The 128,770-nt window shown below is 47.6% G+C and overlaps 1 protein-coding gene across 2 annotated transcripts; it reads left to right on the forward strand.

The window, feature by feature from the left end:
* The first annotated feature begins 14,221 nt into the window (after positions 1-14,221).
* On the forward strand, positions 14,222-119,614 carry MARCHF4 (membrane associated ring-CH-type finger 4). 2 transcript variants are annotated; one of them, XM_075756995.1, is made up of 4 exons: positions 14,222-16,470; positions 87,200-87,361; positions 98,131-98,323; positions 117,190-119,614. In XM_075756995.1, the coding sequence occupies exons 1-4, from the start codon at positions 15,994-15,996 to the stop codon at positions 117,549-117,551; spliced, it is 1,194 nt and encodes a 397-aa protein (XP_075613110.1). In that variant the 5' UTR covers positions 14,222-15,993; the 3' UTR covers positions 117,552-119,614. The 2 variants fall into 2 exon arrangements, with proteins under 2 accessions (XP_075613110.1, XP_075613111.1); XM_075756996.1 differs by having other exon boundaries at positions 87,200-87,355.
* The last annotated feature ends 9,156 nt before the right edge of the window (positions 119,615-128,770 follow it).

A 128,770-nucleotide genomic window follows, 5' to 3' on the forward strand; every position in this document is an offset into this window, starting at 1 on the left:
GAATACTTTTTTCAGCACCTGTCCTCTGCAGGCTGTGGGCTTGTGCTTCCTCTGATCTTGTTTGAGGTCCTCAGTGGGGTCTAAGTTTCCTAATGGGGAACCAGAGCCCTGGGCTTGGAGGGCCAGGGGGTGCTTGGATTTGGGGGGGGGCATCCCCCCTGTACCAGTTCTCATTGGATTTCTTTTCTTAGCTGCGAATCCCCTCTACTTCCCCTCTGCCATCAAGACACATCAAGGACTGTGGCCTTCTGGCCCATTTGACAGCCCAGCTACTTCTGCAAGTTGACTCTGAATCAGGCCCTTTCCCCGAGCACCTGTGCAGCACTGAAGACAAAATTTGGAGTTTGCTGAATCCAGCTGCCCTGGAAACTCTGCTAAAAGAGGACCTGCAGAGGCTTTCCTGTGAGCTTTTCTAGCATGGGAAGGTCGCCCCTCCTCTGACTGCCAGCACAGTGAAGACCACTTCTTTTTCCTTGCTCTGTGGCCACCCGGTGCAAGGAAAATTAGTCACCCTCCACTCTTTTGAACCAGCCTCTTTTATCTACACAGCTTGCTCTTCCCTGGCACACTGAAGCCTTCCTGCTCTTGTTTATAGTACAACCCCTCCAACAGATTGCGGGGTCTCTTTTCTGCCTTCTGTCCTTCTTGGCTGGATTCCTCTCCACAGCTCCAGTCCAGAGCAATGGTCTGCACAGCACATGGCCTCCGCTTTGCTGCCAGGCCGCTGCCACGCTCGCAGGGCTGCTGCAAAGCTGAGCTGACTCTTGATCTTTTATGCAATGCAGCCCAGGTGTGAGGGGCAGTTCACTGGCACCCAGAACAAAGATTTAAAAGAGAAAAAAAACCACCGCATCCTACACTGAGATGCAAACAGTGTTTCCAAAGCTTGTGTGTCGCCACCATTTAACACAACATGAGCTGTGATCCCTCCTGGGGTGAGGCAACTAGCAATGTAGACTCTCCAATGTCTTGTAATATGCTTAAGAACAGGACAGAGCACATCCCTCTGCTCTACACAACTGTTTTTTTTTTTGTCTGGACGCTGAGCAGAACTTTATCTTGGTGAAACATGGTTGAACTGGCAGAAGGGTGCGAAGTTAGAAGGAAAGGCTTGTGTGCACACATGGCGAATTTAACCATATAAGCTTTATTTCCTTAGGAAACCGTGCTAAACAAACCAAAGTTGCATTCCCAGTTCTATTCTGGAGCTTAAATTACTGGCCTGGTTTTCAAACTCAGAATAAGCAGCTAATCCTATGGCCTTAGTACTGATGTGAAGCCAACTTTTGAGATCCTGTTTGTTAAAGCTGGCCACAGTTCTCTGCCCTTTCTCTTCCTGATGTATGAGAGGCCCAGAGATACGGAGAAATCCTTTAAGCAGGAACATCAGAGGTCATTGATGTTAAATAATTAACACCAATGTAATATTAATGGTCCTTTGCCCTTGCACAGGAGCAGCATCTCTCCTTGGAGAATCTCAAAGACTACTCCAGACTAAGAGGAGTTGGCGCAGCAGCTCTGGACTTCTGTGGGATGCAAACTCTGATGCTAAAGGGGTTTCCAAGAGACACAGCAAGGGTTGTGGCATGCCCAAGATGTTCCTAAAAGCCCCGAGCTTACAGTGTGTTCTGATGCAACTGTTTGCCATCCTCTGCTGCGACTTAGAAACAGCATAAGACCACTGCTTTAATTATGAACATGGACTCAGCAATGGACTCTCTTCTGCCTCAGTCTTCACTCAACCAATGATGCAAGAAGGTTGCTCTCATCTTAGAAACCTCCATGAATGCAGTGCATGGAAAGTGAGCTAGAATCTGGCCTTGGCAAACAGCACACTTAAACACGTGCTTAACTTGAAGTGTGTGCTTAAGCTTGTTAAGCCTCCTCCTTCAACAGAGATGATTTTCCTTTATGTTGGGAGTCTCATCTGCTACAGAAGGGGGGAGTCACAAGGTGATTTGTTTGTTATATTTTGTATAGCAGCCTGATCTAGAAAACACTTGCTGTCAGCTGCAGTATTTTGCTACCAGCTTGTCTCAGTGACTTCCACTGGGCTCCTTGGGATAGCAATTATTCCACAACGGGGAGTGCTCTTGAAGTGTCAGGGCAGCGTGCTAGCAAGGCGCTGCTGCAGTCTGCCTGGGCGGTGCTATACGTCTTTCATTATAAATAACAAGGGTCACAGGCAATGGGAATGCATGCGCCTTTATTTTTTGGGGGGGAGGGGGGGTATTTCCTCATTTTGATCACAGTAAAAATTGTGATAGCCAGATCCTGAGAAACAGCTACAAAGGTTCTGTTTAAAAGAATGTGACTACAGAAAGCAGATGCTCATCAAGTTAAATAAGGAATTTAATTAGCCCGCATTTTATCTTGTTTTCAGCAATATGATGACAAATCGCATCTTAATAAAATAACATTAGGGAGCAGCACAATTCCAGTGCTTCAGGAAATAAGAAGCAGTATAAATTATAGGCCTGTTCCCAATGAAGAAGTCATTCTCATTCAGAAATCTGACATGATGTTAGGATGGATAATGTTTTAGCAAAATGGTCCTCTGGCATTTAGAATGATTTACAGCCACTTTTGACTTTAAAAGGCTTAATATAGGGTGGGGGGGAGAAGGAAGTGGCATGAATAGCTCAAGGGACTGGTAGTGCAATTAATATTTTTTTATTCCTATGGTGGCACTGGCATGCAGGGTTCTTCACAGGTGAATAAAAAGAGTTGTCCTTTCCCCAGAGGGGCTATAACTAAACATAGACATTATACATTGTACAACAAGCAGAAGGTTTAGTGTTTGCAATGTAGTCAAATATGTCCAGATTCAATTACAAACTTGCATTTGATCTAGGAAATCAGTTTTGTGTAACATTGTGAGGACAGGTCTTGCCTCATCCTGAGAAAGGTTCATGAAGGATCCACAGAAAGTTTGCTCATGTCATGATCTGAGGGTTGCAAAAGTTTGCCTAAGCTCAATTGTAACTTCTGGGACTCGAGAAACTAGTGTGGTTTGGAATATTTCTGTCCAGTAAAAAGGATTACAAAACACAAGAGTTACAACAATAAAAGATAACGAGATTTAGCTTCATTATACAAGAGTAAAGGAACTACGCATCCCATGCAGCATGGTTGTCCACTGAATCGTTTCTTTTGTCTGTACCAAGGAGCAGATCCATATTTTAGGTGATGGATCGTGGGATTATCATGTAGCTGTCCTCTATAAAATGCACAATTTGATCCTGGGCAATATCTTGAGGCAATATCTTTCACTTGCTGATCATATGTCATAACAACCGTTATTCCTGGTGGTCTGTTTGACATTTTCCGTCTTTCAGATTCAGTGGTTGCTCCATAGCTCTTGCATTAGGAAAGGGGAAAAGTGCAAGAGTTGTCTGATTGGAGCTCTTGTTGTGCGAGGGTGCACGCATACACAGACAGTACACACATTGAGTTTATACATGTATACATATTTGTGCATATACAAATATATATATTTACTGATAGAGTAATTTTCTGGATTCGTGATTTAATGTATTAATCTGAGATTATGCTGCTCTTGCTGAGGACAGAAATGCTTCAGAAATCATTGAGGAATTGGGAGTCTTCTGCCAGTAACGTCTTGGCCTGCATTTAATTTAGGTTGATGAGGCCTGAAGGCTGTTGCTCTCTGACAGCTGTTCACTGGTGTATGTGAAATGAGTTATGATTCTTGATCCAGGTCCTAGAAAAGAGATGCCCATGCTACAAAGCCCACCTTTGCTATTTGGACCCTCACTAACACTGTCTAGAGGGATGGTGATTAAGCTGTGCTCATTGCTGTGGAGCAGCCTTGAATCAAAAGACAGTGCAGAAGTATGGGTTGGGAGTGGGTCTTTTCAACAGGCAACAAATGCCTTTTAAAATTATCCTGCAGGAGCTAGATTTAAGACTGAGTGTGGAAGGGTGAGGTTTTTTTTTCTCTCCATCAGTGGAAAAAATTTTGACATGTATTGACCTGGAAAATCCAAGCTCAGAAGCAGCTGGGTTGTCAGCAAGTCTCTTGTTTCTTTCCCTGTTGTCCATCTGGATTCACTGTAACACAGAGAAATCAGGCATTGCCTCTGAGGTCAGGTGAAGTTTGGAAATGACCACCATTTCCATACAATTTTGCCAGGATGGGTGGTGCTGCCCCATGCTCTGAGAACGGCGGCTTGCTGGATGTGAAGGGCTCAGGTCTATAAGCAGTGGTGGGAACGACTTTTCTCATTTGCAGAGCTGTTTGCAGAATTGGACCCTAAGCCCTCCTGGAGTGAATTGTGAAGCAATGAACAAATCAAATCAAGATGCTGACTGTGACTGCATCACGGCACAATATCATGCTGACAGAATTTGAGGCTAAAAGCAGTGACATTCATGTCTAGTGATGTCTAATACATCATGTGGTTGTAAAGTGACAACAGAGTCCTGGAGGACAAAGACTAACCCCCATATGCCCTGCAAATATTTTCCAGTCCACAGACAAGTTAAAGACCAGGTCTTGAAAATCATTTGATGCAGCATCTGAACTTGATCTCTTAACAGCAGAACAGCTAGTTCCCTCTGAATTTGCACGTGCTGTGAGGCTTTATTCATGGTCATAACACCATGCGGTATTAATTTTCCCTGTGGATCCAACCAACTTTTTTAATAGATTTTCCAGACTTTCATTAATTACTAAATTGGTGCGCAGTAATATAAGAAATTAAGTGTATTCCTATAGGGCAGTCATTCTTCAGACAGGCACCAAGCTATTTGCAAGCAGAATTAAAAACAAATGGGAGAAACATTGTCAGTTGTCCCTGCTTCATCCCCGATTTCAGTAACAAAGCTGATATATTGCCAGGTACTGATCCCATTGCCTGGGATTTGTCCAGGTTGAGAACTTACTAGTGCTTATTTGAGGGAAGTGGGAGAGAGAGAGGGAGAGAGAACGCAGCTTGTATAAATCAGATTAAAGTATTGACAACTCCTAAGCAGTGCTCATTCCAGGAACAAGCTCAGTATGTGATAACACCACTGCTATAAAAGAAGTGCATTTTGACTGCAAGCCACTTTGCAAATACCTGGTGGGTCATCAGTTCTTGAGGCTTAGTTCCTAGAAGAAAAAACAGGATTGCTGGAGAATTTAAATACCGTAGATGGAGATTATTGGAATGATTTAATAGGTGAGAGACTTAACAGCCACTGGACCTTGCTTTGCCTGTAGTTGATGGTTCAGAACCATCTTGGGTCACAGTAGAGTAGAAATTGTTACAGCTGATACAGACTAAATGAAAAAATCAGAGTCTTGACCCAGTCCTAGTGAGCAAAGAACTCCACTGTGTGCCGTGGTTAGCCTTGGCTTGCACATTCAGTGGGAAGGGCATGGTTAAATGTGAACCTAGAAGAACAAATTCCTGTCTCTCCTCTCAGTGTGGCTGCTGGATGTCAGGACCATGAAATATTAATAGTCAGTGTGTGTTAAGAGTCCCCCTCTCTGCCTGATCCACAGACGATGGGCATCTGTCTCTGCTTTCAGCCACAGAGCTCAGCTCAAGCTGCAGATGCTGGTGCTTTTCATTTGGGAGCCCTTGATGCACCCGGCACCAGGGCAGCTTTGCCACTGGTGTTGAGTCTGGGCCTGGCAGATGGCTCCAGCTTCCTGACTGTCACCCTGGCATCTTGCATCAGCACTAAAAACCCCTGCATTATATTTATTTGATACATTAGTCTCTTTTTTGCCACAAAGCAGAACATGAGCAAAGGCTGGGAGGCAAGGTGAGATGACCAGAGGAGGGATGGATAGCAGGGTAGTAGGAAGGAAAGAGGAGAGCCACAGTTGCAAGCAGAGAGATCTTCAGTGGGTCTACTAGTATCCCATCCCCTGTCCCCATCCCTCTTTCACACGCATACACACACAGGGAGTTGAGCAGTGGCAGATGGGGAAAGAACATAGATAAATAAAAGTGTCAGTAGGATGGATTGGTTTGCACTTGGTCTCCTCTCATCTCTCTGCATATGTCTGCTGGTATGTAAAGATCACACAACCAAAGGATTTAGCACTGACCCGGAAAATTTATACCACTGAACATAAAAATGAATCAAAAAGAAAAATGTACAAAGGGGGTGGTCAGGGAAGAGAACAAAAGATTAAATTTTTTTTCTGTCTTCATCAGGATTTTGTCAGGACAGCAATTTCATGGGAGCACATATTGCCAAGGGCATTGCTGGAGCAGCCCTGCCTCAGAGAAAAGAGACCGGCTGGGCAGTTTCCTGTGCTGAGATCCCTCATGCTTTTCATCCTTATCGGCCTAAATGAGGGCTCCCCAAAGGGCATCAGAGCTGGACAGGGGTGAGCTCAGCAGCAGAGTCCCAACACATGATGGCTTCAGATATAAGAGATACCATCTCCCTCTGCAAGCTCTCCTGATATCACACACCCAAACCACATCAGGGAGGGCAGGAGGAGGATGTGTCTCAGGCTACTCTGGGCCAATTCTCCTGTGATTTTCCAATTTTCCAGTATGCTGGTGTGTCCAGAGGAAACTCTTCCCCTCTGTGTAGTGCCACCATGTAACTGAAAAAGCAGCATCCCAAGGAAGAGATTGTTGGTCTGCCTGCTCTTCCTTTTGCATGGATGACCAGGACTCCAGCCATGGGCTTCATTTTGCATATGTCATCAGCAGCTCCTCATCGTCATAATATACATAAGCCTAGTCATTCCTGCAGTCGTGCCAGCTTGTGATCCTCCTCTGGGTCTCATCAGACCCAGGCACATTCCCAGAGTTACCATGGGTACCACAACACCATGCCCTGCAGGTGAAAAAAGCTGGTTCTGCACTGGGCTAAGCCCACCTTGACCCTTGCATCCTCCTGTGCAGGGACCCTGGGCAGAGACCCCCACATGGCCACTGTGCTGGGGTAGGGAGATGGTTGGGAACAAGGGAAGCATGGCCACTAGCTCCTTCGGTAGGGCCACAGCAAGCTTGAGTGCCCATCCCTGCTCCTCCAGGGGTAGGTGGGGACGATCTGGGGCACCATGCTTCCAGTTCTCCTGGCTTCCATGCCTGGCATGGGAGCCTTACCCAGGACCACAGGCAGATTCAAAGGTGGGGTGACGTTCAAATTTGTTCTGAGTCTTATGCGTGGCAATCTTCCTTTTTAGAACATGCTGGAAACTTTTTTCCTAAGGCACTATCTATCCTCCAGGGCATCCTTTCCTCCTGCTCACTGCTAGTTTCTACACAAATGCAGAATTTTTGGTGCTTAGTCACTCTATCGTTCCTGCTGTTTATTGCCTCCGACGGACGTAATTCTCTGCTTGGGAGACCTTTGTGAGTTGCTGTGGAGGAGCCATGGGCTGTTGTCATCCCGTTTCCAGGGGCCAATAAATAGCAGCAGTCATACTTCCATGGAACAAAGATTGTGTGATTATTCAGTCATAAAGAGACGGAAAAAAAACAGATATATATTGTGTGTGTGCTTATTTGCACATCACACAGGGATGTGTAAATTGCTGTCAGCAGAGAGTCTTGCTATGAGGTAAAATAGGTCCCCACGTAGCACTTTGCTGCTGACTTAATGAGGGAATTCTCCTGCCTGTGCCTCAGTTTCCCTACACAAATCAAAGGGCTTGTAGCTCTTCCCACCTAGCTTAAGTGCTTTCAGGGCCAGGAGTTTATACATGCCCTTACAGAGCAGGTCAGGAAGGCAGGGATGTGAGTTTGGGGGGGACACAGGAAGGGAAGTGTTTCCTGGGGTTGACGGCTTGTGTTTTCCCCCTCTTCTTGAATGAGAGCAAGTGTTTGTCTGGGAGGAAGATCCAGAGAAACCACACTAATCTTAAAATGGAAAGGGCTGTTTTGGAGTCAGCCCATCACCACAGTCACCTGCATCTGACCTGAGGGTTAAAAACCTATCATCAGAGAGAGCTAAAGCCTGTTAGGAAGGAAAAGCCCCTTCAAAAGCAGGGAATCGCTGCCCACCTGCAGACACTGGCTCAGAAGCAAGTGCTGTAGGACTGAATACTTCATTCTAGTGGGACCAAGTCATTAAAAGCTGCATGACCCCACAGACCAGAGGGGATTTCCAGCTCATCAGCAGCAAGGGTTCAGCCCAGTGGGAAACCCAGGAGCTCAGCACCTTTGTGGAAGTGTTCAGCACCTGGCAGCATCCATCCCTAAAATGCTCTCCCTGCCATAAAATGTAATTACAAACCCCTTTAATTACATAAACTTCTAAATCAATTAATTATCTTGGCAAGAAAATGTATATGGTTTTGAAATCTCTCTTTAATTAACATAAAGTCCATTAGGAAGCAGTAGATCTAGGCCATCACCTGGACGTATCAGTCTCTCGCTTCACGTGCTCCTGAGGCCCTGGGAGAGTGTGTCAATACGATGCTCAAGCTCCCTTTCAAAGGCTGTGCCTGGGCCACATGCAAGGCCAAGACCTCCATTTCAGAACAAGGTTTCCATTCTGATGTACTATTGGGGGACCCTCCTTAGAAGTGCAATGGTCAAAAATCAACTCCTGTTTCCACTGGTGTAAGTCCATTAGCTTTTCCCACTCACTGCTCTTCCATTTCTCTCTGCTTTCATCCCCAGCAGCACTCCATCTCTGACAGCCCTGCCTTTAAATCCATGCTTATCCTCTTATCTCTTCCTGATGGACCCCTCAGTTCTTTCATTGACAGACACTGCACTTGTCCTTTGTGCAAAGGTGGAGGAGAAGCCGCCAAGGAGAGCGATACCTGCCAATGAAATCTTTGCGCACTTATTAGTGACAGTTGTGAGCTTTCCTGTATGTGTTGGAGTATATTCAGGGAGAGAGAGAGAGGCAACACAGTATCTTAACTGGCTGTGGGTTAGCCCAGTGTTTTGTACCTGACATTTCCGGGCAGATCTGGAAACCTACTGACTGGTCCTGCTGTGAAAATGCTGTGGAGCTGGTGCATGTGATGGGTGCTTCTTCAGCACAGGGACAAACTAGGATGTCCTCTTACAATGTTCTTCACTGTATGCCGTTCTCTGATCTCCTGTGTCCCCTCCTTTCTCAAGACCCACTATATGCAATGAGGGTCACTTAGGAGACTCCTAAAATGGTCTTCTCCTCATGTCTGGATGTTGGTCTCCGCCAACATGGAAACTCAACTACTACTGATGAAACTAAGAAGATTATCTGGCTTGTAAGTAACTTCACTGCCTGCATTGTATTTATGCAGCATGTGTATATTTGCCTGCTGATCCAGAAACAAGCTGCTGTAGCTGAGGAAGTTATCTGGGCAGCCTAAGATGTTAAATCCTAAGATACGGATTTGTAAGAATTTTGGGAAACAGTCTCAAACTTTTAAGATGTTTATTATACTGAAGCAGAGTTGTAGCTCAAGAGGAATCTCAGCTCAGCACAGGATTCACAGGACTCATCTCCTGGACATCCTGTCATGGTGTCACCACACACGACCCCTTTGTACCACAAATGGGTCCTCCTGAGGACAGACATTCAGTCTTCCCATACAAAGTTGCCCCTGTTTTCTTAAGCTGAGTATGGCAGTGTTGTGCCACAGTATAATCCTGATGGTCCTGAGGGGAATATCCTCAGTGTTACTGTGCCTGATCATGAATCCTGGTGGCTAAGCAAATGCCTGATGACATGCTAGATCCTCTCAGTTCACCTTGATTTGGAGAGCACAGCGCATCTCAAGATCAGCCCCTAATGGGTTTGTTTAACAACATTGTTTTCTATCTAAATCCCGTGTCAGACAAGTGAGAGCTAGTTCTAGGACTGCTGCATGTCGCTAAAATAACATACATCTGAGAATGCAATTAGAGACTTGAAACAAATTTGACTTGACTCAGGAGAGTAGTGGAAATATCCAAGGGACCTGTGATTATAAACTTTGTCTTTTTTTTTTTTTTTTTTACTGTCTAAATTCCAGGTCCTTTTAGGTTTGGGATTTCCTGACAATTACTACATTCCTGGATAGTTAAAACCACTCAGCGTTTGGCTAAATGCCTTCTGAAGATATCCTGAAATGCACTATCTATTGCAGCTGCTGTATTCAAGTCACAGTTCTGACTAGTCACCGAAGGGGACAAGGAATTCCTTTTGTAGGAGTTAGTGTAGGACTTGTTACCAGGAAAGCTCTATGTTTGGGGTTGTCTAGTCCTGAAGAGAAGTGCTGTGGCTTTGCAAGTTTGGATTTGAAATCCAAATCCTAAAGGAGGAAAGGTGGGGGCTGTCCTCATCAGCAATTGTATCATCTCTCTCACATACTCCTGCACGTTGACTGGCCTCAAGACTGCTTGTAGAGAAAGCTCAATAAAACAAAGACCTGGATTTCTTCCTAAACCCCAGGAAAAAGATGTGCAGTTGTACTCCTCTGCTTGGGCTGCTGTTATGGGACATGCCTGATTTTTCAAAAAAGAACAATTCCTTCTCTTGCCTTAGCAGAGAGCAAGCTGCCATGGAAATATAAACATTTTCTCTGTTATCAACTCAGAGGCAGACTGTGATCCTCGCAGGAAGAGAGCAAGTGGAAGTTCAGTCCCTGCTTGGAGAGGAAGCAATAGCACAGGGACTCCCTGTGTGCAGAGTACCATGCCTTTTGCTCCAGCCCAAGGCAGCAGATATACCAAGGCACAGCAATGCAGAAATTCTTTCTGATCTCCTTTGAGAAGATAATTCCAATCAATACATGGATTATTTTTACGTGCTTGGAGGATGCATGACCCCTACCTGCTGAGCCCGGTTTCCCAGCAGCCGCATCGTTTGCATTGGCACATTTGCAACTGCCCAGAAAGAAAGAAAGACCAAAGAAAATGTGACAGAGCTCCCTCCAGCCCCTGGCTGTGTCTGCCCACAAGCTTCGTCAACTGAGTTATGGTAATTACATCACTTGAGATTTATTTAATATCTCCATCTGGGAAAAAGAACTGGGAAGTCTGACTGTGACAAGCAATCAGAGGGTACTCAGCTGATGAGCAGCTCCCCATCACTGAGAGAGCAGTAGGAACCTTCGATGGATTGGATTTAAGTAATGGTTTGCCAGAGGGATGGGGCCCACGCCACAGCAATCAAAGCTCCTCTGCACCATTAAGGAGCTGTAAGTGGAGCAGGAGGCGCAGTGCAGCTATTGACCGAGTAGGTGGGCATGAAAATGGGTTTAGGTAACTGTTTACTTCCTGAGAGATGGAAAACACAAAGGGATGTTTCTCTGCAGCTTTCTGGCTCTCTGATCCTGGCTGTCCACATCAGCATTTATATTGTCTATCTCTACATACTCGTGCACAATGACTGGTATGCTGTGTTCAAGCTGTTCAGCTGCAGTCCACGCAGAGCTTCCCTGCTTGCATTTGCCCTCTCAGTCTCTCTTCCATTTTTTAAATCTCTGACCTAACAACATCTAAAAAAAAAAAAAATTTCTAATATTTTATATCAGACTGCCACATAGACAGATCAAGTATCGCTGCAGCTCTAGCCACCCTTTCTTCCTTCCTCCACCCCCTCTGCACCGAGCAATGGCTTGTACAGAGAGGTGAAGAGGAGGCACATAAGCATCAACACTTTTTTCCTCCTTGTTGAGGTGGTAGCTAAGGGCCAATGGACCCATACTCTGCCCTAGACCAGATTTAGAATATCTGCTGTCAGACCGACCTGCAGCCTGACACCTGAATCCATCCTGATGCAGGATCTATAACAGACATGCAGGGCTGTGCTGAGATGCCTGGGTATCTCCCCGTCTGATTTCCCAGTCAGTAGCTCATATGTAACCAATCAAGAGGAACCAGTTCTCCACTCTTAGCTGATGGATCCATAGTTTTTCCCCCCTCTTTCTGTACCTGAGGAGGGCAGGGATAGTGTGTGCCAGAGCTGATGCATCCCGTATGTTTCCTCCCTAGGTTAACCTCATAACTATTAGTAGGCTTAAGTGACGCAGCATCAAAATTCCCAGAGATAGGCCCTTCTGCAAAAGAAGAAGGTGTTGCCCATCATTTGCTGCACGTTGCTTCCTGTGGAGCAAAGCCAGGAAGGCTGTAGTGGCCTTCTGACAGCCCCTGCTTTCACTGGGATCTCACCAACGTGTCTTGGGCCAGCTCTTTGTGGTGCGAGCATTTTAAGGAAGGCGCCTTGATCCATACCAAGCGACCTGAATGCAGCATCCAAATGTGAAAACATTGGCCACTGTCCCATTTACTAAAAGACGAATAATAGTACCCACTCACCTCTGGGAAGCATATGGAGCACCTCCGATTTATTATTTTTTTTATTTATTTTGTCACATTTATCAGCCATTCAACTCTCTGGGCACACAGCCCATACATTAAAACCCAGAGTATAATACAAAGATCTCCTCTACCCTGAGCATATCCTTTCTGTAAAACCAGGCTTGAGCAGGAGGGAAGGATGAAAGATGCTTTACACAAGCAAAGGATGACAACAATATATTTTTCTCCAATTCTGTTATTGATGGAACTACTCTAAAAATGTTGGCGACATCAAGACAAGAAGATGAGGGCAATAAAAAGTAGGGGGGTGGAAAGTCATCCTGGAGCATGGGCACAGAGATTCAACCTCTAGCCAGCCTGTCTCATGCTCAGGAAGTCCCTAAAATGCTCTTTCCATTATTATTTCTCTAATGACCCCATTAGACACATGTGAAATTCTGAGAAGCCTTAAATATGTTGTAGAGAGCCACACTGGTAAATCCGCCCAGCTTTTCTGAGAAATGGCAGGCTACAGTGATGAATGTTTTAGCTTTAGAGCATCCCGATGTGTAATTTATTTGCTGGAAATTAATTGCATGTGCTGGTTTCATTTTCCTGTAGTGAATAATCAGTTTTGCTCCCTTTTTAATTAGGTAACAACATAGATTCCTCTGCTGATCATGGCACAGTGGTTTATGCATGTCATGTCTTATTCTAAGGGAGACAATTTCAAATCGTTGCCCGTTTTGAGTGACATCAGATTGTCTACCAGCTGCAACTCCTGGGTCACTGCCAGTGAAGACCTAATGCACAAAACCAGCTGGAGAATTCAGCCTGGGCACTGGTGCATGCTATATCCTACTGAAGCAGGAGTTTGAGGAAACCCGATGGAGAAACCAAATTAAGGACCCTGAAATTTCAGTGGCATTGACATGATGTCAGACACAGGCCCGGTTCTATGCCACAAAAAGGTGTGTCCCATCTGGTGGGTGTTCACTGGTCCCTGAGCTGAGACATTGCACTGACGTTAGCCAGATTGCATAGACTAGAAGCCTTCAGCTCATCTGTATCATTCACACTTTTGGTCCACGTCAAACCCTCACCTTTGTCAGCTGTTCCAGCTGGGATGGCAAAGACAAAGTCCCAGTGGAGAGCTAACTTTCCCCTTGTATTCGGAGGCTGGATGGGGCTGCATGAACACACATAGCAGGACGATGTGGACAAAGCCACCTCTGCTGATGTTTGCAGAGAAAAGCTAATGGACTCCAGCAGCTGCTACTTGAAATTTTCAGATAGGCCGAAGAGAGTAAAAACTATCAGCTTTGGCTGCCGTTGGTTACTTTCAGCAAATCTCTAATTAAGTGACAGTGTTCAGTCATATTTACCCTTCATTGGGCTACAAGGAACCTATATTTCTACTGAAAGATATGCTATTGAAACAAAACAAATCTATCAGCGAGCAAACACTGCTGGAGTGAAATGAAAAAATATTGATTATCATAGCTATTAAACCATGAAATCCTCTGCAACTAATTAATCTGCTAGGGAAAAGTTTGTTAGTGGGATTTCGGCTTCCTGCTGGGAACCTGTAAAGCGGGCACCATTGCCCGAGATTTCACCAAACACTCGATCGCTGCCACCTGCCCCTGAAAGTTTCCTTATTTCAATAGGTCCCCGCAACGGCCGTTGGGAGGTGAAAACCAGCCTGAAAACACGCCGGAGCGCAGAGGTTTCGTCGCCTTCCGGCTCCTCTGAGGCGGCGGGGCCGCTTCCTGCAGTGCCCGCGCTCGGCAGCGCCGGCTGCGGGGCGCCCCGGGGGCTGCCCGGCGGCGGGGGGCGAGGGGCCGGGGGCGCGGAGCAGCGCGGAGCAGCGCGGAGGCGCCGCGCCCCGCCCGTGCCCGGCGGAGCTGTCCGCGGCTCGTGGTGCTGAAGCCGCAGCGGCCGCCCAGCCCCTTCCCCCGCCCCTCCTCCCTTCCTCCCCGGCGTGGGCTCTTGCAGGCAGCCGGCAGCCCGGGGCCTCAAAGGTTGGGAAGGGCCCCATTTCTCCCTTTGATTCCTCCCCCCCCCCCCCCCGCCTTTTTGCTTCTTCTTATTTTTTTTATTTCCTTTTTTTTTTTTTTTTTTTAAAGCTGGAGGAGGGAGGAGAGCGCGGCCACGTTACACCCCTCCCTTTCTGCAAATCCCCGCTTGCACTGCAAACAATCTGCCTTCCCCATTGCATCCAAGGGAGATAGCAACAGCAACATCATCACGGCAAGCCGGATGGGAGAGCGGAGAGGAGGCTGCTGCTGAGGGAGAAAGGCACACACGCACACACCAGCTCGATGTTGCCAAAGCGGTAGGAGCCGCACGAAAAATAAGGCATGCTGCCCCGTGTGTCTGGCGCATTGTGCTCCATCCGAGCCTTTTAGGAGGAAGAAGAGAATTATCTGCTCCGATTTTTTTTTTTTTTTCTGCCAGCAAGAGTGCGACAGACTTGCGATGGTTGAATGTCAATGCCTGTGAGAGAGAACAACAGTCAGAGGAGGAGGAGGACAGAAGGGGAGGAAAATGAAGGTGGGGACGGTGGTGGAGAGAAAGAAGGAGCCTCGTCCAATGCATCAAAAGGAGGTCCCTGCAATTGCTGATAGAGCCCTGGCCGCCTTGCCATCCACAATGGTCTGTACAAGCTGCCAATGCGTTTGATGACGTTCCTGTTTTGTGAAAGGAGGAAAGGAAACGTGACCATGTAAGATCCACGTTTCCCCGGTCAATTACATGCGAAGAATAGATCCGATTTCGACGGGGTTTTTTTTTTGGTCCAGGATGGTAACCGCTTAGGGAATAATACAGTCGCCTTCCCTCACCAATTTTGCTCTGATTTTTTTGGTGTGGTCCAGACAGCTGCTGGAATAGAGAAGGTCAGAATATATAAATATATATAAAAATATATATGATATATTATATATATATTATATATATAAATATATTTATCTCAGTACATCTGGGATTAAGCTCATTGAATGCTAAATATTTCTTTCAGGACTTTTAATATTTACAATGAAATCTTTTAAAGGCAACGGTAAAATCTGAAGCCACCTGGGAGTACAGTGTTGGAAACGTAGGGTGTTTTCCCACAAACAATGTGAAGGTCTTTTTTGTCAAAGAGGCAATTTTGATAATCAGCTACCAATTTTGCATTTTGATAGCCAGACCGGCTGCTATTTTGTCTGGGTGCACACCGGGTCTCGTGTGATCGGGTTTTATTTTTTAATTGAAAAAAAAATTATTAAAAAATAGAAGAAACAGGAAAATTACTTGAGATGCCAAATACTGTCGAGAGAACCATATTCTCCCTCCTCCCCACACCCACCGGAGACGCGGACCCTTCTTTTTTACAGGCTTAGGAGTTGCGAGAGCCGATCGGGGGCTTTCTCCCGAGCCCGCCGCCCGCGCCCCCGGACCCTCGGGCGTGGGAGATTTATTTCCTCCTCCCGCTGATTTCTAAACAAACTTGTGGAGGGGGGGGTGGGGTGGGGTGGTGTAAGAATCCCCCTGAAGCGCAGAGTCGGGGTTTTTTTTTGTGCTTTTTTTTTAAAAAAAAAAATTGTCATCCTCGCCGGATTTCAGCGGGCTGCCGGGGATTTCACCCCCTCGCCCTCCGGCTCTGCTTTTGTCCTTTCCCCGCCGGCCAGCGCAGCCCCCCCACCCAGGCACTGAGGCCGCAGCGGAGCCCCCCCCGGCCGCGGGGCGCCCGGCCTCTGCCCTTTTCTTTCCCACCCCGTCCCCGCCTGCCAAGGAAAGGCACATGTTAATACCACCCGGCGCGGTCATTTTCTGCTACTGCTGCTGCGGGCTCCTCCGTCCGAGACAGATGTTGCGAAACCAAGGCCTCCTCAAGTGCCGCTGCCGCATGCTCTTCAATGACCTGAAGGTCTTCCTGCTGCGGAGACCCCCCGCGCCGCCGCCGCCCTCCCCGCCGCCGCCGCTCCCCATGCCCGGCGGCGCAGAGGCGGCGGCGGGCGGCCCGGCGGGGGCCGCACCGCCCGGGGGACGCGGGCCCGGCTGGCGGGCGGCGGCGGGCGGCGGCGGCGGCGGCGCGGGCAGCCCGGGCGCCGAGGAGTGGGGCAGCCCCGCCGGGGAGCCGCCCGCCTCCCTGCCCAGCAGCACCTCCTCGGATGACTTCGGCAAGGGCAAGGCCGAGGACCGCTACTCGCTGGGCAGCAGCGTCGACAGCGGCATCCGCACCCCGCTCTGCAGGATCTGCTTCCAGGGGCCCGAGCAGGTGAGACCGCCGCGGGCGCTGGGGCGGGAGGACAACGATGGGCTGTGGTGGGAGACCGGCTAGCCTGATGGCAGCGGTGGTCCTGCCCGCAGGAACTGGGGCCTGCTGCTCGCAGGGGTCTGCCTGCTGCCTGGAACAGGACCCCAAACCCAGAGGGGCTCTGCCCTCCGCCGAAGCCCTGGGCTCCAGGATTTTGTGCCTTGGCGGTGTTTCCCAGGGAAATGTGGGGCGGAGGTCTGCTCTGTCCCTCTTTGCTGCCTGCCAGCCTTGCCCTGGGCACCCACGCCTGGCCTCAGAGCCATGCAGCTGTGGCATGGCAGGGACTCACGGACTCCTTCATGGAGCGGAGCGCATCTCAGCGTGGGGGGGCTTTTTGTCACCTCATAGGTACCCAGTTGCGATGATCCCTGAAGCGATGCAAAGGACGTGCTTAATGTGCTGTTTGCTTTTAAAAATACAACTTCAGTCTGTATAAACACGTGGCAGGAGGCAGCCCCAGCTCGTCAGTGGTTCCCAGGGGATGGCTAGTAGGAGCTCTGCAGGTTTGCCATTGCTCTCATGCTCCCAGTTGCACTAGCTGGAGGAGGAAAAACGCTGGTTGCAATTGTACCTGCTGAAGTTCCAGCCTTGAGATGCTCCTTGGTACAGACTGAGGTTAGGCCAGTGAAGTTTCTCTCCACTACACAGGAGAATGAAACAAATTCAACCTCACTAGAACATAAGGTGCCACCCTGGGGCATTATTCTCCCTATTTAATGACAATTAAAAGCATGTATTTTCAGGCTGACAACTTCCTTACGGTAATATACACAGCAACATTTGTATTTAAAGTGACACAGCTGCAGGCGGCGAGGCAGGCTGCAGACCTCTGCTTGTGGGATCAAGCCCAGATACGCAGATTACCTTTATTACTCAGGATAGTCCTGTTACCTGTGATAATAGGGGATCCTTGCACAAGGAAGGTTTGCAAAGTTTGACTTGGCTGATACATATTTCCATTTTAGGCACAGATCCTGGCATGTAAGGTGATACACTGAAATCTTGAGCAAAACAGGTTCTGCCCCATGTCTTCTTTCCCCTGCATGTGCACTGCTCATCTGAGAGTGGCAATGCTTTGGCACACATCCTGCCTGTCCCAAGGATAGTGCCCACGTCTGTAATGCAGTGATCGTGCCTTCCCTTGTCTCTGTCTGAGGATGGTGGCGATGGGGACAGGGAGGTGGGGAATAGGCTGCCATTCTTTGGGAGAAGCAGAGCCTGCCACCAACTCATCTGAATATCCACAGCCCTGCTGCATGTGTCGTACCCAGGGGCCCATAGATCAGAGCTTGGTGCTCAATGGACTGTAGCCTTCTCTAGTGGTTTCTCCAGCTGACTTATAGCTGTGAGACACAATTTTCACCATGTGCTTTTAGATGGGGGTGGGTGAAATCCTTCTTTTTGGAGATGCTGTATGCCTTCTTCACTTGACTGTCTCCTTCCCTTCTCTTCTAAAAGTTGGAAGCCATGCAACTCCCTGCCTGGGAATTTGCATTATTCCACATTTCTAGTACTCTTCCCTGGCTTGCCGTTCTGCCTGTGTACACGAGACGTAGCGCCTGCAAGATTGGCTTACGTGTCTGAGCAAATAGAGCCTAAGCAGAATTAAAATAGGGGTAACTCGCTTCCTTGGAGAACATTAATGCTTGAAAATAATTGGATGCTAATTTTCACACTGAAAACCTGTGTAGGTTGCATTGTAAAAGTGAGACTATTTGCTGACCATCTGCCAGCCTACCTGAGTGAGAAGCTGAGCAGACGTGACTTGCATCTAACAGAGCTTCACCAGGATTTCTCTTTTTTGCTTCTCACAGTTTCTGACCAATATAATAAGACACTTACAGCTGGATTCTGCCACTTGTCCTCGAGCAGTACCTTATTCCGCAAATAATTTTTTTTTCACCAGCATGTCTTGAGAAGTGTCTGAAACCCTTTGCCCTGCAGCAGCTGGGAAGCACAATTCATTATGGAAGCCCAAATTGTGGGGTTTTAAAGCATGGCCAGATCCTGATACAGCTTCCTAGAAATATGGTTCAGAATAACCGAGAGCTGAATCAGTGCAGCTGATGTCAAGACCTGCAGTTTGGTTTATTTGGCTCTTACATCAATAAAACTCAAACAGGGCTAAATCCCAAATTCCTTGTTCTTTTTTATTACGGTGGTTATTACCGGTTTAGCCTTTATTTCCCATTCGTTTTCCAACTCAACAACTGAGTGAGGACCCTTCATGTTTTGGACCCTCACAACTGTAAAAGTCATAGAAGCACATTATTCTATACCACCCCTGCCAAGATAATAATGAAAATTTATCCACTTGGAAGCAAAATATAATTGCTAGTTCTTTACTGTGCAGATTAATAACAATGACAGATATAAACAGTGATTTATTTACCTGTCAAAAACATCTGAAACTGCTGCAGCTGTGGGCAAATTTGCAGGGCTGCATCACAGTACCAAGAACAAAAGCCTTCATTATAAATTGACTGTTAGGCGCTCTAAGCTTATTTACCCAGATAAAATGACAGAGAGTATCCAAAAGATGTTTTAATCCTGTTTTGATTTAAAAAAAAAAAAAATAGAACAACCAAAATGGTTTCTTGCTAATCTTGCTTCTCAAGTAGGTTTTATTTAATATCTAATGCAAAACAAGATTGATAGGGATTTTCACTTTAAATTTATGATTGCTCAAGACACATGATACTTCAGGCTACTGAACTGTTTATATCTTAAGCTCCTCATGTTTGTTTGTGGCTGATTCGTTCATTTAAAAAATGTGCCGAGGACCATAGGAAGGAGTAAAGCTCATTATGGTGAAGCTGTTCTGATCCTTGCATGTTACTCTAGGGAGAGCAGGGATGCAGATGAAAAAGTGGATCTGATGACCAGGTGATCACGGTATCTGGGCTCCTGTTTTGAGGGCGTGAAGAGCAAGTTCTGCTCAGATCTGGCAGTTGACAGAGGCAACTGCTTTTATTGAAAATGAGGGCTTAACATCATGAAAGCTGATGGGCTGAACTCTGTGCTTGGTACTGGCCTTGCCTTTTGGGGGGCTTGCTTGGCATTTTCAAAGGTTTCACTGAGTGAGTGTCCCGCACCTTTGTGTCAGCTAATTCTGAGACCCTGGATTGAATGGTAAAGCTCTGGGGAGAAAGTAAGAAAGAAAGAAAGATAGATGCTGGAGCATTTTCTTCTGTTTTGGTTAATGCTCAGTGTTTGCAGAATTTTGTCTGCTTTCCTGGATCGCTGACAATGTTCTGCAAGAGAAAGAAACTAAGATGAGCTCCACTCTCACGAATGTTTCACAGTGCTTGGTATGGATCCAAGTTGAAAGCAAGTGATGGGGAGTAGCAGGAAAAGACATCAGCAGATCAACTCTTTGCCCATGTCACAAGGAGTTAGCAGTACGGCGTGGTTTCGGAGCTCAGAGTTGGTGCTAGCTGTGCTGAAAATAAATAGAAAAGTGTTCTTAAATGAAACTGAGATTATTTGCAAATCAGTGTGTCTCAAGCACTGCTTGTTAGATTGTCAGTTAGAGCGTGCATACATCTTTTCTTACCTGTCAGTTTCTGTCCGCATTTCTCTATTTCTCTGTTCTGGGGAAAAATACTGTAAAGATGGAGATTTGAAAAGTCAGTGCAGATAGGATTGGTTGGCTAAGGAGGATCAGAGAGAACAGACTGTGGACTTTTTTGCCTGCAGGCTGCTAGCTTGGACTTAGCTCGGTATTCAATAGAAATGTTTGAAAATAGACTATTCTTCCCACTAAAATCCCCTCCAGACTTTAGGGACACCACCTTATTAATATGAGAACATGAAGACCTTCAAGGAAATTGGAGGGGAAGACAATGTATAATGGATATTAGGACATGCATTTCCATGTGATATGTCATTAGGCTGTGGAGCTACTTGTTGCAAGATGTTAGCAGGACAAAGAACTTGACTAAGTTTAATAAAAGATTGTAAATCCACGTGGTTACTAAGGATATCTAGAGTCATCGCAATTAACAATATTCAGGTCTGAAGCCAATCTAGAGATCAGGATAACACTGAAGAGGTGCAGAGCCATGGGGCTGGTCTCCAGCCCCACATCTCACCAGCCCCTCGTGCATGTCCACATGGTCCACTTCAGGTGCATGTCTGGATTTCGTGCATGTGTAATGTAATGTCTTCAGCAGGTAGGCACCCGCCATGGTCAGGGCCTCTCTAGAGCCAAGGTGGCCCTAAATTCCTTGGTCTGGATTAACACACCAGTCTTGGGCGCCCTGTGTAGGATCAGTGAATGGTTAGTACCATCGAATGGCTGGTCATCAGCGTGCGTTGCTTGAAATAACAAGTCAGAATCAACCCATTCCTGTTACAAATACAGAAAGAGACAAAAGCCATCACTAGCTTCCTGCCTGGTAGTGTCTGCAGAGAAGGTATGGACCAAGCCAGGAAATATCACCACTCTACAGATTGGTCTCTCAACAGCACAGAGGAGTGGAGGAAGTCTCTGGGATGCTTCATTTCTGATTTACAACATTGTAAGATCGAGGAGAATCAGGTACCTCTTTTCTGGAGTGAGGCAAAGAGGAAAAGAGGTAGCCATGGCAGAATTCAGGGCACGAGCGTGATAATGAATGAGTGGAAGAAGAAACAACTGTGCAACGAGCATCACAAGCATGTCAAAAACCAGGGAAACTCGGGATGGGGGGATACTGGTGTTTGGTGGAGTCTGTCCAAACCGGCTAGACCATCATGACACTGTTTTCAATCATGTTGAATCACATAACGACGGTTCAGGCTTCCTATCCATGTCCTTTTCATAGGTGTGTTCCCACAGGATTCATTTACTTGGTGTTAGAAGGAGAATCATTCATTGGAAAACAGCCAGTCCTGCTAAAACTGAAGACTAAGAGATGCCGGGATGCAGCCCTTTGGATTTCAATCTGTATATCGTAATTTATGACAGAAAGGAAGGGAAGATGCTGCCTGTGACATTCAGTTTACCTCTCTGCCTTCCCATCTTTGAATCTTAACACCTCTATAGCTAACTCTCCTGTTTCATCTATCCCAGGATGAAATCTATACTGTGTAGGCAGAACATTTTTGGCCTTGGCAAAAGCTTTGCTTGAGCCATCAACTGAATGGAGCCCAGGATGTCATCTATTTTAGATTTAGGCTCTGTTGCCACGGAGTTGATTGGCAAACCTCCCATTAACTTCAACAGCAAAAGGGTAGGCATCCAGTAGCAGGGACTTGACCCCTGTATTTCAATAATGTTGTGCACACAGCGGGGTTTCTATAAATAATAGTGAAGGCCAGTAATCCCATTGACTTTTAATTGCTCCAGGAGACAGGGTTTTCACCTTTTGTGCCTGCTGAAACTCTGATGCCTGACCTATTTATTTCAGTGCCACTAGCTAGCCTGAGGAGCAGTTTTTCTTTTCTTTCACTTTTTCCCCGTATAAAAGGCTTCATGAAGGAGCTTGTCTGTGTTTTTGTCACTGTTTCTTAAATATACATTTCAGGCCATGATTAACAGTGGCTGATGTCAGTTAGTGACAGAACAAGCAATGCAAAAGCGTGTAGCTCCATTGTTTGCATCTGTAGAGTCACTGTTATTTCCACAAAGACAACACTTGCTTCTGGAAGGGCTCTGTTCATACAAAACTGAGTTGCATTCAAGTTGTCTTTCAAGCAAAAATTCATTCCCAGCAAGGGTCTCCTCTGTGGCAGCCTTTTGCTCACATTGGTATTTTTCCACGCAAGGTTGGCCAAGCCTGGAAGTCAGAAATATGGTTGTGCCAAAAATCTGTGACGCTGTGTCCCCTACATGTCAGCTGCACATGTTTTCATCACTCCTAGGCCTGAAGTAAGATAACAAGATTGACGATAATCATTATTGGTCCATATCTGTGACCAACACATCCCTTTTATTAGCTGATTGCTAAAGGAATAAAGCCATGTGACAGTGTTAGCTGTTAGTTTATGCTCACCAGCCCTCTCCTAAACCTATTGGCTGATTTCAGCCAGATTTGGCAGAGATTGGAGATCTGAAAGGCATTAAATTCCTGCAAGTTTCATGAAAACTAGTTGGATGACAAAGAGGAAACCTAGAAACGTCCTGTTGTGGGAGAGATTATAGCATTGGCTGCACTACACACTGTAGAGTCCATGCAGGACAGAGCTTCAGCTGGAGCAAAAGCTTTAACAGGAACGTTAGACAAAAAAAACTCCACCAACATGATATGGTTACCATGGGAAACCAGACTCAAATAATACTCACATAATAGCTTGTTAACTTTTTTATCTTTCTCCTTTTCCTTTGTTAATCAGAGTTACTTGCCTAAAATGAATTGCTTGATGCTGAAGGCTTTCTTAGCTTGCCCCATCTTTTCACAACCGACCTTTTATCCTTTTCTGATTTATTACTGGTTACAGTAGAACAGATTACATTGTTGTCAGTGGAGAGTGATGAGTGATGAATTTCCTCAGGTGAGGAAAAAACCAGCAAAACCTGGAAACCTATGTAGATAATAAATGGGCTGTCCCCATGCCCCTCTGTGAAAAGTGATGAGATGAAAGAGATGAGTGTGAAAAGCCAAATGTTGGTGGGCAGACCGGTTCCAGTGACAGGGCCCAGATCCTGAAATCCTCACAGATCTTTTCTTCTGTTGTGTCATTTCTTCTTCTTTACACTCTTTAGTGGTTTTGTCTCATCTCCTCTTCCTTCTCTTCTTCTTGGCCAAAGTCAATTGACACATCAGATCTTGGTCCCACCCGCCCTAGCTGGCTGTCCTCTGCACAGGGTCAGTGTGTGTCATTAATGAAGAGATCCATGTAAGAAGCACCTTTAAAGCAGCCTCTGTCAAGTTGTTCCCTGTGACTACCATCGTAACCTCTGGTACTATGTGGGTTTAGCTTCTGTTACTTAACCCGTGCACTGATCATGCCCAAGCACTGGGCAAGGCCCAGGTCTCAAGAGGTCAATTAGTCCACCCATCCGAAGTCATGACAGAGGCTGATCTAGCCAATTCTTAAGGGTGATCATGATTGGAGGCTCCATCTTTCCTGCTGCAGCCCATTTCTTCTTGCCCTGCCCAATAGGAGGACAGCAGATTATTTTTACGGTTTCCATTTTTCCAAGCAGTAAGTAGTTGAAGGTATTCTCCAGTAGTTGCGTGTAAGCATAGCAAAAATTCATCTGAGGACTTTACATGTTCAAGTGACAACTGAAACCATGACACTCCCTGTTCTTCTCTAGGCCAAAGAGTCCCAATTTAAGCTTTGCTCGTATGACATGTTTTCTAGACCTCTAATCACCCTTGGTATTATCCTCTGGACTGTCACCAAATGGTCCATATTTTGCTTTAAATGCACTGTCTAAAGTTGGAAACAATTCTCCAGCAGAGGCCTTGTCAGTGCTGAGCAGTACAGAAAGGTTTTGAATCCTGTTTAACAGATAACAGATGCCATCCATTCCAGGGTGATGTTTGCCCTATTTATTTATTTATTTATTTATTTATTTGTGTATGGGACAGCAGAAGATTATTGATTGTTACTCAACTCATGATCCCATATAATCTCCATGTCCTTCAGAACTGCTTCCTGGCCAGTCATCCTCCATCCTCGCTCTCTGCAGTTCGCATTACTGCTTTGGTGGAGGAGCTGTGCTTGGCCCTGCTGCCCAAGTCCTCTCCTCCGCAGTAGCAGCCCCTTCCAGGTGGGCCTGCAGGTGCAATAAGCATTAACTCTATTGAATCTTCCATGTCATTAATGACTTGAGCTCTTCAGCCTTGACTCTTAGGGATAGTTGGGAGGAAGAGGTTAGAGGACCAGCTATGCTTTTCTTTAAGGATGCCTTGCCAGAGATGAGACTTATGGCTGGGGCTGGTCCTCTCACTGCTCACCTATAGCCATGTGGAGGAGGAGAGGATGGATCCTTGTCACTTCAGTTCATGTGTCTGCTCTCTGCCCCCAATTAAAGCCACTCTCAGCAAGGCTGAATATGACCTTTCCTGACAGATGCAGGCCTCCAGCCAGTCCTACCTGAAATGTTGCCCCCACCAACCATTTGTCTCCTGCTTCTCCAATTACTTTATCATTGATGGGGTGGCTCACATTTCCTCCACAGTCCTTTAATGGGGTCCCACAAAGCTCCTTTCTCCTTGTCCTTTCCATCTTTCTCCAGCTCATCCACTTCCTCCTTTATGTCAGCCCTTAAGGCTGCCTCTGCAGGCTTGATTTGCTGCAGTGCAACCCCCGATCTCTTTCTGTCTCCTGGACATCTATTATTGAATGCTCTGGCATCAGCTTAGATTTCTTGTATTCAGCATTTTCCTCCATGTCCATCTTCTTCCTCCATGTCCATATTCTTCCTTCTTTCTGTGCTAGCACTATCACTTGGGGCATTAACCCTACCCTCAGCTTGAGCTTCTTTACTCTCACTTCCCAGCTGTGTATTCATGTTTTGCCCAGATCTTCGTTTGCTTTCTTTCAGGTTGCACGTACACTTGCTCAGAACCTCATTTCTTGCCTTCATTTCTGTGATCTGTTCTTCTCCACCTTCCCAGTACAGGCATTGCCCTGCTTCAGTTGAGTTAAAACCAAGGTGTGAAGATCATTTCTTTGACTGGTATTTTGATGGAAGAAGTGTTTCCCTGAGAACTTCCATGTGTACCTCCCCTCCCATCAGTGGTCCCTGTCCTTACCCAGGTAGATCCTGTATAGTTTTTTACTCCAATTCCCAGTCGTTGTGAGAGCCAAGAAGGCCCTGATGAAGACATAACGTACAGCATTGGCACACAGGAATCCTGCTGATGCTTCACCCACATCACATCAGCACCTACCCGAGAAATTTCACGCAGGTGGTGAACTAAAGCTCAAAGGATGGTTTGCGCTTTGCAAGTACAGGACCATGGGATAAACCTGCCCCTCCAAACACCTCAGCACTTTTACTTGTGCCAGGTCTTCTTCTCAGCCTGTCTGATACCCTGCGTGACCTTGCCCTGTCTGATGAATGAAGCACTTTCCCTCTCCTTTTCTCCTTGTTAAGCACACTAGAAGCTGTCAGGATTAAAGGTGCTGGAGAAGTACAAGCAGATTATTATCCCATCCCAAGTGATATTAAAAGAACATTAAGACGGATCAGATGAGCATTCAAGAAAAGTAGGTAATAATAAAATATTATATCAGAGAGAAATAGCAGTTAAGTAATTAAAGAGAGGGTTTGCACAAGAGGCAGAAGTAAAGTTATGGGCGCTTCTGGCCTCTAGACCATTTTTTATTTTAATACTGTGGTAACCTTTAGAGGATGTCAGTATGTCAAGCATTGCACCAAGGAGTGAAGCAAAGGCTTTTTTTGCCCTAAAGAGTTCACAGTTTAGGACATAAAAAGTCAACATTTCCTTAATGTTGAAGAGAGGTGAATTCTTACAAGATTTAGGGCCAGAGGGGGTTATTGGGCTAGTCTGAACCTCTCTATGATAGCAGTGATTTCACTCAATGAAATTCCCGCTTGAAGGTCAATAGCTGTGCAAGGACTGAAGAAGAAATATCCCATCTTGATTTTAAAACCTCCAACAATGGGAAATTGTTGCAGTGCCCAAGGACAAAGTCTAGGGAAACAGAGAACCAAAACTGTCTTTGCATATGAACTTTTGTCTTTTCTGTCACAGAAAGGACCGTGTACTGTATGCATCCTTAGAAACCAGCTTCAGAAACTCTTGGGCTGGCTGGCAGAGGAGATTTCCCCCATGGAAAAAGTTCTGTGTTTGAAGACAGTTTTATTCCACATCAGATTAAACCCAAGAAACTTTCAGTCTGGGAAAACATGCATGGGATTCAGCTAGTTAGTAAAAACCAGTTCATAGCCTCCTCTGACATATGAAAGCAGAAGTGCTGTCACCTACATTTAACCCACATTTGGAAAATTTTCTTCATAGGCAGGATGGCTACATCATTTCTAAGAAAAACATTTCTACAGCCCCCATAGCCTGCAGTGAGGAATCCTACTTAAAACCCAGCTTGCTAAACTGCCATGACCTGGCCCAGCTACCATTGGCTTTCTCTTTCCCAGTCCTCATGGATTTATTTCTTCCCCTTCTTGCAGACATGAGAAAATCTGCCAGAGAGTCCCTGTTCTTCACATCCTGCTGCTATTCAAGAGATTTCTTCTCTTAACCTTTTCCTTGGTGTTGCCAAACAAGAGCTTCGCATCTTCGAAGGTGTGCTCAGGCATATGATGCAAATGTCAGGGGAAGGTAGCAAATCTGCCTGTTATAGCTCAGCTCAAACAAAATCACACAAGTCCAGAATAATTTAGGATGCAGGGATCTGTGGAGGTCATCTTGTCCAACCCCTGCTCAACCTAGATCAGGTTGCTCTGGGCCTTGTTCAGCTGAGAGCTGGATACCTCCAAGAATGGTCATTCCACTTGCCTCTTTAGACCCCTGGTCTAACATTTGACCTCCCTCATGGTGAAAATGTTTTTTTCTGACTTCTAAGCAGAATTTCTTGTGTTCCAAATTCTGTCTGTTGCCTCTTGTCTTATAACCATGCACCTTTGAGAAGAGTCTGGCTCTTTGCTGTACCTTTCCATGAGGTGGTTGAAGACAGCAATAAGATCTTCCCTCAGCCTTTACAGTGATTTTAGGAGGATCTGTACAAAAGATAGTATTAAATGTCTGTCTCTAGGGTGGATTTGGACAGGGGCTGAGATTTTTGTAATGGTAGTCAGGTAAATACCAAGGGAAAATAACCTCCTAGCCACAGATTGAAGAGTGAGAACAAACATCACTAATAATAGCAAAGGCTCAGATATTTCTGTTTGTCGTAGCCAAGACACTTCTTGATCCAGTAATCGCTAAACCTCCAAGAAGTGATACTATTTCAAATCTGAGTCTTATATAGAAGTACTGGTTGTTGAAAAGCTTGATTGAGCAAGAACTATTTCTGTTTAAATTGAGCAGAAGGATAAGCAAAGAGATCTGTAACTAAGGTTTTCAACTTTGCAAAAGCAGATTTTGAAAAATTAGGAATCTTTAAAAATATGCAATATAGCTGAAATTTATTATGCATTGTCTAATGACTACCAAAGCAGCCATTAGTCTCTTTATAACAAACAAAAGCATTCTGTTACAACTGCTGCTTCCTGGAAGCTCACAGTCATTCTCCCTTCTACAGGCTATTTTTGCTTTCTGCCTTCAATTAGTTTGTCTGGAAAGCTGTTCAAAACTTGTCCCAAGTTGTATTTTAATAAAAATCAAAAATATTATTCTCTGTCTAGCTTACTTCTCTAACTTACCCATGTAAGTTCTGCTTATAAGTCCATGAGATACACTCAGTGACATTTAAACTTCTTTGCCAAATGCAGCCACCCTTGAGAAATAGAAGCTGGAGATTTCTTAAGCTGTTATGAGTTGCATGAAAATATGTAGCCAAGTGGGGCATACTGCTACATTGGGTTTGTGATGCCATGGAGGGGAACTGTCTTAAGAGGTCCACCCCTACTAGACATCAGAGAAGCCACCTTACCCCCAGGTCCAAATCAGAGGAAACCTACTCTTTGGCTCCAAACTTCTGGCTTTGCTGTTGTTTTTGTTCTCCATTCTGTTTTAAAAAAAGGCAAGAGAAAGATCCATATGCTAGCAGAGGCTGAGCTTAGCAAGTTTGAATGTAGTGCTAGAGTATTTCAGAAAACTATATGTTTAGGAAAACCAAGGAACTACATAGTAAAAGTTTTGGAGTCTTCTCCACTGGTCACGGTCCAGGATCTGTTATTTCAGTAAGCCTGTTCACAACAGGGCAGTCGCACCCAGCCAAATTACGGCGTTTGCCCTTCAGGCAGCACGGCACGGAGGAGGTTGATGTAGAGCTGCCCAAGACATCCTGAAAGCCTGAACCAGCATCTTTGGTAGTTGGCTGATGGCAGCAACTCTTCCCCAAGCCTGCAGAACCCTGTGTGTCACTCGATCGCTATAGGAAACCCAACTAGAGTGGAGCGCCAGGTGATCGGGGGGGGCAATTGTAGACCAGTTAAGTGAGCATGCACGGTGGGGAGAATATGAGAAATAATTCTGTGCAACTTAAGGAGAGGAGGAACTTCAGTCAGAGGCAGCTAAAGTGTGTCTGTCAGTGGGAAAGTGAACTAAGCTGCTGGGGCTCTTCAGATGTTGTTATTGTTGTGGTAAGCCAAGGGGAATGCGGAGACAGCTACGGGCTTATGGATTTCCATAGCACAGTCCGAGAGGCTCCACATCAGAGATTCTTTGCAAACACAAGGCATACAAATGTGTGTGTGCATGTAACCAAGCTGGCTCTCTGCGTGTTTAGGAGGATCAGAAACATACCGGGCAAATGTTGCGATCTCCTCAGAAGCTGGCAGGAGATTTGCTACCATAGCGTGGCTCTGTTCTCTGTTTGGTTTGGATCCAGTTATTTTTCCCTGTAATGGATATGAAGAGACCGCTGAGATCGGGTTTCTCTGATGAAACAGAAGGTGCAGGGGGATGATCTTGGGAGAGAAGCAGCTGGAAGACACGTGCTCTGCTTCTCTGATCAGCACAGTGTTGTGTTGCACGTGATGAAGCCTCACTCGTTCACTCCTGCAGGTGATCCCACGGCCACCAAAAGAACCCATTGATGTTCATCTGCTCCTTGCTTCTTTGCATGACTCCCAGTTCTGGCCTTCCCCACTTGTGTATCTCCTCCCGTAGGATTTATAACTTCATCCCTCTCCAGGTGATGTCTCTCCAACAGGAGAATGTAACTCTGTCCTTTGTCACCGGATAACCCTCTGCCCCTAAGCGCTGTGATCGGAGCAGCAATACTAGCCCTCCCAGGCTACAGGGGAGGTTTTCACCTCCTCTAACTGCATCCTGAATGTTCCCAGTTTTTCAGCATGCTCTGCATTTTGGCCTGATTAGGCTATTTGTTCTGTTGTATTGCAGAGACAAGGAGTGGTGCTTAGGCACAAGAGAGTATGCTCTCTCTGTATCCTGTAAAATAGGAGAAAATTTGCTCAGCTGGAAATGAAACAACCTGGAGTTCAAAACTCACTTCCACTGACAGCTGTTTTGCATTACAGGCCATTAGCACTGGTCAAGGTCTCTACCCCTAGGTAAATGCCCCTAAGGCACTTAGCTATTTGTATGCTGGAGGTACTGATGAATCAAAAAGAGGCTGTAGGAGCACACGGAGATCAGGAAAACCATCCAGATTTCTGCAATTCAGCCTGCCTTAGCCACGTCTGGGACAAATATGCACCCCTTGAGTCTCCTTTCTCCGACTGCCCTATGGTATTTGGTTCCTCAAGGTGAGATAAAACCCATGAGTCCTCCTAGTCAACACTGTTTGGCAACCCTCTGACACAGCTTCACATGTAACTGGTGAGCCACAGGATGGATAATAGTCCCATGATTTATATCCTGTCGGGGTGGAGGGAGGGATTTTTACCAGATATCTATCTACCTATAAATGCATATGGCATAACTGCTGGGACATGACTGTACTCACATGTCTGTCTTTAATTCGTTTCCTTTTAAATCACTGTGTCTACATTGACTTGAGCTGCTTTTCTTCCCTCCTGAAATGTGCACAGCAGCATCAGAGGTAGGTATCTTCAGTGCATTGCTCCACTCCCAGACTGCACACCCTCTGTGGCTTTCATGAGATGGTTGGAGGACCATGGAGGCCAGGGACCCGGGTGCCCACTAACACACTCCCTGACGCCTCTGTCTTTCAAGGATCGGCATGATCTCCACGCAGCAGCCAGCCATCGTGCACTGCTGATGCTGATCCCAGCACTCACTATTAGGCAGGGATTGGCCATGCGTGTATTTGCGGTAGTGTGGTGGAAGACAGATGTCACGTGGCTGAGCCAAATTGGATAGAGAAGGAGATTAAGTGGTCACTTGTGGGTCAGCTTTTCCTGCAGAAGTCAGCTTGGTGCCGTGGTGCACATCTGGGCTGCTGTGCAGATGCAGCAGAGTTTCAGCCTGCTGCAAGGCACTTTCCTGGATGTCTGCTGAGCTCACCGCAGGGTTGGAGACAGAATACACCAACCAAGAGCTCCCCCAGCCAGGGACGTTCCTATGCAGAAAGCGGTCCTTTGGAAGATGACTGCTCCTTGCTGTTACTGGTACGTTTGTTCTCATAGATCAGCCCTTTGGCTGTTTCTCCCTGTAGCGTGTCCATGGCGTGTCCAGTGCAGCGTGGTGTTTTGCAGTGTATCATGACTGGGCTGAATCACAGTGGCCCATGGGTCAGGCCTGTATGTCTTTTGGTTTTCAATCCCCATACCAGTGCTCTGTGTCCACCCACTGAAAAAGATCTTTCCATCTGGCTGGTCAGCTATGATGGTCACTAGATCATGAAAGGAGGCTGACTTAGAAAGATCCAAGACATGATGATGGTTAAGAACTTAGGCAGGTTTAGGCTTGAGCACTTTCTGACACTGGGATGTCAGGGCTGTGACTGTGAAACAGTAGTGAGCCCTTGCTGGACAATACAAGCAGTAAAGAAAACTTCCTGCTCAGGGCAGTATTCAACCTATGTGAGAAGATCTCTGAGCAAAGAGCATGCCATGATATGGAGGAAAACCACATGGCCTGCCACCATGAGTGCTCAGAGAGAGGCACCTCTGCTTTCTGCAGAGCCGGGGTTTGCGTTTCTGCTAGAGCAAAAAGGTAGGCTGAAGGGTGTGGGGAACTGAGCAGCAAACACAGCCTTCTCAGATGAGAGTTACCCTAGAGATCAGTATTAGCAAACCCCAGGTTTTATAGTCAAGGTGGCAGCTCAGTCACTGGTTAACAAACAGGTCCCAACCTGGGTGGAGGGTTGCTCACTGGCTCTAAGTGGACACATTTAGGGCAGTTCCCCCATGGCGATAGCTTGACTAGAGGAGGTTCCTCTTCCAGTTCAAGCAGATGAAGGAGAATGAGCAGCAAGCCAAGGATTTCAGCTTCTCCTCTAATCTTTGTAAACAAGCCATGATCCTGGGCACATCACTGAGGCGAGACGCGGCTCCAGATTGCAGACACCTCAGTGCAAGTGTCACAACGTAGGTGTCTGCATGTGGACTGGGTGTCTAGGCAGTGAAAAATCAAGAGCTTGACTCATGCCCACACAAAGATTTCTTAGCGGAAAACATCTTGAGGTAGGTAATCGTGCCCCTAGTCAATACAGTCAGTGGATCTGGAGAGCTAGACACCTGCATTTGCTCAGCTGACTCACTCCTGGGGCTCTGCTGCCAACGTTGACTAGACCTCCATCGATTATATGGGAACACAGATACCCCGTGTGCATATAGCTGCTACATCTAAATGTAGTCCGTCTGGACCTGGATTCACCTGTAGTGATACATAGGGCCCTTTCATGCTGCCATAAAGCAGGACTAGAAATCTTCACTTCCTCCTAGCAGAGCTGCAGAGGATCCTTGCTTGACTATAGAACACCTAAAACACTTCAAAGCTAGGTGCTCTGCAAATGCTGAGTATTCACATTATTATAAGTAAACAGCAATTTGGAAATGCACGCACAACACCGAAGAGTAGTAAACAGATGGGAGAAGTTGCCAAGTAAGGCCACGCTGAAGCAGTGAGCAAAAATAAGTGTTAGAGACAGTCTGACATTTTTATAGCAAGACAGACGCAGCCAGGATTTGAAGCATATAGAAATGAAATGGGATCAAGGAGGTGAGTTGCCTTTTCTTGGCCAAGTTCTTCTGTCAGGCAGTCCCTTCTGTGCTCAGGCAGCAAGCGTTCCTCATCACTGGCCTGGCTGGGAGTTTTCGAGATAATCACAGTGCAACACAGCTCCAGTGGACAAGGCAGGAAAAGCGATATTGTTTATGATGTGCTGCTGTGTGGGAGAAAAGAGATCTTGAACACAGCCTTGAAGTCACTGGGTTACACCAGCACTGGGCTGAGTTGAACTGACAACTACTAATTACTGAGAGAAAAATGACTCACTAAAACCCAATAATAATTGTCTTACATCTAATTAAAATGGATGATTTACAGTCAAATAGAAGACTACAGTCTTGGCACAGGGGACATGCAGGATGTGACGGACAGCCTGCAGCCCCACATATCTCTCATAGAAATAGAGTTCAAAAGTTGTGCAAGATGTACTCTATTTCAATTACTGAAGCTCAGAGAAGCTAGGCAGAAAGTGCATAAGGACACTGTTCTCCTGACAAAACACTGAAAGTCCAGTCTGATGCTGCTAACAGTAAAACTCCTCTGGCTTCTGGGGAGTCAATATTTTCCCTTTTCCAGTTTTCAGCTGGAACTGCTGCTGGGAACTCTCTCGTGGGAAGGGGAGAGCATTGGCAGAGAGGGTCTCCACAGAGACATAGTGAGAGGGAGCAATTCCCAGGGACTGACGTAGTAAACGTGTGACAGGCACTTCTGAAAATTCATACGCCTGTCAGAGACATTAAAACTATTTCATGTTGGTGTGATAAAAATGTATGAAATATTTGTTGGGGTTTACATGTGCATGGATTATAAGGAAAGCTTTTAAGGGATTACATACTTTATTACAGTATATGCTACCTAAGTAGTACTGAGAAGAGTTCTCATGTGTGTGTGTGCTGCGAGGGAACAGTAAGCTAAAGGCAAATGGTTTTTAGTGGTCTTAGGTGTAATTTGGATGAATAGGCATGGTTTTCCTCTTTTTGGCATCCAGAATGATCTTTTCACCTCCATAAAGTGACCTGAAGTCTGTCTGAAATCTGAGCTGGTGGAGTTGAGGCTCTCCTCATTTGGAGGTAAAGGGCTCCACCACACTTCTGCAGCATTGGAGCTCAGGGAATATTTTCTCTGGTTCCCAGCTCACTTTTTAACCTTGTGCAGGTCATTTCCAATCTCTGTTTTGGGAGGGACAGCTCAGCAGACCTTGGCTCTGAGTTTCAAGCTGCTGGTCCCACTCAGCAGCCAGGGATGTCTGCTGGGGAGCAAGGCACTCGGCATCTCTGGAAACAGCACCGTCGGTTCAATGCCATTTAAGTCGGCTTGCCCCTTCGGTTACTGTTACCTTCCCGTGGGTATGTTGATAATTCCTTGTTATTGGGTCATTTCTGTTTGTAAAGCACTTTTAAGTACAGTTCAAGACCAGTGTGGGACACACTTTTCCCTGAGACAGTGGTGGCCTCCTGTTCTTCTCTTTCTCTCTCTCCTTTGCAATTTCTTGAAAGTTTCCTTGAGCCCTTGCTTAGCTGGTTCACCCTGGACTCAAAATAGTAACAGCCTTAATCCAGGGGACTTCTCTAATCCTGGGGTTGGAGTGGGAGGCATGAGTGATTGCTCTGAGCAGCAAACCCGTTTATGCAAAGTGTTTCACTCTCTGAGCAGCATCGTTGAGGAAGGATGAGATTAGAAGGATATCACTGGCAAAGTGACTAAGAGATTTATCTTATTCATAGGCTTGGCTCGTATTTAAGGAATTTACATTATTGGGATTTTTCAAAATCTGAGCTGGCTGAATCTGTCCTTCCAGCAGTGTCGCAGATATCGAAGGCTTGTTGTTTCCTTTCTAGTTTGTACCTTCCAGCACCGACATATTGCTCCCATTTCTTTCTCTGTTGCTTTTCCACACTTGTTTTCAAATGCCAGGAGTGACACAGCCTCCCTCAAGTCCCTAAGAGATTATCATGAGGTGATTCAGTGTCAAGACATTTTCCCAGGTATGCAGCCTGGTTTTTCTTGTGCTTAATTAATTTCTTCCTGATTTGTCTAGTTAATACTGTTGGGAAGGATTAACAGGGATGCATCTCCCTCTGACACTGACATGTCTGGATATTTATAATAGAGTTAGATCTCCTTGAAATTTCTAGGCCAGAAATCCCCCCTAGAGAGGGAGCTGGGCCAAATCGTAGGGTGGAGATAGATGTTATTTTGCATCAGTCCTGAGACAAAACCCTCAGGAGGACAGACCTCAGGGAGCCCTTACCCCAGCTGAGGTCAGGGGTGCCAGCGCGAGACCCCCAGCTTGCAACGCTGAGGGAAGTCCTGGAGTGCCTTTGCTCTGCTAGGATTGTGTATGCACCAGACTACATGGGAAATTATATCAGCAAAAGCCAACACTCCTCTGCTAATGAAGACTGACACCTTGCTGGGGGCTTTGGAGAGGTGACAGGGCCGGGCTGGATGAGGAGTGGGGATGGCTGGACTGGGCTGGCACACATGAGTTGCTCTGGGGAAAGGCTCTGTGGAGCAAGACATGCAATGCTGGAAGGCAAAACGTCCACAGTGAGCAAAGTCAGGCTAAAGTCAATTCAGAAACTGTGTCCTCCCAGCACAGTGTCTCCCTGCTCAGCAACTGAGCCAGGAGCAGCAGGGACATTCTCAAGGGGAAAGAAAAAAAGGTGTCACTGAAGTTGAAGGAGAGGAGGTGGGTGTCACTGAAAGAAGGCAAAGTCTAATCTACAGACCTTTCCTGAGTGTAAGGATGACTTTCTGGTCTCTTGGTGGTGTGTGTTCATGAGCAAGCTGAGCCAATCCAAGGCCATGCAGCTATAGCGAGCAGCAACCTCAGCTCTGCATTTCCACCCTTTCCGAGCTCTAGCACCAGTGACCATGCAGCCAGGGACTTGATCCAACAAGAATCAACTTTTTAAAAATTTTGATGAGCTTTCAGTTGGATCAGTTTGGTCACCAGCACAGCACCGGTGAAGGGGCAGGGCAGCACACCCAGAAGGGCAAGGGGAAGGGGGCGATGGCAGCACAGTCTTAGGCATAAGCTGTGAATGGAATTGCATCCCGATACCAAGAATTTAGCAACTTCCTTCTAGCAACAATGAAGTATAAGGCATTTGAAGATATACCACAGCAATTTCAAGAGGGTTATTCTAAATTCAGCCCAGTGAGATAAAGCATACTTTGGGCTCAGCTCTTCCAAGAAAACAAGCTCCCTACCTGGCCTGACATCTGAATATCTGTCCCAGGAGGGAGTCTCTTTTACCTCTATAAAAGGAAAAAGAAAACCAGTGACACTGTCAGGCACAGAGCCATGCCATTTTCATTCTTATGTACTTTGCAGTTTTTCCCAAGTGGCGCTGAAGTTGTTCCCAGGTCAGGGATGCAATGTGTTCTGGCCCGCCTGGGAAGAAGGGCTACACTACAGCTGTGTATGAGGTGGTTGCAGGCTGTAATTTCAGAGATTTCTTCTTAGTGCCCAAAGACCCCCCAGTACAAAAGAAAGATTGACAGTCCAGAGCCAGTCCATGGCGGGGGCTGCTAAAATGGTCAAGGGGCAGGAGCCCATGATGGGTGAGGAGGGGTGGAGGGAGTTGGACTTGTTCAGCCCGGCAATGAGAAGATGAAAGGGAAACTCTGCTGCCTTCTGCTATCTAAAGTCAATTATAGAGACTGCAGAGACAGACGAAGGACAAGAGGCAATGGCACAAGTTGCAGCAAGGGAAATGCATGTTGGATATACAGAAGCAAACTTCCACAGTGAGAGAAGTGCAGCCCTGAGACAAGGGCCCAGAGATATGGTAGGATCTCAGTCCTCAGATCTTCAAGGTTCAGCAAAACAAAGCCCTGAGCAACCTTGAAGCTAGCCTTAGTGTGAGCAGGAGATCGGACTAAAGAAATGCAGAGACCTTTCCCAATTTAAATTCTGCAACGCTATGAAAACCACAGGGTGAGGGGATGGAGAAGAGTTTGCAATGTCGCTGCTCATAGGATTTAGACTTCTTGTTCTGAAAAAGGGTGTTGGGCGGGGAGAAAATTTTTACACACACAGAGATGTGCACCCACCCACTTGCCTGCCTTCAGACATGAACGTGTCTGCAGCCATCTCAGTGGTGTCCCGACTTCCGTCTTATTGACCTTTAAATGCTTGAGCTGGCCCAGCATGAGAGCCTGTCCTAATGAGCGCAGCAAAGCCGTGGCCTCTTGAATCAGCGGCAGCAGTCGGTGCATCACTGGTGCCCAGGAGGTGCCTGTGCCTCCCACTCATGTTGGGGGGGGTTTGCTGCTGCCATCTTCACCTGATGCACTTTTAAGATCAAATTAATGTAGAACCAATGAAAACTGGAGCTGGAAAGGGCTGGATAGACCTACTGTATGCCCACCACCTGCCTTACCCATACTTCTAACATGGCCCCTGCCCTATCCCCTACATAACCCCCAATCTCCGTATCATCCTGCTTCTCTCCACCCCACGTGACTCCAGGTGACTCCCCACTACTCGCTTTTCTCCTCATTTCCATGCTTGGAAAAGTCTCCTGCCTTTTCACACACAGTGCTCTGACCTGGATGAAAGGTCCCTTCTGTCCTCCTTGGGGACGGCAGCAGGGTGGGACCAATAATGGAGCCACACTGAGGTCCACTTAGCTTCCATGGTGAGACCACCCTCTGGTGAGCATGAGGTTGGGTTTGGTGCCTCTCTCTCCCTATCCCCTCCCTCCCAGCAGAGATGGAAATAATTTCCTCCAAGCCTGTCTCGCTTATGGGACCCTGTTGTGCCTGGACAAACTGCGTGCCCATGCCCATCCCAGCACTGCTGCTATGCTTTCTTCATCAGGGAGCAAGGAGGGAAAAGCAGCCAGGAATGAGAAAGCGCTTCTTTGACCAACCTGGTTTACTGCTGGTTATCCCAGGTCCCTGCGGTGTCACATCAGACCTCTGCGCCCCAGTTCATCAAGCCCTTTATCCTCACTATTATTGCACAGTCTGTCTCGCTGGCACATCCCAGTCCTCCATCCTCAGTGACTGTCACCTCAGAGCCACACTTGGAAGTACCCCTCTTCCATCCCTGTTTCCTAGAGCCCTTCCGAGCTCAGTACTGCCAACTCATCACACTTGTGACTGTCCTCACACAGGGCTCTTTCCCTTCTGGCACATCCCTATCACCTGCACATCCCTCCCACCCTCTCCCAGCAGCTCTCCCAGCCCAGCCTCCAGAAATGGTCCTCCCAGGTCACCCCTTCATCTTCACCTTTCTCCCTGGCAGGAGCGTGGGAGGAGAAGGCAGGCAAAACCTCTCCCTGTAGAGTGGGTGTGCTTAATTTGGTGTTTGTTTTCAGTGCCGTCTGCTCAGTCACTACTTAATGGAGTTCATTTGTGATGTTCAAAGAAAGAAGAGAAAGAGATATATCCCTGCCTCACTGCAGCACCTTCTTTCAAGGGAAAATACCTTCCCTGGTTGCCTGTGGATGCTGGTTTCTGTCTGTGAGGTTCAGCTTCCAAAAGGTTTGAGTGTGGTCACCTGAAGTATGCTTTGAAATGCTGCTTATTTTCTCCCTCAAGGGAGCAGGTGAAAGTTTTTGAATCTGGTCCTGTTTTGCCAAGGGAGAAAGCGATGCCAAAATGCAGCTTGCGCCAGCAGAGGAGCCGGGCGAAGAGGATGGCTCTGGAAAGGCGGCGTGAGCTCACCTGGCCAGGTCCGGCCGTCACAGGCAACCCCTGTATCTCCTGAGCATACCCAATACCAGCAGGCAGAGACTTTCTTCCCTCCCTGCACTTGCTGGGAACAGACCCCGAGCATCCCTGTGCTGGGGATGGCTGGGAAATCTCAACCGATTCCTAGCCTGCCCACAAAGCTGGGCTACTTGAGACCCATTTGGTTTTGTATCCACAAAGTCCTTTACTTAACCAAAGCCAGGCCTTCAGCCTCCACAATACGCCCTGAAGTGTGAAATAGTGGATTCATATTCCTTTAAATTGCTATTAATTTCCTCTTTTAAAATTTCCCTCCCATTCTCCTGCACTATCTGTGTTTGGATGAGGGCCCACAGCCAGCCTGTCTGTCCCTGGACAGGGGCAGCTTTCCCAGCCTCTGCATGGGATTTGGTGCCAGACGGCAGGCTTGCAGGGAAGCCATTTTCCTGATTTTGGCAGGGGCTTTGACTCTTACTCAAGCCACGTGAAAGGAGAGGCATTAGGGAACGGCTGCGAGGTCTCTGGAGAGCCAGACCCAAGCAGAAGTGTGAAATGTCACTGTGCCAGTGGGTGAGAAGGAGAAAAGTGTGTTAATGCTTTCGAGAAGCACAGTCAGGCCGCAGACTTCATTTCTCAGCCATCCACCTCACCACCCTATTTGCAAACCGCAAATAGTAACACCTCCCTCCATCCCTCCATCCCTCCATCCCTCCCTCCCTCTCGGGAGCTCAGAGGCAAAATTAACTATTGCAAAGCCTGCTGGGCACATGAAACGAAGAGTCCAAAGGGTCTATGAAAAAGCCTTTCCACAATGTAAATTCTCACTTGTGACATATTTTAGGCTTTTCATAGCATTAAAAATAAAGCAAGACAAGCCTTCCAGCACTGAGAGCTGGGTATGTGTGCAAGGTGGATTTTGGCTCAAAGCAGGCTCTGCTCTCTGCAGCATGAGTGACTTGAAGGAGCGAGCCTGGCCTCGCATTGTGCTTTTAGTACAAAAGGATGGATTTTTGAGGCTCACTGCAAAGGAGTAGCACTGCCTTCCCCTGCCACTGTGCTCCCACCTTCGTTACGGCAGAGTGCGCTGCCAGGAGCAATTAGGCAGAACGAGTTTTGTTCTTTCGGAGAGCAAGAGCTCTCTTGTGGCGAGGTTGCTTCTCACTGCTCAAATGTGGCTTAGCTCAGGAATCTGCTGTGGTTTTTGAAGGGGTGCTGCCAGGCCGGGTAGGACCAACAGGTTTTGTTAGAAAGGCGATGAATGCAAAGCCAAGGGGGGGCATACGGGCGGGTGGAAAGGAAGGATGGTGCCAAGATGAGACCACCAGCTCCCGCCTGGCACTTGGAAGCCTGTGGTTTAAATCCAGAGACCTTCCGTGTGCCCTCCAGCAAGTCTCTGCCCACGCACCAGCTCCCGCCTGGGCGCTGGGGACACCGTGCTGTCCCTTCTCCCCGGAGAGACCGTGAAGTTAAAGGCATCGACAATTACACAGCCCTCAGACAGTATGAAAAACGGAGACACGCGCACATGCCTGAGATAGCCGCTATTAACCTTGCCTCATTTTATATATTTTTACAGCGGCAGCAGATGTCTCCGTGTCTCCCTGGAGGGATGTTGGGTACTTACAGCTTTTTCAGCTCAGACAGAGCTGCCTAGAGGAGCTGATGGCTTTGGCCGTGGCTCTGCTAGGCTCCCTCCTCCCAGGCAGGCTGACTGAAGTCGGTCGAACCATCCCTGCCCTGAAAGGGACTTGTCTGCAGGAGCACGGCTGGGTTTCAGCAGCCGGGTCAGTGCCGGCAGCAGCTCACCCAGGTCTAATTGCAAGCTCGGGACTTAAATAAGACAGAGGATAAATAAGAAAGGATATGCTGGGAAGCCCCACAAGAGGAAATAAGCATATTATTATTGATTAATAAAGATAATAACGGTAGTAGTTATCGACTTGTTCTTGCAGCATTGGGCGCACCAGCCATGTTGTGCTAATGCAGGAGAAGCGAGAGGTGCAGCGATGCCTGCACGCCAGTCACGTCGCTCGTTTGCTCTTGCCGAGTTGAACCAGAGACACCATGTTTGTAAAATGTAGCCTGAATATCATAAACTAAAGTGACCTGTAGGATTTTCCCACTACAGTCACCTGGGGGGCTGTTGGCAGTAGTAGTCCAGAAATATTTTCCCATGACATCGGCCCAGAAGGTGGTGGCATTCCCAGGAAATGTACTGAATTTGGGGAGCTTTGGAGCTAGCTGGAAGAGTCTTGCAGACGATGGAGAGGAATTGGGTTTTGGTGTCAGGGCAGTGCTGGCTCCCAGTCCCAAGCTCTGTAGCAAACTGGTCTCCCACTTTAAGCCCCCTACGAGAGTGTGCTGGATATAGAGAAACCCATCACCCACCATCCTGGTGAGCTCTGCACATGATCATAGGGTTGAAGAGAATATCTCTGATTTTCACGTGTGATGTAGCCATCTCTGCTGTGGCCCAAAGTGATTTTTTTTTTTTTCCCCATCAAAGATAATTTTCCCTGTTCCTTCCTAGCTGTGTGCTGCTTGCTGGCCAGGGCTCTCCCTCTGCAACGCAGGGGTGATGTCTGAGCATTGCATCTCTGGGCACCCTGGGTGTTGGGTCAGCCTGGCTTTGAGTGGGGACTCGAAGCAGCCAGGAGTGGGACACCTTGACAGGCAGCTCTGTCACCCCCTTGCCCTGCTCTCCATCCCACTCACGGTCCCAGCACAGGCTGCCCCAGCCCTGCCTCTCTGCTCTTCCTCCCCGTGTCCTCACTGGCTTGGCCTGCAAAATGACAGTAGCTACATGGAGATCCCCTTGTCAGAGTCAAGGGGCATTTCCCAGCTTCTGGAGTTGCTTTATAGGGCAGGTTTGGTTGCTGGAGACAGTATCCCTGGCACATCCCATTTCCCTGCAGCTTCCACCTGGATAGCCTTGGGTGAAAGCACGTGGAAAACAGCTCCGCTTTTTTATTAAATGCATTTTCTACCATTCATTCTGTGCTTCCTCCCTAAAGCTGCCAAGTCCCTTGCAGATGAGGTTAAAACCTTGTACCAAGCACCCGAGCCAGCTGCAGGGACCTACCAGCCGCTGGCAGCAGAGCCGTGCCTGGGCTCACCGTAGCTCCACGAGGTAGGACGTATCCTTCCCGCTCCAGCTCAGCGTGCACAGCTGGACCCCCAGCCTTAGTGCCAAGGCGTGGGACGGTCTCCGCAGAGCTAAACACTAAAAGTACTTGCTGTCCTCTGCTTCGCGGCCCCCAGCCACCTCTCCACCTGACCCCTTTGCAAAAAGGCACGTAGCTTTCAATCGGGGAGAGGACTGCTGGGACGCTGCAGCAGCTGGTGAGTTGGCAAACGAGTTACAAATGGCCCGAGTGAGAAGATGCAGAGCTCAGGTAACCCTCACCCACAGGGGCTGTGGGGTGGGCGCAGCCCTGACCTGGGTAAGAGGCTTATGCGCGTTACAGCAACCGCGTCTTGCGCTGCACAGGAGCAGCTCACGTTTGCTTTGTCCTGCCACCCCCTAAATCTGATTTACAGTGGCCTCGTCTGTGAGGAAACCTGCTTATTTCCCATTCCTTCAGTCTGTTTCAAATCACTCTGCTGGCCACCCTGCTAGCGTGCGGATGTATGTGTATGTAGAGGGGTGTTAAGCCCTTTGGAGCATGAAATGTGATAGCTCTCCCTGCACGCAGTGAACTGGGGCTGCAAAGGGAGATGGAATTAATTGCACCGGCAGTAGAAGTTGATTGACAGTGTCGCGGTGAAACTGCAAAGAGGTGAGCTTTATCAAAAATCTGGGAATTGGCTTAATCAGGAGGGTTTTTCTTCAGCTAGTAGCTGGACAGAAAACACATCTGATGGCATTCGTGCCTGAAGGTACCCGCCAAGTTGGAGGTGTGTGGCAGGGGAGCATGGCAGCTGCTTGGGTGCCAGCCTGGGCTCCCCGAGGGGTGCGGAGAAGGGGCTCGTGGGAGAGCAGCCGGGATGTGCTGCAGGAGAAACCTGGTTGGATGTCACTGTAGGAACGGGGCCACAGACAAATCCCTGGGATGTGGGCTGTAAGTGAGGGCTTGGGACTGATCTGAAATACCAGACTTAAAAGTGAATTTTGGAGGTAGTAATTTTCAGAGGTAGCTGCCCCTGGCAGCTGGGTCAGAGGATCAGGGGCCTTTAGCTGCTCATCCTGCCTGAGATTGGGGCTGGCATTTCTGGTCCCAGAGCACGGAGCTACCATGAACCCACTATGCCAGGGCAGGGTGAAGCACAGTGCCAGTCAAAGTTGTTTTTTACTGTGTTGTAGGCAACACTGACAGCTAATCTCCAAACCACTAACTCACTGTAGAAGACTTTATTAAACATCTCCATAACCCCAAAACCACTTTGTACAATACACTGATTCAGGGTCCCCACTAGGGCCAGATCCTCAGTGCCTCCAACTTGGTGTCTTTCCCTCCTTGGTGCTATGGAGAGGTTTTATTGCATGCGTCGGAGATGTGACCACCCAGGCTGATAGTCACCATAATGACAAATTACCCCATGGCTCTGCCTTTTGTTACAGAGCTATTGCCACCATGTCCGTGACATACAGATTAATCATTCTGCCCAGCGGTATCGCACAGCCTCCTCCAGAATAGCCGCTGGTTACTCATGCACAGCAGCACTATGTGCTGGCTCACTGCTCCAGGAGCATCAACTCCAGGTGTCACATCAAAATGCAAGAAGTGGGTGATGTAGACCTGCCCCATGCCATGGCTGAGTGGGGCTGAGGCCCTAGATGGGCAAAAAGAGGAGCAGCAAATTGTCCCTGTTGCTCTATGGAGAGCAGAGTTGCTCAGAGTCTCTACAGAGCATAAGGAAGAACCAGGATTTCCACCCTTGCATAAAGTCATTTGAGCTGATCTCAGTGGGAGGCAGGACTGGGCAGCAGGACCCCTGAGCCCAGTATTTGGCTGATAGCTGACTCACTGCCTGACATGGGAAAATGAACTGGGGCTTGTCTGCACCAGAGAATTTCCCCCCCACTAATCTGGTCTGGCAGGGGAGGCAGAGTGAGGTGCCAAAATGCTTTTTTTTCTTTTCCTTTTCATCCTCTTTTCAAATAGCATTTCAGCTGATGGGCAAAACACGGTCTAGAGTAGCATTTCAGGCTGCAGAAAATTAGTTCAGCTTTTACCCTCATTAGCTGATTGCCAGTAATTAACATTTTGTCATTAACTACAGATGTTTATGGCCTGGAAGAGAAGTTTGGGTGTCTCCACATTAGCTCTCAGAAATGCACTGATTATCTCAATTTAATTGGCTGCCTGTGCCTCAGTTTCCTTATCTGCTAAGGGGAAAAAAAGGTTGTAATGACTCACCCCCATCCTCTACTTTACATCCCAGCCTATAAGGGCTGTCAAAGGAGAAAGTGCTACCTTTAGATATGAGTCTTTTTAGGAAGTTCAGCTTCAGGAAATGCAGTTTTTCACTCTCTCTAGCTTGCCAGCCCTTTCCTTTAATGAGCCTCATTGTCCAATAGATCATAATCTCCTTGGCATTAAGTGACTCTTCATTGTGTCCTGGAGCTTTATTCAAACTATTATCGTCAAATAAGCGTGGATGCTCACAATTGCATTCATGCCTGTTTTTTGATGGCACCTGATTCTTTTGCAGCTGGTTGCGCTAAGGTGTCTTAAAGAACCGTAGCTGGGGCCCAGGTTGATCATCCGATCCTGAAGACCCTGCCTCTGGTCTGAAAAAGCAGACATAGCCCAGCACTTGGGTCCCAAACCCAGCGGCAGCTGGGGATGGCTAGCACTCATTTGTGTCATCCTCATGCCTTCTCCCTCTTTGACGAGTTTCTGTATCTCCCTGGCTTTCAGAACAAATCCTTCCATACTGCTTGTTTTCTCATTAAAATAAACGCATCTGTGTAGCAACCTCTTCTAGAGGAGTAACCCCACAGTAGCAAATTCATGTGTGCAGCCTGGCATTTCAGAGCAACGATGTAAAGGGAAATAAAGCCAGCTGGAGTTTCATCAGGAGAGCTAAAAGAGAGCTCCCTCTCTGCCCTATCCCCACTCCTCCTGCCTGGGGCACGGAGCACGGCCCCAGCACCCTGACATGGTTGTGGCTCTCCTCCCCTCCTATTCCCACCACAGCTGCGGCGGCCCCAGGAAACATGAAAGGCAGTAGCACTCAGTGCAAAAATGTGTTTCCAAGAGGCTGCTGTAAGTGTCACTGAGCAAACAGGGAGCCTGGGTAGGTAGGAAGAACTGGAAAATCATGCACAATACCCTGACAGTTTCCCTTTGAAAGTCATTCCTGTTTATCTCCCCAGCACACCCCTCTCCTGTCCCTCCTGCTGCTGCTGGGAGCCTCAGCACTCTCTGCTTACCAGCCGTTCCTCCTCCTTTGCCTACGTAGCAATCACCACCTTTTGACGCCCTTTCTCTGAGCAGGATGGTGCAAAGTGGAGATCGACAAGGGAGTTCACAAGCCCTGGGGATCAAGCGGTGCCGCTTTCTCGCTGCTGCGGTGACTCCGAGTCTCTTGCCGGTGGCTCTGCATGCAGGGTTGTACGCTGGTGCCTCTCCCAGGTATAGCTACGATCTCTGCAGGCTGAGACAAAGGCTCTGGCTGTATGTGGGGATAGTGGCAGTCTTCGATAGGAGGGAATATAGGTTTTAAGCAGAGCTAAAAGCAGCTGGGTGGTTTCTAGTTCACACAGCAGGCCCGGAGCTCAGCTGCTCTCTGCACAGGCAGAGCGAGTTTGCACGTGCCAGCAAAATGCACAGCGATGCAGCCTCGCACACCAACCCCTCCTGCACAGCGGCTGTGGCTGCCGATGCAGTCCCCGCTGTATTTATATGCCAGCAGTGCCCGAGCCACACCAATAACAGGTGTCAGCATCAGCACAAGCAGATTTGACGGTCCCCGGGGAGAGCTTGTCTGAAGGACAGGGACATGAGGGCATTGCAGTATCCAGGCTGGGGCTGCTCAAGCACAGGATGGAAGTATTGGTGTTGCAGTCTGGGGACAGGCTGTCCTGCTGAGGGCAGGAGGCAGGAGAAACAAGGTTCGTGCACTAATGCCCAGCACTTGCGTTTTCTTGCCCTCACACCTGCTTAGTTTCCTCTCCTCCTCCGAGGATGTCACCTGCTGAGTCTTTGGCCCTGCTTTGCTGTGTGGCATGCCCTGGCTTTGCACAGATTAAACACAAGCATGGCTGAAAACCCCTGGGGCAGCACTGGGAAAGCATGACAGCACAGTGACATCGCAGTAGCAGCCAAGACAAGGGAATTACTGGGCATCTGGGTAAATCCAAGGAGGAGTCCAAGGATCAGCCTCAAGCAGTGCCAGCGTGTGGCCAGAAGCCATGTCACAGCCACACATAATGCCAGGTCATTATGAAGGAACAGGACCCCAGTGGCTGTCCAAGCTGTGCAGAGCATGTTTGCACACAGTGGGAGCTGTGTGTCTCGGAGCGCTCTGTGCTCTCCGCATCCCAGTCAGGCTGGGGGCACGGTACAGTCACACCTGATCTAGTGTCAGCAATGGCCCCGGTGGGATGACTTGTAAGTCCCAGGGGCTGTATTAGCTCTCCAGCTCTGCCCTGTGAGTGCCATCCACTGGAGTGGCTTTGCACAAGGCAGGAATCCCCATTCCCTGGATTTCCCTCTGCTCTTGGCAGACAGGCTTTCCTCATGTAGTAAAACCCCCAAACACCTACAGGATCTCTGCAGATGGAAAACCCCCAGTCTCTCTTTTGGTGAATTCTCTGCCTTCTCTACTCTTCAGCACACCACCCAGTCATCTGGGGTGAAATATCACTTTGAAGACAGAGAGGGAACTCCAAAGGAACCTGGAAAATATGCTCTTCCCGCTAGTTAGATGTCTTCAAGACGGGAGGATCCTCCACCAACAGCCTCAGCAAACATTGTCTCAAGTGCTGGCACCCTGGTCCTAGCTCTGTGGTTTCCAGGAGGAAAAGACCCTGGTTCTTCAGTGGAGGTCTTGAAGAAAAGGGTGGTCAAGGCTGATCAAGACTGCTTTCCTCTGTGCCTTGTGGTCAAATTCTTTGGTGCTTAATCATGTGAACTGAAGCAATTTTCAGAATACCGGGGCATTTCTGACACTTTGTGTTCTCTCCATTGTGTGGATAATCCACTCCAGAATCTAATAAGGAATGTAACTCGGTCCATTGATTTTTCTACATTGGTGGTTTTTAATAAGGTATTTCTCTTTTATGCATTCCCCTATTTTCAAGAAACATAAGCAAATTTATTATCTTGGAGCTCTCCAATCCTTGCCAAATTTGGCTGAAAGTTGCCAATGACTTAAAAATGAGTTATTGGGTGGTATACACAGACCCACATGTTACCAGCAATGTGGTCTCATAAGCCCCATTCCCATTAGAAACCATGCTAAAAAGGGAAAGAGCAAAACCTGGTGGGACTCCGTGGTATCTGATGACATAAGGAAAGTCATGATGAGGGGAGATGCTACACTATAGAGGTGACAGTCATGAGAGAGCAGAGGTGAGGTAGGCCTGACTGTGCAGGAGGGATGGAAGAACAAAATTCAGCAGTGTATGGTGCTGCTGAAATGACAGGATGTATCTGGAATATGCTGGCCAAAGAATGTGCTGGGATAATCCAAAAGACTGCAATTCTGGCCAAAGGTTGATACTTCAGGTGTGACTGAGCACTGGTTTGAATACTCCATGCTAAGATCCTGTGGATGTCCCAGGGTCTGAGCTAGAGAACTGGACAGACCATTGGCGGTTACTGGGAAAGTTGGGGCAGGGCAGGAACTGGTGCATGCATTTCTGCACACATTATTGCACAAGCACATCATGCACTGGGGAAGGGCTGGACTGCTGAAGTATCTCAAAGCGTTTGGACAAGAAGGTCTGTGGCAGGTCCGCAGTTTGCCAATGAGAATGGAAAACACCCATGGGACATGTCATTGCCATGACTGCAGTAACTAAGAGAAAAAGTCCTCAAATCTCTAGACAGCGCTCGTGTGGCCCTTTGGTCACCAGATGGATGCCAGCAAGGCCATTTTGCTTGTGGGAACTTTTTCCATTATTCAGAGTGCAGCGGTTTGGCCAGAACAACTGCTTCCAGGTGGGGGCTGGAGAGGCGTCTGGGACTCAGCATGAGCCTGAGCAGCACAGAGATCCTCCTCATGCCCCAGCAAGCGCGAAAATGGGGACAAACATGTTCCAAACTGGGAGCCGGATGTTCTGGCTGGGTTGAGATGCATTTGCAGCCCCTGAGTGGATCCAGGGGAGAGGCAGGGAATGTGTACACCCAAGAGATGTAGGGAGAAAACAGTGCGAGAAGAGAGCATGGAGGTGGGCTGCAGGAGGAGGCAGGTTATTCTGGTCACGTATAGGTGTGGGGTGGAGGTCACAGTTACCATAGGGCCCTTGAAAACTGAAGCGGGAGAGGAGGAGTATGTGCAAGTGATTAAGAGCCTGATTAACGTTCTCCCATGGAGAATGTGTGTAACCACATGATGCACAACTCATGGCTGGAAGGCAACAGCTATTAAACAGACACTCAGAAGCCTTTAGGAAGCAAAGGTAAATTCATGGATTTGTTTTAAAGTGGGTCTTTTATAAATCAGCTATCCTGGTTTCTCTGTGGTGTGAAATTCTAGCAGGTTCCCCTCATTTCAGACCCAGTGACATCTATCATTTCAAACATAACCTGGTTTTGTTTAAGACTTCAGGAACTAGGGGATCTAGTGCATCTCTCCATAGGTTCTTTAATGGCTAATTGCTTTCACTGTTTCAGAAGAGATGCACTTTATTTCTAGACTGTATCTGCCTGCCTTCATCTTCCATCCACTGGATCTCATTTTGCCTGTCTACTGGATTAAAAAGCCCTCCACTGTTAAAAGCCTTCTCCCAGTGGAGATTAACAGATTGCAGTGGCGTCATGTCTTCACCTTCTCTTCATTAAACTAAGCAGATTAAATTTCTCTCTCCACTCACCAGAGAGGCAGGTTTTCCCAAACATGGACTCACACTTCTGCTTTTCACCGCTGAAATTGTAGGAGGGTCGTGGGGAGTCCAGGTACGCTCCAGATGGTCCAGATGACCAGACTAACCTCAAGACATCAGGATAAGGTGCAGGCTGTGTTTGAGAGGCTAAACACACTCTGCCTGAGATGCTGATTTGCCAGACCCTGGTCCGTGGAGATGAAGTATAGTGCGGTATAGTCTTGGAGACCTCTCCTCTCCACACTATCCCCTTCTAGGACTTTTTTACAGGAATTGGAGGTAAAATAATATTTCTTAACTTTCCCAATTTATAGAAGTTCCTCTCTGCATCTGGCAGTCCTTGGGTTAATCTTGCACTTGGAAGTTTACTGATTTGCAGAAGTCTCCTGTTTATTTCTTGTGTACACTTTGGTAAGGATAGGCCCATATGTCCTGTCTGCTCATCTAGCATGAAGAGGATTGACACAAACGAATGGTGCCATCCACAGCCTGATCATACTTGGCATCCTTGCATTTGGCAGAGGCTGTGGAGCTAGTTTTAAAAAAGAAGAAAGAAGAAAAAAACTGTAAGATGCTGTCAACTCTGCTTTCCTAAAGGACTTATTAGAAAGTATGTTGTAAGAATCTGCTCAGCATTTTTGTGATTTGATCAAGAGTGCCCAGGAGGGATGAGTGAAGCAATGTGGAAGGAATAAGAATTGATCCAAAGCTCAGCCTGAAACTTATTGGAAGTTTGTAAGTCTGAGCAGCTTCATGTAACTGTTCCCATCACTACTTTCACGAGCTCCTACCTTGCTAACACTGGGTCCTGAATAACAGAATAACAGAACTGCTCTCAAGCCAGGACATGTCCTGCCTGACGAGACATGCCAAGTCTTGAAGAGGATCTCTGCCTCTGGATTTCTGGCCAGCCACACTCCTTGATCGCATGTTCCTCCCTCAGTATAAATGCACAGTTTCTCATCCTGGCAGTCTGAGAACATGCTGTCATTGCTGCCACCCAGAAGCAGTGGGTGGGATAGGCATCTGAGCTGGGGACTGAAAGATGTCCAATCCCGTATCTTTGCATGCTGGTTGTGATGTTGTCTGTGAAACATGAACCCTTTACTAGCTGATTTGGTTTAATGCACTCGGATAATTTTGTGTCGGGTCCCCAAAGCCTTTCCTGTCCTCTTCTCTCTGGTTTGTGAAGAGTCAGGAAAGTGATGAACAGCTGACCAAACTGTGCCAAGGACTGAAGAGTCCTCAAGACTCAGAAGTCCCCCAAAAGACACAGAAGGAGTTAGTGAGGGAGAAGACTAAGCAGAAAACAGCTCCAAGCTTCAGGGGAGGTAGAAAGAAGAGTAATTTTTGGAAGTGTCCCACAATGGGTCTGCCTGCTGCTTGGGAACCCTTACAGTCCAGACCCAATGGACTGCCTGGAGCAGTGTTACTGAGTTAAGGAGATATTTCTCACCTCCTCTGGTCCCCAGTGTGAGGTTAGTGCTTGTGTTTATCTCAAGAAGCTTGCTTTCAGTCAGAATGGCAGTGCCTGTTCCCACTGGCGGGCATGAAAGTTCTCATGGTGCTTTTGGAAAGGGCATCCAAACAACAGTGTCCTGGTGAAAGGGCATCCAAACAAGTGTCTGGGCCACTCGCCAGGCTGGGAAAATCACTGCTCCTGCAGTCTGCCTTAAAGTTATTAAATTGTGGTAAGTCTGTCAACACCAGTGGCATTGAGGGTAAATTACTACTTTTAGTGGCAGTCTACTGCCTCCCTGCTTTGGCCCCTGATCTGCCACATTTTCAGTTACCTATTGACATATGTACACCTCCTCTCCACGTGTCAAGTAGGTGAGTTGTACATTGAGCAGTAAATTTGATGCCTTCAGGTGGCACTGGACTTTCCAGAGCAACTGGATTTTCCAGAGGAAGGATCTGCTTTCCCAGGAGGTGATATGGTGATGGTGTGATGGCAGCCCAAGAAATGCCTCCTGTGTGTCACACCATGTGGGTTGTGGGATTTCATGCCTAGTGCATGAAGCTTAGCAGATACAAGGATACATGTTAATTGTGGAGTTGTGCAAATACTATGTGCATAACTGGGACCCAATTCCCTTGCTGTCCTGTTAGTATATGTGGTGGGTTGACCCTGGCTGGGGGCCAGGTGCCCACCAGAGCCGCTCTATCACTCGCCTCCTCAGCAAGGCAGGGAGGGGAGAAAGGAAGATGGAGAAAAAAAAACAATCCCAAACTCGTGGGTCGAGATAAAGGCAGTTTAATGTAGCTAAAGCAAAAAGCCGCGCGCGGAAGCAAAGCAAAAAGCAAAGATTATTCTCTACTTCCCATCAGCAGGCGATGTCCGGCCACTTCCTGGGAAGTAGGGCTTCAGTAAGTGTGTCCCTTACCCCGGAAGACAAACATTGTAAAACAAAAAAAACAACGAATGCCCCCGCCCTGTTCCTCCCCCTGGTCTCAGTTTCTTACTGCTGAGCATGACATCATATGGTATGGAATATCCCTTTGGTCAGTTTGGGTCAGCTGTCCTAGCTGTGTCCCCTCCCAAGATCTTGCCCACCCCCAGCCTGCTGCTGGGGAAAAAGAAATGTTGGAAAGCCTTGATGTGTGCTGGCACTGCTCAGTAGTAGCCAAAACACTGGTGTGTTATCAACAGTTTGCTAGCTACCAATACACAGCACAGCACTATGAGGGCTGCTGTGGGGAGAATTAACTCCATCTCAGCCAGACCCAATACAGTCTAGCAGAAGTGAAAAGTCTTAGGTAGCAGATACACTCATTTACAATGTTCAGACTAAAAATAATTAATCCTTATGAATGCTAAGAAAGAATTTAAGGAGCTGCCTGCCTGTTTGGTTATAAATCCCAACTAAATGCATTTACCATAGTCAGTCAAACATGCAAGTTAACACTGACTAAATTTCTTAGTAAGCAAGGAGATTACTAGCCTCCTGGACAGGAAGAGTGGATCAGAGTGCTGATCCTTAGAAATCAGTGGTGGTTAAAATGTCCCCTCCATGTCCCTCTGGGCTTCCACAAAACACACAGGATAGGATGTTTAACCATGCGTACTTAAGGTCATGGGTGATAACTTCAGGCCTCAGGGGACCTGTGAACACTAAACCCACTAAGACTACAGAAGGGACTCTTCAGCACTGAGGAAATCTGCCGTGCAAAGTCCTTTTCCATGCAGCATAGGTGTTCACAGTATATACACGTATGGATTCATGTTCCTTTTTGCACCTTAAAAACAAAGAACATGAGAAGGTTGGGAAAACACAAGGTGTAAAAAAGCAAAAGAAAACAAAATTATGCGTAACAGAGAGAGAGTTGCAGTCTCTCCAGCTTTCTCCATCTCCGGACACTTCCAGAATAAGCACCAGAACTGCAGTCCCTGCACTGCTAGCACAGCCCTAGTCATGGCTGCTGGCATGGTGGTTTCCTGAGGGGCAGGAAAAGCCTGATTGAAGGACAGGGTGTCTTGGTGGGCTATTACAGGAATGTGCTAATGAAATCTGCTGATGACATGAGGTTCAGAGGCATTGGCCATGAAGAGGAGAATGACAGTCCCAGTTTTGGATTATTCTGGGTAATAGAAATGACATGAAATGGAGTAGGGCTACGGGGAATAACAGCCTGGACTTCCAGTGTTGCAGCTGGAAAGGGCAATGCTGGACCTAGCAGGCCAGGTGTTTCCTGCAGAGGCAGGAAAATCATGACCATGGCATTGGCAAGACCTCCTGGGGACGCCTGGGCAGAGGAGGGTTTCTGGGATGGCCACAGGCACGGAGACTCTGTCGGATGAGAGGAAGACACCAGCCATGTGTTTAGCCCTGGAAGACAAAGTGTGGAGGAGAGGTGCTCAGCTGTTCTAGCTCTGCTGGGGGTGGGAGACCACAGTGCAAAAGAGTGATGTATGCTAGTGGTCAGCACTGGTTCCCAAAGGAGAGAGATTCAGAGACAGCTACTCAATAGGAATAACAAGAAGTGGAAACCTACTTGCAAGAGGAGCCCGAGTACTTTATTAGGGATTAAGGCTTGCCTTGGAGTCATGCAACTTTTTATCTACCCAAGTTCAAAGTCTCCCCTATAACAACAGTCAGTTCAGAAAAGTCTCATGTAAATCACCCACCATTTTATGTCCCAGAGTCCGTAACCTTACTGTTCTTCATGCACCCAGCATACATTTGCCAAAAATAATAAAAAGGTGGCTACAGGTAGGAGGAAGGTGGCGTGAAGTTTTATCTGGGAGAGGAGGATTTGAGATTCCAACATTAGCTATACAATTCTATATGTACAGCTGCTTAATCCCAGCTGGATTTGTTTGTTTTAGTCATTTGAGACTCATCCACTAGCAAAAATAAAAATAACTTCAAACTTGTGACTATTTCATCATCTCTGGTTTCTTCTCCCTGATCAAAAACTACAGCTATAAATCATACAGTTCATCTTTGTAATCTACATCTAGTTAAAGAAATGTTATCCTAGATCTTAATCAGAGTGAAGCTTCCTTTGAACACAGAGTATTAAATTTGGGAAAGGTCCCAAATGTCCACACACACTCTTCATTCCACCTAAGAAGCCAGGTCTGCTGTCAGGAGGCATAGAGAGGAGCTGAGATTTGCTGTGGGCCAGCTCCTGCTCTCATAAACAAGGGTGCTAACACCAAGACCTTGTCTCAGCTTTATCTCAGCTTTGTAGACAGAGGAGAGATAAGATGCAAATCATTCAGATCAGTATTTGAACTTCCACTCACTGTCCAGAGGTGGTCTGTCAAGGCATGGCTATATGAGGACAACCCCAACTGATCAGAAGGCAACTGGGTTTGCGGTAGCTGTAGCTAATTACCTGTAGCTAGTGCAGGCTCTTCAGAGATCGCCTCTAGTGATGGTCCTGTTGTACCTCAGCCACCTGTGCAAGGCAGTGCAACCTCTCCAGCACCTGAAGTTATGAACATACCTAATGCTCTCTGCTAGAAAAAAACCCCAAACACTCCCAGGAAGTGCACCTGGAGATCAAGCTCCCTTCCTGGGCTTGACCTGAGGGGCAGCATCTGCTGCCCCTCAAGCTCTTATCCTCTCTTTGTTTCACCCAGCTCTCAGCATTATCTTTGCGTCAGACCTATATGTGAGGACCCACTGTCCAGCTCTGCTGTAGATTCACTGCAGGACATATTTACCCCAATTCCATTTCATCCTCCACTAAGTAAAGGTAGCATTGCTTCTGCACAGCCACAATGCTTTGTCTTACGTAAAAGATGCCTTTCCAGTAATTTTGGAGAGGCTGGTGTTAACTGAACTCTCAGCAGCACAGCCTGGGAAGTTACGTCAAAAGAAGACCCACTTTGTACCCTCCCTGGTTTTGGTACTCCTTGCATCCACATCTGGGCATGTCCAAGGGCAGGTACAGGACTGTGAGGGCCTTTCATTCAGCTGCTTTTCTGGCTGGTGTTCAAAGGACTTACAGAGACATTTTTTCCACTGAGAAATGGTGAAGTCTCCTTTAAACAAGTAGCTTCAGCTTTCTGGAGACCGTATGAAAACACGGAAAGTACAAGCTGAGACAGTCATTGGGGTGGCTGGTCTCTATGGGAAGCAGTTTCCTGTTGCCCCACACAATGTGGCAGACCCCTCCACCTAGAAGTATCTCTCCAGAAAACAGGGTCCAAAAAAGGTGGCAGGAGGGTAGTTGAGCGAGGGAGAGTCTGGCCATCCCAGAGTGACCGCTTTGCATTTCTCCTTCACTCAGAGGAGGTCGCTGGCCTTCATCAGCCCTGCAGCAAACTTTGTATGCAATTCCTTCAGCCTTATGCATGGTAGGAGATCACACGGACCCTGCTGGGGGTCTCCAGCCCTGCTCCTGCCCTGCTGGAATTGCCTTCCCAGGGCACAGCAGACCTGCTGCACAGGCTGCTTTGTTCACCATCAGAAACTGGATCCCAGCCCACTTCATCATGGCTCCAGCACAGGCAGAAAACCTCCCCTCCAGCCCAAACACGGTCCTCCGAGTAGGACTGGGAAAGAGCCTTTAGTTCTTCACAGCCAAAAACATGGTGGGTTTGAACAGACCCTCCCTGAGCAACCTGCCCCGAGACCATGCTGCGGGGAGGCATACGCTACCCGGCTCCTGCCGGCTGCACAGAGAGCATTAAATGACTCACTAGGCTTTTCTGCCAATTTGTTGGTGTTTTTTATTTTTGTTATTATTATTTAGCCTCCGAAAGCATTTTTCATGTCCTCTCATCTGCTTTCAATGGAATGAATTTAGATTAAGATATGATTTTCTGTTTTTAAACCTGAGCTGGTCATTATTTCCATCAAAGTTTTTGGTATGTCTGGGGTTTCTTTTCTGCATGCGTTAGGGAGAGTAGGACTTGAAGCAAGAATAGATGTCTGTCTTACATTTATTCACTGTGCCTGCCATGAAAACCGTTCCTGTTTGAAATGAAGTCTTGTTATCTCAAAGATGCCTCTTCTGCGGTGGCAGCTGCCAGAGAAAATGCATTACCCTTCCAGCTTGTGCAGGGGGGTTGTGCCTGCGTGTGTGGGAAGGGAGGAGTGTTTTTGTCTGGAAGGACCCTTTACCCAAGTGCAGATGCCTTTCCAGCACAGAATTCTTGCTCCTGGGATGAGGGACACCAGAAGAGAAGATGGAGTTTTCTCTCAGGAAAACATGGGAAGAGCAATTGAGATGAATGGTGTGAACGTGTTGCATTTTTAGGAAGTCTCTACTGTCACTCGCCTCTGGCGAAGGCTAACGTGCTTTTCTGGTGGAGCAGAGGGCCTCTGAGAGGAGCAGCACAGCCCTCACTGCCCACCTACACAGCAGCACATCGAGGTCTCATTCCCAGCCTTTCCCGAAGACTTCGCCAGATCTGGAGATGGAGGCGTGTGTGGCACACTGAGACGAGTGCCTCTCAGAGCAGCTCTCCAGATTACATCACTGGAGAAAAACAAGAAATACAGGCAGGGTGCAGGGAAGAGGGAGGGAGACAAACTGGAAGGGTGAACCCAGGAGCAGGCAGGGGAGAGGAGATCATCAGGATCCCAGAAGCAGAGGCGAAAAGAGGGCTCAATGCTGTCGTTAGCCTGGGAGGATTAGGTGAAGAGCATGGGCATCCCAAGGACTCTGTGTGGCTGTGCTGGGACGTGTGGGTGTATTTGCTATCTGACAGAGATTGTGCAGCATCTTCATCATCCCTATCTAATATATTGATTGTGAATAATGCTATTACATGGCATATCATCTGATTAATTAATAATGGCTTCCCACTTGTGACTGCTCCTAGCCCAGCAAGTGCATCAGCTCTCACCCAGCAGATGCTGGCACTGGTATTGCTGGTCCCAACAGTGGGACAATGGTGGGCAAGGCACTAACAAAAGGGCTTGAGGAGATATGCAAAAGCACCGCATTGGTGGCAAACCAAGCTTTGTCACAGGAAGAGCAAGGTGGCCCATTGTGCCAGCAGAATGATCACAAAGAGAAGGATGTTCATCTGGTCAGATGGAGCAGGAGGGTTAGACAAGTCGGAGTTGCCCCTGTGCAGGCCCTTCATCCTCACAGCCTCAATGCCTTCATCCTCTTCACAGCCCCAGTTCCCAACCACCAGGTTGTAGGCTTTGATATCCCTCCAAATGGAGGGCTCAGCACTATTTAGACAGGAGGGTTTGAGGCTCTTCATTGCTTCACAACTCCTATTTCTTTGGCATCAGTTGTTTTTTTGCCCTATAAAGTTCTCCATCCTTGTCAAGGAAAAGGCACTATGGGAACCTCCTCATCCTGACCTCCATGGCCAGGGAAATCAGGAGCCTGTGCATCTGCATCTCCTCTCTCTTGTGCTCAAAAGCCATCTTGATCTGCTGCCTGTTGGCACCTGCACAGGAACCAAAGGAGTATGGTGGATTTTTGCAGTCTCTTCTACATGGAGGACAGGTCTCCCCCGGCCTTCCTCCTCATCCAGGTGCAAAGCCACCATTTAGCATCCTCTTCCTTGCTGTGTGTCCATCCTCCCCCCACACCAGTTGCCATCTCTTCTTGTGATATCTTTTTCATGGATGGTTTTTTGATAGCTCATAACCTGCTACCATGACAACCGGCCTCTGTTGTGACATCAGTCTTGAAACAAGCCCGGGCTGATGGTTTTCAAAGTTCCCGCATATCTCAAGCGGTCAGAGGGCTGCCTTTGTGCCCTTCGTTCGTCTCCGGCATGCCTCCAAGGCTGAGAGGAGGAGGGTAAAGATTCCCTCTAATGAGGGCAGTGGGTGCCTGGCTACGTTTTTATGTATTAGTGAATCAGAGAGCGATTAAAGGAAAGAGGCTCCACTAAAGGATTAGCAGATTTGGGTATTCAACTATCTCTTTAAATTATTATCCCTAATTATAAGTATGATGAGAGTCCACTTGGTGAGGGATTAGAAGAGTCAGATGCAGCACTTGGGGCTCTGGTGCTAGTGCCTGGCTCTGGGGAAGATCTCTATGTTGTGTTTTTGTGTGCTCCACTCTGCTCTTTCTTGTTCGGGTGGAGAACAACTCACTTAAAGGGGGGCTGAGGTCCTGGTGTTCCCTTTCCTCCTCTCTGAACCCAGTGAGATGTCCCATGTGTAGGGGAAGACAAAGGTGAGCAGGACTCCTGTCCCCTCCTTGCCTCCTCACCATCTTCCTTTGCTTCCATTTCTGATTGGACGTGGTTTCTTTGTCTTTCCACATCACAACACGATCAGAGCCTCACCATCATTTGGAAAAACCTTTGGGATCCTCACATATGCTCCAGACAGAAAAATTATTAGTATTTTAAACCCACTCAGTCTTTGCTACTTATAGACCTTTTGCATCTGCTACATTACTTTTCACTTAAAGGGCTCCAAAGCAGTTTGCAAGGACAATATTCAGGTTCCAGCTGCTGATGGGACTTGTGGTGGGAAGGAAGAAGGTGACCGTCACCAAAGACACAACAGCTCAAACAGGGCCAGACACTGGAAAAGCTTGGGAAATGGGTTTCTCCTAGGAAGAAAGCTGAAATTCGGGCACAAGATAGGGACTAAGCCACCTATGCCTGCAAAGTGCACTCAGAGAGGTTTTAGGTCATTTTGGGGGTGCTGAACCCCTTTTTTCACTAGCACACTCTTTCCTGGCAGCCTGCGAGGTCTGGAGCGTGAGTTAGGCATGAGGCAGAGCTGAGCATCACGATCCAGAAAGGGACGTCTAAGCTCAGGGGTTGAACTAATTAAGCTCAAACACCTCTGGGGAAGGGTGAGGCTGAGCAGGACTTGGAAGGGGGAGAAGCAGCTGGCATCCATGAGCCTGGGTTGTGACAGAGCCTCCATGGTACTAATCTCATGGGAAGAGCAAACCTTGCCGGCAGCTGGGAGAAGCGCCCTACAATCCTGTGTGAACTGTGCCTTGCGACAGGAGCTCCAAAGTCATCTGCAGCAGCCTGGGCTCTCTTGTGGCTGTGGTGTCATGCTACAGATTTGACTGAATAATTTCTTTTTTAGGTGTTGGGTGTTTGGGAGTGGGGGAGGGGAGGGTAAATCGCTGGCAAGAATTTGAAACACAGCAATTAATAGGATTAAAGTGTCATGTTTTACAGGACCGCATACACAATTTACAATAATGGGAATTGTAATTATAAGCATTCCCAACTGATGGGGAAGGCACAGCTTTACGAGTTGGAGCGCCTTATCCAGCACACCACAGTGTCTCTTTGGGATGGGGAAGAAATGAGCAGCAGTGCTTGGGAGTGGCATCATTTTAGGGTAGGAGCTGTTATAGCAGCTCATAGAGGAAACCCGAGTGCTCCCAGGTGGGGAATGGCAACCACATCCAAACCGAACATCATCATTGCTATCAGAGCTGCAGAGCTCCAAGTTATGTCCTAGTAACCACAGCAGTACTGCCCCCAATACTGCTGATAACTGCTGACCTTCTTTCTGAGGAGGGGATCAGAGATGAGGTGAGAAACCATTGTTTTCGTCACTGTGGCTCAGTGGAGATACATGCTCTGGTGGTTTCTCTACAGTGATGGCCTTAGATTTGTGCACCCGGTGGAATAAGATTGAGTGAAGTGCAAGGAGCTCTGCATAGTGGGAGTGGCAGTGTGGTGAAGCAAAAGGGCTCCTTGTACAGGGCTAGGACTAGTGCCTTGGACATCTACCTGCCTCTCTCACTGCTCCCTTTGCAGGGCATGGTAGCTCCATGGTCTGAGTCTCAAAGGGAAGGTCTTTGGGGCATGCTCGGGGTGGTTAATTAGTAACATCATAATAATGAGCCAAGAGGTGTCAGCAATTGGACACTGCCACTTCGTTTCATCTGCCGCACATAAATTTGGGGTTCCCATTCCTGGGAGATCAGTACCAAGCAGGGCTGGATTTTTGGAGGGTTTCTATGTTGGGGACCTCTCTGAGGTTGGCTGTGACATTAACTTGTCCTGAGTCCCTGCATGTGGCTGGCACTCAGAACTGGCTCTCCTGCACTCCCATGGCCCTGGGATCAGCTGCTTCCTTGCAGGCAGAAGGAGACCCAGGCTCTGCATCATTACCTGGGTAAACGGTGCATCTTGAGCAATGGTGCATTGTCCCCAGCCTGGCTGGTGTGGGAAGCACAGGCTGGGTAAATAAACTAAGAACCCTGAGAGAGGTTATCTGACCACTGTTTTTACAAGCTTCATCTCACACCATTAACAACAGAAACTGTTAGTTTTCAGTTCTGAGGCTGGTTTTGTGGTGCTGTCATGTGGTGGCAGGTTCGAATCCAGCTGGGCTGACTGAATCAAGCCCCTGTGCTCTGCAGCATCACAGTGATTTAGACCAGCTCCAATGTCAGAGTTGTTGGAGCAAGCACATTCAGGTGGGATCTGCCACTTTGTCTGCCAGAAAGCAGTGGAGCTTCCCATAAATTTTTCCCTCACTACCACATAGGCATAGTCCAAAAAGGTCTCACCTTTCCAGGAAAGAAGACAGAAGAATTAGGTTCCACATAAAGATAAACCTTGGCATCACCAGGTCTCCAGTTCAAAATAAGGTCAAGCCAGCCTCTACATTGTCCAGTACACCACAGCTGTGACCTCTGGATCACTAGTTCTCTTAGCCAGTGGGGTCACAAACCCCTTGGAAATATATGCCTAGAAACAGGGCAATGAAATGAACGCAGTGGTGCTCAAGGAAGTGGATCATCCATGAGAAAGTCTGGATGCAACAGGGCTAGAAACTGCCACCACAAAGCAAGCTGAGATTGTCACTGAGGGGGAACAGGTCCCATTGGCAGGGGATGTGGCACAAAATCTGTTTCCTTTAATTTACCCACTGTAGACAGGAGCAAAAAATGTGTCTTTTACCTAATGCTAATTATCAGTTACCAGGATCTTCACATAAAGATCTGCACAAAGGCACTGCAATATTTGGGGGATGCCAAGGGCAGAGCGTGGGCTAAATTTAGTCAAATCCAATTTAGGAGTGATTTTTGTATGTGTTGACTCTGAAACTCATAGCAGGGACAGAACAAAGCTCATGCAACACAAAGGCCTCACATGAAAAAACAAACAAGTGAGCAGCTCAGCATGGGGGTTTAATTCCCTATTGTCAAGGAAAGCTGGAAAGCAAACCTCCTCCAGCTTGTGAAGTGCCCACCTTCCTGCCAGGATGGTCTGTAAAATCTCTGCCCACAGCCAAGACTCCTCCTAGCTCTGTGCAGTTGTTGCTCCTGCACCGTTTCATCCTGGACTGCTTATGTCGTGTTTACAAGGTGCTGATGGAAACCTGATTCATAGCTCTCAGCTGAAGAGCTGGGTCTGCGTTTAATGTAAAGCAAGAGTTAGGAGCAAATGTTGCCTTGGACGAGATCAGTTGTTACAGGTTTACATTTTTTTTCAGCTAGATTTATACCCCTGTCCAGCCCTACTCCATGTCTGGGGGTTACTGCTGCAAATATTAAATAAGAGAAAAGCTGGGCTGACATTCCTACAATTAAGGAGAAAACCACTCCCTTTTTGGAGTAGTTTTCTGATGGCCAGCAAGGAACAGAACAACTCCAAACTCCCTGTCCCTTTAGCTGAAGGCTTTTCCACCACGCTTCACTAACAGCGTTCAAAGTCACCCTCTTGCTGATTTAAATGTTTAACAGCTTGGAGGGCCTGAAATGAGTTGTGTATTATGAACAATAAATTACATCACGGTGTGTGCAACTGGGTTCAGCCTAAACATGAAACACTCCTTTTTCCTGAGTCAGCGAGTTTTCCTGGATAACATTTAGGGCCGTTTGTGTTTAAATGTCAGCTGCGCAGAGGATCTGGGACCTGTCTCTTTGAATGCCGAGGTCAATAACTGCCTACTGAATGCTGGCAAGAGCAATAAGGATTTTAGTTATCCACGCTCCTTTTTTGCCAGGGAGATTATTGCTTTGTTCAGAGTAGTTGCGTGTGGTTGGGGGTATTTTAGAGGATTGCAAAATATGCCAAGAGGCTGCAGTGTTTGATGGCTGGAGCTCTGCACTGGGTCTTGAGTCCTGGGTTTGACTCTTAAGGCCATATTTAGTCCTTTGAGGCATCTGCCCTTCCCATGCCTCAGTTTCCCCACCAGTAAACTGGAGACAGTGGCTCCCCATCTCTATAAAGTGCTATGAAGTAATCCAGAAAAACAACTCATATGAGAGGGCTTATATTTTCAATACGGTGTTAATAAATACTGCAATACGAATCATTTGGTAGCCTTACATATAATTATATACCCTCCTTAATTATTGAACGGATGCTTTAATAAAACATGCAACAAATAATTCAAAATCTATTCAAGGAAAAAGATGTGCAAAAATTCTTCCTGTAAATATGTACCAAAAAATAATGTGTGTATTATTTAAAAATCAAAGCAGTCCTTTGCTCTATCTATAGAGAATAATTGAATAGAAAAATATTGAAGTTAGTAAAGAGCAAATTAATAATTCACATAGTATTTACAGTCACAGTACACCATATTTTCCACCAAGTGCATGTTCTCTTTTCACCAATCAACCGACGGGACGCTGCAGTCTGAGGCACTTGTGTCTGGGCACTTTTGTGAGCTGTTTTGTGACCAGGGGATGCTGCTGTGAGTGACTTGTCAAGTTGCCCAGCTGACACTGGGGCCGATGAAAACCTGCCAAGATGGAAAGCCAACCCCTAACTAGGGGTCTGCAACATTTCAGCTCCAGCGTCTGGAGCATCGTACAACCCCTGCTTTGTGTGAGGACTAATGATCTCATTTGCATACTCTGCATCGTGGTGCCACTATCACAGACTGAATCCAGTCTATGGCACACCAAGAAATTGATTTTAAATTATTTTGCTTGCTCCTAGCTCTGCAATGGTCAGTTTTGGAGCTGATTGTCCTGTGTTAACATTTATTCTTCTCTGGAATTGTCTGAAAATCTATTGTTTGGCCCATACCAAAATCTGTGTGTTGCTCAGAAGTCATTTAGGGTTCTCATTTAAAGAGGAAATGGGGGTAGAAACCAAATTTTGCCACAGAACTCCTGGGGAATCTTGGTGAATCACTCAGAGCCAACCCAAAACCATCACTACAGTGTGCAAATTTTGGGGGAAAAAGGAACAATTTGGGTCACCTGCTCTCCTGAGCCCCCCTACCTGGTTCCCCCCTCCCGGGGGGGGGGGGGCAATGCCAACAGGTGTGTGCCCTCAGTACACAGATATCAGGTGCTCAGGGCTCCTCAGCATTGAATCAGTGCCACTACGGGGGTAGTTTGAAAGCAACCACTCATTGTGGAAACACGAGATGGTATCTCTGGAGCAGCTTGTAGACAACCAGCTCGTACCCCCAAAGGCAGCCCCATCCGGCAGTGGGGGCATCACTTCTCCATCCCTGTCCCCAGCCGTGACACGGGGAAGGGTGTGCTCACACCTCACACACACAGCAGTGCAAGAGGAGACATCCTAAGGGCAGTGCTGGACCAGCCTCCGTAGGCAGCTGTGACCCAGCTGCCTAATGCCAGGCTGGGGATGTCTGCACCTCCCTGCCACCCCCCACCCCCACCATTAAATCAACCCACCACAGCTATTGCCAGGGAGGAGTTTTCCATCCCTGCAAGAGGCTGAAGCCTGAGAGTCAGACAGATTTAATGTGGGCAGGCCTCCTGGGAGGGTTTCAGACCTGAACTCAGCAGCTTTTGGGCCACTTCGGTTAGAATCAGCTCCAACCATCCACATTTTCTGCCCAGGACAGGTCTCTGGAGTCCAGTGCATTTAAAAGCTTTGGTCGGATTTTTTCACGCTAAATCTTGGGGGAGAAGGCCTTTTCAGAGGCTCTTTGAACAGGTTTTTCTAAGATCTAGATTTCTATTGTGTCCCTTCCCTTTCTTCAGATCTGAAAATTAAGTGCTGCCTGACTTCTCCAGGAGTTTTATCCTGAGTGGTCAGAAATTGCTTCCTTTCTGAACACCCAGAGCAGTCACAGCATCTGTGAGCTCAGGGGACCGGAGTCAGGAAAAATAAGTGGTTTTTTTCCTTTCTAGCTCACTGGTCTAAATCCTGGTCAGCAAATGCCCACATGGGGTGGTCCTGTCAGGAGAAGAGCTGAACCTCATTTCTTGTCCTGAGCCATGGATGGGGCAGTTTTGAAGGAGCAAGATGCCAGGACACATTCACAGCTAGGTGTTAGTGGGGCTGGGGTGAAGTCAGGGAGCTTTTGGGGTAGTCGGGAGTGAGAGGGGAGCAAGTGGTAGGTGGCTCTCCAGCATGGGCTGTGCTCAAGGAGAAGCCAGGAGCAAAGGAACAAGCCTTCAGCCAGGAATTAAGAAAGTGCTAAACCCAAAAGGCTGGAGGTGTCTGTGCTGAGCAGGGAGAGGAGCTGTGACTGCGTTTGCATGAGACATCAGCCCTCAGGGGTGCGTCTGGTTCTGCTGGTGAGGGTGGGGAGAGGAGTCACCGGAGATCTGCATCCAGGGTTATTTCTTCAATCAGGTTCCTCTTGCGTTTCCTCCCGAGAGCCCCTGACTGACAGCTCTCCAGCAGGGATTTGTGCAGCGCTGTCAGTCATTCATTACTGCCGGAGACGTTACGTGCTGACGGCAGCCGCTGATGGGACTGCAAAGGAGCAGGGGGTGTCTGAGGGACAGGAGGTACATTTTACTCCATCTATCATTTCCTTTCCTTGCTGGGGCTCGCGTGACTTTGTATCTGACAAAGACAGGGGTATTATCTTCAGCTCTGTGACCAGATTTTAATGAGGCAACTCCTTTATTTCTACTTTACATTCATTGAATGCCTGGATGCAGAGAGGAGGCATTGCACAAGGATTAAACCATTATCAAACCTGACAGAAGTGGCAAGCCAGAGCTGCTGTCCACGCTTCCTGTCCCAAATCTCCCACAGAGGCTATGATGGCCACCTTGTCCCAGCCACAGTCAGGAATTTCAGCAGAGGGTGGTCAGGTGGTTTGGAGTGAAAGTTTCTCATGAAAACCAACTTCTTACCTTTCAGGGTTAAGACTATAAGACCACGGAGCACAAAAGGCAGCTATCGGTTTCACTAACGTTGCCTTGCCATCCCATCAGGTGAAGGGTCTGGGTACAGGTTATGACTGGAGACTCCACTTGTGCTATTACATGGTGAGGACTGGTGGGGCTGAGTGTAGAGATGTGGTCAAGCAGCCATTGATGCCAGCAGGGACTGACCCTAGACTGCCTCAGATGAGAGCTGGGAACATGGATTATCCTGAGGGTGCAGCATGGATGTACATCAGGTCCATCCCAGCCAAAATGACCCATTTGGTTCATCTCTTTTCATGCATTTCCTTGGATGCTCACAACCACGTTAGGGAAAGCAGAGGAAAGTGAAATAATGTGATGCACATGGCAACACTTGCTGTTTTCACTTCTCCATGCTCTCCCACATTTTTTGGTTCCCATCATCTATAACTCCCTGCTTGGGTGAGGTCCTCAGTCACAGTCTTGCCTTAGTCACAGAGCAGCGCTTGGAGAGAGGTGCTGCAGGTTGTGTGGTTTGTTTCTCCTGATACTCCTGCAGTTGTCCACTCATGGGTGTTGTCCTGTCATTGTCCTACTAAAATTAGGGGCTGGCTGTTCCTGGCAGTGGTATCTGTTCCACCATCCAGGTAGGACCTTCCCTTTTTTTCAACAGGATGCTCTATTCCTTTATAGTTTTATCACTGGAGATATAGACTCCATTGCTACCATGAGTAAGGGCCCTATTCTAGGCCTTTGGCATATATTTAGCATCTGTTTCATGCTAATGCTGCTGTTTTCTTTTGCTCATGAGAACACCAAAAGAACTGAAGTGAATTTTAGATTATTTCTTCTTTGTTCTCCCAAAAATATAAAGGGCATTATTCACAGTAAAGATATATTTAAATCAACTGAAACAGTCTGTCTCCTTCTCTCTCTCTATATATATAATGTAATTTCAACTACAATTTAAAAATGAGGAAAGTTATCCCTATAAAAGCTAATTATATTCAAAGACAATTAGTGTAAACGAGCCGTCAACTGATCAAAAATATTTTTGCATTTATAAAAAATTTAAATTCTAGTCAGCCTGATTGTGCAGGAAAAAGCCTAAAAATATCACAACTCAGATTTCTTAAGACAGAATTTCTGCCATTGAGATCAGAGAAGGGAAACTTCCAGGTCTGCGGGTGACCACAGTGCACCCCATATACCTCTAGAAACGTCTAGAAACCAAGCACTATCCCTATGGATTAATAATGGATATGGTACAGTGAGGAAGTGTCAAGACCAACTTATTGGTCGTGGCTGGTTAATGGTTACTGCTACAGCTCTCAACCTGAGAGTCATAACATTGGTGCTATCACATCAACAAGCAGGTGCCCACATCTGCCTCAGCCTCCATTAGACACAGTGGGCTGTAGGGCAGGCATCAGCTCACCCAAAACAAGCCAAGCAAACCCTGCCCTCTCTCACTAGCCCTTAAACCAGGAGACCAGGTAGACGACCTGAGGTGGAGATGTCCGCATGGGAGCGCTCCTCATTATATGGGATAAATCCCACCCTCAGTGTCTCTCAAAGTATTTCTCTTGCTGTCAGTGTCTTTCTCAATGTTCCTCTCCATTTCAGGTTTTAAAAAAGGCTAATGTTGCTGCTATCTATAGGTTATGCAAATGAAACATCAATTTCCACCCCCCCCCCCCAAAAAATACACCACCTTCCTTTGCTATGTTTCTAGATAGGAAGAAGCTAAATAACTAACTCACCTTGGCTTGGCAGAGGAATGATAGTGGGGATTATAGGGTAGAAATCTATAAAATTCCAGAATGGAGTGGAGGACAAGAACAGGGAACAATTCGTTATTGACAGCTTCTTCCAATTCAGAAACCAAAGAGTACCCAGTTATCAGATAACAGGTTGAAAGGCAGCAAAAGGAAGGTGTTCTCACACAATACATCAGCTGGGCAGCTCATTTCCCTGGGATGCTGCAGGAGGAAAAAGAACAAAACACCTGAGAGAGATTAAGAGTTATTAAACTCAGTCCTCCAGGAGTGACCTCTTTCAATGAACTTTTGATCTGACCCTGTTCTTGTGTTGCTGTGAAACATTAACCCCAATCACTGTTGCAACCCCAAGAGAAATACTAATTAAAACACAATTGTCCAGTCCATCGCAAACAGTGCCCAGTAGCGATGGGGGGAGATTCAACACATATTGAAGGCTTTAGAGGCAGTATCATTTTCTGTCAGAAAGCAAAGGAACCCAGCTGGACTCTAAGAAGTGGGAAGCTGATCTGCTGCATGGCCTCAGGCAAACCATTTCCTTGGTATTGCTCCTGACCCTGGTCTGTCTTACTAATATGATGGTCATCCCTGTAGGGCAGGAGCAATCTTTTACTATTTGTCTGTTCAGTTCTTAGGAGGAATCAGACCATCTCTCAGGCAGTGCCTCTCATTGTGCTTGCAATAGAGACCCAAATTGGCAATAATTATGTCTATTATGGAAAAAATCCATTCCACTGTGTATTTTACTCTGCATATTTGAATCTGTTCCATTTACAGACACCCTCCATGTGTCACTCCACTTATGGACGCTGATGCAGATGGTCCAATTATTTATTAATCTGGTTTTAAAATATCCTCAGAGCGTTTCAGCAGAGACACTTTCTTCAAGGTCCCAATTTCAGCAGAGTCAATAAGATTTTTGCTGTTGAATTTGCCGAAGAGAAGGATTGAGTCTTCTTTTGTCCTTTCTGACCTTCCTTTCACATACTACCAACATCTCTTCGACCTGGGAGAGGCAGTTACTCTTGTGGTGCATTCATATTTTTAAAATGTCTGAAATTGAAGGGATTAAGTCTTAAATCTTTGCCTGCATCCCTAGAGTACCTTCATACTCTCACAAGCCATGGCAGCATGGATAAGAAAAAGCATAAAAATTTCTGTGAATTAGTGTTAAAAAAATGGATTTTATTTTTCTGCCACATGTCCCAGAAGATTCAGGATGTCTGGGATGTTGGCTAAAGACCTGAATGAACTGGTTTTAGTGGCAGCTCCTTGGATTCCCCCCTCCCCCCCTTTATGAGTGTGTGAAGCCAACCGGGTGATTCATCCAACCCAGGCACCACAGCTGAATCAGGTATCACCATGACCCGGGGTTTTCCCTTGCTGTGACATGGAAGATGTCTCACTGCAGAGTAAGCACAGTTAGCCAGTCTCTGTTAGCCAGCCACCAGCCACATTCATAGGCTAGGACATGTGTGCTGCACTGAAACCCAAAGGCCAAATTCACCCAAACCGTGGGGGACTTCAAATGTCAGCTTGGGGAGCGTGCCCTTCCTCTGCAGAAGCAGAGGAAGAGAAGTTCTAGGAAACACATTCACCACCTTGTTGCTTTTCCAGCATCATTAGTTGAGCACCATTGCTGATGTGCTCAGGGATTGATGCACCAAAGGGGTCCAGAAAGCTCTGAGATATGTACCTGCAACCTCCCATTGGCTTCACAGGATGCAGTCTGAAAATGACCATAGCCTTCAAAAGATCACAGCAGAAAATAACACACACAAGACTTTCCTCTTGTGCATCCTGTGAACCTGAGGTCGTGGTATGACACTGCTCTTGCCACAGCCAGCCTGAGCGCACCTGGGAGAAGGACTGCCTTGTACTGAATGGCACCGAGTGTATTTTAGAGGTCTGAACCTCTGCCTCCAGTTCAGTGCTCTGCCCCATGCGCAGGAACAGCTGGAGAGGTGCAAAGGAACAGGGCAGCAGGTTTCCCCAGGATGGGTCCTTATTTGGCCTCATATCCTGACCTGCCTCTCAAAAGTACTTGTCATTCAAATCCCATCATTGCAAGGTTAAGCTCCCTTTTGTTGCACCAAGTGAGTAAATTTAGAAACAGTTAATCGGTACATTTGTCTTAGGCCCATTAAATTACTGTGCAGCAAAAAAGGTTTCCCGGGAATAAAACAATTATTGTGGAAAATGAAAGGAGCTGTTTGTTTAATTCCCTTTTGTAATGAATTGTTTGGACAATGCAACATTTGAACCGATGAGCAGGAAACAAAGGAATTCTGCCATTAAAGAGAAGTGGAAGTCCTCCCAGCACTGCTGCCGCCGGGGTGATTCTCCCCCTCCCAACACCACGACTTAAAGCATCACTGTGTGAAAGTGCTTGCTGCGCCCTGGGTCTCTGAGGGAAATGCAGACAAGAGACACTGAGGGCTTCTGCTTTGCTGAAGAAAATCTTCAGCTCATCTGGGCTTTTGCTGCTGTGTCCCTTTGTGATTTTCCTCCATGTTTTTTGGCTTTTTGTAGCCAAGGGTTTGTCATTTAAAGACCCTTTGGCTTTAGGGGTAGCTCAGATCCTTACCCTACTGCTAAAGCCAGCGGGATGCAGGGGAGCAACGTGATGTTTAGTCCCAGATGAAATTTAGACAGGTCTGGAGCTGATCTAGTGTGGAGCAGTGCCAAAGATGTAGTATCCCATTATAAAAATCTCTCAGTCCCTAATGCACATATATTAGGAATCTGATAAACTTGTGAGGCTTCCACCTCAAAGAGGCTAGTCTCACAAGGCTCCAATATATGCCTTCTGGTACAAATAATATTCCTACACTTGCTGCTGTAGTCCTGTGCACATTGGAAGCAGAAAGATGTATGTTTCTGTGTCTGACATCTCTGCCCCTAGAACAGAGAGAAGGTATCTGAGCTCCTTGAGGAAGTCGGTATCTGTGTGCCTGTAACGCAGGCTTGGTGGCGTTGCTGAACACACAGGGATTTTGAATGACCAGAGTGCTTCTGGGCTGAAAAAGGTAAATGTGATCCTGCAATGTGGTGGAAAATAGGATCTCCCCCACAGCTCCCATGCAATATTGATACCTCTGTGTCTGGCCACAGGAAGGGCTAGGCTAGGATAGCATGAGGAGCAGACCACCCATGCTTAAAGGAGAGGCCTTCAGCCCAGAAGCAGCACAGAAACAGGTTACCCACGTAAGTAACCGCAGCAAGGTGGTCTCATGAGCAGGAGCTTGGGAGTCCAAGAAAAAGAAACAGCTGACAGGGGACCTGGTTTATCACTGTAACTACATGAGAGGGGAAACTCTGGGGAGGGAAAAGAGCTGTTTGAGCCCCCAAAATTGTTTTACAACAGGAACATTTAATATAGAGCTGGAATTAATTTAGGGTGAAAGTCATAAGCAAGTTTCTAAGTGGCCAAGTAGGGAAGTTTCTGACAATCTTTCCAAAGCTGGAGTTAGGGCATTGAATTGATTTTATATTGGAGCAGAGCACATTTGTGAGCAAATTTAGATGACATGCAATAACAGGAGGCTGGAACTGGCTGCTGAAGCAATCTCTTCAATCTTATATCTGTCTGTTCAAAGCAGGCTCCAATTTCTTAACATAAAGGCATTTACCTCAGTTAGCAAGGGAAGATGTGTGGCTGGCCACCAGCACAAGGGCCCCTCCCCATAGCCCAGATCTGCTTCTCATAGTCTGCAAGTTCCCAGTTCTTGATGTATGGAGATACTGTCAAGATACTGTACAAGGCAACAGAAGTGTCTGCAAAGAAATGCTGCCTTCTAAATTCAAACCCAACTGTGCACTCTTTCTGGAAGAGCCTCCCTCAAATGTTTTTAAGCTTTTTCCCCCTCTGGCTACAAGGATAAGGATGTGTTATTCCTAATACAGAAACAATCCAGAAAAGGCATCCACAGAAACAGTAGAAGCAGTGTGGCTCATGACACATGAAGGCTGGAACAGACTCACTGTGAGGGGAAGACCCTTTCCAGCCCGGGAGAGCATCATCCAGGCTAGGGTTGACCTTTGTCATGTCGAGGAATTTTGTTCACTTTCTCCCATTGCTTTTCCTTGAACTCTGGTAAATAGTCACTCTCCCTCCCTAACCTTACAGCTTTCAGCAGGCTATATGCACAGTGGGGATATCTGCTCCTCTCCAGCTTTCTTGCAGACTTTTAGCATGGGTATTCCCCTGTGCTAAATCCCCTCTGGGTTTTGTGAGCCTGAATCAGGACAAGCAATCCTCAAATCAGCCACAATCACTGAAAGTAACCAGCTCCAAACTTACACACACATGAGGGAACAAGTAAACCTCAAATTGGTAAACAGTTTATTGCTCATTTAATATTATCACTCAGCAAAGCTCCCAGTTTGCTAATACACCTGGGTGATCTTGTTACAATTACTGTTAAATTGCAGAGGAGCATCCTCCAAAATAGTTCCAGGTAGATCCTGCTTGCCTGGCAGACAGCTCTGAGCATTTCCCAAGTGAAATAAGCACTGTTTCCACCTAAATAGGATCTAACGAGCCATTCAGAAGAATATAAAAAAAGTCTTTGCCCTGAGGAAAATCATCCCAAAGAACTCAACAGCATCTCCAGACTGCTGCTGGCAGCGCTTGTCTCTCAGATAATACAGGCTAAGATAGTTTTCTTAAAATGTAAAGAAAAACACAGAATTGGGTGGAGGAAGCAGGGATCTTTGGGGTACAGATTTCATAATTGTTTTCTGGAGTCTCAGCCTTCAGTCTCACAATATCTTATCCCACAATGCTTGAAAAAAAAAAAATTGTTCAGGATGGACTGTGTTGGCCCCAGAGACTGCTCCCTGCATTTGCAGAGCCTGAGATGACAGGTCAGGGACTTGCTTCCAAGGACAGCTCTACATATCTATCTCTTCCCTAGCCCCAACAACAACTTCAGGTTCCCTCCACCAGGTTGGTTTCCAGCCAGATCAGCAGAGCTAGCAAAGTGCACAGCCACCCATTGCCAGCAGGAGCACAGGAGAGACAGCAAAAACTTCACAGATGTCTGCATGACCCATAGTAAACTTACGCCCAACCACATTTCTGCCTTAATAGAAGCTTAGAAAGTACCTCCTCAGAGCCGCTCTAGGGAGCAATTCAGCTATGGAGGCTCCAGTCCTGGGGACTCTGGGATTATCCCTGGGCAGGTAGCCTGAAACTCCCCAAGAGGAGACTCTGCTGCTTCATCCAAACCCTAAACCAGCCTTGCTTTCTGCTCTTAAAGGGTGTACATAGGATGCTCAGGTGTGTCTGATAATGAGGGATAGGACTGTGGAGATGAGCCCAATGGCTTTCCACAAGTGTCTTTAATAACCACGTTAAAGAGAAGGCTTGGACAGGAGGAGTCCTGGGATCCCTGTTGGAAAGGTGCAGTGCTGCAGCAGCTGCATGGCAGCTGCGATGCTGTGTGGTCCCTGCTGAGGATGTCTGAGCTGGAGAAGTTGGGCTTCTGGAAATGTTTTCTACTTTAGACAGGATGCTTTTAGTTTTAATTCAATATTAATGGTCAAAAAGAAAGGCTGTAACAGGACTGTTTTGTGTGCCAGAGCACTTTAGGATCCTCTCCCCCTGCCCAGTGGGGACAGGGAAGCTTTTCTATGTGTGACAATCTTCATAACTGAGTATCAATGTGCAAAAAGCCTGGGTACACCCACACTGATGATGGATAACAGCATTTCCCTTGTAGGCTCTCATTCCCTGCATCTGTCCCCAGATATTGCCCCCACCATCTTTCAAGGCTGTACCAAATAACATTTCTCCTGAGAGAACAGTGCAGGTGGACATGACATACCGTAAGCAGCCATCAATTACCATCTCCTCCTGACAGTTTGGGATGAAAAAAGAGAAATCAGTGTATGTAGAGAGGTCATGTAAAGAGCAGACAGGGAGGAAAGGAAAGGTTATGGCAGAGTCAGTCGGGCAGGTTTGAGCAACTGCCTTTGTGTATCTCAGCTTGTCTCATAATTACTGCAAGGAAAATACTAGTTTTGCTTCTGGAAAGCAACGTGCAAGGGTTTGTACAAAGCTGGGGACAGTGCAAAGCCCTGCTCTGAAGGGCTTGTGCCTGAGGACAATGAACAGGTAATCAGCCCTGAGGTCCCCCTGCCTGAAATCTCACGGCCCAAAGCAGGTGATAGGCAAAGCATCATCCAGGTCAAGGCAGGACTGGATCTGCTGGCAGTCTCGAGGCAGCGTGACTTTAACACATCCAGTCCTAGCAGCTTTTTATCTCTGCCTCGTGGGGAAAACCAAATAACAAATCTCCCCGGGTTGCCGCCTTGCTGTTTCTGCACAGCCGGCGCTGCTATCGACTGCGGCCAGCGTGCAGGCAGCACCAGGCAGGGTTCGGCGCGTGCTGCCAGCCTGTGTTTACTCCTCGCACCACAGCTCTCCGCGTCTCTGTTTCCTTTGCAGTTTCACACCTCGCTCCCTTTCATCACATTACGCCGAGGTGACCGTTTCCCCTCTGCTTTCCCTTTCGTGCGCTCCAGCCCAAGTGCGGAGCGTTGCCTTCACATTCTCGAGTTACCTGCGGGCTGTGCAAATAAAATCATTCCCGCGGTGACAAACGTGCCTGTATTTCTGGCTCAGGTTGGGGAAACTCTCACTCAGCTTATCTCCCTGTTTCCTTACAGTCTAATCAGGTAAGGAGGGAGGCAAGCTTCCCCCTGTAACGATGGGCAGATCTAATAGTCACAGGCTTGGATTGTTATTTTTTTTTTCCTATTAGCAGTGAATTTAACCAGAAAACAAGCTAGTCAGGAGAGACCTGGGCACTCTGCTCTCTGTCTGTAATATAGCCAGCCCTGAAACACGTGGCAGCACCGCAGAGCACATTTCAAGACCTGCCTCTTGTGTGCTTATGTTCATCAGTACTGTTACCAGGCAGACTTTCATCTCTGACATCTCCAAAGAAATTAAAGAAAATAAATTAAATTAAAAATTAAAAAGCTGTTGCTCTCCAGCAGCAGGGGGGCAAAATTGCTGGAGATCCTGGACAGTGAAGCCCAGGATGCAGGTCCCACCCAGAGATCCCACTCAACTTCCCCGGCTGCTGGCAGAGCCCAGGGATGGTGGCCAAGCACAAGAAGGAGAGGATCTGGAGGACACAGAAGGAGCATTTCCACCCGCCAGGCCCTGGGGCTGTCAGAAGTCCTCCAGCTTCTTGGGGTGATTGCAGGTACCCTTGCCGGCAGGCACCACCAGTTTCATTTCCTGCTCACTGCCCCTCAAAAAAAAATCTCAGAGTGAATTTACTGCCTGTGGAAATGTGTGAATACAAGAGATGAAGGCAAATGTGGCTTTGGCAGGAGCCATGGATGCAGGCACTGTGTCTCTGCCAAGGCACCTTGACCCTGCTCTGCCATCCCCGGAGCCAGGGACCTCACTGAGCACCAGCACATCACGAGGCTTGCACGGCAGCTGGAGGTACTCGTTTTGGAAATGAAGTTTAAAAAAATCATCTTCCACTGCCCGCTCCTTTCAGCAAGGACGCAGAAGTCAGACTGAGGATTTGTGTGTAAACATATAGAATAAGAGAATCCCCCTGACTAGGTGGATGTGCGGTATTAGGATAATTTCTTTTTCCTCAAAGGCTCAGTTTGCTTTCACATAGGGCTGGCAGTGGGCTCTGAAAGACACCTTCCACTTAAACACCCCTGCAGTGGACAGAGCTGCTGCAAGGGACAGGACCTTCCCCCGGAGCAGACGTGGGCTGCCCCAGTGTTCAAGGCTGTGACGCTCCAACTGCCAGATCAGCAAAGGCATGCCAGCGAAGATCAATGTCCATGCAGATGGGTGTCCAGCCACGTTTAATCATTTGCACTTCAATAGCCTTGTTTATTCAAGATCTCAAAGCCCCTGACAAATGCAGATAAATGAAGTCTCCGGTTGGCCACATGTGATGGATAAGAGTCCCTGATACACAGAGCAAGGATCTCAGCATGGAGATTGCCCCCCACCCAATGGCACATCATTGGCAGAGTTGCAGGAGGGAGAGCCGGGGCCAGGACCCGCTCTGCCCATGCTAACCTCAGGCGGCCATGCTTCCCTGTGCACTGCAGCCCATGAGGAACGCCGGCAGCTGCTGCGGATATTTCCCATTCCTAGAGCATCTCTGTGAAAGGGTGATGGCTGTGTAATGAGTTTCTTTAGTCTTGCCTGAATGCTTTCGGCTCTGCAGACACAACTTCTCAGCGTTCGGCACCGAAGAGCAGATGAGTAGCTGATTACACACTACCCTGCCCTGAACACAAATCTCAGCAAGTAGTGGGACTTCTTCCAGGTGATACACATCTGTGAATAGCGATCATTTCTGCGCTCATCTCTCTACCAACCCCAGCTCTGCAAAGGCAAGAAAAAACCCCAGAAACTTTCAAAAACCTCTTAAAAATCTTCCTGGCATCCCAAAGCCTAGGAGTGCTGCACTAAAAGGTCTCAGCTCTTGGGACTTCCAGCCCTGGCTACTTTGCACCCATGACATCCAGGACAAAGTGATGAGAACAGCATCCCTCTTTTCACTTCTCTCTCTGATGGCCCAGCTGGTTACCCTCTTGCAGCATGAAGTGAAGGAGTAACTGGTCTTGCCAGAAGACAGCAGGTCATCATCAGGGAAGGGGGTTGGCCGAATGGCTCATTTCCATGTTACTCTTAGCTTGGTGCACCAATAAGTGGGGTAGAGCAGTTGGGCGGGTGTAAAGGGCAATCCCATCCTAAAAGGTGACTGCAATTAGAAAGACAATAAAATCTTCACCACTGGTAGGTAACAGCAGTGGTGTCTGTGCAGCTTGAGTAGCTGAAGCCCATGGTTGGTGCACACCACCTTTTCGTTCCCAACACTGCCCAAGAGCAGGTCAAGCACCAGTTTCGTTGCTTGTGCCTTTGGCTTCATTGCCAAGGAAAAAGACAAGCCTGGCCAGCGACAGACACTTGACCATTCCTGTGCAGAGACACATCTTGCTAAGGGAACTGTAAGTTGTTACAGAAGGGGGTGAGTTGTTTCAGAGGAAGGCAGCCTACCCCCTAGCTAAAGGAGGGTGCTGGAAGACCTATCACAGCCCAGTCTGACTGTACGTAGTTTACCAAGTTAAATCATAGAATCGTTTTGGTTGGAAAAGACCTTTAAGATCATCACATTCAACTGTTAACCTAGCACTGCCAAGTCCAACGACTCACCCATGTCCCTAAGCACCACATCTACACATCTTTTAAATACCTCCATGGATGGTGAGTCAGCCACTTCCCTGGGCAGCCTGTTCCAATGCTTGACAACTCTTTTGGTGAAGAAATTTTTCCTAATATCAAGTCTAAACCTCCCCTGGCACAACTTGAGGCCATTTCCTCTTGTCCTATCACTTGTTATTTGGGAGACGAGACCAACACTCACCTCGCTACAACCTCTGTTCAGGTGTGGTAGGAGGAACCTCATGTGGCAGAAACAAGTTCTGTATCTGATACAGCAAATCCCATGGGGAGGGAGCAGGAGAAGCAATTGACGAAGCACAATAAAGACCGACAACAGAGAGGGTAATAATTCATATTTGAATAGGGCATATTCTGTCCTGAAGGATACAAAGGATTTGGCCACTGTTTGAAATTCAGCCACCTCTGAAGTGGAACATAGCCATGCATAACATCTGACATCATTGCCTCAGTGTTGATGTATTTGTTAATATGCAAATTGCTAATCAGTATATCTTCTAAAGGTTATTGCAGAGTCAGATAATAAATCAGCCCTATGTAATGCTTAATACCTTTATGCTGACAGTGCCGAAACCTCAGAGCCCTGGCACTGTTTATATATACACGTCTCTGTGTGTGTATTTCACTCTTATGCACAATAAACCTGATACTGTTCTTGTGCAAAAGGAAGACTGAAAGAAAAAATAGAAAATGCCCTCTGTAGCCCACTTTACTGATGTTATGGCTATTCTTACATTTATTTCTACCTTTTCTTCTCTCTGTTTTATACTCTGCCTGTGAAAGGGAAAGCTGGATTCCCCAGCTGGCTGGGAAAACACAACAAGGCTTTTCACCAGGAGGTATATGCAGGCAAAGACCGAAACACATGGATTCCTGCAGCTTCTTATACAGGAGGCCTTTCGCCAGGGCAGCATTGGAAAATGAGAATTAATGTTGTGCAGTTCCCCCAGGAACAGTGCAGCCAGTGCTGCCAGTACTTTTGGCTCTGTCCTCTCGAGCTCCTCTTGGCTGGAAAGTTGTCATGCAAGGCAAAGGGATTTGGGGATTAAGCTGCCTGTCCTCCTTTCCCATGGTTTATTTTTGCTGCCCTTCAACTAAGTGGGCCTACAGGTTTATGAGCTCTGGACCACGCTCCTGCAGTGGGGGGGGAGGATGGTGCTGAGAGTCGGCAAGAGCGCGCTCACCCACCTCCTAATCCCAGCTTCTCCCCAGGGGGCTTCACCTACTTTTTCAGCACCCAGGATGCCTTGAAAGTAGGAAGCAAGTGAAGGGGCAACGTGACCACTCTTACCGTGGCCAAGTGGTTTGAGACTCCCTGCTTTTATCCCCTCCCCTATCCCATCCCTTACTCTGGCTGCTCCACGCTGCTGCTGGCCCTCCCATCTAATTTGCAGGCCCTTGGCTCCCCCAGGCACGACCCTGAGCTGCCAGCCCTGCAGACGCCTTCCACCCCAGCCCCATGGGTCTTTCCCCAGATCTCATTGCAGAGGTATTACCAGCAGTGATTGGTTTGGCCCGTTGGGGTTCCTGCACAGCATCCGTCATCGCTGCACGAGTGTGTCCTGCAGGCAGCTGCTCTGCTGCTGCTCCACCCGCCAGCTCGGCAGATACCTGCTGAAGAAACACTTTATATTTATGGCTGGTTTTTAGCTCACTGCCAGTAAAGGCAGTTCAGCCTCACTCTGTAACTGCATCATTTCCAAAGGATGTGCCACTGCCTCCAGTGCACATTTGTGCCAGCAAGCATTTTGACTTTCCGCCAAATATTTAAGTGACCTTATGGCAGGATTGGAAGGCAGGGCTCTGGAGCTCCACCACCCGTGGTCCCTGAGGGCCTCTACGCTCCCCTCCACCACCTCCTTCATATATTTTTGTTCAGCATCTCTGCTTGCAGGATTGCCTGAGACGTTAAAAAGAAATGCCTTCCCCACTAAGACACTCTGTAGTAATAAGGAGCTTGATCTCACATAAATTGGGATGTTCTGAGAACCATTTTAATTTCTGCTAATCGGCAGATGAAAAATGAATTACTTCAGATGTCATGTCCTACTGCACAAGTCTTGTAACGTTTGGAAAAGCCGTAACAGTTACCCGGTAATTGAAGGGCTCTACATGAGTGAACTTTGTAATTGCATATTCTTCTCCTCAAGTCCGGGAGGCAGAAAGGAAAAGTGGATCAGGCCATGTCTTAATGAAACATCTCAGTCCCGCAGCGTTACCGAAGCTAAAAGTAAACAAACCACGCTCATTATTTTATATCGCAGCTCCCCGGCCGCCACGGCAGCCCTGTGTGTGATGTGCTGTCTCCCACTTTGCTGCTCCTCTGCTGCTGCTGCTCTCATCCCCGTGCCAGGCTGCCCTCGGCCTCGGCAGCAGCCTTCACCCCGGCGCACCCGGGGCCAGCAGCCGTCCCCGTCCCAGCGCTACCCCACACGGCAGGAGACACAAATGGCTTTGGAGACACACATGGCTTTGGAGGGTTTCGATCTCTGAGCTGCCGGTTCTGACCAGCCTGGGAGGAGGAGGAAAAGCAACAGCATAACATCCCCATCCAGACCTCTTGGGGCGGCCCCTCCTGCCGAAGCCCTGTCTCTGCTCCCAGCTGGGAAATGCTGCCTTTGAGTATTGGAAACATTTCTGTCTGTACCTTGGCTTCTACATATTGAACATGCAAGCGACTCCCCCAGTTCCCCACCCTGCTGCCTTCGGTCCTGGCTGGGGGTCCTGCGGCAAATGGGAACCCCCAAATCCTGCAGTGCCATTATCTTCCTCTCCCCCACATTGATGAGCTGATGGTACCAGCACAAAGCAGCTCTTGAGCAGTTGTTGCGCTTTTGGAAGGAGCGTCTCACTGCTGTAAGGCTGCCAGCAGCACCTGGCCATTTTCTTGTTTGTGAAGAAAGTGGAAAGATGAGGCAAGTATTACAGAAGGAAGATTTTCTCATCTCTTATGTTGAAGGGGTTTTTCAGGTTTCTCAGGGGGAAAAAAAGAAAAAAAGAAAAAAAGTCTATTGCTCTGTTTGTTTCACTACCTTTAAAAGTGGGATCTATCATCTGGAGAGTCAAACCAACATCCATTTCTGTGGATTGTCCATGGCTGCTCCTCAGCAGCTGATGGCATAATGTTTTCTGAAATGGCCATTAGCTGAGTATCTTTATGAACAGCTTCCCAGGGAAGTAGCTGCAAAGTTCAATTTGCTGAATTATGAGCACATCTCTGATAAGAATTGCATTATATGGTACTTGCATGCTGAAAGCATTAACTTTATACTTTGAACTTTTAAAATACATATTGATGGATCTGATGAGGACTGAAGAAGTAGAAAGGTGAAGGTCCCCAAGGATTAGAGATAATAAGGAATAATTGCTATCTTTTTTTTTTCCCATGAAAGGAAGCAGTATATTTAGAAGAATTCTATTTAGCTGAGGCTTTTTCACTAGAAAAAGCCATTTGTACAAAAAAAAAAAAAAAAGGAAAACCTTTTTAATTGGTTGAAAATTTATTACAACAAGCCATAACTTAAGGGCACTTGATTTGTGCTGAAGAGCTGTTTGGCTTCACAGAGTTGCATCAGATTTACCCCAGCATCCTAGGGAGCAAAATTGAGCTCACTTTTATATCTCACACAGAATAAATCTAAGTTTTGTCTGAAATACTTTTATTTTTTATTTAAGAAGAACCAGAGTGTAACAACAGTGGATTTGTCTTTCAGAAGAGACTAGATTGTTCTAGCTCACACAATGGATGTGGTCTGCAGTAAATCTCCAGAGGTATAAAGCCTCGAGACTTTGGGTAAAAGCCCAAGAGCTACAGACTAGGACACTTCTCTGGGATGCTGAGACAGCTCCTGCTCTGTATTCAGGACAAGTCTGGAGCTGAACTCGCTCTAACGCCCAAGTGCTCAGGAGTATTCAGGTATCTTGATTTCACATGCGCAGCACTATGATTTCTATGCACTGAAGGCTCTTCACTTAATCGGTGCTATTATCACACCTGATGAGGCACAGCAGGTGATATTTGAGATGCTTGCCTTTTGATTCCTTGCAACTGAGCAACATTTAGTAAGAATTACTTAAATCAGCTAATCAAAAACATGTTCAATGGCATTAGGATGAAGTGGGCTCTAGAACACCTAAGCAAAGTTATTTTTCTTGTGGAAATCCTTCTGTAGAGAGAAAAGCAAATAAATCCCAATGTGATCTATATATTGTAAGCTCTCTGCTCCTTGGGATATTGATAAGTAATTCCTGAAAATCCTTTGTTATTCTGTATTTCAGGCTAGGTTCAACTTTGTTCTGGTGGAACAGGTTTTCTCAAACCTTTTCTACTCGTATTTTGGTGACATAGCTGAGACTGGCCAAGATCTTGCAGGATATGTGCCAGAGCAAGGGCATGCAGTGGTGCAGCTGTGCCACAGCTGGGCTCTGCGAACACATCCATGCACAGCCTGGTGCCTGCCCCCCCCACCCCCTGTCCCAGGGAAATGGGATGGTGGGGCCGTTTGCAGGTGTCATTCTGATGGTGATGTGTGGAGGCAGTGCTATGGTCCTTTGCAGCATCGGTCCACCAGTTGCCATTTCTATTGACTAGGTTTTCATCCCCTAGGAAGGGTGTTCTCTGACTTTAGGAAAATAATTCGTGTGGAGCTTGGTAACCCAAAAGGGCTGCTGATGAAAGGACAAGATGGTGAAGCTGTAAAGGGGCAAAGTACGAAACTCGGTGCAGTGGGCAGAGCAGGGGGCAATTCACCTCCACCCCCCTGTCACTTGGGAGCTGGACGAGCTCCTCCCGTCTGTGCGGAGGGGACCTCAGCGTTTCGTGCCGCAGAGGCGTGAGGGCCTGATCAGGTACAGCGGGGAAGCACCACCTAACTGCCCGGACTCTGCAAACCAAGGGCTTACATTTTGCTGAGAAATGAAGCCAGGGACACTGCTGGCACAAACTTCTGGAGAAAAACACCTGCAGAAAGTCAGGGCCCATGTTTGCTCCACTCTGAAGTGAGTAGAGCCCTTCTGCCCGATGCAGAATGGCCCAGTCTGCTGGGCACAGGGCAGGGTCAGTCCCGGCTTCTTCTTCTTGGGTTCAGTGATGGCAGCAACACCATGGCAGGAGTGCTGGCAGGTCCCTGTGCTTCCTGTGTTATTCTTCTGAGGACAACTGATGGGTCAGGATTCCTGTTCAGGTGAATCTCCTGCCAGAAGGTCCCGTCTGGTGGCAAGACGCACACACAGAGATGGAGCTCAGCATCTTCCCTCTCAGCCAAAGGGACCCTTAGGGACTGTCCTCCTCTCTCACTCCCCCAGCAGTGGCTGTCCCAGGTGAGAACCAGCCCCAGCATCCCTTTCCATCCTGTCCCCCTTTCAGCCAAGTAGAACTGACATGGTAGGGTGCTCTGCCCTTCACCTTTCACTGGCCTGAAACCAGGTGTTAAAATCCTCTGTAGCCCATTGCACAAAAAATACCCTGTGATTCTCTGTTTCTTGCAAAAATGTATGCTTTTGGCTCCTTTAAAGTACTTTCCCTTAAAGGAGCTTGACGTTAAGCCATGAGACACCTGGTCCTACCTGCACCAGCTCCCTTTGGCCTTTACCAGTGGTGGCAGGGGTGCTCCCAGAGCTGGTGGATTGTGCCTGCCTACGGGCAAATGCATGGGCAAGGTACTGTCAGCTAAATATTGCAACAGCCCTAGCCTAGACTAAGTACTTTTTTTCCTTTTTTTTCCTTTTTTTTAATAGGAAGAGGTAGAGCCACATCCAAATATTTCACATTAAACTCCGCAACATTCCTGCCTTGCTTTTCCATTTCTGAGGCATTGCACAAACGTGCCCCAGCTCCCTGACAGCTCGCATTAAGCTCCGTGGAGCTGCATTCAATCACCTTCCCCTGGAAATCAGTGAAGGAGCAAGGGCAGAGCCATGCGGCAGAGCCACAGCTCCAGACTGCTCCGAGGATGAGTCACGGCAGCAAAGGCTCCTGTCTGAGGGAGGCAGAGCCGCTGCTCTCTAATGCGTTGGGCTTTCTGCACCAAGAACTTCTCAAGCCTCTGCCTCCTTCTTTCTTTTCTTCCTGAGTTCTTATTCCTCGTCTTTATTTGTCTCTTGTCCACCTTCCTGCCCTGCAGAGCTCTTTAAGATTTTAGCAATTAAAGGGGGGGAAAAAAAACCCCATCCTTTTTTCTGCTCCCTCACGGGGCTGAGGGCATCAGCTCTCTGTGTGCAGAGGAGACCCATCCCTGCTCCTGCCCGGCTGAGTCCATGGCACCATTGCTTACCCTATGGGAAAGGTGGAGTATGGAGCTTGCCCTCAGGCTTTTTTGATGTGGCACCCATCCCTGTTAGAAAATGGTGGGGATCTCATGGAGACACACGGGCAGCACTGTGGGGGTCTTGCTTTTGAACATCCTGCCCAGAGGTGGCAGGGAGCAGGGCAATTTGGTAAAGAGGGCGGCCAACGCCGTGGTGCGGCTCAGGGCCCTTTTGGGCTTTCCTGTGCTGACTGGAGCACAGCTCTGGGATGGGGACTGGCCATACGCCTCTCCCCCAAATCCTTGCACTGTTGCTGGGCATGGGAGCACGGGGGGTTTGCCTACTGTCTGCCCCTGACATAGCTGAGCCTCCTGAGTCATCTGCATTAACAAAAAAACCCCATCTTTTGGCTTAAAACATGGGCAAACTTCCCTGATGCCCTGATGAGCAGGACGGATGGGGTGACGGTCCCTTAGCACTGCAGCAACAGAGTCCCTGTAGGGATCGGTAAGGCTCAGAAAAGTCTCCCTTCCTTCCCCCTTCTCCATCCCACTCCCAGATTCTGAGCTGCCACCCTTGGTGCTATCCGTCCATCCATCCATCTATCCCAGTGGCAGTGACAGGCACAAAACACTGGAAATGGGAAGGAGCAGAAATCACTTAAAATTGCCCTTGGCCATGGTAAAGCCGAAGGCTGTGGAAATCAGTTGCTCAGCCAGAAAGTCTCATCGCTTGTGCTAGCGGCAGATGAGTTTTCCTGCAGGAGGAGGCTGCGGAGCAGGTCCCACCCTGCCCTCCCCACAGCTGTGGCTGCAGCCTTTCATATTTTCAGCAGAGAGGTGCACAAAAGCCTGAGCAGCGTGGCAGCCTCCATGCTCCTCGCAGGTGCCACTGCAGCAGCCTCCGTGGGCGGAAAGGCAATTTGTGCTGTTTTTGGAGGATCAGGAGCTCTGCAGACAGGCTTTTCAGACAGGACTCACTCTGGAACAAACATTGGGTCTTAGCTTAGGACCTTGTGAAACGTACCCCTCTCCTGCCCAGCACCCACATTTCCAGACAGTGCCGAAATATGCCTGGCAGTCCCAGAGGGGTGCGTGGTAGTTTTGCTGGGCGCATTAAAGCTGAGCTGCCTTTCTGCTCGCACCCAGCCTGTAGGCAGAGGGATGCCTGGGTTTTGTTGCTAGATTAGTCATTGCCCTGTCGGAGATAAGTGCCCAATTCACAGGGCTGCCAGAACAGCTAATACCCATTGAAAAACTGCAGAAAACCGTGAAACAGCAGAGCTGTGTGCTGCCCCCCCCCCCCCCCCAATCTCAGAGCCCCCCACCCAGCTGTGGCCGCTCACTGATACTGCCATGGGGATGAGAAGCCTCAGAGAGGGACCCACACCTCTACCATGCCAGAGCCCCTCAGAGATGTGGTCCTGACCCAGGGAGCTCCCAGACCAAGATCCCACACCAAAAAACTTCAGCCAGGCAGCCGCAGGCTTAAAGCCATGACTGAGCAACAGAAATAATTGTCCAGAGCTGGATTTTTCTCCAGTTCTTTATGGGGCTGCATTTTCTCTTGCTTCTGGGGTTGGGAGCGCTTGCTGCGCCCCCAGGGCACACAGACCTTGGCTGGCACAGGACAGTGCTGCCTCTGCATGCCACGGGGATGCTTGGCCTTGCAGGGGAGCTGTGGGATGAGGCAGTCCTGGTCACAGGGGTGGCATGGCAGCGCTGGTGGCACCTGGGGCGGGAAAGGGGCTGCAAAGAGTCTGGGTGATTTCTTTTTATAATTACTTGCATAGGTTTTCCTATAGATTCCACAGGTTTCAGGGAGCTGCCCGGTTGCAGGATCCACACACACCACACCACTCACACACCCCCAGAAAGTTTCTTGGCAAATCACTGCTGACACAGAGATTGGGGTCAGTGCCTGGCTCTGCCGGGGCACCTGGGCAGATGCCACCCCACTGCAGAGCCCCATGCATAACCATGTCCCGTGCTGACCCAACACCATGGGAGATGTAAGCCCACTCACTCCTCACTGGGTCCACACTCTGCATCAGTCTCCCAAAATGCTGGAGAATTTAATGCAATATACATATTCATAGGTGCTTACTACGTGTCCCTTGTTGCCTGTTGCTGGCTGGCACAGTGCTCGCACACAGGAGGGTACTCACGGGAAGCATCTGAGATGCTGTAAGTAACGTGTGTGTTTAGTTTAAAAGGATGGAGTAAGCATGTGTGAAGACAGAGTGATCATTAGTACATGTTTATTGAAGTTTACCAGGTCTGTAACAGTGGGTTTCTCTTTGCCATCGGACTTAATTCCTCTGTAATTATGTTCCTAATATAGAAATCATTTAGCAATTATTTGCCATAATAAAACTTCCCATTGCATTTAAATTCAATGTGAAAATTTAAGTGTATTTAGGAGACTCAGCTGAAGACCTGAAATTAAATATTCCTGGTTTCCTTTTCCAAACAAGACAAACTCAGATAAATGCTAGCAGTCAGATACGTGCGTGCAGCTACTACTGTGAGCAGTGGCAGCTGCATGTGCGTACCCACAGAGAGATGGTAGCCCTCACAGTGTGGATGACTCTTTCAGCTTCTTCTCACTGCCCCGCTCTGACCAGGGGCATTCGTCCTGTGAGTGATGCTAATGACTGATGCTGCTTTTTACACCTGAGCAGGGAAAACGCACAGTTGAGGAAAAACTGCAGCTATTAAGATCACCATCAGCCATCCCAGTTTGCTGTACGGTTTGCGTTGGCTTTCAACACGTTTGCTTTAATAGTTGTGGTAGCAGGATGTTGCTAACGTGGCTCTTTCCAGCCAAGCTGGTGCTCACGAGCAGTCCAGGTAGCAGACATAGGTCAGGACAGCTGGAGCTGGGAGACCCCAGAAGACCACATCCCCAGCCCTGCCATGTTCAAAGGAGACCAGGTGGGCAAATCTGCTGTAGTTAACTTATAGTTAAAAGGACAGGCCTGGGAAACAAATCCCATGATCGCCTGCTGGTGGGTGACCAGCTGCAGCTTTGGTAGAAATGTGTGGATGGGCTCCCAGCACTGATAAACAACAGATAAAATGGCCAGTCGAAACACTGACACCAGCACATAACAGGGGTGACGCTGCTCCTGACGTCATTATTTTCTCCCTAGTTATACCGAGCATCAAAAGCACGCACTGGCAATATTTTTTTCCCCCGTCCTTCCTCAGAACTCCTCCCAGTACACTTAAAATAGCAGGGCCCGGATAATCATTAACCGCTTCGACGTGTTGCAACGGGCACAGATTGGGAATTCATAAGGAGAGGACAGAGCTGGAACAGACCCGCACTCCCAGTTCGTCTCCAGCAGTATCGTCCTTCTCAGGGCAAAGCCAGTTCAGCCTGGCCTTGCTGCTGCTGCTCCTAGACACAAGCTACCATCACAGCCAGAAACAGGGAAGAATATTATACATAATGGCTTAATATATTACACTTCTCAGAAGTAGGGAAGAGTAATAATATATAGGGAAGAGTATTTCATCCATATGTTGAGAGGGTTATGGCTGAAGCCAGAGCCACCATTCGCTTTTTGTTAACTCTGGTTTTCCACCTTTGACATGAACCCTAATTTAGGCTTGGATAACAACAAAAAAAAAGGCAGATGCCCTGAGTCCAACGCCCACTTAGTTGTTTCAGGGGAAAAAGATGGTACTGAGCAAGCTGAGGATGAAGCTTGCAGCCGGGGAGCATTTCTCCACTAGTTGTTGACAAAGCAGAAATGCTGCTTAGGCTGATCCGAGTGACAGGTTGTAACTCTACAAAGGAAAATTGCAAAAATAACTCTTGGGAAGTAGACCCTTCAAAGGGTCTTTGGAGAGCAGTTCCCAAAGGGAATTGGTGGGAACACTGTTGTTTGAAGCACTGGAGACTATGTTGTGCAGAGCAGTCTTCTACAAACCTACAGAAATGGGCGTGGGGATTTAATTTCCATCCCGAATTGCTGTGATCTGCACCTCATTTTGGGCCTGCTTTTGTGTGCATGTAGCTTTTAGCAGAGGTCTCTGCGCAGCGAATCCTTCATGCATATCACAGCTGATAGACTGCTCCTGAGCTCGTTGTACAGCCAGTGATGAGACTTCTTCTCCTTTGCTGTACAAAGGATTTATTGCTTTAATATGCCCCTGATGTTTATTTTTCTGCTGGTACAGGAGTGCGTGTGCATGTGGCAGTGTTTTACGAATGCCTGCTGTGGACAGAATTGGGCTTCACAGTATGCAAAAATAGCTGTGTGCCACACACAAAGATATAATATTTCACACGGCTGGAGAAAATGTGATAACTCAGGTTTTTGCTAGATTTGCAAAAATCAAGAAACTGGGGGATTCATCTCTACAGTTGAGTCCTGAGCTCTTGCAGGTCTGGGTTGGAGCATCCCAATTAGGAAAGGGGGACTGGGTCCCCACAGCAGTGTAGGATGCTTCTGGACATCTCTTGGCTCTGAAGAGACAAGCTCAGATTTCTTAGACTCGTTTATTACAGAGCCCAAGAAGCCACCGTGAGTCCAGGCTACGGCTACAGCTTTTCCCCTCTGCCTTCACTTGGAGGTTGTTGCTCTTAGTTTCTGCCCTGTTCTGCCCTGTTCCTGATCCCTCAGAGTGGTGCCTCCAGCCACTCGTTAGACAAAACCCAGGTCGCTCACTCGCCCTTTTGAGCCCTGCAGGAGACCCCGGCGTGCGGCGAGGTTGAAAGGCAGGGACACAGCAGAGCTGGTAGGTTTCTGTGTTACCTGCTTGGTGCTGGGATCACACTTACACACTGAGGAGTGAAGCTGTTGAGAAAATGGAAGCCCCAAGGACTGAGATGAGGCTTGTCCTGTTGCACCTTTCCAGGTGAAAAAAGTTCATGGATCCTACGACCCTCCTTGCTCCCCATCTCCCTTTGTGTCCCTTCCAGCGTGTAATGAAAACCAGTGGCAGGTAGAGCTGAGCCTGGTTTTGTAACATAAACAGTTATTTACAGTTTTGCTAAAATTTCATGGAAGACGACATTTTTAGGTCACCTAGCTGTAGCAAATGAAATTATTAACTTGTTTGCATTAGGTTTCATAAAAAAAAGTATCACTCTTGCCCAGCGTGTTTCCTCAGTCCTGATACCTGATGTGGTACCCTGAAAGCTAAGACAGTTTCCCACCAGGGTTAGCAAGAGCAGGATCTGGTTTTCTAACCCAGGGCAGCTGAAATGGTAATGATGGGGCTGATCTAGGGGTGTAAGAGGAAATATCCTCTCCCCAACTCTGAAAGTATGATGCCAGCCTTCCCTGTCCCATAGATATTCTCATTCTGCCTTTAAAAGCTTTTAAATCTTGGAGCACAGCTAAATACACGATTGGGGTCTATACTGTGGCTTTTAAACACTAAGACATGGGGAGTAAAGTGTAATGGCTCTGTCCTTCACTAAATAAGTGATGGCAAAAGACTATAAAATGAGCTTCTGAGCTTGTGTGTTCAGAGAGGAATTTAGTCCCATGGTGAACAGGATGACAGCAGATGCATCAGAATAATATTGGTGTTTCCTGGATACCCTGTTTAAAGCTACACCAGAAACAAGGGAGCAAGCCAGGAGGTTCAGTGTTTCAGCCACCACTCATAAATGTCTGTGTGTCACAAGCCAGGACACAATTTGTTCTCCAACTTGCTCGCTTCTAGGGTGCAAATAGCCAGCTCTACAGGCTGTCCATCAGTATGACTCACTTTTGGGACAGACTGTCTGGGGGGAGTGAACGGGTGTGTGTGTGTGTGTGAAATTGGAGGAGCTTTTCACTGCTGCACTATGGGTACACAAAGACTTGGACCCAACACACACACCTGACACCCACGGTCAGGTTTGTCCCTCCAAGTCCGGGAGCACTGGGAAGGAGAGTCCTGCGTCTAGCGCTGCAAGCGCCCACTGCCTGGCAAGTCCTGGGAGGTACCGCGTGGCACTGGGCTCAGTCCAGCTCCCGGCGAGGAGCAGAACCTCCATGGCTGGCACGAGCCAGCCTGAGCAGAAAGTCCAAGGGCCGCCGTGTCTGTGCTCCTCCTCCTGCCCGACTGGGCTCGAGGAAGCCGCCCTGGGCTGAGCGAGACCAACCTGCAGGAGAGGCTGTCTCTCAGCTATCCCCACCACCAACCTTGCTTTCTAGAATAGGTAGCAAAGAGCCAGAAGTCCGAGCAGTGAAACAGTGTCATCTGGTTGCCAACAAAGCTGTGTCCACTTGTGGTCTAGTGTGGATCCTCTGGTGTCTGCTGAGAGCTGTGCTCATCTAGCTTTTCCTTCAGTGGTGATATTAGATGTTTATCTACCCATCTTGTCTCTTTCCACAAAAAATTGTAGGACCCAAGTATTTGAGACCATTACATCCCTGTCAAGTTCTGTTCACATAAGCCAAGAATTATTAGGAGGGAAAATGGATGGAGGCAGCACGATTAGCTAAGCAAACCAGGCAAAAAGGAACAACAAGCAAACGAGTGGAGGATGGAGTGCTTTGGCCAGCACCAGCTTCTGCAGTGCCATGCCGTGCCATGCTGTGCCACGCTCAGGCCCTGTGGAGGGGAGCCTCGCTGATGCTATCTCTCTTTTTCAGGGGGAGTTGCTGAGCCCGTGTCGATGTGACGGATCGGTGAAGTGCACACACCAGCCATGTCTGATCAAATGGATTAGCGAGAGAGGTTGCTGGAGCTGTGAGCTGTGTTACTACAAGTATCACGTCATTGCCATAAGCACAAAGAACCCTCTGCAGGTAAAGGTACTAGAGACATTTCAAAGTCTATTTATTCTCATTTCTATTTTTGTTTCTGGGAGCAAGTGGATTTTACCTGTGTGGGTTTTCCTTCCCTGCACACAGTGATTTGTATGTCTGAGACACTTAGGTTGTCAGGGGCTGGTCCAAAGAGGCGCCATGTTCTGCACAGCGGTGCCAGGGGTATCCCTTGGATGGCTGCTCTTTATGTCCTTTGACAATTCCCACATTCATTTTCCTCCTGTTGAAAACACCAGTGTGACCACAATAGTACTCTAACACCTCACAAGCCTTCAAATATGTTCATCCTCTGGAGACCGCAGGTATGCCGCTGTCCTCAAGGCCAGATGGGGACGAAGGAGTCATGAGTTTTGCTACAACTGTGGCAGAGCAGTATCTTGAGACCCCATGTGTCTAGGGTTGTGCCATTAACCCCAGTCTCCTGCTGGACCTCCTCTGTGTTGGCATGAGGGATGGAGGAGGCGGATGGAGGGCTCTTGCAGCTCTCCTCTCTGATCCTGCCACCCTTTTCACTTTACTGCTCCCCCCACGATCAAATACATCCCGGCACAGCACAAGGGGTGTTGGCTGTGATGATCTGGTCTCTCCAACCCTGATTATCGGTGGACATTTGCAGATGTACGCACAACAGGAAAAGAACATCTTGATGTAAGTGGCTGTGAAAGGCATCTGAGGACCCACCTTCTTTCTCTTCCAAGTTCGAAAGCATTGTGGTTTAATAAGCCCCACTGCAGGCTGGTAATTTAAAATCATGATTCAGAAAGGGGAAAACTGTGTGACTGTTAAAAATGGGATAAATTATCCTTAATAGCTATTGATTTATTGTGGGGGCAACACCTGAAGATGGACTAATTGCTGCATGCCTTTGCTGAGCACCATTAGTGTCTTGGATGTAAGGAAGCATATTACATCCAGCACTACTGCTTAATTAGCATCGTCTGGACTGGAGAGACATTAGAGCAGCATGCTGTGGTTTAGAGATCGGGGCAATGTCTGTAAGGATGTTGGTCTGTCCAGTACCTGGTGGAGGGCTTTGGCTCTCTGCTGGTTGCTCCACTCTCTAACAGAAGTGATGGTGCCCAGTTGCACGGGGGTGGGGGGAATGCACACTCCTGCTCCTCCAAACTGCAGTTTCCATGTGTCTTTTTCCATGCCTGAGGTCACTAACCACAGTGAGGAAACAGGAACAGCCCTTTAGGACTCCAGACTTAAATGAAATAGTGAAATTAGTGGGGCATCGTGGGGAAATTTTGCTGGGGGGAAGAAAAAGACTGCTTGCTCTCTGCAAGTCCCTACAGCTTCTGATTCAATTTTCCATGTGCTGGAGAGATCAGTAGTTTCATACCAAGCCCCAGACCCAGCGTGCTTTAATTTCTTGGCTCTAGTAACTCAGAGCAGATTGAAGCACAGGAGGGGAGATGTGGACAAAGCAGCGTTTGTTTATTTCTGGAAAGCTGGTCCACGAGTGCCCTAATGCTTCCTGTGTCTCAGATCGGGGGTGCGATGCTGAGCAGCATTGAAGGTTTGCGGGTCCAGAGTTATGAGTGTGCATGTAGCCAGCACTGCCTTTAATGAAGGACCTCCAAATGTTCTACGCCTTCAGGTGGCTCAGGGCAACAGGTCAGTGACTTTCCTCCTGCTCCTCACTCGGCTAAAATTTATCGGAGCTATTGACAGACAAGCTCCCCTCCTATACACACGTTCAAAAGCCTGTGCAAAGGATTGCTCTTTTTGGGCTTATCTGTAAGAAAGTGCCCCGATCTGCTGGCCTTTGCCACTAACACAAAAACTGAGTGGCAGGAGCAACTGAGTGAGAGAGTTCAGCTCCAGGAGCGAGGGTCCCAGAGGACCATGTAGACCCTGGGCTTGGAGGCTTCACATTGCTCACTTAGACTTCACAGCACTTCTCACAGAAGCACTGGGAGGTTTAGAGAGTGGGAAGAAGCAACTGGAGTGCAAAGCCACTTGGTCTGGAATAAATGCGGCATGTGTGGAGTTACAGCTCTGTGCCTGGGTGCCCTGTCTGGTGCCAGCACAAAGGCACTTCTGGGAAGTGGATGCTGCACTAGCACTAGTATGTGAAAACCCTTGGGAAGTGGCTGATGTACCATGCCTAGACTTCCCACGAGGACTAAGGGCTCAGGCCCCCCCATAACCCACTACCACACACACCAACGGGGTTTCCTTCATTCCTCAGTGGTTCTCACCATCCTCTGACGATGGGAAAGGAAGGCAGAGAGGACCCGGGGGCTGCAATGCCCAGACACTGTGTGCCATAACAACATGCCACAGTGTGTGTAGGTGGGAAGAGCATCCTTTCTGCTCAGTCTTCACCCCACATGTGGATGGCAGGAGTCTGCTGGACATACAATAAAGCAGTAGTCCCTGGCCTTTCTTTTCAGGGTCTGCTGGCACTTCTGCCCAGCTTTATTCTTACTAGAAAGCAGGTTTGGGAGGGCAAATGCTGTAGGAAATCATGGTTGTTTGTTTATTCCAGACCAACTGTAATACAGGCAAGGACCACACAAACCTCACCTCCTTGTCAAACGAAGCCAGTTTGGGTGATGCTGTGAGCCTGGCTAGATTTTAACCAGCAACGTGGCCTACCTATCCCCTGTGACTATCCCTGTGTCCTCTCATGTGACAGATCGCTGGAAAGCCAAACCCAGGCAGCTGGCAGGCCCTGGGCTCCTTGAAGCATGTCCAATTTGTCCAAGCAGAGCAGCACACCCAACACCCACATGTTCCACGGGATCTGCATGTTCCTCTGCCCATGTTGACATCTGCTGTGCATTTTTTGGAGTGCCTAGGAGCACGGCATGGGCCAGATGTGCATGGAGACTTGTGGCGTGGGTAGAGAAGTTACAGCCGGGGGAACATGGTTCATGCATAATTAACACAGACTCCTTCCAGCCTCCAGGCTGTTATGATGTCTCATACCAGAGAGGCCTTTAGTCTGGTATTTTGGCAGAATGAATCTCTATAAATTAACACCCCCTCGACATCCCCGGATTGTAGGCAATTAAGAGCAAAGGACTTAAAGCAGCAACACTGTAAACCTGCTGAGAATGGGGGATTAAAGTTGTTGGACAACATGGCAAGTGTCCTGCCAAGCAGCAGTCAGCAAATGAGCAAAAATATACCACCAGCTGTGATCATCCAGAAGATCCAGAGCTTTTTTCCATCCATCCATCCATCCATCCATCCATCCATCCATCCATCCTCCTGCTCTCCAGTCTGCCAGTCACCAGGACAGTAGTCATGGGAACAGAGGCTTTAAATGCACCTCTCCATTGCAATATTTGTGCAAAGCCCATAACTTTAAAAATTCCCTGAAGACTCAGTGTTTTGACAGCACTCTAGGCATACTGGTGCTGATACACCGTGGCGTGGTACCACCTGCCGTGATGGGACTCCGCAGTGGATCTCATCTATACAGCTCCTTTGTAGCCACTTCTGAGCCACATTCACTCTGGTGCTCTGATTTTCATAGAATCGTAGAATAGTTTGGGTTGGAAGGAACCTTAAAGATCATCTAGTTCCAACCCCCCTGCCATGGGCAGGGACACGCTCTGCTAGACCAGGTTGCCCAAAGCCCCATCCAACCTGGCCTTGAACACTTCCAGAGATGGGGCATCCACAACTTCTCTGGGCAACTGTTCCAGTGCCTCACCACCCTCACAGTAAAGAATTTCTTTCTAACATCTAGTCTAAATCGACCCTCCTTCAGCTTAAACCCATTACCCCTTGTCCTGTCACTACACTCCCTGATAAACAGTCCCTCTCCATCTTTCCTGTAGGCCCCTTCAGGTACTGGAAGGCCGCAATTAGGTCTCCCAGGAGCCTTCTTTTCTTCAGGCTGAACAATCCCAACTATCTCAGCCTGTCCTCATAGGAGAGGTGCTCCAGCCCTCTGATCATCTTTGTGGCCCTCCTCTGGACTTGCTCCAACAGGTCCATGTCCTTCTTATGTTGGGGGCCCCAGAGCTGGATGCAGTCCTCCAGGTGGGCTCTCACGAGAGCAGAGTAGAGGGGGAGAATCACATCCCTCGACCTGCTGGTCATGCTTCTTTTGATGCAGCCCAGGATACGGTTGGCTTTCTGGGCTGCAAGTGTACATTGCTGGGTCATGTTGAGCTTCTCATCGACCAACACCCCAAGTCCTTCTCCTCAGGGCTGCTTTCAATCCATTCTCCACCCAGCCTGTAGTTGTGCTTGGGATTGCCCTGACCCATGTGCAGGACCTTGCACTTGACCTTGTTGAACTTCATGCAGTTCGCATGGGCCCACCTCTCAAGCCTGTTCAGGTCCCTCTGGATGGCATCCCTTCCCTCCAGTGTGTTGACTGCACCATGCAGCTTGGTGTCGTCACCAAACTTGCTGAGGGTGCACTTAATTCCACTGTCCATGTTGCCAACAAAGATGTTAAACAGCAACAGTCCCAATACTGGCCCCTGAGCATCACCACTCATCACTGGTCTCCACTTGGACATCAAGCCATTGACCACAACTCTTTGAGTGCGACCATCCAGCCAATTCCTTATCCATCAAGTGTCCATCTAGCAAATCCATGTCTCTCCAATTTAGAGACAAGGATGTCATGCGGGACAGTGTCAAATGCTTTGCACAAGTCCAGGTAGATGATGTCGGTTGCTCTTCCCTTCTCCACCAACACTGTAACCCCTTCATAGAAGGCCACCAGATTTTTCAGGCACTATTTGCCCTTAGCGAAGCCATGTTGGCTGTCACCAATCACCTCCTTCTTTTCCATGTGCCTTAGCATAGTTTCCAGGAGAATCTGCTGCATGATCTTGCTGGGCACAGAGGTGAGACTGACCGGCCTGTACTTCCCTGGGTCTTTCTTTTTTCCCTTTTTAAAAATGGGTGTTATGTTTCCCCTTTTCCAGTCAGTGGAAACTTCACTGGACTGCCACGACTTCTCAAATATGATGGATAGTGGCTTAGCAACTTCATTCGCTAGTTCCCTCAGGACCTGTGGATGCATCTCATCAGGTCCCATGGACTTGTGCACCTTCAGGTTCCTTAGATGGTCTTGAACCTGATCTTCTCCTACAGTGCATGGTTCTTCATTCTCCCAGTCCCTGCTTTTGCCTTTTATGACTTGGGCGGTGTGGCTAGAGCACTTGCTGGTGAAGACTGAGGCAAAAAAGTTGATTACCTCAGGCTTCCCCATATCCTGAGTAACCAGGTCTCCCTTCTGGAGAGGGCTCACATTTTCCCTAGTCTTCCTTTTATCACTGATGTACCTATACAAGATCCATCTGAATGAACCTTCCCAGACCTACAACTATCTGCAGTCTCAGGAAGTTCAGCTCTGCTTTACAGTTGTTATCTCTGACTCTTTGTGTCTTGTGGGTTGTTTCAGCTCCAAAGATTATCCGGTGCTGGGGTTGGGATCCAGTCCTAGTTCTCCTCTGGCTCTATTTTGACTGTGGTGATGCTCTATTAAGAGTTGATGAGTGTTCGTTTGTATGGCTTCTTCATCAGGATTCCCACATCTGCAAGAAAAATGACTGAGGTCCCAGGTTGTTTGAACTTCAGTCTGAGCTCCTGAGCTAAAAAGCTTGAGACAAATTCACTGGGGTCTCCTGCTTGTCCCAACTTGCTGCTGTTGTGTGTTGAGTACGAGCCTTGGCTGATTGCTGCTGAGCTCCAGCTCCAGCCTGCAGCCTGCAAGCAATCTATGCAGTCACAGCAAGAGAGACTTCATGGCATGTGCCTCATGACGAGGGCCTTCCAGGATGCCGATACTGTAGCCCGAGTCTTACCAGATGCTCTGGCACATGGAGGAGAGGGGGTTTCATCACTGCACGTTTCCATTACATGGCCCTAGTGAACCCCCGCTTCCTCCCTGCTGCCTTTCCAGTATCTGAATAAGCCACAGCATCTGTAAATGTACAGCAGGGAAGCTACTACAATGGTGGCATAACTTTGCTTAGTGAACTTATAAGAAGAAAAGCCATCCTCCAAAAGGTAATTGAGGAGGATGGCCAGGGCCTCAGCACAGCAGTGAGAGGAGAGCCAGACCTAAGCAGTGCTGGGAATGGTCCACTCCATCCTTCTAGGAAAAACCTCTGCTTGCTTGTGATCCTGGGTCTGAAAATGAAATCGCTGACTAGCACAGCTCAGGATGTTAATGATACGTACTAAGGGGACATGTCAGATACAGCAATAAAAATAAACTGAACTGCCTGAGGCAGGCATGGGGGACCTCTCAGAGGAGTGTAGGAAGGCTTTTCTAGTGAGCAAGTCTTCCTAGCAAGCTGCTGCAGTAAGACAGAGATACCTTCTGCAGGCAAATACCTGCTTTGGATCTGGTCATGCTGGTGCTTGGGAACCTTCAGAGACTGCTAGTGCCAAAGAAAGGGAAATACGGATCAGGCCTTAAATACTACAGTAATGACATTATTAATCTGTGTTACATTAGCAGCGGGGGTTCTCACTCACAAGCCTCTGAGCAGAAGCACTGAAGCAAACAGGGAAACAGGTATATCCCGAGTAGGTTATGAAACAGTGCAAGAGAACAAGAGTGGCATGACCGGTCCCGGTGTGGCTCCGGGCTAAGGTCATCGCAAATGTGAGACCTGGGCTCCTGAGAAACCCTTTCCAAAGCATCTGGGTCACAGAGCTTTGTGATTTGGGGAAAACAGGGAAACCAGTCTGAGAGAGTGTGGTGTTTTGCATGTGCACATCTAGATGGTGTGCCAAAGTAGTTGACCAAGGGGGATGGTAGCAGAGGACCAACAAACAGTTCCTGAGTGAATGAGGACATTTCTTCAGAGTGTCTGGAGGGACAGAGCCCTTTTTCCAATGTGGGCAGCAAGCCATTGCAGAGAGCTGCTTGGGCATGCTCTGAAGCCATTGTAAGCCCAGAGCTCACAAATCTGGTCCTGTTATCCCACAGGAGCCTTTAAAGCTTTCTGGTACCACCAAGTCCTTAGTTCTGCCCTCTTCAGCTCTGGCAGTGCATCTGTAGAGCTTTCTACTTACCTAAAGGTCACAATCCTGATTGACGACCTAGGTGAGCTGCCAGTTGTTAAAGGTGCACTTCGGTACAGCTCAGCGGCTACCTGGGACTCAACAGTCATTATCAGCTGAGGAAAGAAGGGCTCAGTTTTAGTCTCTTCCTGCAAGGTGGGATTGCTTGACACTGTGACCTTGCTAGAGTTTGAGCGTTTGAGCTGGAGATTTGGAGGGATGGGGCTGTGTCTGTAGCCAGGCATTCAGACAAAGAGCTTTGGGGGTTTCAGATGTGCCGGTAAAGGGACTCTGCAGCATTGTTGAGACCTTTCTTTGCAGCTCTAGCAGTGACCCAAGGACAATAGGGTCACCCACCAAATCCCTGGTCTGCTGGCTGTAATGATGGTGGAGAGGGGTCAGGAAAACGGGTGATTTTCTAAGGGCTGTCATGAAATCTGAAAGGGACAGTGCTGTGATTGAGGCAGGCTCCCAACGCCACCGGTGCAGGGATGCATCAGGCCCAGCTCCTGCAGCTGAAATTCATCAGCATGTTCCATCTCTGAACTGCTCTTGGACCCTTCTGTCTGTGCTTTCACTGGGTAACATGCTGTATCCTCTGTCTCACCCCTTTTCTTCTCTCTGTGCAAACCTCATACCCTAAGATGTGTAGCAAAATGGAATTAAAAGATGAAAAATAATGACTCTGGTTATTGGTGGCTCAGGCTAGATGTGGGATGCTAAATTGCAGTTCTCAGGGTTGCCAGAGAGGAAATACATTTATTACTTTTTTTTTCTTTTCTGGAAAATATTAAATTCTTCTGCAAGCTGGTTATTTTCCCCAGTGTTCAGCTCTGACCCATTTACCTCCTTGCCAGAGGGTAATCACACCCCAGTGCCACCTCCTGAACAGAGGCAGGACTGCTGCTGCGTGTGTCACTGTCACTTAGTGCAAGATGCTGGGGGAGAGTGTCCTACCCCCTGGCACGGCTGATGGACTCCGGCCTCTTCATTATCACCACAGTGAACTTCCCGGCAGCTGCTGCCAGCTGAGCAGTGCCAGGCAGCATCCCTGCCTGTGTTTCAGCCTCTCTGTTCCCAACCGAAGGGAACGGGATTTGAAGTTCGCACTCATGTGTAACTTCTCTGTGCTCTGAGCCCCTTCTCCTTTGACAGTATATTTAGTGCTACACCTAAGCCTCCCTGTCTCTGCAAAGCAGTGGTGCTAATTGTATGTGGCTGCTAGCTGCAGAAAACAGTTCCTTCTTATTTTCTGTCTTTAATTGCTACCTTGGAAGGACCTGTTGCCACCACAGCCCTTGCAGTGTGCCAGACAGATGGTGAGGAGCCAGTCCATTACCTCCTCTCGAGAGAGAAATGATGCAGAATGATTTGGCTGGCACAGGCGCACACGGGTCAGCGTGAGGGACCTGCCGTAAAACCTTCGCGCGCGGCACCAGGCCGTGCTCCCTGCAGTCCCATCCCCTCAGTGTTTGCCAGGGATAGTGGAAGGGGAGATGAGGTCTGGGGAAAGCTGCAGGGGTGAAAGTGCAACCCCACACACGTACCCAAACCCCCTCCCCGGCACATGCCTCTAGTTCTGGAGCTCTGAGCTGATGGCACTGGTTGCAGATTTGTCCTGCATCTGCTTATGGTGCTGTGGGGAACAAAGCTGAAGAGCTGATGGGAGGACAGCATAGCTGCTGATCCCACCCTCAGAACCCAAATTTGGGGGCAATGGATGCTGAGCGGCCTTTGCTCTGTCTAATGTCAGGAGAGGAGTTTCACAGCTGTGCATCTCCTGTGGACTGTAGCACCCCTGCATCTAGCCTTGACCTGTTGCAACTGGCACCAGCAAGTTTCCAACCCTAAAAAGAGGGCTATTCACTACCTCAACTTCTTCGTGGCACAAAGGGGCCACTGGTGTGGCTGGATTTGGTGGTGGCATGGAGCAGGTTGGGCTATGGCAGAGGGGCAATGGGCTGTTGAAGAGATCACTGTGTGTCCCCAGTGCTTGGTGTTTGCCTTTGGCTGGGCCAGCTGCTGGCACAGATGGCAGGAAGGGGACCGGGGTCCGCTGAGCCCAGTCCTGCTTCAGCAGGGAACAAGCTCTCTCTCAGCTCAGCAGCTTTATGGCCATCTACTCTGTGGCCAACTATGAAATAAGCTGGTACCACCCACCTCACTGATGCTGCACATCCCTGACGTACGATTTGAGGGCTGTCTGCCCTTGCAGGATGTAAGCCAAGGAGCAAGGCTGGCAGAGGCAGACACTTCAGCTCACCTCTGAGCCAAACCAGGCAATCTCCCTCCAGTTGCAACCTGCAGACCTCAGCCTCAGGCTGAAGCTCTTGTCTGTTCCTCTCCAAAAGCAGCCCTTGTCAGGGGAGTGCATTCAGTTCGGGGGCTTGGTCATTGGACTGGTAGCAATGCCATGGCATGCCTGTACCAGCACAGGTCACCTATTGTCCTTCTTGCCCTTCAATCAGGGTTCAAAGTCCTCCCTAGCTCCCAAAAAACACTGGTAGCTGTCCTGGGCATTAAAGAGGGACCCAGCAACTGAACTCCCTTCTTGCTCTGCGAAAGGATGGGACAAGGCTTGACAGGTGACCCTGCTGTCCCAGGATATTTTTGACAAACATGCAGCGTGCTGAGAGCTCGACAGAGCTGCTGCTTCACAAGGACACTAAATTTGGGCTGAATCCAGGCTTTTCAGTTCCTCCCAATCCTCTATACCTGCAGGAGGTTGAAGCCCGCCTTTATTTATCCTTCCGCCAGTCCCACTGAGATTTCAAGGGCATGTATCTCACAGCTAAAGGTGGCCTATATACTTCGATGCCAGGAGAGACTGTCTCTCCCCAGCCTGTTTACGTGTTTGATTTCTGATTTGCAGGAGGGGCTACAGACCATGTCCCCAAGTCTTGTTAAAGAAAGCAATTTCTGCTCTTGGATTTTACAGGGCAGTTCTCTCAGCAGTGTAAATCTGAGTGGGGAGGTTTTATGCTGTATGACAGAGAGGAGTCCGGGCTTACGATATTTATACCACAGCTTATACAAAGCTATTTGACATAGTGAATGGATTTGGGGGAGTTATTTCTATTTTTTTCTTCTTCTGAGGAAGAAGCATTGACGTTTACCTTGGAACACAGCCTGAACGTGTCATCACCTAAAGACAGGGTGTCCTGACCACAGCAACTTGTGTTGTTTGTAACAAGTTTTGTGGGATGTGCATTGCTGCTGCAAGATCCTACCTAGTGCTGTGATCCTGTCAGATCTCACGGAGTGGCACAGAGCCAGCTCACGGGAGGCCTCCAAAGGAAAGCTTGGTTCTCTGAGACACTTCTTCTCATGGTAATAGGATGCCGTGGCCAAGGATGCTGCCTGGCCTCTATCTGAGGTACCAACTGAATGTCCTGATCTGTGATAGTCATCACAGACCTTACTTTCATGGGGATGTTATTTTTGGTGTCTTGCCCCCAGTCTGTCCTGCCTCCCTCAGGTCTCTGTGCTTTCCTGGTGAGATGCAGGATTCCTCCCCATTGCCTCTTCAGCAATGCTGTCAGAAAACATGAGGCCGTGCAGTGTTGAACTACAGCTATACTCCACCTCAGATGTGGACCAGGTAAAAGTACTTATGCTCATAGGTGCTCTTTGAGATCTCCAAAACCACCGCAATGATGTAAAACAGCAATGTGCTCCAAGTAACTAATCTCTTCTCTTTTTCCTTCCTCCCTCCCTCTCGTCCCCTCTCCTCTCCCTGTTACCTCCCCTTGCAGTGGCAGGCCATCTCTCTGACAGTCATTGAGAAGGTTCAGATAGCAGCGGCCATCCTGGGTTCCCTCTTCCTCATCGCCAGTATCTCGTGGCTCATCTGGTCGACCTTCAGTCCTTCAGCCAAATGGCAGCGCCAGGACCTGCTCTTCCAGATCTGCTATGGAATGTACGGCTTCATGGACATTGTCTGTATAGGTGGGTGATCGTATCTCATGGCATGGCCAAGGTCACTCACCCATGGAGATGAGTGGGAAACAGCATGGAGAGCCGGCCAGTACAGCTCGGATTGAACCTCCCCGGCTTTTCCTCCTCTTTGCTTTCATGGCACTTTTTTTACAGTCCTCTCTGCTTGTCTGGGCAGCCCTGGAGTGTCTCCTTGGCTGGGCTGGCAGAGGGACCTGCAGCAACCCCAGAGAGAAACAAATCTCTCTTCAGAGCAAGAAGAGGCGGGGGGAGGTCTGAGGGAGGCTGGGGAGTGTAAGGCTTTTGAGAAACTCCCTCCTTTTTGGAATAGCTAATTTAGGGACTGCCCCATGGTTGGATATGACAGAGTCTCTCCACATGCAACTCCTTGGCTCTCCAGCCCAGTGTCTCTGCTGGGCAGGGGTGGTTTCCCCTTCTTTGGCCCACCCTGGAGCTGCAAGTCCCAACCAGCGCAGGTCATGGCCCAGCCTGGGATCCTTGTCAAGTTGCTGGTACAGAGCAGCTCTGAGGACAAAGCTGCCCCACACTGAGCAAGCCCAGACAGAAAGCAGATTGTGGCAGCCTGGCCCCAGCAGGGTGTCCCTGAGAGCTCAAGCTGTAGCCCCAGTGCAGGTCTGCAGGATGGGGGGATGTAGCTGACAATACCTGCGGGCGGAATCACTCACCAGCCAGGCCATTGAAAGAGCAGTGGTTATCGAAACAGTTCAGTGAATACTAGCCACCTCCAAACATGCTCCTGAGCAGTGTCCACCCAAGCACAGTCAACCAGATAACTTTAGTTCAAGTGATCCTGCCAGGAAGCAAAGAGGGTCCCAGAGAGCTCTTCGTGTCTGGGTCCTTCCATCATTGGTATAAAGGCAGAAGGAGCCTCCCAGAAACTTGGTGGGACAAGGCAGTCCTCTTGACTTGGTGGGTATGTGTTTGTATGGGTAGAGCCACTCAAGAGCAAAGGAGCACAGCCCCCAGTTCAGCCCTCAGGAGGAGCAGCACAGATATATCCCAGAGCAGCAGATGGTGAAATCGGGGTATAAGAGGTTAAACAAACCCAGCGGCCGGGACAGAGGTCTGTACCCCATATCCTGGTATCCGGGTTCAAATGGCTCTTGGCTTCAGCATCCTTCCAGCACAGGACTCGGGCTTGCTGAAAGCCAGGCAAGTTCCTCCCATTGTTGCCACCACAGTGGTGACAATGAGATGTGAGCTTGGCCTGCAGAGATCATCCTGCTCCTTCATGAGATGCTGGTGGAGCTATACCACATCTCTCCAGGAACAAAGGGTGGCAAAGGGGATGAAAGAGAGGTAGAGAGATGGGCAGCACCCACATGTTGCCACTGGTGACATCCTCCTGCTGGTGGAATTGGGAGCGAAAAAAAAAATCCCTATGTGTGTGTGGTTTGTTTGTGTCGCCTTGTTGGCAGAGGACAGAAGTGGACAGCCCTGGCCTGGGCGGACATCAGTAACATGATTAACTGGCTTTGATAAAGCTTCAAGAGCTGAGGGGAACTGATTAGCTCATCTGTCAATAGGAGCTAAATCCTCCCACACGGTGGAGAATAAACCACGCCAGCCATGAACTGAAGGAGAACTGGGCAGACAGATTCAGATTTGAGGTTCTTTGTTTCTTTCTTATTAATTTTTTTAAAGGTCTGGCCTCTATTTCTTTTTTCCACTTTCTCTGAGGGTAAAGCAGCCCCTTTGCATCTCCACTGATGCCACCATTAAGCTTAATGTCCTGAGCTGGGAGCTTTGATTTTTCCCCACCAAAGAGCAAGCAGCCATGCTGTTCCCAGGAACATTTCAGAGTTGTGGCTTGGGGCTGCCCCTCGTCTCATGGTCCTTTCTGTGCAGCCGGCAGTCCTGGTGGGCAGGCACGCTGGCTTTCCCACAAACTCAAAAGCAAGTGGGAAGCATTACAGATGCAGTGAGTTAACATGTCTGTATGTGGCTTCTCTTGTCCAGCACCTCAGAGAGTACCCAGAGATGGCTTCACTTGTGCTGTGTGCAGCATGTCTGCCTGTGCTGCCAGGCAGCCCACCCATGCTTGACCAGGAGAGATGATATTCAGGAACGTGTGAGCCTTTGTATACATTTCCCTAGAGAATCTCATATGTGCATGCCGCCAGCCCTATGCCCCTGCCATGCTCCAGTGTAAAACTTGCTTATATTGTGCATCAGTACCCTTGGCAATCCCAGCTGCTGCTGTTCCCAGGTCTGCAGTGGAGGGGAGCTCTGAGCAGTGCTAGCTGAGATCTGGTGTTCACTCTCCTCCCTGCCGCCTCCTCCTCTTCTTTCTCTGCCCAGGTTAAACCAAGTGACAGATGAGGTCTTCACAGGGAGCTGTGACTCCCTGGCTATCAATGCGGTCAGGTCTCTCCTCTGAGTGCCTTCTCTCCAGCCCTGCTGATTTCAGGGGGCTGCACTAGCGCTAGCCAAAAGGCTGGTCTGTCCCGTGGGGAGGCCAGGCCAGGTCAGGCCAGCAGAAGGAGCTGATTACACCACGATTGGGTGTAATTCTTCATTCATTGTAGCTTTGCCTGACTGTGATGGATGCAACAATGCCGGGTCCCTAGAAGACTCGCAGTGACTGCCTAGCTGTAGAACAGCTATTCTTCCTCTCTTGATCCTTCTCCCAAACCTTGCAGCCTCACACAGGTTTTGATCACAGCTGGGCAAAGCTGGCTTCAGGGATTCAGAGCTCTGCTCCTGACTGCCAGCATGGCCTGAAGCCTCTTGTTACTCCTCCCTGGGCTTTAGTTCCACTTCTGCAAGTTCAGGATAATACCTCTCATGGATAATTGCAGTGACAACAGTTCCTGAAATACCAGGGTGCTGGCTGTGCATTTGGGTGTCTCCTCCTCCGCAGTGCAGTCCTTTCCCCCTTTTGCTTTCCAGCCTGTGGGTGGGTAGGAAAGACTTAGGAGCTAAAAAGTGCTCATCGACAGGGAAAAGGCAGGACATTACATGCACTCAGTTCTACCACGCTTGTTTTTTTTCAACTAATGTAACATACAGATTGTCTGTGCATTGTTTGGTAGCAGGCTGGGCAGCCTTAGCTAGCAGAATGTTATACTTTAGGTCCTACACTAATTGTATGAATTCCAATTTTTCCTTCCCCCAGTTTGACCCTAAGTTTTACTTTCACTGTCAGAGGAGCAGAGGTTAGAAAGACAAGGTATTTACTAAAAAGCAGACGTGCTGAAGCAGAGCTCCTCTGTAGTTCCTGTGAGTTCCCACTTTGGTTGTCCTTCGATGTCTCATGTCCATTGATTAACTAGTGACATTCATCCAGGAGGCCAGTTTACACACCCTGTCACTAGAGTTGCTTAGCAAGACATTTCCTCTGGCGCTGTAGAGCCTCAAAGCTGGAGAAGACACCAAATCTGCAGGCATCCTGACTATCGTCAGATAGGGAATATGCACCTAGTCAGCAACTGTCCAGCTGTTTTGTGTGATCTCCTCTCTACCAAGTCATTAAGGGATTTAGGTAGCAATTTGCCAAGACAGAGTTATCTGTGGCAATTCGCATGGGCAATTCCATGGCAGCACTGGTCTTTCCAACGTGGAGTCAAAGGTGAGGGCACGAGTGCTCACTTGCACACATAGCTCCCTAATCACAGATCATTTGGTTGTTGTTATCTTCATTTGAGCTGTATTTGATCTGAAATGGTCAAATCATCTCCAAGCTGAGCTCTCAAAATACGGCTGTTAACTCAGAGTCTATTGATCCATGCATCAAAATCCAGGGGTCTTGGGTTTGACTCTCAGCCACTCACATTCTGTAATACATTAGTTTTCTTTGGACTTTGCTAGATCCTAGCATGCTCCACAAAAACAGTTGTAAGGGACAGACACCATTTGCTACCCCTTCACCCACCATGGAAACAAAACCACAAACAAAGTAAAATGAATCTGCTCCTCACAACCAGGAGGACAGATGGTATGGCCCCAAGTACCAGAAGCTACGTCCATCTGGGCAAGATGTGCAAGATGATCTTTCAACATTGTTCTCCCCCTTGCTCTCAGACGTCTAACAGGAGGGCAGGAAGCACTGGAAAGGATTGCTTGGGATTTGTGGGAGTCTCCAATACTGGATTTTTTTTAAGAACCTGTTAGAAAACATATGTCAAGAACAGGTTGTGGAGAGATGATCCCAGTTTGTGAAGGAGGAACAGACTAAATGCTTCTTGATATCCAGCCAGCCCAAACATCTTTGATTCTGATCTCTCTTTCATGTGTGCTATCTCTGGTCATGTCTGTAGGACAGATATGAGAGTTGGATTAAACTAGAAACGGGTAATGATGCCAGCATAGGTATTGCTCTGCTATGAACCCATCTACAACACAAACATTTCAGATCAGCGACCAGGAAGTGAATGAAAAGTGAGATGGGGACTGTTCATTTGATTGACTGGTCTCTCCATGGGTCCATGAGAGGTAAATCCAGAAAGCTGGCATAGAGAGGGATTAGCAGAAATGCAGTTATCGAAATGCAGAGATAAATGGAGTGAGCCTTCACAGGCCTGAGTCTCTGAGTAGGGAGAGCAGCAGCTTAGAGCTGGTCTGTAAATCCTGAGAGATACCTGCCTGTAATTAAATGACAGTCCTTGGAGGGAGAAGGAGGGGTTTGCCTCTCTCTCAGTCAAGGTGCAATTAGGGAAAGTCAGCGTTTGTAGATTAAGGTGTCATTTGGGGTCAGGAGGACAGGAAACTGTCTCATGTTAAACAGGGAGGAACTCTGCCAGCTAATGAGAGCATGTCACAGTCTAGGCTCAGGCATCACCAGATCGGCTCCAAGGGCAAAGCACGTCTCAGGAAGGCTGTTAGCAGGCTGTGCGTGCAGGGCTGTCACTGCTACCGTTTGTGTGTGCAGTCCTGCTTGGGCTCACAAAGGGGTGTCCGTGTGGTTGACATGACGGGGGGGCTTATCCCCAGCGATGCAAAAGCATGGTGGGGATTGTTGCTTTGTCCATGCCCACCCAGTCCTTGCTCTCTGACTCACCCTGCCTTGGTGCTGACAGCCGCGCACTTTCGCAAGCACTAAATCCTCATGTTCTTTGAAGCTTTACCCTCGCTTTCCTTGGCAGCCAGCCCCTCAGGGTATTTGCCTTCACAACAGTAACTGCACTGCAGCTCAATAGCACAAGAGACAGGCAAAGCAGGACCATTCATCCTGCAAACGATTTTTGTTGGCACACCATGGCAATCCATTACAGATCAGGAAGTGTGTGCCCGCTGTTTTTAATCCCAGCTGCCAGCAAGAATAATCAAAAGCATCCAGTACGTCTGACGGCATCTCAGCACAACCATAGGTAATAACATAAGAAATCAATAGCCAATTAAAACTGATACACAGCATTTGATCTTTCATAGTGCAATGGGAACAGTAATTAATGGAGCTTCTTTGAGACAGTCACAATTCAAGCTTCCTGCCAAGACTAATGTGGTTTCATTTTAAATGAGCTTTGCTTCCTCGAGGAAATGCCAGGCTGAGATAGCCTCAGGGTGTTTTCTAGCCGGGTCACTTGGGCCCTCAGCATTCAAAGGATTTAGGAGTCAAAGTCCCAATAAAATAAAGAGAAACTGAGAAATTAAGTATCTTCAGGGTCTTCATCTGTATTGATCTGATTCTCAAAAGGAAAGCAGATGTTTTTATTCAGGTCTGTGTAGTTCCCCAAGGTACAAAGCTGGAAGAATTGCTACAGCAGTAGGGAGGTAGTTCTGGGGAAGCACCAAGCCCATGCGTTGGCTCAATAACACTCTAAAGGCAGAGCACAAGGCAGAGAAGTTCAGCAAATGTCTTCGGAGGAGAAACCTGAGACCAGCCCAGACAGCAAACATGTATGGCTTCGACATAACTGGGAGACCCATGAGAGTATGCAGAAGTCTTCTGTGCCCTTCTGCTTAGTGCACTGCCATGCTGTTTTTATACTTGTTGCCCAGTTTGCCTGCAAACTGGAGCTACCAGGAGCTAACTGGAGTGACCAGATCCAGGCCTATCATCATCAGAGCAGACAGTTGGGATAAAGTCAGGCAGCCAATTCTCTTTTTTTGCACTGCAAATCTTGGTTTGCATACATTCAGCCATAACATGCATGCTCAAAAAATCACTGAGCAAATAATTAATTTATCAGCCGTTAAGGGGAGTGTGGAGACAGGAACAGTCCCCACAAGGTGCGTTGTGGGGCTGTCAATCCACCTGGGCAGGGACTGTCCCTTGAGAGCAGTCATTGAGGGTCCTGTACCTGCGCCAGCAGCACGAGAAGTGCCAACTGACTTCTTGGCCGCTACCCAGGAACAGCGGATGCTCTGCAAAGCCGAGGCATGCCACCCCTCCGTTCCTGAAAGATGGGACCTATTTTTATCTAATGCTGCATTGATTATTCAATAAGAGAGCAGAGTGGGCCAGCAAGCGCGCATGCATGTGTGCTGCTTTCACCAACGGGCATTTCTGCAGAGGCTCAATGCGCCTGCTAAACTTCAGTGCAGCTCCCGCAGCTCTCCACAGAACGAGCACGTCGCTGCTGAGCAAAGAGCCATGAGGTTTGGACCTGGGTCTGTGCTCCCTCCCTTTTTGCAGGGAAGGAGCTTAGCTTCCAGCACAGTCAGAGCAGCACCTGGCCTTTCACACGTGTCCTTTCAACCCCACACTCCTTTGCCACATCTATCTCCATACAGTTTCCCACTGTTGCAACAGGACTCCAGAGATGTATTTTGTCATGAATAACCATATGGTTCTCTCTGCTCCAGTGGATCAATGTGTTTAGCAATTACTGAGGGCAACATAATTAACATTTTCTGAGGGGTGAAAAGAAATCCTTTTGCCTTATGAACTGCATCTTGTGCTTTCGCGGGTGATGATACATTATAATCAGAACGATGCTTCTCTGCCACTAAATCCCATGCCAGAATCAAGTGCCCTGGGTTAAGCTCCCATCTGTGGACAAAGGCAGAAGCACTCACCTGCCTGTCACAGCTTCTACACCACAGCAGGAGATTCCCTCGTAGACAGCTGGTAGGACCTCCCGCACCAGCTGCATAAATTGTGCTGTCTAGTAAAGATGGAAAAAGTCCTCAGCTCTGTGCCAGGCTGTGTTTTTCCAACTGCCTTCTGTCCCATCACTCCTCCTACTACAGCCTCCATTCCTGCAGACACGTTACTCCTGGAGGTGGGAGGCTGTGGTCCATGGCATGTCGTTGTGGCAGCAGCAAGTCCCTATTCCTGTTAGTGAAAGAGCGCTTGGGTGGCTGGAGCAGTCTGGAGGGACTGGGCTCAGACAGGATTCGCATCCCTTAGAAAATTAAAAACTGTGAAGCTGTACCCATTTTTTCTTACAGAATTTCATTTGCTAATAAAAGCAGAGAGGGAGGCACTAGTTCTACCTTCAATAAGCAAATGTCATGTTTTGATCATTATTGAACAAAGCATTTTGAGTTAGCATTTAGAGATGACTGCTCATGCTGAGTATTTTAAATTCAGTGTGAGAATTGAAATACAACATTAGAAAAAAAAAATCAAGTCCAAATGAAACATTCTCACCTGTCTGAAAATATGTATGTATTCTTCCATTCTGAGGGACAGCATAACTTTTTCAAGTCTCACTCCAAGCAAGTGTGAAGCCATATTTTCAAGCCCTACAAAAAAAATGCTGTTGCCCAGCTTTGCCTTTAAAGAAATGTCCCAGGAATGGCTGAGGATGCAGCGTGGCTGCGCAGGCAGTGCTTTGCTCAAAGTACCATTAGCTATAAGACAGAAAGGTTCAGAACCCAGAGCTGGAGGTCTGACTGCCGTGGTGCAAGCGTAGTGAAATGGTGCTTTTTCTCTCCTCCCTGTGAGTATCCACCTCCGTGGACTTCTGTCAGGGAACATCTGGAAACAGAGACACAGAGACCAGGGTGTGCATTTGGCCAGTGCTCTGTTCAGTCCAGTTTGAAATTATTTTCTACTCCTTTCTTTTAAAGACCTAAGAGTATCTTCCATGCACACAATGAGTGACTTTTGCCTCTTGTGCACAAAATCCTTTCAAGATGTGGGGTGTTGTTCTAATCTCCATTTTATATTTGAGGAAAAAAGGCAGCAAGAGGGTCTATATAATCCTAGCTACAAAGCAAGGAGGGGAAGCTTTAAGAGAACAAGGGGGTATATGGGTAATTCTTCCAAGCCCTATCCCTCCTATACTGGCATGGTTATGGGTAGTCTCATGAGTGGAGAATGATGCTGGAGATGTATGACTCAGAAGCAAGGCTCTTCTGCCAGGGGAGCTCCAGTCTTTATTTATTTATTTGCTTTTTCCAGGAAGAGTCTCATTTATTGCTGCCTGCATAGCTAGAGACTGCCCTTTAATCCTCTGCTTTATCGTGCACTGTGAATTAAGTACCACAGGAATACAAGAGCCCTTAAGGGCCCAACATCCATTTTGCTGTAGCTGTCCACAGCCAGCTGAGTTTACAGGAGTGCTTTGGTTTATGGTTGATCTATTGGCTGAGCGAGGATTTCTCTGGGTTTTATTTTACCTGTTTTTGCTGTTATTTCTTGTTTGTTTTGTTGTGGGTTTTCTTGTCCCAGTTTTGAGGTAGGGTGTAAATGTGCTAGTCTGGGCAGGGCAGGAGAAAGTTGTGGTGGTTGGTAACTCCTATACTTACAGCTGAAAATACTGTTACCTGTTTCCAGAGCGATGGTGTTGCTGTGTGCAGTTCCTGGGGTCAGGCCAGCTCCTCTGTCACAGATGGCGTCCTGCAGACAACTGATGCTGTTTTCCCATTACAAACAGACCATGTGGGAGTGGGGAATGCAAAGGAATTTCCTGTCCCTTGGACACCTCCTATCAGCTCCTTAATTTTGCCAGTCTTTCCTCATTCGGGACCTTACCAGCTCAGCCCCACAGGGCCCAGCCCATGTGTTGTAAAGGAACATGGGGGCGGGCAGAGGACATGAATGAGCATGGCTGCCCTGGGATAAAGGTAGCACCTCACAGAGAAGCTGGCATCTACCTGGCAGCCATAAAAGGTCTCCAAATGCTCCTGCAACATACTGCCCCCAGCTCCCACCACCTCCCCAAGCCAAATGACGGGCAGTCCTACCTGTCCTCTCAATTCATCCCACTGGATAAAGCATTCCTCCTTCCCCAGGCATACAAATGCTGTGTATGTGGGATGGACTGCTCCTGCTTCTGAGAGGAACCCCTAGCACCCTACGCACACAGGGATCACTGCCACATACTTGTGTTACATGAACTCATGATGTGCTGCAGTGTCACGACCTGGAAATTGTCTCTTGCCGTATAGCTCAACAGCATCGTGAAAAATCAGAGTGCTGCCTGGACGAGAGACGCTGTCAGCTGTCTCGCCAAGCACTCCCATCCGTAATAAAAGAGCTGCCTCCTTTCCCTGGCTCCCCACACTCACCCCCAGCGTGGCAGGGGGTGAGGTTTGCCATGATCGCTCATCTGGTGGAACAGCAACTGTGGGGACCCTCAGAGATGCTGGTGTGCTGGATCCATCTCCCACCCGGCAGAGCTCTTGCTGAGTCTGGGTGCGGGTGTTAATGGCTGCAGAGAGCTTGGGGCGTAGCGTAAGCACCCGCCCAGATGGGACCTGCTGCTCCTGTTGCTTTGCCAGATGGAGTGGAGGAGGCACAGAAGGAGAAGGCTCTTGCTGCCTTTGTGGGGGGTCCTGGCCCACCTGGGGCTGAGGAAGCTTTGAGGCAGAACCGTCCTTGAACCTTAGCTTGCATGAGAGGAGACAAACCATAATAAGCACAAGGTTTGCCTGTTAGTCAGCAGTTAAAGGCTTAGGGGCCAGCCTGTTTGTGCTGTTAATGACCCGAAATGGAAGAGTCTATACCTCCATAAAATACCTCCCCAAGACAGCTGGGAGCAGCTTTTCTGCATGCACTGGTGGGGGCTCTGCCCAGGCCATGGAGGTCTCGCCCTTTCAGGGGCTCAGTTTCAGTTTTGCTGGCGTCGTGGTCACTGAGGAAAGCCAAGCATGGCATACACATTGGTGTGAAAGCTGCCTGCCAGTGCAGTCCCATTACAGCAAACGCACTTAAAGGGCGATGGGCAGAAGACTGTTTTGCCTTCCCGAGACCCACGGGCTCCATGATGGCACATGTCATCCAGTGGTCAACAGCACTCAGCAGGTCCAACTATGCAGCTGCCACGGTTCTGCCGAGCCAAAACACAGCCCAGATTTGTATGTGTTTAATCAGGTCTTTAGATATTAAAAAATGTGCGTGTAGAATGATTGATAAGAAAATGCCTGATTGTAATCAGCAAAGTATTTTTTCCATATGCTAAGCATTCACTTGAACTCTAATCATTATGAATACATTTTCAATTTATGCTATATGTCATCCAATGCTGGACATTTCTCAGCTTGCACACCCTCCTTGTACAGTTCCAGCATTATTCAGAGGAGACCTTTGCTAGATGTCTTGTGAACTGGAAACATCCTGCTCACCGGTCCAGTGTCTTGCAACTACCAGAAATGTCTAAAAGACAGCACCAGAGGTCCCAGGTTATCCATTACCTGAACTTCTCCTGTATGCAGGACAGACTGTCCACTAAGCTCTTGAAACATTTTGGGGACAGAATTTATAGTTTGGAAAGCAGAGGTAACAGTTATGAAGGAGTCTATATTTCCTATTTGATTTTATCTGAAAGCAAAGAATCCCCGAAAATCTGTATGTAGCAGTAGTTTGTATGAAAAGTGACTGTGCGATGAAAGCGTTCCTGAGCTGAAGAAAAGTATGATGTGAGGATAATGGACTCCAGAAAAGCAGCGGCAGCAGCCTCAGGGGACCAGAGCAGGGAGTGTCTCTTGGGAAGGGAATCTGAAGGATAAAAGAGCCGCGAACAGCTCGCGGCTGCCAAAGGGGATGATACTAAAGGCACAACAGCAAACTGTGCCTGTGCAGGGAAAAGCTCAGAAGCGTGGGAAGAGAGCACCGAGGCTGCAAAATCAGAAGCTGCAATCACACAAAAGGCAGAAAGAAGAGCCTGCAACTAATGAAAAGTCTCTAGAAATCACACAGGCATGGGGAGCTGTGAGAGCTGAACCCCAGGATGACCATCCAGAGATACAAAAGGCAACAAGAAATGGGTCCATAGGCATATGTAAAGTAAGAAGAACAAGGCAAGTCTAAGAGCTCAAATGATATTGGATACAAAAAGAGCCAAAGAGTTAAATGTTGCCTTTGTTTCAGTCTTCAAAACTTAACTAAAATAATTTTAATGAGGAGAAAGGAGCCCAGGGCAGAATCAGAAAAGAACAGACTCAAAAATATTCAAACGAGTTAGCTCTGTCCTTGTCAGCATGTCCTAATGAACTTCAGAAGAAGCTGCAGGAGCAGTCTCTGACCCATGAGCATTTCATCATCAGGAACTTGGGGAGGATGCAGGAGGTGCCAGGCAGCTGGGGAAATGCAAGCAGAGTACCTACCTTTAAATATAATATCTATATCATTAAAGAAGGTAGGAACTGAGGATCAAGGAAATGAAGGGCAAATCAGCTTAACTGATTCATAGAAAGATATTAGAATATTTTTTTAACTAACCAACTGATGAGCACGAGAGTATAACCACATCTAATTTGGGAGGCTAATTGTCATAGTGGCTAAGGAGAAAGCAGTCAGTTTGATATGCTGTGACTTGGGCAATGCTTTTGATGCTTTGCCTGAAGATTCTCCTACACAAACCAGAGAAATGTGGTCTAGATTAAATAAGTATAATAAGGTGTACAGCCAATCAAAAACTGCTTTCTCAGTAGTTGTCAGTGGTGTACTGTAAATGGGAAACACGTCTCAAGTAGGACTGTTTTGGACTCTGCTCTCTTCAATATTTTTATTAATGGCTGAGATAATGAAACAGGAAGTGCTGTTATAAAATTCACAGATGATACCAAGCTTGGAAAGGCTGCAAACACTCTGGAGGATCAGATCAGCATTTGAAATGATCTTGGCAAATTGGAGAAATCAACAAGATGGAATTGAATAAAGAGAAGTGCAAAGCACTACCCTTAGGAAGGAGAAATCAGAGTCTCAAATACAAGCTGGACCAGGCAGTTACACTGCTGAAGACAGCGATTCTGTGACATACCAGTTTATTTCATCACGGTTTCGAAAGCAAAGTGGGATGTATGGTGCTGATTCTGCACCTCTCTGCTCTGGGGACTGCACCCTCCTGGGGAGTTCACTTGCAGAAAAAGGGGTATGAAATGAAGAAGTGCTGGAGATAATGAACAGGAGTGAGGAGAGGGAGGGCATTACCTGATTCCCCACCTGGTAATCTCCAATGTTCACATCTGCCCTCCCAAATCAGCCCAGTGCAGAGTCCCACTGGTGCCACAACATAGCTTTCAATTATGACCTTACTTCTCCCCACTCCCTGGTTCACCCTGTTCCCCATCACCTGTAGAGCACAGCTCTGCAGCCTTGAGTCTTGGCCACTGGAGGATTTAAAGATGCTAAGTTGTTTAAAAACTTGTCATATTCAGCTGGAACTGACCCTGCCACAATGCTGAGGGATGCCAGATACCAGGTTTCCCTTTCCTAGCTCATATTTGCAGGAAAAGGTCCCTCTGGCTCTCTTTTCCCAGTTTATCACCAAGGACTATCTTGCATCATGGATGAGAGAGAAATTACAGTTGGAGGGGTCCAGTCAGAGCTCAGCGACTCATCTCCCACGTACTGTGAGTTACTTGTGAAGTTGGGGTGAGGCAGAGATTCATGATTATTTCTAAAGCGCTTTTTGGAGTGGAGTGATCTCGTAGGGACGGAGGATTTGGGAAGTGGTGAGGCAGCCTAACTTGAGCAAATGCAGAGCACAGAGCAAAAGTCAGTACGCTTTACTGTACCACACTAGAACCCTATGGTTGGGGAACACAGCTGAGCCTATCTGTGGCTAGGTACGTCCCCTACAGTGTGCAGAGCCCATCAGGGAAACATCACTCTTCTGGGTTTGTTTTCACACTGTTCCTTATACTTTTGGCCACTGCTAGAGAAGGCAGGATGCTATGATAAACAGACCCCTTGTGTGAACCAGTACAGCCACTTTCCTGCTCTTAGGCTAAGATGAAAAGGCAGCTAAGGATGGAGCGTACAGGATGAGATTAAGGCAAAGAGATAAGTGAGGGCTGGGCTGCTGGCGCTTTGGAAACAAAAGCGGGGGAATTTGAGATTGCCATAAATGCTGAAATAATTCACAGAAAGGGAGGGAAGGGTTTGTGTACGCAATGATGTCAACAGAGGGAAAGCCTGGCAATGAAAGTGTTATCTCCCAGGAGGACTGGTTTGCCTTGGCCTGAGCCACTGCTGCTGTGGATGCAAACATTAAGCTTTGATCACAGCTGCCATAATCTTCCCCTGACACCCAGCAATGACAGCAACAGAAAGAGGCTAAAGCATGGCAGCTGTCTGGCTGAGGTGAAACTGCATTTGGAAAGGAAACTGAAGGGTAAAGTGCTTCTGAAGGTGGAAGCAGGAGGTGACAGCTCAGGTGGCAGGACAGGGGCTTTATGAGAAGCAGGGCAGAGTAACTGGCTGGAATGGACTCTGATTTTTCCTCCTGTAGATAAGGTGAGTGACAGTGCAGGGGTAATGTACCACTCACTGTCAGCAGAAGCCTTGTTTTGGTGTTTTCTGTACTGGCAAACAAGAAAAACAGTTCCTGCCCCAAGAATTTACCTGTCTCTTCCAAGAAAATGCATGGGAACTGTTGGAATAGAGAAAAGTTAATTAGAGGCTGAAAGTCCTAGTGAAAAGATCACTTGGTGGCAGAGGCTGACAGTATGCAGAATGTGACTGCTTGTTATTTCTGGGAAACTGCTGCTCCAAAGTTGTCTTAAACTGGGAGCTCACAACCACTTGGGTTAATCTCACAGGATGGTGGTGCACCAGCTGATCCGCCCTTGCCCACCTGGAGGCACAAACGCAGTTGTCCTTGTTACATCTGGGTTTTGCCCATGTTCTTCCAACAGCCCTTCTAGCCATTGGGCTGAGAACCTCTCTCTCAACCAGTCTCGCCACAGACCCACTGATGGCAATGTACCTCTGTCCCGACTAATGCCAAGAGACAAAGGGCCACCTGCACACAGCCCATCTGTGTCCACCCTCAGCACTGAGAACATTTCCTTGCACAGAGATTGCCCATGTGGATCATGATATAGTGTGGGCAGGTATTGCAAGGCTCAGAGAAATCCTACAGTGACATGAACCTTACCTCTGGGCCATGATGCTCACCTTTGGTCATGCTCCCATTTCTAACTAACTCCTGCATTTTAAGAGTCCAGAAGCTCAAGGTTAACTGTGGCAATCTGAAGAACATGGAAATTAAACTGGTTTCACCAGTGCTGGCTCTGTTGCAGACTGCATCTCGATCTTCTGGAAAAGAAACAGTTGAGTTATTCTTGCTCTGGGTTGAAAATGAGAGTGAGGGTGGGGGGGTAAATGGAAGAGGTAAGTCTTTCCCCAGAGTCAGCAGTTGTCAGCTTGCTCTCCCAGATGCTGTGGACATGCACTGATTGGATATGCAACTGCACTGACACAACTCTTGCCTAGCCAACCTGTATTGATGTTGCTTACCTGTTCCTTTAAATCCAATGTGGAACCAGGCTCTGCGCTCTTTGGGGCTCAGTCACTTACTGTGATAGTTTTGCATAAGAGCAGTGGTTAGCTGCTGGGTGCTCTCCCATGTGTAATAAATGAAAGGAAGCATAAGACATGCGTAAGCATAAGCAATGTGCAGTTTTGGTATAACCTATTGCCAAGGTATTGTTGTGTTTCCTGTGCTGTGAAGCACAGAGCATCTTCTCAGCTCTGGGAAGTAATCCCTGCACCCAGGATAATCACTAGTCCCTCCTGCCTGGACTCTACAGAGCTCCACATGGCTGACCATGATCTCACCCTCTGCATGGACTCAATGATAAATAATAAGGCAACAAGAGAAAGAGCAAAAAAGGCTAATCTGTGGAGAGAGCGAACACAGTGAAAAGAGATCAATATGGTTTCCTGTACATACTGTTCTATATTCGGCATGTGTTAATTTGGAGCACTGCACTGGGTTACACCTACCATGTTAGCTCAGAGCTACTATGTCTTGTCCTGGGAACAGCACAGCCACATCAATGTGGCAATGCAAGCAGAGGCATTAGAAATTTTTTTTGTAGACTTTGCTGTCTGGTTAATGACCCCATCACATAATATGGGCTGTCTCCAGCTCCAGAGCCATCTGGGAAATCTTTTTCATGGCACAAGCCAGTGCAAGTAGAAATGTCTAAGAATATAAGAATGGCCAAGGTTCTATCTATCTATCCATCTATCTATCCAGCTGCCCTGTTTCCATCAATGACCATAATAAACAGACACAGTAAGAGTGAAATAAGACCAAGACAAGTGTATATGATAGTTTCCCTGAATACTTCCCCCAGCATTCAATAATTTTCAGCTCAAGGAATTCCTTCTGATGCTGGTCCAGCCAGGCCTCTACATGACAAAATGGGAATGAGAATGGCACATCTTCAGTGCCCGCGTTCCATAGGAATTTTGTTTCACCAACATCACAAACAAGGGATTTCATGGAACAGGCAACAATCTGGACCAACATGTTTTGCATGAAACTCACAGAGATTTTCCTTCCAAAGAGTACAGTTTTCTCAGAGGATCCATTAAGAACAGATTTTGTAAAGCAGAAGAGGGTGAGATAAATTTGGGTGGAGTGGAAAAGGACCAGGCCATGATCAGAATCCATCTGAAATTCTCACATAGACATTTCTGCATTGAAAAGAGATAAGCGCACAAAGAGAGAAGCTCACACCAACCTACTGTCTTCCCCACATACACAGGATTTGGTTTACGGAATAATTGCTTCCAGCTGGACACTTCTAGTTAAACACAGTTCTTCCTGAAGTATTTCCCACTTAAGTCTGGCCTTTAATTGGAAAGTTTCACCTCTGTAAATAAGAATGATCCTCGAGGGAGGGGTGTTTCTCAAAGGGGACGCACAGAGCTGAACATAGGAATTCCAATCCTAATTTATCTCAGGCAGACAAAATTTGTTTCGATGGGAGCATTAAGTGTCCTGCAGCTTGATATAAACTGATGGACTCTTGCTTACTCTTGGCATTTACTCTTGCAAATGAATCACTGTTACTTCCGCCTCCCTGCCCACCCCTCCACTTGGTTCCTTTTTAATTTTACAGCTTCCTGAGCTTGACACTGGGAAATCGATAAGTAATTTAGAGCCTGGTAAATACAGAGGAAAACAAGTTATTTTGTACTTTTATAAATATTTGGAAACCAAAATTATCTGAGAAAACAGGTGCTCAGTTGACTCAGCAACCCATCCATCAGCATCACACAGTTAATTGCATAAGATCATAAACATTTATAATTAGAAGGCAAACAAACAAGAATTTTATAAACAGCCCTCTTGAATCAGGCTGCGCATTAAATATTTGTGATAAGGTAATTAAGAACAGATTTACAATCCTGGCTCAGTGTTTAATACTTCGGAGAATGGATTTGATTCTATGGAGAAGGTTCTACAGCCAAGGAGAAAACATTCAATTTCGGCTCTTTTATTCCAGGCTTAAAGTGGTCTCGGGGAAACATTGGCTCTATCATTGATCAGAGTGGAATTTCATTCATTACAGATCAGAACCCTCATTTAAATATATGTCTAATGTCCCTTGTCATGGGCTGATCCACTTCAGGCCTGCTTCAAAGCTCTGTCTCCTTGGCTGGATCTGCAGGCTTTCCCTAAATCCTGCTTTTTATGGTTGATGCTTTGATCAGGTGTCAGAATTCTCAACTCTGTTTCAAAGTAGGGAGGAAAAACCACATTTTTCTATTATGACATCATGGTGTTTAGTTATGAAAAGTCAGCATCACTACAGGATTACAGCTGTGCAATCTCAGTGGTCTATGGGAACCAGAGGGAAGATCTCTCTTGTACTGTAGTGCCCAATGCCATTCCCTGTCCCAGAATAGCCTGATCTGCATACTTAAACTATCCAATGTTTCTTCTGCTTCTACAGCCAGTAAGCAGGCTCAGCATCCCATTACAATGAATGTGTGAGTCCCCCTGAAGCTAATCTGTGATCAAGTCAGCAGGGCTTCTAGTTATGCTTCAAACCGGAGAGGCTAGAAACTCAACCTGTACTAAAGCTAAGGTTTAAACTCTGTAAAATCAGATGCAGACCCTAAGAAATCAGGTAGTTGCATCCCACTGGTGAGTTACAGGGAGGTCAGTCCTAAGGGTAGTATGACCTTCAGATATTTTGGGTTTGATATAGCACAGGTTTTCTCCAGTAATTATCTGCCATCAGAAACTAGAATGGTCTGGAAAAGGTGGGTGGAGGGTAAAGCTGCAGTATTTGATTCATCAGAGATAGCTGTAAACCACTTGATTCTGTGGTGACCGTCGTCTCTTCACACATTGCTGGTTGAGGCAACCTCCCTTGTTTAGGCATGATTTTGCTTTTTATTTCTTGTGGGTCTTTTGTTCTTTGCTCTTCTATTTACACGCTTGCAACAGGCAGACAAGAGAGCTGCTCTTCCTAGAAATGTTTCTGGTAATCTTGATTCTGACCAAGAATGGTGAAGCCATTGTTATTAAGAGCAATGAAGCTATCTATGTGCTAACTCACCCAGTCCTGCCTGCTCTTCTGGCTTCAGTTACATGGGACACAAAGGTACTTTCCTAACAGACATATTGCTGCAAAACAAGGAGACTCAGACCCCCCTCGTTCTGCATAAATCCCAGTCTCTAGCAAAACTTGTTAATTATATTATAGTGTGTCAGCTGTCAGTCTACATGAGATGTTGCAGCTTCCTCCAGCCTCAGTGGGGAAGAACAGCACAGTGTTGCAGTCACTGCTGGTCCTAGTGCTTTCAAAGGGTCCAGCCAAAGCCTGGCAGCTTGAACCATAACAGAGCTTAGTACTCAAACGCTGTCATTATCTAAACAACTTCTAACATTATTTAATCTTCAATCCTCTTGCAAGGGTGGGGAGGATGACAGAGTGCGCTGGGAGGTGAGTTAACTGCTGGGTGGAAGGGCCTGAGCTGCTCACTCTCTTTCAAATGTGGAGACCATTACAAGTCAGGTGTCTTACTGCCCAGTGCCATCCACCAGACATCAGCTCTGGTACACACAGATGGGTAGCAGGACATATGCATTACGTGCATACTCAGCGCACACACAGTGTAAGCTCATCTGCCCTTTCTTTCAAGCGTGTTGTTTTCCCCCTTGGAAGGGAGCAATGACGTACAATGAGGTACCTGCTCTGCAGATGAGCAAAACTTTGCCTAGGATGACAAATCATTTACAGGTATAGACAGACCCTTTTTTTGCTCGATTGCCACCTCTGGCCTCCGTGTGCGTGTCTGCTCTGCTGCTGTTTGTGTGGGGAGAGACTTGGGCTGTGCACGCACATGATGCTGGTGCAGCAGACGTCACCAGCACGTCAGATCCAGCTACACCCCCTCCAAACACGCCGTTAGCTCAGTGAATCATGCCTATGCAGCATGCAAAACTAGTCCAGTGATAGAAAAACCTCAGGCATTTATTGGTAAACAGATACTGTTTTGCTGTAAGAGCATAACTCACTTTGCTGCATTTACAATCCATTTATTGATTGCTAAGATAAAGCTGTAATCCTTTTAATTCAGGGGAAAAGGGATCCAGCAGAGCAGGAGCACCGGTGCTCTGCCAGTTGGTGATTAAAATACATGATTTATCGTTGAATAAACACCGGCTCAGCTAACCAGCTAGCTGGGAGCAGGATGCTGGGGTAGGTTTATGGTTCTTTCTAAAGTTTTGTTTCTGTTTTATGTTTATTTCTTTCCCCCTTCCCTCCAGGTCTAATAATACACGAAGGGCCCTCGGTTTACCGGATTTTTAAACGGTGGCAGGCGGTCAATCAGCAGTGGAAAGTGCTGAACTATGACAAAACAAAGGACATGGAGGAACAAAAAACAGGGACCAGGACAAATCAGCGCCCCTCCTCCCAAACCACCCACTCGTCCTCCACTGGTGGTACAGCCACTAACTCCGCTCCAGCCGACAGCGGGGCACGGGCTGCCGGCCATGCCACAGGCACCCTCTCTGACCACCACTGTGCTTATACCATCCTGCATATACTCAGCCACCTGAGGCCTCACGAACAGAGGAGTCAGTCTAGTAGTAACAGAGAGCTCGTCATGAGGGTCACGACGGTCTGAGCCGAGGAATTGAGGAGGCCTTAACACGAAGTGGAGGAGACAAAGAACTCATAAAGCAGAGGAGCATGGTGTGCCTTTTTCTTTCTCTTTCCTTTTCTTTTTTCTTTTTTTCTTTCCTCCTCTTCTTTTCTTTTTCGGTAACTGCACAAGATATAAGAGGCGGCACCTAGCCAGCTGAGGAAAAAAGCAGGTGGAGGGAGAGCTGCACACTCATGCTAAAGAGGTTAATGTTTTCCAACCAGTTTAAAAAAGAAAAAAAAAATCCCAACAACACAAATCACAAAAAAACCCAACAAAACAAGTGCAATACAGACTACAAACTGAGTAGGCAGAGTTCTGGGGAAGCAGAGGAACAGACGGTTTAGCATGTCTTACAAATCCTATTACCTGGAATAGGTAACACTCTGTACACACCCCCTGTACACACATGCACGCGCACACAAACACACACGCACACAGTGTGAGATTTATAAAAACAAGGAAGGGAATGAAATATTTGGAGTATTTTTATTTTCCAGACTGTGATTAACCAGGGCTATGTGTCATTTTGTTTCATGAGTCACTTTGGAGCTTTGTTTGATTTACCATAGGATACCTGAAGTGAAATGGCTGGGGATTTTTCAAGTATTGATTTACAGAAAGAGAGATTGAATCATCCCACCAAGAAAATCTAACAAAACCCAAATTTCACCAAAAGAAATATCCTAATTTTTTCATAATGTTCCTGACAAAGGGTTTGTGAGGGTGGAATTGGGAGGGGGGGAGGGTGTTCCATGACCTTTACTCAACATATAGGCATTTTTGGCAAATTTTGTACAAATGCTCCGCGGGTGTTTCAAGCACAAGTACTGGTGTAATTTATGCCTTCATAACCCCAAATCAAGCATCCAAATCTTGCCACTCGCACGCATCGTTTTCCATGCAGACATTCCAGGTTGATTTCCTTCCATTCTACTCCAATCACAAGAAGCTGACCCATCTTGAGGGGTTTCTGCTACCTTGCTGATTCAGACACTCATGCATTACAGATGTACCTTTTTTTTTTGTGTCTGTGTCCCTGCTGCTCGATTTGCAACAGTCTCACTCAGTCTTGTAGGCTGAGCCTTTCACAACCAGTCTGTTAGTTTATTACAGAGTCTATTCCATTCAATCATTCAAGAGAGAGTTAGTCTGAAGAGGGAGCACAGTTGCTGATCAAATATGTAACACTTCTAATAGGTCTCCTTCTCTGGGATATATCCTCGAAAGTACCGGTTGCTCTTCAGGAACATTCTCTTTCAATGCACAATGGCTGAATCATTTGTGGATATTAAAGGGACACTGTCAAGTACTTTTTAAATAGTTTTTAGGGTTTGGGCTTTTTTTACTCTCCATTGTTTGTAATATTCTCTTACAAGCTTGAAAATAAAATTTCTTTCCCTACCGATTTTGTCCTTTTCCATTTGGGCATGTACCGTTCTCTCCACCCACCCCATTCCTTTCACTAACCCCCATCCTTCTCCTCCTCACCTTTCTTCTGCGACAGGAGGAAATCCATGTTACTGATTTCCTGCTGACTGTCCTCGCTCTATGGAGGGTATGTCCTAGCTCTATGGGGTTGAGCTGTTTTGCCAGTGCAACTGCCACAAAGGAAGTGTAAGAGCAGGAACCCTAAAAATACGAAGATTAGCTAATTGAGGAGCAACAGCTCAGCAATCCCAAAACAATGAGCCTGTAGTGATAAAACTTGAACTGATCTCCCCCCAAAATTAAGATAAGGACTTCAGCCAAACTGTATCCATTTTGTAGAAGTGTTGAGCAACATTGCACAATGGCTGGGTCTGACTGCCCTCCATCATCGTACCAGCACCTCTCGCAGCTTTTACTGGAGCCAGGGCAAACGCAAGCCACCAGCTCCTCCGGCAGCTAGGCCATCCTGGGCCAGGTGTTTCTGGACTGGGGAAGCTGTCAAACTTAAGCCTGTGGGTTTGAACACACCAGCCATTCTGCAACGTTGAAGATGGAGGTTAGCATCTTAAGGCAGGTCATATTTTTCACCTCGATTACTTGACAGTGTCCCTTTGAATATCAGAACATGACAGTGTCCCTTTGAATATCAGAACGCAACAGAACAGGTACTTCTCTGGCAGAGAATGTGGGAGGTGAAACACTGGCCAAGAAAGCTGACTTACTGAGAACCCGTGTGAAACAGCATGGTTTCTGAGGGCACTGTACCTTTATCTGACCAATCTTACTATCTACCAAAGAGTGCTTTGGCGGAGGGGAGGGAAGGGATGTTGGTGGGAGGAGGGAGAGGGAAGGGGCAATTCCGATCATCTCTAAAAGCAGCTACCCCCAGAATGAAGGTGTTGCAATGAACAGTCTCTGGAAGAACTGCTTCTGATCCACAGTAGAGAGAAACCTGGCCAAAGCAAGCAAACACAGCAGCCTTTTGCCCCCATACCTGTCCTGGAAGCTGTCCTCATTCCAAGAGATAGGTAACTGTGGTGGTTTTGGGAAGGGGGAAGCACACAGAGACAAAGGGACAGCTATCAGACATAACGTCGTTTCCCTCACTGCCCTCCACTCAGTTAATATGGAGATGTCAAATTCCTTTAATTTGGCTAAACGCTCAAAGTTTATGAGGTCAGAAGCACAACTTGCCGTGAAAGAGTGGTGTGATCTAGTACTCTGAGCACACAGGACTCTGCATACTCTCACTCCAGCTCTGCCACCGACTCTGTAGCCTTGGGCTGTTTGGCTCAGTCCCCCCTCCACGCAAAGGGGGAATAACAATACGTACCTACCTCACAGGGGTGTTGTGAGAATCCACATGGGTAAAGCCTGTTGAAGTGCTAAGTCTACCACCGATAGTCACGAAGCGCGTGGTGGGGGTGAGCAGCGCTGCCCTTTTGCTGGTTACAGTCTGAATCACTCAGCGGGAGTCCCATCGGCCCTCTCCTGCTTGGAGATCCTCCTTGATCCGAAGTGGAGGGTGTCGTCCGAGTGCCCTCTCCTCCATTGCATGACATTTTCAGTGGCTGTGAGGTGCAGGGTAGTGACAGACATGAAGTCCTACTTGACCAGGGATTTGCTACAACGTTTTCTATATCTGTGGGGTTTGTTGGTTTGGTTTTTCCATATATTGTGCTTAGAAATAAACTTTCCACTTAGGGCTGGCGGTTCGGGGTCTCTTCTGTTGCATGGCAATGTATACAAGTCTTATTGTCTGTCTTACTGTGCAAATGATCCCGCAGCCCAATTTCAGAGATGGGTATGGTCTGAGCCTTTTCATACCGGCATAAGACTCAAAAGCCTGTCTAGACTGTTTAATATTTAAACAACACTATGAACTTGTCAATTGTATGTGTTCTGTGCAATACGAAGCATGTCATTAGCTGGCTTGATGGGCAGAGGGGCTAAAGGAAGGTCAAAACTTGTTCAAAGAGTTTCATACATGTGCCAGCATGGAGCCGAAGGGCTGCCACCAGCAAAGCAAATGTGGGGAAGCCGTTGGAAACTGTTTTCAGAACAGTTTACTCCAGAACAAGGTACTTCTGAGTTTATGAACTTCCAGGCTGCCAGCCTGACAGAACAAGTGCAAATTTAGTGTGGGGTTTGGGGTTTTGGATTCTCTTTTTCTTTCCTCCCCAAAGTATTGATGGCAGAAATACTGATGAGGGTCTCTTCCTTCCATAGCACAGTTCTCTCGTTTCCCACAACCTCCTTGTGCCATCCCCTTTGTGCTACTATGCAGGACTTTAAAAGGTGCAAATGGAGACAGTACACTCCCGAGACATGCAAGATACGTTGCGTATTGGGGGATTCTAGCAGACAGAAGAGATGGGGCAGAGCTATGCTACAGAAGGCATCTCTTCTCCAATTCTTTCCTCTAGTCTTGTCTGCTGGGTTCCTGAAGAAACGTTCTCTGTGTTTTGTTTCAAAGCAGTCAGATCAGCTTCCACCAACAAACAAAGCTTGCAGAGTTTGGCAGCTGTTTCTCCCAGTGGAGAAAATTCCAGGTCCTATCACTGTGGAGACCCCTCAGTTCTTGGGCTTTGTGGTCCTCCAACACCATTTGGGGGTGGTCAATGTGGAGGACTGTGTTCAGCCATCATCAGAAATCGTGTGTGTGTGGTCCTGCTCATTCTTGTGATTTCTGCTAGTCCCCTGATTTTCCATCAGTTTTGACAGGTCTTTCTGGTAATGCTCTTCTGGTTATGCTCTTCAGAGGTGTTTTGCCCTGTGTCAGTTGCCAATGCTATTCTTGCCTACTGAAACATCAGTGCCAGCCTCCAGCTCCCACAGCTCTTCCATTCTTGCCATCCAGTCTCTTGCTAAATATCCACTGCCAAGTTCAGACTCTCTTCCTCTGTGCCTGCAATGGCTCAAGCACATGCACTAACCCTAGGGTCATCAGAGACCACAGGGACAATTAAGAGTCTGTATCAACAGTCAGACTCCATAACCATCAGTCAATCCTCTCTGATATATATATTCCCTTTGCCAGTCTCAGTGCCTGCTGTTCATTGGTTGCCACAAAAAAACCCATAATGCTAGCAAGACCCATATAACCAGCTAATACTTGGTTTCCAATTTCAAATGTCAGAAGTGATGGACTGTTTTTCGAGTAAATCAGGTGTGTTCCCTATTGTGGTTTCCCAAGCAAGATGCTGAAAAGGTCCATGTCTTACCTTACCATGATGGGCGACCCAAGGAAAGAACAAGTCAGCAGCATAGATTTGAGTTAAGAGAGGTGTCAGCTGTCCACTATGTTTTCACTTGGGCAGACAGGAAAATACTACTCTCATCTGCCAGGTCCCTGACCTTTCTCAAAGCCCTTGTATCTGGCAGCAGTAAAGCATCAGAGCCAATGCCTGTAGATGGAGGACAATTCTGAAGACTTTCCTATTCTGAAGACCATTCCCTCCCCACGTTGGTGGTCAGTCATCCAAGCATCTTCTCTTTGTTTTCCTCAAGAGAAAAAAAGATTATTTTGACTAATCAAAGTACTGCTACTCTTCAGTGTAGGAGGAGGCTGCACCCTTAGCACTTCCAACCTGTGGTTCATCTACCAGGACTCCTGCACATCTTGTGAGAACACATGGCCAGAAGACGTAGTCCTTCCTTTTACTATTATATATTGGTCAAGCACCTGGAGAGAAATAGTCAGCAGTGCAATTGCCTTAATAACTACTGGTTGAGTATCCTAACCTCCCCATCACTATTCACCTCACCTGTGACTGCTCCTTCCCATTCCTGGGCCAACAGATGCTTCATCCCCTCTGCTGTCCCTAGACTCCAGCCCTGAAGATCTGAGAAGACATAGGATTCCTGACAGACTAGTTTTAGAGTCTTCTACATCCTTCATGTACCCAGACAGGCAAATTCATTTCATTGATAGACAATGACATATTTGAATCTTGAGAAGTGAAACAAGTGTAGGAGCTTATTGCATTGACCTTCACCCCTTCTTCCATGTTGAAGGAGATATAGTGAAAACATCAACTGTTTTCCATATGACAGCAATGAGCTGATGGCTCTAGGAATATTTCCCTCAATAATGCAAGTCTGACATGCTGCAGTTACTGAAGGCAGTCTTTGATCTCACATCTATCATGTTGGATACAAGGAGAACAGAATCTGACACTTCTGTGCTGTTTACACAAACATCAAAAACTATCTTAGTTCATTATTCAAATTACCTCCAGGTCAGTGGGTGAATTTCTCCTTTGATGAAAGAATGTTTTCTCTTCCAGAACTGGAATTGCAAAATAAAATATATGTGTACATATATATTTATAAATGTTATCCTGAAAACATAAAGAAAAGAAAAAAAACCCCTGATACTTAACTGCTTTGAATAAGTCTTGACAGGAGCTAGGGAGTTGCTGTGTAGAAAGTACAACATATGATTTGACTTCAGGCAAAGAGAAGACAGAAGAGGGAAATGCTTTTATGTGACCTCTGGCCTGTCTCTGGTTCATGCTCATTATTGTACAGCATTTAATTAATGCAGAAGTATGTTGAAAACAGACGCTCAGCTCCAGCAGCGGGAAACAGACTGAAGACCCCTCAAACTTATCTGAGCCATACTCAAACAAGCACAATGATGCAAAAGCACAAACACCTGCCATCACAACTGTTTCAGAAGAGATGGATTTCCAGACAGGGTCAAGGACTTGGAGAGAAGTTCTTAACCAAGCCACACTGACAGTATTTTTCCCAGCTTGTTTACTTCCTATTATTAACCCCCTCTTTTTTTTCAAAAAGAAGAGAAGAGAAAAGATTCTGATACCGAGGACTTAAAGAATTAAGTAACAGTAGAGAAGAGATACTAAGGGAAGATGCTTCTTTATATGTTATGTTATGCATCAAGATGTGCTTTACCAAACAGAATTAGGGCATCACGTTCAGTTCCCTGCATGCTCAAAGAAAGTCTGAGTGATTGAGTCCGCTCAGAATCAAGGAGCCTTCCTAGAGCGTAGCCTTCTACAGGGGACCACGGCTTCCCTCTGAATGGGATAGCCAGCATCATGCAGAGATGTTTTGCCTCCAGTTGTGCCCCTCTATGGCAGCATGACCACCTGTTGTTAGCAGGTTGTTAGCAAGTCACTGTTGGGCAGTGGGAACATCTATCAGCTTATGTAAGTTTTGATACCAATAATCCCAAGAATTGCACATGCCCAGTGTGCCCCTGCAAGTGACCTATCTCATTCTTTTACAGTTCAAGTTGGTGACAGAGCTACACTACTGTTTACTCTTTGTTACAAGACAGCTTTCCTTTAAAATCCAACCTGCCACACTTCTCTGGAAGTTTTTCCACTGCACATCACAGAGCTTGTTCAGTCCTTTTTCCTATAAGGATGAACAGACTCCTACCCAACCCACCTGATCATCTTCCCAGCTAGAGAGACAAAAATTTATGTTCTTTGAACAGCTGATCTCAGTACCTATGTTCTTACGAGATTATTTCCCCCCTTTTACTCTCTACTCCATAATCTTCGCTTTCCCTTGGAAAGGGGTGATTCATTGCTACTAAATGGTAGAGCATCTGTCTGAGATGGGAGTGTGGACAGCCCTTCTACTCCTTGCTAACAGGCATACAAACCTTCCTCCCATCCCTCTAGACTGGTGTGGCCAGCAGAACCTTTTTTCATGGAGTTTAGCTTCTTGATCCAGAACAACAAACACTTTCAAGCATCTCCTTCACTGCTATCAAGCTGTGGGATAATGGCACGGGGAATCTTTTGTTTCTTAGCCTCAGGGTAACTGAGAGGATGATGTACCTGAGCAAAAAACATGGTGAGGACAAAGTACTTGTATTTTAGATGGTGGTAAAACTGGGTGAGGTCTGCCCTGATGAGAGGGGAGCAAGAATCTTTGTCAGGTTTACAGGTAGCAAAACAAAATGGCCTTGTCCCTCATGTTTTTAGCTCATACACATCAGCTCTCCATTATAAACAAACCCTCTGTAGGCAACGCAGGCCAGGCTTGGGGAGGAAATCTTCCTCATTCCAGAAGCACAACCAGCCCATAGCTATGCATCAACCCCTTCAGGACTTTTGCCCCAGAGAGGCTGAAAGTGAGAAAGGAGGTAGCTAGCAGGGATGGCAAAAACACTTCCCTGGATCTTCATCCCCAGTAGGCAGAGTCCCCAGCAGGCTAATTCAGCATCTCCTTATGCGATTCCCCTTTGAAATCACTCCCAAGGACTACGGACTGGTCCTTCACTACTGCAGGGTCTGCCCAGGAGAGGAAGCAGTGTCTCTGCATGGATCTCCAAAGTCTGTTGGTAGGGTCCTGAGTTGGGCCTGGAAGAAATTGTTATGACCACTGTGGGATGAGATGAGTCAATGGTGTGTCCATGCAGAAATACTCTCTTTGAGACTTCTAGAGATGTCTGTGGGGTTGGGGGGCGGGGGGGGGGGTTGGTTTTGTTCAGGGCAGGAAGCACAGGGAAGGGAAGGCTGCAATGTAAGAAACAATCAGCCACAAGGGAGGGGTTGACCAAGAAGAATGACCATGTCGACTGTGTTACTGTCCCGTCATTCTCCTGAACCCAGAATGGAAACTTCCAAGTGCTCTTCATGAGCTTACGTTTATTAGAAAACTATTCCTGGGTGTTAAAGGTTGTTTTCTAATGAAAATATACATAATAAAAAAAAGCAAATGAACGACTCTTGTTAATCTTTTCCTCTCCTTCTCTGTTAACCTGTAACACACACTGTGAAACTTACCTCCTTCCTTGTTTGTTTACTGCCATTCCTGGTCAATAAAATATCTTTCTTTCTGGTCACAATCCACACAGGGCCGTATACAGTAAGCTTTCATCTTCTGCCTACGCGTCAGAGGTCAAGATGTCACATAAGGGATTTGAAAAAAAGTATGTCTTAGCATACATAACACAATGTGTTAGCACTTTGACTTATCATTTGTTTATGGCATTAAACAGCAAAAATCATTTGCGAAACATCACTGTAAGGTTCGTGTGTAGGGCCTTCCCTATGTGCAAGGGAGAAGCTCAAGGCAACCATGGTAAGTACAGGCAAGCACTGAAAAACGCTGCTATCTTCAGAGTACCCGCTCTGGTGTCCTAGGTCCTTCCCTAGGACCCAGGGAAAATACAGAGCTGCCCTTGACAATAAGCATCTCCCTTCTAAGCAGTACTGGAGTCAGCCCTTACTCCAGGGCTTTATCTTCTACAAATTACTGTGCGAATTTCAAGACACAGGGAACACTCAGAGCAAGCATGCACAGAGAAAGTCAGGATGATGGAAACAGCTGCTAATGCCATGGTAGGAAGGTGTTGATAAAGAGCTGGGCTAGATCCGCAGCTCCTCTCCTGAATGCTGGGCACATGACAGCAAGCTGTACCCTAGGACATCCTTGTTTCTGTGGTGCCCACTGAATGCCTAGACCACCACTTTTTTACAGGATGGGCCCAGAAGCCCAGAGTAACTAGCTGCACACCCTTCCTGTCTCAGGAGGAAAGCAGGAGCAGTGTTTCACCAGCCAAACACAGGGCTCACAAAAGATGGTCTCAAGAAGCTCTGAAGACTCTTCTTCTGCTGAAGGGTCTCAGAACTTTCCCATGGTTGCACAGGCAAGGATCCTGCCCTGGAGAGACAGGCAGAGTCTGTTCCTCATCCTTCCCCTGGAAACCAGATAAGTCCTTCTCTTCTCTCTCTTTTTGTTTTTTAAATATAGGTCTATTCCAATAAGTCTATGGAAATACACAGAGTGACAGAGAGGGACAAGGGAAGAAATGGAGAAAAAGAAATGGGCAGGACAAGGAGCTGCTTGGAAAGAAATAGCTGTGCTAATCAGAAATGGAGGACAAAAAACAAGCAGAGGGGATACGACAGTAGGAGGAGGGGCTGAAGGCAGAAGATAGGGAGGAGGGACAGGACTGGCAGAGAGAAGGGAGACTGGTGTGAAGAGGCTGGTGGCAACTTTTGATTACTGCAGCAATAACATGGATGGTTTGGAGAAAAGAGGGCAAGGTGGGCCCTAGAGGATCCTCAGGGAAAGGAGGAAGGAGCCACAAAACACTGGCAGACTGGACTTCACGGAGTCCTCTCCAACCAGCCTTTCTATAAGTCCAGGACTCAAACTGGGTCTTTCACATACTGCAGACTGACAAACAACCCTCTTGTTACTTTATATCCCCCAATTAACAAAAAGCTGCATCACCCATGCTACCCAAATGCAAATTACTACATACATCATCTTACCTGTAACTCAGTTATTCTTCACAAAAAGTATTATTCCTGATTCAAGGAGGTCTCCCAGGGTTTGTTTTTTTCTGTGCACATATGTGCTAAAAACCACAATGTGCCCTGCACCTGCCTAGACTAAAAGTAATTTCCTGCACCAGCCAGGGCTCTGCTATAACAGACTGTGGTCTTTGCCAGCTCAGTGGATTTCAGGAGAACAGGGACACTGAAACACTGGATTGCTCTAGAAAGACAGAAGATAGAAGATTGTCTGTAAAACAAGGAGGTTTGAGTGATATTCCAGCCTGGATTCCTTCACACACAGGCAGGAGTGTTGCCAAAACATTGGGATCTGAGCTCAAGCTGCAAAATTCACAGCAGAATTGCAAAAATCACAGGCTTGAGAATATAAAGAATTTCAGGCAAGGTGGTGTCAGAAAGAAACAATGGTTTTTAACCATTGGGAACATGAAACTATTTTGGTTTAGAAACAGATGAAAATTTCAAAACCTAACCTACAATGAACGTAGTTGTATCTGTACGGGGAATATACCTACCTGAACCTTAAAGAGAAGGTAATCTGTTTTGAGAATTTCAAACAGCAAACGGTGTCTCCCATCCAGAAGTTACTGGCCACTTCCAGAATCAATACAACAGCCATCAGCCCAGTGTCCAGAGGATGCCAGTCCCTGAAGAAGATGGCAAACAACCGTCTGCAAATACAGCAATAACGTTCCCAATGCAATATAGATCTATCCGACAACTGGGTTATTAATTTTGAACAAGATCACCTGAGGGTCTGACATAAACCTGACTGAAATCAGCGGGATGTTTCCTCAGGCGTGAGTGGGCACATAGGATCAGAACTGTGCCCTTGGGGCATTTCGTGCTCCCAGCTCCTCAGTACTCACATCTTCTGGTTTTACAATCCAGAGTCAAAAGCACAGGAGAGCAGTGAGTGGAGCGTCTCTGCGAGGCTGACTGAGCCAGTCGCACTGCAGCATTTGCAAAAGTCACTATTTTTACCATCCACCACCAAAAAACCCTCATCTCCCAATGAATTAATAGCCATTAATTTTAAAACACCAGCTTTGCAACAAAGTTTGCGTGAATCTACTCACCTATGTCCAGTCATGCTTACGGTTGTAAATATATTCCTGTGTGAGACAGCACTCAAACTGCTATGGGCACACACGCAATTAGTGCAAGACGAGCCCAGGGATGTGCACCAGCCATGCTGTGATGGCTCCTGATGTGCCTGGTCTTACTGCCCAATGAACTGGCATCAGCTGAAGTGGAAATGTAGTTAGTTACCTTGCATCTGCAGGGGAAAACAGCTTGTTCACAGGCAGTTATGGTAGATTAGCTGAAACATTGTGAGTGCATTACCAAGATCAGTTACTCATATATCTGTAAACAAGGCCTAACATACCTTAAAATAGTCACCAGTAGCTCCATGCATCCAGGCAAGACGCAGTCACAGAGTTGCACATCTTATGAAGAATAATTCAAGTATTCCCC

The sequence above is a fragment of the Balearica regulorum genome, chromosome 6, assembly GCF_011004875.1.
Source record: "Balearica regulorum gibbericeps isolate bBalReg1 chromosome 6, bBalReg1.pri, whole genome shotgun sequence".
NCBI classification, from domain to species: domain Eukaryota; kingdom Metazoa; phylum Chordata; class Aves; order Gruiformes; family Gruidae; genus Balearica; species Balearica regulorum.

What these genes read in the sequence shown, in the direction of transcription:
- MARCHF4 (XM_075756995.1), top strand. Translation starts at nt 15,994, where the DNA reads ATGTTAATACCACCCGGCGCGGTCATTTTCTGCTACTGCTGCTGCGGG. An exon ending in GCTTCCAGGGGCCCGAGCAG is followed by an intron (nt 16,471 to 87,199) that starts GTGAGACCGCCG and finishes TCTCTTTTTCAG; the next exon opens with GGGGAGTTGCTGAGCCCGTG. An exon ending in CATGGACATTGTCTGTATAG is followed by an intron (nt 98,324 to 117,189) that starts GTGGGTGATCGT and finishes CCTTCCCTCCAG; the next exon opens with GTCTAATAATACACGAAGGG.